The sequence below is a fragment of the Aplidium turbinatum genome, chromosome 13 (assembly GCF_918807975.1).
Source record: "Aplidium turbinatum chromosome 13, kaAplTurb1.1, whole genome shotgun sequence".
In the NCBI taxonomy this organism is placed as follows: Eukaryota; Metazoa; Chordata; class Ascidiacea; order Aplousobranchia; family Polyclinidae; genus Aplidium; species Aplidium turbinatum.
Genome location: NC_137484.1, coordinates 7,371,065 through 7,486,799, shown reverse-complemented (window position 1 = coordinate 7,486,799; position 115,735 = coordinate 7,371,065). Strand labels below are relative to the sequence as shown.

General features: G+C 37.5%; 4 protein-coding genes across 4 annotated transcripts; 1 reads left to right on the top strand and 3 right to left on the bottom strand.

Annotated features, from left to right (window-relative positions):
* Positions 1 to 58,102: 58,102 nt before the first annotated feature.
* Positions 58,103 to 67,079, top strand: LOC145782363 (cytochrome P450 26A1-like). Its single transcript, XM_082594147.1, has 9 exons — positions 58,103 to 58,361; positions 59,187 to 59,591; positions 62,399 to 62,506; positions 62,994 to 63,185; positions 63,452 to 63,649; positions 64,002 to 64,162; positions 64,252 to 64,642; positions 65,277 to 65,404; positions 65,769 to 67,079. Exons 1-9 carry the CDS (start codon positions 58,224 to 58,226, stop codon positions 65,986 to 65,988), a joined length of 1,941 nt encoding a protein of 646 aa, XP_082450273.1. The 5' UTR covers positions 58,103 to 58,223; the 3' UTR covers positions 65,989 to 67,079.
* Positions 67,080 to 68,501: 1,422 nt separating this feature from the next.
* On the bottom strand, positions 68,502 to 82,765 carry LOC145781922 (cilia- and flagella-associated protein 58-like). The gene is made up of 17 exons (XM_082593618.1): positions 82,616 to 82,765; positions 81,642 to 81,795; positions 80,780 to 80,952; positions 80,245 to 80,401; positions 79,300 to 79,494; positions 78,749 to 78,886; positions 78,215 to 78,374; positions 77,591 to 77,685; positions 75,939 to 76,118; positions 74,813 to 74,974; positions 74,323 to 74,469; positions 73,608 to 73,748; positions 72,923 to 73,146; positions 72,171 to 72,324; positions 70,068 to 70,250; positions 69,404 to 69,537; positions 68,502 to 68,807 (listed from the first exon to the last, which is right to left on the bottom strand). The coding sequence occupies exons 1-17, from the start codon at positions 82,714 to 82,716 to the stop codon at positions 68,687 to 68,689; spliced, it is 2,619 nt and encodes an 872-aa protein (XP_082449744.1). The 5' UTR covers positions 82,717 to 82,765; the 3' UTR covers positions 68,502 to 68,686.
* A 9,139-nt stretch (positions 82,766 to 91,904) lies between these two features.
* On the bottom strand, positions 91,905 to 93,577 carry LOC145782407 (uncharacterized). The gene is made up of 3 exons (XM_082594188.1): positions 93,544 to 93,577; positions 92,733 to 92,967; positions 91,905 to 92,223 (listed from the first exon to the last, which is right to left on the bottom strand). The coding sequence occupies exons 1-3, from the start codon at positions 93,575 to 93,577 to the stop codon at positions 91,905 to 91,907; spliced, it is 588 nt and encodes a 195-aa protein (XP_082450314.1).
* A 1,310-nt stretch (positions 93,578 to 94,887) lies between these two features.
* Positions 94,888 to 104,991, bottom strand: LOC145781585 (sideroflexin-1-like). The gene is made up of 11 exons (XM_082593256.1): positions 104,873 to 104,991; positions 104,669 to 104,741; positions 104,002 to 104,175; positions 103,319 to 103,417; positions 101,470 to 101,545; positions 101,000 to 101,085; positions 99,585 to 99,712; positions 99,003 to 99,052; positions 97,208 to 97,257; positions 96,897 to 96,944; positions 94,888 to 95,669 (listed from the first exon to the last, which is right to left on the bottom strand). The coding sequence occupies exons 1-11, from the start codon at positions 104,973 to 104,975 to the stop codon at positions 95,573 to 95,575; spliced, it is 984 nt and encodes a 327-aa protein (XP_082449382.1). The 5' UTR covers positions 104,976 to 104,991; the 3' UTR covers positions 94,888 to 95,572.
* Between the last annotated feature and the right edge of the window lie 10,744 nt (positions 104,992 to 115,735).

Sequence of the window (115,735 nt, the reverse complement as noted above, 5' to 3'; positions counted from 1 at the left end):
TTGGTAAATTATTCCAGGCATTTATTACACATATATACTGTGAAAAAGTTACTTCTTAGCCTTGATATAGTTTGTGGCTTATACAATATTAAGCTATGGCCTCTTGTATGATAGGTATTTGTATGCATTTGAAACAATATATACAGTATGATTTACATCATATAAACCATATGTATAAATATTTACACAATTGAATAACATCGTAGCAAAGATGTCAAAATGCCAAAATAGACTGCAAGTTTAATTTTGCTAATCTTGCAGGATATGATACCAATCCAGGCACCAACTTGGTTGCAAAAAGATTTCTTTGCTTTCACATAAATTCATTCTTGTCGAACAAATTACTGTATTTTGCTTGTAAATTTTAGTGCTAGGCCATCGACACAACCTTTTACTGGAGCAGGCTGCCCACCATTACCGCACCATGCCTACATCTGTGGTTTCAAATACAATAATCGTCAACAGCCACGGGCTCCTTCCTGTGAAGTTTACCTTATAAATATTTTTTCCTGTTGTGCCAGCTGATCATATCTTGCATAAAAAACCATTCAATTTAATTGATGCTTGAATTAGACATTTTTAATAGCACCAGCAACTTACCAATTTATCAACTTTCAAAAATTAGCAACAATTAATTGTTCTTATAAAATCAGATAACGTTTTTACAAGCATCATATAAATCGGCTTATTTAAGCATCACTGTAAGTGTAGTCAGTCCAAAGTAATGTGGATAGCTTAAACTCCACATGCCTAGGCTACAATGAAATAGCCTATACCTATGTTAACACAATTGATTGATCAAATCTTTATCCTCGGACTGGGAAAGCTTCCTTGAAAGCGAGATCCTGGCAATTGTGCATACCTGATGAGGCCTTGAATCACTGACGCAGGCCCGTCACCAAGTCACAATTGAAAACTATGGGCAGTGAAATACTGAGAAGACTTACTTCATTGATTTTTCTTGTGTTATGGACATTAGACAGCTGGAAGATCACTGCAAAATTTAAAAATTGGCAGAATAGGAAAAAGATTTTTTGCTTTCACGTAAATTCATTCTCGTCAAATGAATTGCTGTATTTTGCTTGAAATACTTGCTGCTAGACCATCGGCAGAACCTTACTCCGACAGTTACCACTGTGCCATGATGTCTACCGCTGCATTATCATGATTTGAATATTACATATTTCGGTGCTGGTATACAAGTCCCCCCCTTTGGTAACTCATGATAAAGACAGGCCTCAACCACACATATAGGGTAATAATAATAATAATTTACCTTTGCTTACCTTTGCTTTACCTTTGCTTTACCTTTGCTTTACTTTGCTTACTTTACCTTTGCTTTACTGTTCACACACTTCAATCCACATGTTTTGGTCAATTCTTCTTTGTCATGAGTTGCCAAGGGGTGGGGACTTGTATACCAGCTACCATATTTCAAATACACATGATATCACATATTTCAATGATTATCGTTCTGGCAATGCACAAGTTATAAACACGTGGACAGGTCACATGCACTGCACCTGAGTATGTGACAAATAGCAGTAGATATCAAGCAGTTATTGCACCAAATTTTGTCATAACGCCATGACCCTCCAGTTGTCCTTTCGTTTTGAGTGAGCAATCTTCTACTTCTACCATCCCTATTGAAAAAAATAATCAATTACTTCTGAACTAGGCTTGTCCCATCGAATATTTTAGTTTACTCCTTGTTTGGGTGATCTAAACTTGTAGAAATACCACCTTTGCTATGCCCAGTGCCCACATTGGTCTTCACCATGCGTAAAAAACTACCGGTACCGCAAAACAAAGTTTGCTTCAGAATCAGATCAGAGTTCAAACTTCAGTTGAGCGACTCGAGACTTGAGTGGTCAATTTATTAGCGTTGCCAGACGCGTTCTATAATAATCTGTATCACCAAGTTAATTTCAACAAATCCATTTCAATTCAATTTATTTTTCATTGCTGGCGTGAACACGTAGAAAAGGATAAGGTAAGTAAAATAGATAAGGTAAATACAGACAGGTTTCTTCATGAGACACCCAATCCAGCAGCGATCTGTAGTTTTTTCACAGATCCGTGAACATTTATCCAAATACCGATATCTGTGAGTGCAGCCACGAGATGTAACCAAGTAGCCATTATGTTCTTTTTGTTACTTTTTTTGTATCAAAACAATTTTTTCGTGAAGACTTACGTTTACTTCAAAATCAAACAATTTTTTTCGTTTTATTGAGTTGAGTTATAAAACTCGTCGTCGTCGTCGTGTGAGCGTCTGGGGCCGAGGGTCTATCCTTTTACCACCCCAGATTCACGATGTTCCCGGACTACACCGGAAGGCTACTAGAGAGCAGCCAGTCTTTGGTTTCGTCATCCATGACACGCAGACCTTCCACTCCATTAGGTGGCTTGAAGATGGAGCAGTCATTGATGATGTGGTCTGCGGTCTGTTCCTCGGCACCACATTCACAGGAGGAGGAAGAGGCCATTCCCCATGGGTGCATGGTTGAGCGGAAAAGCCGACGCCCGTACGAAAACGGTTGAGGCGCACCCATGCCTGTCTTGGTAGTGTCAGACCGATGGGGCGTGTTTCGGCGTCGGGGATGAACGAATAGAGTCTGGTGGCGGTTGACTTCCATTCAGAACTCCATTTATGGTCCGCCCAAGCAGCCGCAGAGATGTCTTGTACATCAGCTTCGTTGATAAGAAGTTGAGCGGCTGGCACGAATGGGTGTCTTGATTTCAGTCGACGGGGGTGCTCGTTTGGGAGAGCAGAGATCTTGTGGTGGAGAAGGTGGTTAGGCTCCAGTGCCCATCGACCGAGGGACAGAGTGGCTTCTTCGCGACGAAGCTCAGCGGGTTGGACGCCAGCGAGAATGGGGAGATTGTCCAATGGTGTGGGACGCAGGCATCCGGTCACTGTGCGCAGGGCGCTGTTTATAGCAGTGTTGATGTTATGGCAGTGAGCACTGCGGCACCAAACAGGTGCACAGTACTCTGCTGAAGAGTAGACAAGGGCTAAGGCTGCTATACGCAAAGTGTCAGCCCTCGCCCCCCAGCTAGAGCCTGCCAGGCGCTTGAGTAGCGCAGCGCGGGATGTGAGTTTCTTGCGCAGTGACACCAAATGGTGGCGGTATGTGAGCGATCTGTCCAGTGTCACCCCAAGATATCTTGGATCGGGGCAGAAGGACAGAGATTTTCCGTTGTTCTGGACGTGTAGCTCACGATCAGCTTCCCGATTGTGTAGGTGGAAAGCTGCTGCCACAGTTTTGGTTTCGCTGAGTTTCAGTCGCCAGTTCTGGAGATAGGCTGAGAGAGTTTTCATGTCCTGGCTCAAGGTGTCTTCTAGATTTTCCCACGACTTTGTCGAGTGGAGAATTGCCAGGTCGTCCGCATAACCATATTTGGCGGAGACCGTAGTTGGCAGGTCGTGGGTGTAGATGTTGAAAAGAAGTGGAGCCAGGACCGATCCCTGTGGGACGCCGTTTTTCAGGCGTCTCAGTCTGCTTCGCCGTGAGCTACCGGTGGTGAGGGTGAAGCTTCGATTCCTGACAAGTTCCATAATCATATGAACCATATATCGGTCAGGAAGCAGGCGAAGCAGCTTGCAAGTAAGGCCGCGATGCCATACGGTGTCATAGGCAGCTGTAAGATCTAGAAAGACAGCGCCGGCCTTCTTTTTTGCCTCAAAGCAGTCCTCGGTGTCTTGGGTTAAGAGTGTGACCTGATCTACAGTGGATTTTCCGCGCCGAAACCCAGCTTGCTCTTTTGGAAGGAGCGGGTTGATGATTGGGTTGACGCGTGCATAGATCAGTCTTTCGAGGATCTTGAAAGGAACACAGAGGAGGGATATCGGACGATAACTTCTTGGGTCCTCTGGTGGCTTGTGAGGCTTAGGGATTGCAAATACTAAAGCTCTTCTCCAGATTTTTGGGATTGTGAGGTGGTGCAGGCAGGAAGAGAGGAATCTACGTAACCAGGACTTTAGGACATGGCCAGCATGGAGCACAAGCTCAGGGCAGGTCTTATCCGGCCCTGGAGACTTGTGTGGTTTCACTAGGCGGAAGGCGGTGGCGAATTCCTCTGGGGTGAAGTCTCCAGAGATTGCTTCCTCTTGTGGTGTTTCCACTCGCCAAAGGGCAGATACTTCCTTGGCAACAAGGCAGGATGCCTTGCGGTCCTTCGTCTTGTAGACCCCATTCTGCACTAGCTGGGAAGCGATGGCATTAGCAGAAACGGGGCACTGACGAGGGGAGTTTTCTGAGCGCCCAGTGAGGTTGTTGATGATGCTCCATGCTTTGCGGCTTGAGTGTGAGAAGTCGATGGTTTGGACAGCTTCGTTCCATCGCTCAAGCTTCTTTGTGTCCAGCCGCTCAAGTAGTCTGGTGGCGGCGGTGTTAGAAGCAACACCACTTGTGGCGCTTAGGTAGGAGTGATAGAAAGCTTCACACTCAGAGCCCCAGCATGGTGTATAGCTGGTTCGATGGCCACGTGGTATTGTGGCCTTTGCCGCAGTTATTATGGCATTGCAGAAGTCCTGGTATGCCTCGTCTGCGTTGCATGTTTCAGGTGATGGTAACTTTGCAGCAGACTCATTGGTCAGGAGGCTGTATTGATTCCAATCGGCTTTTTTGAAGTTCCATCGCTTCACCGGTGAACACGGGACAGGAGCCACAAGTTTTGGGGCGATGATGAGGGACGGCCGGTGTTGGGACCGCGGGAACTTCTCAAGCACACGTCTGTCTGGAAGAGAGCTGTCGACACTCGCGAAGGCCAAGTCAGGGTTTGTCCCTGTTCCCCCAGCGGCCGGAGTGGAAACTGGCTGGTTCCTTTGGGTTGAATAGGAGGGCAAGATGGTTTGTAGAGGTCCAGTCAGCCAGCAATTCTCCGTCGCTGCTTGTGTTGTTGTAGCCCCAGTCGATGTGCTGGCAGTTGAAATCGCCAGCGTAGAGACTGGGGGAGGGGAACGTTGGAAGGGATGGTGGCAACATTCGCGAGGGTGGGGGCTTGTAGATGTTGACGATGTTGTAGTCTGAGATAAAAATGCACACCCACTCAATCTCAGCATCAATTGGAGATTGGTCGACAAGGGTCCACTTCAGGCTCTCATGCACAAACGTGGCAATGCCGTGCTTCCTGCTTAAGGTAGACCCGGCTAGCGTGTAGTTGGGAATAGCTAGCCTATATGCAGAGGTGCAGTGGGTCTCTTGGAGGAGGATGACGAGTGCCCGGTTGGTATGGGCAAGCTTCTCCACAACTTTGATCTTGCTTGTTGTGTAGCCTTCTATGTTGAGCTGCAGAATGGTGGGGCGTCTGAACTTGTCCATTGCCCCTTGCAGCTGCGCCGTCCGGGTGGAGGCTCTTGGTTGACAAGTTTCATTTGGCATCTGCTTGGGTGCAGATGTTACTCACAGGATGGGGCACGAGGAGCCACTTGTCGTCCATCCCCATCGTCCATCCCCATCCCCGTCGTCCATCCAGTTATAAAACTGATCTCGCACAATGGCTCCTTGGGTCCTCTGTTGGCTTATATAATCTGTAGGGACCCGTAATGAATTTCCATTGTTTTTTAGCTTTATACAAAATGTAATTCTCCCATAATATTTGCGTTTCTTGGGAAGCTCACTTGCTTTGAGCAAAAGTGGTTGATGGATCGTTTTCTAAGCAATGACCCAACCGCAGTTTTTACCAGGATTCTGTTCTATAGCGATTAATGGCTCAATTTTCTCCGTTTTAGCAAAACGTTGCACTATGACGTCAAATTTGTGTAATTTCATCAACAATAACTTTTAATGAAAGAGCTTCAGTTTCAAGTTGCTGTGAAATAACAACTATTCGATATCTCCGCAATTCACCTCCATGACGAGATCTTAACATGATTTCACCTTTGCTGTTCTACAATCGCAAACATATTGTTGGAATTTGTTAATTTTAAATTACGTAGTTGCTTGCTTTTTCTTTTATTTCGAAAGTGCTTTATATACCTCCGCACAAACAAGTTTTACTCATAACATAATAATGTAAGCTTAACAATAATTCTTATTTCCAAATTCAAAAATTCCATTCATTCTGAAAAAACGCTAGTTCAAAAAATTGGTGCTCTAAGTTCTGCAATTCGAACTCACAAATAAAAGAAATTCCTTGAGACTCATTGCGTTACCTCTGTGTCACTGAAGCTTTTTTACGCCAGCAGCGCATCTACTGTCATCAGGGGAATAAACATTCAATACAAATAAAACCCAAAACCCTTGCAAATCTAACAATCTAGATCCAACATTGCTATGCCCACATTGCCATATTCAATCTAACAATCACGACCACAAAAATACTTTTTCAGACATTTGGGATCAGGCGAGGATCTAGAAGTTTTTTTCCGGGGGGGAGCAGAAAATTTGAAAATCAATTAAAAAGAAAGAAAAAGATAAAACATATATGAACAATGATACTACGACATATACGATGTCGATATGTTATAAAATAGAGTCCAGTTGTTCTCAACTTTTTTGTTTTGGCGGACCCCTTTGATACCTTCGAAGCAGTCGCGGACCCTTAAAAAAAATTATCTGAAATTTTGGTATATCGCTTCTCCTATAATGAAATCAAATGTTTCATAAGTTTCGAAGAGACACACTTAGAAAAATTTGCTGAACTTATGACGACTGATGACATTGACGAAGTTATGTTGGCATGGGCTATACAGCATCAAAAATCAGTAATCTATATGTTGATTTGTAGTTTTTTAATAAATTTTATTAAAAATCAATAGAATTTTGCGACCGTTACAAACAATTTCTCCTTTGTTGAACAAAGCCTTATCAAAAATTAATTCATTTATATGATATTTTTTTAGTTAAGAAACCAAACCTTTTAACTTTTAAAGGACATCGCACAAGTTCGTTAGGAAGTACAGTTTGAAAATCACGGTAATGGGCTACACAAATAAAGCACAACCAACCAATTTTGAAATTTCGTAATTTATCAATCATGCGGCAAAGTCGGAAACTTTCACGGACCCACTGAAATCGCTTCGCGGACCCCCGGTTGAGAACCACTGAAATAAACTTTAAAACAGCCATTTTCATCAATTGTGAATGTTTAAAAAATAAATTTTGCTTGAATAAAAATTGCTAAGCAGGCAAAGTCTGGTTTAAAACCCTGTATGCAGTGCCCATGACCAATTGGATATTGATATGTTTGCAGGCATATAGCCTACGGTATTTGATTGAAATTACAATGAAGACTAAAAACTATAAAACAGCCATTCAAGGTTTCAGATTGTTTCAACTGACGTCATTTGGTTCAGCGTTGGTTTCAGCTGAGTCAGCTCCTACAAATGTTGCTATTAAAATGTATTTATGAAAGAAAATAACGGAGTCTGATCGATGAATAATTTCAATCCAGTGGCGGATTCAGAACGTAATTTATGGGTGGGCCTAGGAAATATCTTTGTGGGCCTTCACCAATAATGCCACGGCGGGCCAGCATACAAAAACTTAGTGTTCCCGGAGCTTCTGCACAAGGCGGAGTCTCCTAGGTTTCCAATTAAAAAAGTTGATTATGTCATCATAACCCGACCTGTCAATGAGTTGTCTTTCAAAAGACAAAAGTGTCAAGTTGTTAAGGCGTCTAGTCGACATGGATGATCTGAAGCGCGTTTGGATCCTGTTTGTTGCGGAGAAAAGTCTATCAACGCTGCAGGATGTGGAAGGCAGTTTTATGATCGTCCTTAAAACACTGTTCATGTTCGAGAAAATGTCAGCAGGGTAGCTGTCCAGAGCCTACTTCCATTAATGTAGGAAAGTTTTTCCGTCTGATGTGTTCAGTGGCGTATTTAGAAAGTTTGTTAGGGGGAGGGGATGAATCGGCGGCTGGAGGCCAATGGGGGTCTGGAGGTAGTACACACAGGGTAGTCTCAACGGTAGTACACAGAAAGCTCAAATGTGATGAAAATGGCTGTTATAATTAGTTCAAATTTTTTCTATTTGGGTTAAAACTAGACTTGTTTATTTTTTACCTGATCATTAGAGGGGGCCATCGTCCTTTATCCTCCCCCCTAAATACGCTACTGGATGTGTTGAATTAATACGGCATGTTCAGCATCTGCGATCTCAATGCTATAGCCTACAGTGCACACGAACCATTTAGAATGTTTTTTTTTTCGCCAAAAGTGGCAGATCTAGGTGCGAAAGAGGCCGCTGCTCTCATTAATCCATACGTGTCGTCCATAAAGCGGCAATTTAACTCCGTTATCTTTTTTTTCTTTTTTTTTTTTTTTCTTTTTTCGCGCAACGCTCAGAGTTCAAGATGGATACCACTACATCTTGCAGGTTTACAAATTTTCCATATGGAATGGATTTGTTTCCTGTCTCATCATTAGTGCGTCCGCTCCGGGAGCCGTCCACACACCCAAACACTCAGCAGGCACACCATACTTACATGGAAGATACCTACCAGGGAGGCGAGGGACTCACTACGACCGAAGGGACCCACCGCGGTAGATGGTAATCTGTGGATGTAAATATTTGGTTAGTGGCTGCCTCATGCTGATCTGCCTGTCTCAACTTTCCTCTTGCTGATCTTGGAGCAGTCTAGGAGATGGCAGGTCAAGCTCAAGAACTAGCGCATTTTGGTAAAGAGTTAATTTTTATTTTAGCGGAGAGGAGCGGCCAGAGGGAGAGCGGCCAGAGGGAGGGTAGCTTTCGCTGACCCCAGAGTCATCATGGAATTGGCCGCTGCAATCCTGTCGTCCCAGAGCGAGTGGGACGACGGAGAGGGACGGTTGAAGATCCCCCGTTGCAATCACTCTTCCGGCATCAGGCCGTTGCAGATGAGTGAGAGGGACGGGTTAAAGGTGGGTTGTTACGCCCTTGGCTGTCTAATCTTCTTCAAAGATGATCTACGACCGTACTGTGCTAGTGAGATCCACCGCTGCAATCAGTCATCCCTACCACCGAGGACGACTGAGAGGGCGGTTGAAGAGTGGATCTCGACTGGTTCTTCTTTCTTCTGACCGTAGGAGGAGGTTTAGAAGGAGTAGAAATGTCAGATGACAAAGGAATGTTATGTTTTTGTGTTATGTCTTTCGTTTTTGTCATGATCACCCACAGGGCTTGAATGGTGGACCGTTTTGTGTCCTGTACTCCGTTATCTGCCTGTCAAGAATACAGTTCCACAGCGCCCTTAAATCTTCATTGCTCTTGACAGCCGACGTTTTACCCAGCCTTGTGGTGACAACAAACTTGTGAAACTTCGAAGGCAGCTTGTGTTCACGAGAAGTAACCACGTCCCAGTTAGTTATCTCATATTTTACCATCAGTTCTTTTGTCAGTTTGAGCACGTCACCAAAGTCACCCTTCGTATCTTCGCAGAAAGTTGCATATGTAGCGTAGCCTACTTATGTAGCTTTCAGTGTTTCAATCAGTGATATACAGTCTGTCACACAAAGTGTTGAGCTCTGCAGGCCCTTGGTGTCATAATCGCTGTTTTCAAACAGTTTTCAAAGCAAAAAGTCACAAGCATGAAAACGAACTTTTTCGTTTGCATCTGCTGCAGGAGCTGCTCTGCTTCTATTTTCGTTTGTCCACTGGTTCCGGAAAAGCCAGCCAGAGCCTCCAGTAAGCTAATACATCAAGCAACTGCAATATCATATGCACTGACCCTGATTTTGAACTCCACCTGGTGTCACATGAGCGTTCCAGCTCCATAGTCTGCCAGTTGGGATGCATTTCCTTTTGTATCTCCATCAAGCGAGAGTGCCGGTGGGCCCCGATAAAAAAAATGTGTATTTGATTAACAATGTCAAAAATGTGCTCACATGTCCGAACGGTTTAGCAGCGGTGCAAAGCACTAAGTTAAGCCGATGCGAGTTGCAGTGTAGCCTACATAGATGGCTTTTGGAAATGTTTCTTTCAAAATAACCTGAACCCCTGCCGTGTGCCCCGACATGACCGATGCTTTATCGAAACAGAACCCGACACAGAGAGCAGGATTCAACTCTAGTGGTTAAAACATTTCTTTGTGTAAATTTTTTATGGGCTGTTGAAGTGGTATCATGCTGTGAAATAGTGATGCCACAGTCAATTCAGTGCCACTTGGTTGTTCTAATGTTAAACATTAATATGTTTTTTTTTTCATGAATTTTATTTTGGGTGGGCCCACTGTCAATCTGGGTGGGCCTGTACCAATCAGGCCCACCCGGTAGATCCGCCTCTGTTTCAATCATAATAGGCTAATAACAAAAAATTACCCCCCACCCTCGGGTTAAGTTAAGTCCGCCGTTGGACTAATATTGGCTGTTTAGAAGCATATCAAATCATTTGATGCGGAAACATACAATTTCAACAATTCCTCACAAAATTTGGGCCCGGGCCCCTGGACCCCCCATAAATCCGCGCCTGTTCGAGATTATAAAGCGACTTAAGCAGAATAAAAAGAATCAATCTGCGCTACCAGTTTTACTGCAAGAAAGTGCGAACGACCTTCTAAAAACCAAATGGATTGATTGTGAGAATCTTTATCTTCGAGCTGGAAAAGCTTCTGTGAGAGCTTAATCTTGGCTGTGTCGCATATTTGCAGAAACTTTACCTCACAGACGCAGGTCTATGACGAGATTGATACAGAAAAGTTTTCGCTTGTTGAAGTGTTTGCCATTGAATTATTCTACCCAGTAAATGCTGTTGAATGGAAAGCAGTCCTGAAAATATGTTGTCGGGGGCCAGAGCACATCCAGAGAGTTGAACTAGCGCCGCTTAATACTGCCATTTTTTGTTTGTAAAGTCAGGCGCTGAACCAACAAAGCTATTGTGGCTTTTAAATTCAAACAAGCAGCTGGTGTAGAATACACCTTTGATATCTGTTCTTCAGTTGTGTGGGTAGCCTACGTAGCTCAGTGAGTATTGCAGATATTTGTTCAGTCACAAGTTATTTTTTTTTAGATGTATTAGATATTTCCTGATGAGGGCAAAGAGGTTTTGCCGAAAACGTTTGAATTTATTATGTTGTTATTCTGTTGGTGTATTGTATTTGTTTTGAATAATGCTATTCAATCATGTTAAGTTATGGTCAGTTATCTGTTTATAGTATTGTAAAATTACTTCTCTCCCAAAACTATACAGTTGGAGTAGGTTTTTAATAAACTGTGTAGTTGGATGTTTTGGGCTTAACTTAATAATCCTGCAAAGAAGTTGCAAAGTTGTACTTACCTATCATAGGCAGTGGGGCCGCCAGACCTTCAACAATGGGGGGTGGCAAAATATTGTCAGTGCAAGACAGTAGCGTAGTAAAAAATTTTGAAAGGGGGGGTGTTGACAGCCGGCGTGCAAAGCCCGATGGCGTGTTTGCCGAAGGCGACACTTAGCGGCGGGGGGTCTGGGAGGCCTCCCCCAGAAAATTTTGAAAAATTACTTTCAGTTTGGTGCATTCTGAGAGCATTTTCAACAAAATTGTGGGTATGAATATTTCTGTAAAATGGTGCTGTCCGGTGGCATAGCAAAAGGATAAGATCATGTTTTCTTCGGCATTTTTCGGAAATAAAGCGAAGTATCTATGTTTTTTTGTTGCTCATTCCAGACTGAGATATTTGAGTGTTTGGTATTGGCAAAAACTCGCTCTTTTAATGCAGTTTCGTTCAAAATTAGGCAAACTTTGTTTTAGAGTCATAGGTTGATTGCTTTTTTTTGCGAGATTATTAAAGTTTTATTATTTATCAATTTTCTCCTTGGTTGATTCAAAAAGCGATCTTATTCCGGTAAGTCACTAACTTTTATGCTCTGAAGTCAACCCAAAGTTTAGAAAATGTAACGTCATAGACGTCATGCATTTTGATGAGTGTCAAACAAAAAGCTTTGAGACAATGAAGTTACTTTATTTCTGATATATTCAAGTTTTGTATAACGAATAGCTGTTTAGGTGTTAATCTAGATCGAACAAGCGATCTCAGCAGTTGCAGATGGCTTGCATCCTTGCACAGTTTGACGAGAAATTACATCATAAGCTAAAGCTTTTCTTGTAAACAATGTATTAACATCCGTAAATTCAATTTGAAAGATTGAAACCCCCGATCCCCCCTCCCTTGGCTATGCCACTGGTGCAAGACATGCAGGACAGTGGTATATTATTTAATTTCTCTTGTTTTCTACCAGGGCTGGAAAAAATGTTTAGCTTCCCGGGAATCTGTTTTTTTGAGAAAAAATTTCCCGCGGCTTACAATCACGATAATGAGAACCTTATATTTTACTGATCTTCGGAGCTGACGTAAACCTTAAAAGTCATGTCGACATATTCTTGATGCTCCCCTTATCGAAAATTGTTCTTTGTAATACCGCTTTGAAGAAGGATTACGTCTTGTAGGAATAAATTGAAAATCAGTATGATCACTCAAAATGAAAGCAATGGGACTACGAATCCTCACTAAACCAATCAATCAATGGTCTTGTTGCACCGAAGATGACAACCTTATATTTTACTGATCTCCGGAGATGACGTAAACCTTAAGGCATAGATCTGTTGACTCAATGCAAACCCTTTGAAGGTTGGGGGGGCTGTCAATTCAACTTTTTTGTATCAACAGTTGTATCTCTAAAACCACTGAGGCTGCGACTACGAGATTTCTTGACTTTTCCTAACTTTTATTCACCTCTATTGAGCTGAAATTTTGAGCGAATAAAGGTTATAAATTGAAAGATATAAGGCATTTTTCAGCACATCCTCTGAAATATTCTATTGTGAAACATTTTCCCACCAGCTGGATGAAAGTAATTTATTTGGCCCATGTCTCGTTAATCCTAACTGTTTCACAGCGTGAAGGGCATTGGCTGTATGTAAAATAATGTAAAAAAAATTAATCACAACATTACAATGCACGTTATTCATTACTCTACCAAAAAATAATGTGTAAACTCACGCTACAAATTACACTCATAAGTGACCTCAACATTTCAACGTAGGCTATAGGCCTATGAGCAGTTCTAAAATTGAAAATTCACATAGTTTTAATTTTCGGATATGCTCAGCGTGAATAATTTTACAAAGTGACTCCCAAATTTTAAAACCGTGCCAAAATAACAGAGATATCACTCCTAAAGCATAAGAAGAATCGACAGCCCCCCCCCCCCCCCTTCCCAAACTGAGCAAGACTCCAGGAGCCCAACCTTCTAAGGGTTAAAAGTCATGTCGACTTATTCTTGATGCCCCCCTTAACGAAAATTGTTCTTTGTAGTACCGCTTTGAAGGTGGATTACGACTATGAACAAAAGAATAAATTTTAAACTTCAATTTGTATTGAAAATACATGACGTCATGTCTTCTAATCTTATCACATTTTTTTCATTACGTAATATTTACCACCACCAAACCACTTTTGACCATCGAATTTATTAATTTATTATTCGGTAAAATGTTTAGATGATGTCACGTCATTACGCCGATTTGAGATATAATTTCATTCATGACGTCGTATGGAAGAAAAACTTTTACAAGTTTTATACTCTGCTGAGATTAAAGAAGAAACATAAATGATAAATAGGCTATTGGAGAAATTGAGTCTCCTTTACAACTTAAGAATCGAACAACTCAAAACTGCTGAAACAAAACGTTTTGTTTAAGTGAAAGAATCACTGCAAGCAACCAATGCCAAAATGCGCGCGGAAGAAGTCATGGGAGTGTGAGGTATCAAAAATTTAACAGGTTGTTATTTTTCTACATCAATGTGACGTTAGTTAAAACTTTAAAAAGTCTATATCTTTGCTTCTGTAGAAATTTTTTTATCTACTGTACAATTTAGTCATCAAGGGTTTCCATACTTTTTTTTAAAGAGAGAGCTTTTACCCCCCCCTCCCCCTTGCAACTTGAGTTGACTTACTTGAAGTTGGGATCCAAGTATTAAAAAAATAATATTAATATGCCCCGTCTGCCCCCCCTGCCGGCGCCACTGATCATAGGTAATTCGTTTTAATCTTCAGCCTTCATTTTGTGCGCTATGGTTGCTGATTTTTAATCGTTTTTTATGGTATTATAAAAGCCTCTAGGTGGCAGTAAAAAGCAACAATCTCCGATGAAGTCGTGACGTCAGTAGGTTAAACATTGTTTATCCTAATAATTGATATGATTTATACTATCGTACATAGCCTACCTAACTCTAAGGAATTTTTATCATTGCGCATTTTCTTACAAAACAGTTATATAATGCCATATGCCATAAAAACTATGAACTTACAAAGTGAAGCAAAATCCAATTTCAATTTTATGAATTGGATTACATAGCCTATACAAAGCGACTTATGGTTACATACAAATTTTGCATCTTGATAAAAAAACAACATTATTAAGCCAAAAATTCCTAAAAAATGACCAAAACAATATCATATTTATCATTTTTTTCCTGGTGGCAAGCTCCCACACCCTTCTTTCCATCTTAACTTTTTTGAACATCAACCTATGCATTATCCATTTATCTTTCAAATTTTGCTTTGTTAAAACTCTGGTCCTTCACCAACTTTTTTTCACATCCGCTACTGCATTTTTTACTCTTTGCTGAAATGCTGATAAGTTATGGCCGCAGACTCTTTCAATGTAGGGAAAAAAATTGCATTCATCGTTTCAGCATTATCATCATCCGAAGAAGGGACAAACGGATGATGATGATAGTGATACTGAAATGATGAATGTGAATTGTTTCGTACATTGAAAGAGTCTGCGTCCACAGCAACCTAACACTTTCTTGCCCTGTTTTTAAAAGTCATCCCAAAACATAGGGGTCTACAAATGTATTTCTAGGGAGGAGGATTAAGATGGCGCTCATACGGTCTTGGACGTACCGGTACTAGCAATTGTCTGCAAGTATAGTCCCTTGTCTCACTGCGAACACTCATGTTCACCGCGTAAATGACTTGACGAAAGCTCACACTGACATTATTACGGTAGGCTACATCATAGATCAGACAAGGAAACTTATTTCACACTTATTCGTTTTTTGAAAAGAAAAGTGATACTGACAATGTAAAAGACATCTGAATGCTTAGATTATTATATTCGGCCAAAAAACACTTATTTCATCACTGCACATTTTGCAGCACTGCGCCTTAGAATTTGGTTTGCTATCGAGGGACATTTGATCTATACGCCGCATGCCAGTCAGTAGTGGATATATACAGTAGAAAAAATTGGGAGAGACCACCATTTCAACGACGTAAAATTCCAAGTGAAATAAACAGCAAAGCCAAAATATTGAGACTCAAAACTGTGAAAAGGCAGACGATGGATCTGGGGGGGGGGGAGGGTATCTATTTCAAGCACTATTTCGTAGCTTTACTACAACAACAACAAACGCTTTTTAGAGACGGTGCTTTTTCAATTGTCGATCGATTAAAACATTTGAAGTGTAAAAGCGAAACGCATTTAAAATGCATGTCGAATAGCCTACACCGCAATGCAATATAAAATAATATTAATTAAACGAAAAATTTATATTATATGGTAAAATCATGAGCTATTGCAAGACTGTACAAAACTAGAAGACAAAATCTCACCGTTGCACCAGTGATTTTCGATCTCCTAACACGTCAAAGAAAACATGTTTCAAGAACAAATGTAGGCTAGTTTGTGAGTAAGTAAGGGCTGGAGAAAACTCTTGCTTTTTTATGAAATAAATGTTTTGAATACGTATGAACTCCTTCATGTTGTTTTGTAAAAAAGAAACCAAGTATTTTGGAATTTCGAACGTTCTTTGGTGAACTCTCCTCAACCCAAATGATGCTTGGTAAATCATTTCGTTTAAAAAAAATCACTAACAAATTTACAAAAACAAAACTTTCATAAAAAAAAACAAACCAAGGCGAGGAATACTGTGTTCAGTCCGAATAGTAGGCTACCTGCGTTTTGAATTTTTTTGTTTTAAAGAGCTCTTCTTTTGGACAAGATAAAGTTTTTTTCATTCTTGGTCAGGTCTAATAAAAGTGCTTTCCTTAACAACTCAATTAAATTTAAGTCGGCGAGAACACCATAGCTTTTCCCCACCCCCTGCTGGTTACGTCATTGAAAGTAAGTACGCTAGAACACAATAGTTTTGTAGCATAAGCCTAGGACTTAGGTGTATCTCACGGTCGTGATAATGGCCTTGGCCAAGTCTCGATTTCAACCTGCTCAGTTTGTTTTTCAAAGATACTAATGTTTTACTATCAAGGTTTTAAAAATGCCGAGTTTCCAAATGAAATGACTGATGTATTCTTTTGCGAGCTAAAAAAGGTTGACAATAGCTATTGCAGCTTATATTTCGTCGCTTCAGTTGAAGTCTATCCACATATTTTCATAATCTCTTTATCTTAACCTTTGGTGGTAATCTGCAATAAATTTATGCTAAAATTTCAAGCTTTCAACACGAATAGATAAAACTAGTAATTTACCAAGCATAACGAGAAGAATGAGGTCATGTGGAAAGTTCAAACGATAAGAAGGGACCATTCGATTTCAGAATTGCATGAATTGATTGGATTCTAGTGGGTTTTTGTTTGTTTTGTCAAAATATTTGTTAAAGTTTAGATAATAAATGACAGATATAGAGTGGTGAGATTTCTAGCTGCCACTACGCAAAAGAAAGATTATAAAAAAAAATTTGAAGAATTACATACAAATAACAATAACCCAAAATTTTAAATTGGTTAGATGTCTATCTTTTTGAAATTTTGTTCCTGCTTTTTCGTTTATTACGTTTCCATAAAAAAAATAGCACAATCATGTTGAAATCTCAAAATGGTAAAGTAAAAAGTTTGTGGCAGGAGAGATTTTGCGCATTTCTGGAATCTTTTCTGCTTGAAAAACAATCGTAATAGAAAGAATACGAGACAGTAGTAGAATACAAGGATGTTTAAAACAAATCTTCTATGGTTACAATGAAAGGAAATTTGGATATTATTAAAGGGGACCTGAAATGAAAAATTAAAATTTTTTTGGTGATTCTTTAGTGTTTAAGTATTATATTTTTCGAAAAATTTTTTTGATATGCCTTTTTGTTTGGGAGATATAACCAAATGAAAATCGGCCACCTGATGGCGCTATGTGTCTTGTGACGTCATCGGCTGGCAACCAAGTAAACAGCTTCATGCATTTGCCTTAAAAACGTCGCATAGGTCATTGTATATTGAGCATAAACAAGATGTCTGAAACAAGACAAGGATTTCTCTTTGAACCAAAAAGACGGCGACTTGACAGCGAAGAACATCATGCTGATTCGTGCTCTGACAACACCAGTTCAGACAGCAGTCGGATGGAAAATTTGCATTAAAAAAAATGCAGGAAAATAATTTGCTTGAACCAAGTGGTTTATATCAACTAAAAGTAGCCTATGCATTCAGAGTTGCCTAATATGCCTTGCCTACCCTGCCAATGTTTTACTGTCTTACTGACCTGTTTCAAAGTCTTGTTGTTTTCTCGCTTTGCTATTCGATCCAAACGCCCGATCGTACTCACAGACCTGTACCTAGGTCGATCGAGTTTTGTTGGTACTGTATTGACAGTGGCTTTCACATATCTTGAAAAATCAAAGATAGAAGAAACAGCTTCAGGGATGAGCAGGTGTTTGGACTTGGTGCCTTGTAGCTCTGCCTGTAGATCGCCTTAATAATCGCTGGCCAGAAAATGATTGCTGCACACACGGCAGTGCTTGTTTACAGGTGGGTTTTTGAGTTTCATTGCTGAGATCCATTTCTTCAGCTTGTCGTCATTATTCAGAGGTAAACGATGAAAGATTTGACGATTTCCCGGTTAGTACAACCGGAAGCCATACAAGTAGCCACCATTTTAAGGGTGTAAAAACTCCTTAGCACAAAGTTGTTCGCTGTTTCGGTAGCCTACGCGATTTGTTCCTTGTGTTTGTACGCAAAACAATAGACCTTGGATGCCGCTTTGCCAGCCAATGACGTCATCAAAAATTTTGACCAATCAGAATCATTCAATTCAAAAAAGGTTTTTTTAGGTTTTTTAATTAATGGTAACACAAAAAATAAAAAAATTGTTGAAAAACGTTTTATTTCAGAAAGATCTACAAATACAAAAGCTATGTATTTTCGTTGCAGTGCACCTTTAAAGCTAGTTGGAAACGACGCGAGTTTTCTTGTTATGAAAAAGGTTTTGTTTCGAATATATCTTATTGCTTACAGAAGTTATTAGCTCAGTTGAGTCAGCGAAACACAACAAACATTTTTTTAGAATTCGTAATATGAGAGGCGGTTTCGATTGTAATGTGATGGAAGTAAGAAATCTGAAAAAGATCCACCCTGAGAAGTATTTCTTGCAAAAAAATACTTCATTAAATATTTTCAATTTTTTATCGAAGGAGGGGGATATTTACTGGAGGGATTTTAACAGAATTGCTCTTCTTCGGGGATATTTACTAAGATATTCTTTTTCGGATGTGTTGTTTAGGAGGGTATTTTTCTTCACTCGTAGCTTTGTATGTTGGACGTTTTTGAACAATTGCATAGTAAGCGAACATAGCAAAAATTAAAATGATACGTTTTGAACAAAAATTGCTTGCTTTTGAGGCTTAATTTCCTCTTACATCTTTCTTTCGCATCCAACTATGTTTTTAAGAATAAATTTTATTTTGCTTAAATATAACCAACCCAAGCAGAAAATTGTGCCTTCCTTGCTAATATTTGTTTTGGAAATGCGACATGATAGAGTTTCAAATTGGTACTTTTTTGTGAACATTAGTATAGCCTACATGGTTTACTAATAAATTAAGCATAATATATAGGCTAATGCGTAGCCCATACATTATAGGCAGTTCTGCACACTTCCTATCAAGTACCCTATGGCGGATCTACGTATACTTTCTAGAATATCCGCTGAATAACTAATTTTAATCTCTTTTTTGACATTTATTTGTGGGTCACAAAAAGGGTAGTTCCCTCAACGAAGTAGTCTAGATCAAAATGTTTTTTTACCCTTTTTATACAAGTTTATCTTGTAATTGAGAATATATTGAAGTTTTTTGCAAGGCTGCCATTTAATATGGTTAGGCGACAGCGAAAGTTTGTAGCTGAAGCAGAAGATGACAATTGATTTACTTTGAAATTCTTTTTTTGAATGAGATTTTTGCAACCGCGGTGAAAGTCTTGATTGACAACCCTTTGCCATATTTCACAAGCTTTTGAACTTATTCAGTGTTTTAATGAAGACATATCGCTTCCGACAAGGTGTTGTACAACCGTAGCCTAAGCTTTTTCAAAAACACCAATATCTTGACAATTCACTAACAACTTTGCACTTGTAGACCGGATATTCGTCGCATGTCAATTGACATTGAACAAAGTATTGAAATAGGCGGCAGAGGTTAAACTGTCGCAAGTTCATTGTTTCTTTTTCAGCAGGTTTGCAGCTGTGCCAGTCATGTATGTAAGCTACTAAATTTCATCTGATAACCATCAAAACATTTCAAAAAAATTCAAAACTTGTGGCACTGCTTTCATAAAACAGTGGCTTAAAAATAATTTAATTTTATTATAGGTTTTGCCGCACAAGTGTGACAGCATCAACAAACAAAATACACTTTTTGTTCATTTTTTACTACAACAAAAAATGTCTATGGGCACGTATTAAGTTCATTGAAAGCAGATTTCCACCTTAGGCAAGACAAAACTGTCTTCAGCATGCAAAAACTTCTCACGAAAAATGGCGCATGTTTGTTTCCTTTTACCATATACACCAGAAATTGTAGTCCTGGAAGACAGTTTTGTATGTTCGGTGTGAATCTTGCCTTAAACTTTATTCGACTTAACAAAAACATTTCTTGATTTTGAGTTGAATTTACAAAAGCCGATCAAATATGGATCATTGGTGGAGTCAGAAGTAGATTTTAATGAAAACTTTAGCGACAAAATTTTATTTTTCAAAGTCACTTCAAAGTCTAAAGAGCCTACCATTCGAAATCCACTGAACAAATGTTTGTAAAATAATGAATTTATGAAAGTGATGAAGGCATTGTGTAAAACCGTATGCAGAAATAAACTCGAAGCACGACACAGTATAACCCAATTGTAGAATTTTTATTGGATAGGCTACTTCAATACTACTCACACAGTGGTAGGCGTAGGCTACTGGTGTCGCAAGCACTTGACTACCGATTTGCGATTAGATTGAAAATAATACCTTAAGTATTGTTTTTTGCTGATCAGTAGCCTTTGTGCTTTTCACAATGCTCAACTTGTTTTTCTTTTGAGTCATAATGTCCGTGTTTTCTTATGCCGTTAAAGCGACATACTGTATATATTAATTTTTCAAATAACGAAACGTGGTCGTATGGACATGTAGCCATGTAGCCTCCATAAACAAGAAATAACCACTTCCAGACCCAATAGACTCTTTTTTCATTTTATGCAAGGCAAAAAAACGTTTGTGTGCTTGCAAGGCCAAGCTTATCACCCCTATTATTACTTTGTTTGTGATAATTGGTCTATATCAATGGTCACCAAACGTTTGTAAGAAAGGGCCAGGGGGTTGTAAGAAGAGATGTTTTCCAGTTCGGATAACCGTTTTATTTTGGTCAGTATAGTCTGCAACTTGCAGAGAAGATTCCACAGAGTGGGTGTGAGTTATTATCCAGCTACAAGCAATAATTAACACATTGAGTTGCTGCAGACCAATGGGTGGTGAAGAAAATGCTCATTATTTTATCACAAACTCCCAACGTCACACATGCTTGATCTCTCAGAAACAGCTATTTAAAGAAAATGTAAGGACCGGAAACGGCAACTTAAGTAAATAAACACTCCACATAGCAAAATCAAGGGACGTGGGATTTGTAAAGTCATTAAGGCCCCGATCGAACAATAATGGAAGAACTGAGAGAGCAATTAACAACTTCATTGTCTTGAGACGTGGCCATGTGAAAAAGAACTGTAGGCCTATAGGCTACAGGTCACCTGAGTACAATCTCGACGGAGTTTCGATTCTCACTCAACTCGGAGACTTCCATCAAGTTGGAAGTTCGATTCCCGCTCAGAACACATGGATATGCACCACTGATGATCCCAAACAAGGGTGGAACTCGATTATGGCGTCTTCCATTTTCGTTCGATCGTGACATTAGGCATAATGTCGGCTGCATAGCCGAGTGGTGAGAGCCTTGGAACGGCAATCGAAAGGGCGCCGGTTCGACACCGCTCAAGAGCATGCGGCTGTGTCTCTGGCAGGACACTTGAAGGCATGCCTGAAGGTGGACACGAAGATTGGCTTCCTTGCCTTCCCGTCCACTTAATCTAAATCTTCAACCACCGGGTGTAAGCCTGGATACAAAAAACAACATTAGGCTTAATGACTTGATAATTGTTTGTTTTTGTTTTTGTTTTATTATCTTTATCCTGCATTGCGGGAAAGCGGACTTGAGCGCTATGCATCGGTGTACGCCTTCCGACGTACACCTGACCCACGCTGCAGCCGACTGCAATGTCTGTTTCCGGTTGTCTACTCTACTTATGGCTTAAATTTGGTACTACCCATTACTCGAAATCGATCACTGGGTAGAGGCAGTTATCGTAAAGTTTCTTGCCCAGAGAAACAACAGCAAGTGCGAGTGGCTGGAGTCGAACATGCAGGCTCTCGACTGCGAGCCCAACGCGTTAACCACTCGGCCACTGCTGCCGACTTTCTGATTGATATGATAATTGATATGATATGATAATTGATATGATATGATAATTGATATGATATGATAATTGATATGATATGATAATTGATATGATATATGATAATTGATTGATAATTGATATGCCTATATAACCAATATCTTTTGTTGAGATTTTTGTTCAGTGCATATTAGGGTGCCACAGGCCCCCCTCAAAAATTAAAATTGCCTCCAATACACCTGAACTTTTTTTTATATGTGACACTTGGTAAAAAAAACATATGTGAGAAATTTCAATAAGTTTTGATAAAATTTGGACGTGCAGATTAAGTCTAAAGTTTTTAAAGGTAAATTTTCACAATTTCAATAGTAAAATCCTCTCTACATCATCAAAACTCAGACATTTCTTCTCAGTTACGGAGTATTTGACTTCGAACACTTTCTGGTGAACTTACTCACTAATTTACACTCGTACAGACCATGTGTTAATTGTATATGTTCAACAATTTATGAAAAATGCCTAAAAATATGAGGTTTCATGCATTAGACAATTCTTCCCGCTTGCTGGCAAGCAGATCAATTTCCTCGTGCGATTTTGATGTATGAAAACAACCTGATGCGCTATCAGAAAGAGTTTGAAAATTGCTTTTAAAGCGTTGAAATATGGAAATGTTGGGTCCACTGCTGCTTTCTATTTTGAGTTCTTCCCAAACATGCGTCAGTATTATCTCCCCAATATGATGCCTGCATGCTGCCCAAAGTAGGTCTTTTCCAAGATGATCTTGTGTTTGGATACAGGCCGCAGTTTTGTGGCCCGTATTGCTACTTGTGGTGTCAAACACCATTGCAGCAAGACATGCAGTACAGTTCTAATTGTTTAACAATTCCATGCTTGCATTGGCTATTTGCTTTCCTTTTGGATCGGATGTTGTGCAGGCAAATAAGGAACACCAAGCAGTTTTGAGCCTCCAATACCTGATAGTAATATCGGAAGCCTATCAACTTGCTTATTAGGGTTTGTTAGTGACTCCATCATTTTACCATCCCAATGAATGGTTCCAACTTCAGGAGGTACCCAACCTTTTTTAACCGCTTCAGAAATATTGAAAATCGTTTCAACTCTATACCTTTGAGCCGTCATGTGGTTTAAGTTTACGCAAATAGCTTCACCAGAACAACTCTTGATTAACGAGTGTAGTGTTGCAGATAATGCAGTTGGTGTTATTCTGTTTAGTAAACTTGTGGCCACTAAACCAGGTGATCGTAAAATGTCGTGTGGTACAGATATTGCGGTACCGGTTTTTACAACTCGACGGTGACTCCTTTTACTTCCTGTGGATGTAGAAGGCTCGGCAGTGTTAACTGCAGTCACTTCATCACTGGTATCATCGCTAGAAGAAAGTGAAATGTTACTTTTGCTGCTGGATTCAGCCTCTTGACGTTTTATTTCTTTTTCTTTCCTTTGCACTTCTGCTTCTTTTCTAGAATATTTTCGTTTCAACGTCTTACGCAAAGCATTGTCTCTCCCTGCCATTGACGCCTCTCTGGTAGTTTGCATGCTCCACAAAAATTCTTTATCTTCCTCAATTGACATCTTTTTTATTACATCGCGAGGCCAGAAAGGAAAGGTCAATTGAATTTCTTTTTAAATTCCTTAATCCTTTCCGATTGCTTTCCATCATTCCTATGGAAGTATTCGATCTGAATTTTGAAGATAAGACTCATTTCATCTCGAAAAGATTGAATTTTTTTGAGCCATTTTTTTGGATGAATTGTTGGAATATTAGCTTTGTAGTAAAACGTTAAGATGTCTTTCACTGTCTCGTTTGCTGCATCTACTGATATTTGGATTTTCCTTTTCGTGGGATTTTGAGATTCAAGCTCCTGCAGGCAAGAAAGCTTAAAATCACTTGATGATAAGTTGGCAGTTTACTTCCCTTGATTTTTTGATCATCTTTCGTTGGAATAATAGAAAGAAGAAGATACTGTTTCTCAGCATTCTGAGACTGGCTGTTCATTATTGTAATGCTAACCAGACCGATTTGTAAAAGCACTACCGTATCAATTATCATTAGTAGAATAACCTACAAAACAATACAACCATAGGTTTTGCAACATTATTAGCCTTTCCTGCAAGAAGCGAAGGTAACATAACTCTTTATTACAGTAGGCTACCTGCCTTATCTTTGCTGTCTGCTATATTCTCCCAGATTAAGTCACAACTTGCATGGGTTTAATACTAAGCTTTCCTGGGCGCTGCAATACTGATTCAACAGAAGAAGAAATACTAAAGCTATTATTCCAAGACCCTGAGTGAGGTCAAGCCAGCTATGTTGATTCAATGTTGCAAGATGATGAATCAATGTAACAGGCGCGGAGCTGTCATGCTTGACCTCAATTGCGATCTTGACATACTGGCACTGGTCTCCTAACCTATTTCTTGAATTTACCTTGTTTCAATGTTGAGAAAAAGATGAGAAATAGCAAAAAAACTGATGTTCAAACTAGGGAAATCCCCTAATTTTACTGTATTTCAGTTTAGACTTTCGTTTTCAATCTGCACATCCAATTTTTGTCCAATCTCAATCAAACTTTGCAAAGTGCCTTAATATGTGAAATGTCACACCAGAAAAAAAGTTCAGGTGATTTCGGTCACATGAGGGCGCCTGTGGCACCCTAGTGCATATACGAGTATCACATTCTTTGCACAGTTTTGCGGCCGTAATTTAATGACCCCTGGTTTACATCAATGAAATCAGAATTTCTCAGCAAATATCGTGTTCTCTGGTTCTCGCGTTCACCTTCACGGCTGTTGTAAGCCTACCTCGGGTCGTATGCTGTAGTTGTGAGTAATTTTGGATTGGAGGAAAACTTGTTGATCAATGCACAAAACGTCGTAAATGAGAATAAAGTATAACAATTCTTTTCTATGCAGAAGTTTCCAATACAATTGAGTTTCTAACTTATTACGCTTTGAAACTTGATACAATTATTGAAGGGGGATGTAGATCATAGGCGTAGCCAGTGGGGGAAGGGGATGAAAGAGGCCATGGCTCCCCAAATTTTCAAAGTTTGGATTCCGAAGTTGAACCCTTTGTTGAAAATATAATATAATTTGTACAAATTTATATTGTTTTCCATGACATCTGGCTATTAACACCCCCCAGGACTTGTTTTTGACACACAGAAAGACACCAATAAATTTTGCAAATAAATCGCGCAAAGTTTACGCGATTTACGCTTCTTTTAACTAATCTGTGGAAGCAATTTCAGAATCGCTTACTCTGTTGGGTTTTTGTGTAGCTGAGTTTTTTGTGTTCTCTAATTTTAGCCGCAGTTTTTGCCCGTTTGTGTGTAACAGCTACCTTTAATAAGTTAACAGCTGTTTATCTGCCTATAAATTTCATACAAATATTACCCTGAAAATGTTTCCAGAAAGCGCTATAATCCATTATTTGAGTGTAATTTTGCAAAAATTTTCCGGGCGAGAATGCCCCCGGACCCCCTAGAATACGCGTGCCTTCGGCACTCTCTAACCCCCCGCCAGCTTTATTGCTTCCTTTGCTTTACCCACCAGGATACGCCACTGCACATCAGGTGGCGATGTCTTAAATCAAACACTTTGTCGTTCTCTTCAATTCATCAAATATTTGGCCCTCCCCCAAAATTTTTTCTGGCTGCGCCACTGATGTAGATGCTAAGTATTGTGTGTCAACTTTAACGTTTTTATATCGAAACGGCAACGCTTTGAGGAAAAAAATTACGTTTTCGGGAAGGAAGTGACTGAAAAAGTAACATTAGATTTTTCTTGAAGTAAACAACAGGAAGAGAACCCTGCGTAAATTTTGACTGCACAGATCTTAAAAGCAAAAGCGAGGTTTCAACAGTTTCGTTGCAAATCTTGTTATTTGCAAATTAAGTCTGCGTTTAGTTAGACCCGTTTCATCAGTCAAATGTGCCTTTTATCAAAAATAGGTTTCTCGTTGTTATACATATACTGTATATCATTGTCTATATCACAGCATCACAGTAATTGTGTTCTACATCAGTGGAGGGTTTGAAAAGCAAATAATTTGGTCTCAAGCTCTTAAATAATTGAGAAATGATGCTATTTTTCTATGCAAAATATCCTCATTTAACTGCATAAACTATGAAGTGGGAAAAAAACAGACCTGGTTTTGATCCGGCTGAACTGTCCTTACCTTTTCAAGTTAACAAAGGTTGGGCTATTTAAAACATTGCCAAAAAAATCATTTAAATGCCGATTTTCAACTCGCTAAATAACTCGCTTTGCAGTGAGCTAATCTGAATAAAGATTAAGCTTGAGAGGTTTGTGGTTTTAATTCATTGTAGATAATTTTGCAATTGAGGTAATCTGCAGGAAAAACTGCTTTGCTAAGTGTTATAAACATGGATAAATAATGCTAAAAACAAATTTAAAGTTGTAAATAATTAATCACAGTGGCCGCTGGTTTCCTAAGTTTATCGCGAGAAAAACAATATATAATGTGTATTGCAGTTTGCAAAGCATCGAAGTTTGTTGTTTATTGAATGTTAAGGTGCCTCTTCGAACATACTTTTATGTTGATACGGTTATCCCATCTGAAATGTGGTTGGTTGGATGTAAACATGTGCGTCTAACAAATTCATTGTCGGTAATAAGAACATCTTTTCAGACTGCGTCGCTTTGAAAAAAGCATGAACACCGCTGTACATCGACCTACTAAAGGTCTACATTGACCTACACCAAACTACGAAAAATAAAAATATTTCAACCATATACAACTGCGGCATTTAAAGTGTTCACATTGCTCATCGGTTCAGAAGTTTTGTTTTTATTGCTTCTAAATCAGGAAATGGTTGCATTGCTCATGCAAACCTGCACAGGTCGCATTAAAATGAACATTGCTCTTTATCTTTATAGATAGGCTTCAAATTCTGAACATAAAGTATTGCGTTGTTCGATGAAGGTGCAGTATACTGAGCCAATAAGCAAAAAATGAAAGATATTTTCTAAAGACGTTTATGACTTAAATTGAAAGCATTACAACTAGAATTATAATATCAGCACTAAACTAAACTACAAATTCCCTGATTGGAATTTTCCCCTTGTCTTTCCGGGATTTCTAGAAAGTACATAGTGAGAATGAGGTGGGCCATGTATACTGTAAGTTTTATTTTAGTTGGAATCCGACTCCTTAAAGTTGGGTAATTGGAAGCCAGAGCTCGGGCCTTTTTTTTATTGATTTCACCTTTGCATTTAACCCATCTGAAACGTTAGGATCAATTTTGAAAGTTTAAAGTTTTCAATGTATATGTGTTCATTTTTTAATTCCAGTTCATCGAAGTGTTGAGCGGTTTGAGGTTAACAGTGTAGCCTTGAAACTAAATGTGTCATTATCTAAACGATTTTTATTTTACAGGCAAAATATCCAAGAGCTGGAAAGCATGTTCACTCTAGGTTGATGTGAGTTGATAGGTTTAAGTGCTCTATATATTAATCTTACCGTACAGTTGTTCAATCTCTATAATAAGCTTAAAAATTTTCTTGTGTTTCATCAAAACTAATAATTTTAATTAGACAATGGAATCTTGGGATTTCTCAGCACATTAACCGCAGCCATAATCACAACAAATATGCAAAAAATATGCAGAAGCGAAAGTCGAGTGTTTTTTACTTCAGTTTTTGTAGACTCAAATCGCTCAATTAATTAACACATTTTTTCGATTTTCAATAATTATAATTATATTTTTTGCATTATTTTTGACAACAGAGTTGCTGTCATTGCGACCACTAAGACTATAATTATTTTTACGTAGCTTTTTTTCTCCTGGTTGAAAATACCTGATAGGCTTATACTTTACAATCTGTGTTGTAACCATACTCAACTTTGCAGCTGTCCACAGTTATAAGAACAGTTGTATTTAGATACTATACTTTTATAAACAAGCCTTTATCAGATACATAACGTTAATAACATCCTAGACAGCAAATTAACCGTTTTTTACATTGATTCAATGTCTACAGACACGACGTTGGTTTTGCTGTATGAGTTCATATAGTTGATAAAAGCTAAATCTAAATCTCTTTTTTGCCTTGTTCAAGTGATTTCAACTTCAATATGGTTAGGGCTGCAAAATTCTCGGAGTTTTCAGAGCCGAATCTTTCCATGGAAATTTTGGAAATTAACGGGAATTTCGGGAAGTTTTCGGAAACTTTCAAAACAATCTCAATTTGATGTTGAAACAGGAAACTAATGGCTTTATGTTTAGATTAAAAGTACTATGTATATCTACTGTAAAATTCTTAAGAACATACAAACACATGCTTTAGTTTAATAACTCCAAAAATGAATCATCACCAATCTGTTTTTTTACAAAGAAAAACAATACTGAGTCAGTTACAACAAAGTCGTTGTTCTAGTTGCTGCCGGTTAGCATCTCCTCCTGCTCGGCTTCTTCAGATGTTGTAGCCTACTAATGACTGTGCTGGCAGCGTCATCGACTTCAGAATCGACTTCAGAATCGACTTCAGAATCGACTTCAATTTGAGTTGACTTGTCTTCACATTGGTCAAACAATGCCAAGTTTGACCTGGCTGATACTAGTTTTTCCACCCTTTCATTTGCGAGCCTATTGCGGACCTTGGTGTGAGTGTTCCCAGATATGATCAGCATTTTTTTAAATATTGAAAAAGTATGCATAATTATGCATAAGCCTCATTCTTAACACCAAATTAGTGTTTATAATTAAAGAAAATCAGAAATGCTTAAAATAGGTTTTTAATATTTTTTTCTAGTTGATGAAATATTTAACAAATGTTTTAAACATAATAAACGCCAAATTTGAAAATTCCCAATATTCCCGGAAAGTTTCCAGGAAAGTTTCTAAAATTTCCGGAAGCTTTCCATCCCTTTACAACCCTAAATATGGTGTAACGTAGGTTTTCTTGGTATTAAAAATCTAATCCAAGAATAGTTTAACATTCAAACGTTTTCGGCTTAACTTAAGCCCTCATCAGGAATCTGCAAATATTTATAAAAGACAATACTGTAAATTTCAACTTCTTGAAAGTAACTACCGTTTTGCGTCTGTCTTTATGTTTTCCACACTATTGCTTTTAATCGTTGCGTGTTTCGTGGTGCTTTTAGTTGGTTGTTTAGTTAGTTAGTTACGGTAGTTACTTTCAAGAAGTTGAAATTTATTGGATTTTATAAATATTTGCAGATTCCTGATGAGGGCTTAAGTTAAGCCGAAAACGTTTGAATGTTAAACTATTTGTAAATATGTAAAAAAAATACTGTTGTAATGCTCAACCCTGTGGTATTGTTGTGTCTTGCCTGTTTTTGGTATTAAAAAGCAAACTCTCTCCCGAAACTATCTATTCCGAGAATATTTACCACTTGAAGAAGTAAATTGATTCATAATTGCAGGAAAATTAACTGATTAAAAAAGATTTAATAAGCAAACCAACGCCTGCTCACGCGCTAACCAACCGATTGCTCAGTTGGTTAGCGCGTGACTTCGTGAACGAAAAAACTTCAAAATCAAGCGACGCGGGTTCGACTCTCGGGGTGTGCGCTTGAGCAACGCATTCTAAAGACTGCTCTCCATTTAGCGAGCGGCACCTATTGGATGGAATAATTCCCTAGCAACAACTCTTCAACAATCGGAAAACTTCACTCTGTCAATCTCGGTAACCGGCCCTGCATCAAGAGCCTCTACAAGTATGCGAATTCGCAAAACTACCAGGAATAACCTATCAAGGCTTTGTCAGTCCGAGGATAAAGATTCAAAACCAAATCAATTCAAACAGGCTTCCATCAGTAACCGAAAAGGCAGTGTTGGTACAAAATGGCGATTTGTACTACTGGCATACAATAACCTCCGCACTAATTAAGATGTTAAATTGTTCAACTTTACTGATAAATTTATATGTTCAAGGCAGCTTGTCAATTTGTTTGAAAGTTATGAGAAAGTTTTCGCTTTTAAGTTTCAATGAGACATATTGTGGAAAAAGAATTTCTGTTCAATCTCTGAAGTGTTGCAATTTTTTAAACAACTTTCTTTATCTATATGGTAATTGTAGAGTAAGATTAATTCTCTGAAGATAGTTTTTATCTTTGGCGCCAATAAGTCGCGGCTTTTGTAGGTTGAACTGTCAAACGGCAATCTCAAATAAGCAATGTTGTCCAATTTTTCAAGTAATTAACTAAACATTAATAAGGAAAAGTTGATGTTTTTTTTTTATTGTATTCAAGCAAGGTTTTGTTTCTACGGATAAGCGGAAATGTTATGCTGGAGGTTGAAAGTTTCTTTGTTGTAACAAAGTGTTGCAGCTTTATGAACATATACGATGAAGACCCGGTTGCTTCAGAATAAGAATTTGAAAATGCAAATGTACCTTTAAGAATATACAAAATTAGCATTGTCTAAGACGAGAATTGTGATTATTTCCGAACTTAGTGATGCAACATAATGCAGAAGTAAACATAAATTAATCCACTCATAACCCAAGAAAAAATCCTTTCAAACAACAGGTGCGTTATCGGAAAAATGAAAACAATCGGCTAAATGCGCGATGGAGTCGAGAAAAATACTTTTTGCTTATCTTAGTTGTGGTAACTTTTCTTTACCTGCAGTATTGTAGACGACGCAAAACTTTGATTTGCCACAAACTGTTTCTGTTTAAAGTTGCAAATTTTGATCCAAAAACTTAAATTCTTTTTACAGTAAAGGACAAGAGTAGTGCAAAAAAAAAAACCAGACAGCAAATCAGTCAATTTTTACATCGTCTGTAAAAGTTGAATCAATGTAAAAAACGACTAATTTGCTGTCTGAGATGTTGCGAACCGCGAAAATGAAAGTCAGGTCTGTTCTTAATCTACTGAAAACAGATACATACAGATTTCATTCTTATTGAAGGCCGACATTGCTATGCCTATTATGTTGATGAAATGTTTTAATGGCGGTATTGGTTACTGTGTGCTTATCCTAAACTACTATTAATGGCGAACTTGGACATTCCGTTTTTTGCGTACCAGGGAATTCAGCTGCAATGGTGTTTTCTGTTAATTTTTTTCGTTCAAGTTCAAGAAAAGGACAAAGACTTGAAACGATCTTAATTTGAATTGCATTTGCGTTTGCAAATATTTTTAAAGGTCATAAGGTAAGGTTGCATCAGGGAATTGTAAACGAGAGCACTCTGAGAATCTGTTTCACGATAATAAGTCTCGCACGCCATTCTTCTCCGGTTGGCTAAATTCGCAAAGTTTTTTTGTTCAATATTTGTACAACAAAGGCAGCCGCATCTGTAGGCAAGGTATGATGTCATATTGTGCTTTGCATGACCCCTCTTGATTTTACTTATGTTAACCAATGGTCGATGTTGAACTTAGACCCATAATCATGGATAAACTTTTTGTTTAAACCAAATTAATTTTGCTTGGTCATGTATTCAAGAGCTATAGCTATTTCAATTTAAAAGTGCACTGTAGTATTCTTTCCATCATTATTTCATATATATGTCTTTGTGTCGTTTCAACGTTAAAATATGACGTCATCGATATGACGTCATGAGTGAACTTTAAACACAGTAAAAACGCACGGTAGCGTAGCACTTCGGTAGTCTTATGACTGCAATTAGAACATATTTGCGGCAAGTTATGGCTTATGTATTGAGAATGGCGATAATGAGGAAAATGAAGGAAGCAAATTCTTTGGTCTAACGTTTTTCTTATGCTGTCAATCCTTGTAAAAGTGATTGTCAATAAACATACAATGTTTGAAATGTAGAAACTGGACTCATGGTTTAACGTATCAAAAACTGAACTGTTTTCATCTTCAGTGGTAAAATCAATATAGTAAATAGTTTAAATAAAAAAGTAATAATAAAGTAGCCTAATATTTGCACACAAAGCTATTACTATTTTGTACCGTAGTTGGTAGCATGCATGTTCTGATTTTTACCGCTGTGAGTTGACAGGGTTCAATTTTTCTACCAAACCATAAAAATCATCCAGTCGGTCAAAAGTCAAACGCAATTAAACTCACTTCATGTAATTAAAACTTCAAGCATGCGGTCGTTATTGTAAAGGACATTTTGGAGGGCAAATTCACGCAGCCCAGTGTGACCTTAAATTTACACAGCTTTTTTGGGCGTGATAAAGTTGCACATGTTCAGAAACAATTGAGCACTTGTTGGTTAACATTTTTCTATCCTTTCCTTGAATCATATCGTGTAATAATTTCATTGTAATTAACCACGACTGTCTTGCTAAGCCCATTGTCATCAAGAACGTACCACTACTTAACATATCATTAAATTTTCGGAGTACAACGCAAGGCTGAAACGTATTTAAAACATGACCAGTTTTTCCCTAGACCAGGGGTTCTTAACCTTTTTTCCCTTATTACCCATTTCTGTCCAGATCAAAGTCCCATTACCCAAAATCTAATTTTATCTATTTTGCTGTATTAAAAATATAGAACAGCGTTATTCAACAAAAATAACATTTAATGCAAAGAACGACATCAATAGTGTCAGTGAGACATTTTGTTTTTTGTGTACAATGGACAAAAATGATGAGAAAATAAATTACTATGACGAAACAATTTTAAAAATGATAAAATATCACTGTGCTTGTTTGGTTGTTTTGAAGGGACTCAAAACATCAAAAAAAAGTGTAAATAATAAAGCAACTTTACCACTTACAGCTGTGACATTGTTTGTTACATCTATATATTCTGGTTCAGCTGATTACCCACCTGCTATCTTCAAATTACCCACATGTGGGTAATTACCCATAGGTTAAGAACCACTGCCCTAGACTAATGTATTTTATTCACCTGATTCTCAGCTACGTTGAGGTAATGATTTAAGTTACTAAAAATAAATAACTATAAAGTTGTCCTGTGTAATGTTGTGGCTTATGTAAGATGGTCATGTGAAGAAAGTTTAGAGGTAGGTCATGGGATTTGGGTTTATACAAATTCCTTAGAAACCGCCAGCACAATTGTACAGGAGAATTTCATTTGCATGCAAACGTATGAAAGTCTAATGGCAGTTGTTAACTGATGCAAAGTTTAATTTGTACCAAACCAACCAAAGTTAGATTTGTATCTTTTGAGACTGTGAGTCACCGGAAATTTAGCCAAGCAATTTAAGGGTTGCCACAAGTGTTATTAACTTATAAATTAATTAGCAGTATGTAAGTTGCATGTTTGGATTAAGCACTGAATATAAAACAACAAAAATGGCTAATAGCTTTGAAACGTCTAGCGGACTATTCTGACCCTCACAAAAATACAATTTATCATCTTTTCTGATAGTTTAAAGCTGCATATGTTACGTTGCATTGATGTACAAAAATTAAGTTTGAGACATACTACTCATTCTTCATTTAAAAGAGACGTTTGTTTTAAGAGTTAAAAATCACTATTCAGGACAAAACTGGAAAGTAGAAGACAAACGCTTTCTTGTTTTGCCTCCATCAAGCACGTCCGCCCAATTTATTACACCTTGGGTGGAGGTTAGCCGCATTTTTTTATCAACCAGCTTTAGCTAGGAGTCGAACCACAATTGCATAATCGGAAACGAGCGTGTTATCCCCTGGGCCATCACACTTGCAAAAATAAAATCTGAAGCAAATTAAGATAGTGAAGAAGCCGCCTTTACAATGGCGAAAGTTTATCAATAAAAATACAAGTTCCCAAACCTGACTGATTTTGTTTACTTCAAATAAAATGTGTAACAATTTTTCAGAGTTGAAGCTTAAAAAAATAAATGTAAACACTTTTTATGCAGTACAGTGAGTACACTCATGATGGCATTGCATGGTGAAAAAGTTGAGAAAATTGATTCGATAACCAATTAACCAATAACTCTTTACATATGTCGTTGGCTGTCAGCATGCCCCAAGAGCTAAAAATTCTTCGAGCTGTTGAAACGAAATGTCAAGAGGAAATTAATTTATTTGTTGATGAAAGCGCATTGTCGAAAAGTGCACAAGAAAGCGGTTTCAACTCTTGAACTTCCTTGTCGAAAGAAGTTTAGTGAAGCATGACGAATTTTTGTTTAAAAACTGATGTGCAAAAAAAAGCCAGTTTCGATCTGTGCTTCCTGCTGGTGTGTGTCTTACGTTTCTCATCTAGAACTCTTGAATATTCAGTAGCTTAGATGACACTAGAATTATCTTGGCTAAGCATTTAGTTTCTTTGAACAGCTTGCTCTAAGATCAAGACTATCTATCTTGTTTTTCTAGTCTTGTCATACCATCGTTGAAAGAGAATTTAGAAACTCAGAAAACTGCATTACAGTGGAATTGCACAAAACATATCAGGTAACTATTATTTGATAGAATACGTAGACAAAAAAGCGTGTTCATATGTTTCGTTTTTACAGTTTCGCCATATATGTTGAAACTTTGAACCTTTGGCAAAGGCCTGTTCATCGAGATTGAATTTATCTTTAACATCTGTAAACTATTCCAACCGCTAGGTGTCGACAAACCTTTTCTAAAATAAGTTGTTCGATTTCCGAGAATTGAAATTTTTATTTATGACTTAAAAAAATAATTTTTATTTGTTTTAAATAGAACTTTGTTTTTAAAACAATAACAAACACAATTTTTGCAACGTGAGGGCAATTTATACACGGAATCAAAACTAAAACAAACACTTTAAAATCAACTTTATTGTCTTTGGGGTTTCATTTAAAAATGGCGACAAAGCGTTTGCATATTTACTGTATTTGAGTCCTTCGGTGATATGAAATTGAAATTTACTGCTGTACATACTGTTAGTTAGGGTCTACAGAACTTTTTTGACAACCAATCATTACTTTCAATGGAGAAGCAGCCTCACCACGCATTGGAAGCTTCTAGCAACTGTTCTTTTATGAGCATCAATAACAAAACAAGAAAATTTACAAGTTTTTATTTAAAAAAAAAACATTTCTGGAAATCTTTCATTTTTAGAACAATAACAAGAAACATTAAATAACCAATTTATCATCGATGTCTGGAGTAAATCTCATTTGCTGTATAAGTCATTTGAAAGTAAAAAAGAGAGCTTAGCTGCAGCCGGTTTAAGTTCTCATAGCTATTTTTAATTTCTTGTTTTATTTGATGTCGTTTTTTTACCGGGACAGGCGGGGTACGTCATGACCGTTTCGTATTTCCGCTCAAACAGGCAACAATGGGGGAAAGCGACATCTTCTTCTTTCTGCAAGTTCGGCTTTGAGAAACCTTACCTCATAGGATATAATACAACCTTCCGTAGACCAGGTGAAGCTTGTCTTAGTTGATGATTCCAGATTTCATCCGCTCTTTTAATAGCCTCGCAGGATAGTCTTGGCAGACGTCGACAACTTGGAATGGTAAAAAGTAATCAAACAACCCAATGAGCTCAAACAAAAAGCAATTATGCTTTCAAAGATTGTACAGGAGGGGGTGAAATTTTTTTTTCAAAGTTACACAAGGAATTAATCTGAAAAAATGTAAACTCAACAACCGTCCAAATATTCAAAACTGCAATATGTTGGCTGATTGCAACAAAGAAAACAAAAAAAACAATCAAAAGCATAGTTTTTTCAAAATAATTTATTTTTAAAGTATAGGAAAAGGAAATTTTTTGAGAGACTTGCAATTGCAGCTATTTTGTAACGTTTAGCCTAAGCCCTAAGGTATGGCTATCGTAACGTTTGAGGCAAAAAATAACTTTTTTAAATGACGCATCTTATTTGCTAGATTGTGGGGGACTTTTCCAAAACTGAATGTCGTTGAAACAAATTCAACGTTGAAAGTAAAGGCAATTTCTAAGTTAACGTTAAGCCATAAAAAGTTATGTAGCCATTGTATTTCAAGTTGGTTTTGTATGTGCTTTTTTATACATCGCTTAATGATAATATGATGTTGGATTAAAATTGGCATTTTACAAAATTCGTTCATCACAATACGAAACTTTCAAAGGTGGCAATGCGCAATCAGCTGCATTGCATAAGTAAGCCTACACTACTGACTTTATTGCTACGAAGTTTAACGTAGGACTTGAGTTTGACTAAAACATTCCTACAGTGGATATGCAGTTGATGTGGATCTGCAGAAGCCTGTGCATCTTTTACTAAAACTGGTCAGTCCACCTCAGCAAATTTGACAAACGTATATGCAGCAAGCCTTTGGAAATACGTTCTTCGGTGAAATTAGGCTACTTTTGATATACTTATGTCAAAAATTTGCAAGTTGTTTTTTTTTTTCTTTTGCAAACCGTGAGAATAATTTGCTGACGCTATAAATAGCAGCCTGACATTATAACCAGCTAGGTAAATATTTGAAGTGACATATTGACAAACCAAGCATTGGTGTTACTATTAAAATATTAATTAACCACGTAATTGCTAGCCGGATGCTACTTGATGTGTGAAGTGTCAATTTGGAGTTTATTTGACTCACGCCCGACACCAAGTGGGCTATTTGACAATGTAGTTTGTGAACTTTCCTACCAGTGTTGCCATATCTGTTTTAACTTGCATTTCATTTACATAATCTTAATAACATATGATCTAGTTTGCATTACATCTGTAGGGTTATTTCTATAATGGATTAGCCATGCTTCTTTATCCTCTGCAACATCTGATATTTACTGTGGGTATTTCATGTCTGAAGATCGTTAAACTAATGCAGTCAGATTATTTGAACTACATAAAGATCTTGTGGCATCATTTATGATAAGTCATAAACTTTTGACCGTAAAGCCAAAAGTTTGACTGAGTCTTTGAAAAATTTTTGCTGAGCAGGACTTTCTCCACAGTTGATTGCTTGCTCTTGCTGATGAAGAAAAGCTCTTCTTGTTGGAAAAGAATCACTGATTCTGTTTGTATCTGATTATTTTTTTAAATTTACACAAAAGGTTTTTCTTCTGTAATACCATTTCCTCTTACAATTTTAAGAACGTTTGTGTCCTTGTTTAGTTTAGCCTGCTAATTCTTTCTTTTTAGTTGGCTCATTTGTAACACACCGATCTATACTTCACACTTTAACGAAGTCATTTTGATTTTGTAAACCTGTTTTGGCTGAACCATCCAACCATGCGTAATGCAACTTTAAATCTCTTTTCAAAATTCGATTTGTAACTCATTTACCAAACATTTTAGAGGAATAGACAATAATAAAAAAGAGAAAAGAAAATCGAAGTTCAAGCAACGTTAAAATCATTACATTTTTTTACAAAATTTAACATAACTAGATGTTGGAACTTGTTGCACTTTTTACTTTATAATTTTTTTGTCATTATAAGATGGAGTTTGATTGATAGCTTTTGGTTTTCAGTGATGGATGGTTTAGTTACTGATCACATTGCCGTTGCTTTTGTGGATTTGTTAGCCAATAACACCTTTGACCGATTTCTCTTTTGTCTTTATATGCATTTTCAGGCAAAAATATTGTAAATCCAAAACATTGAACTTTGCTGCACCCATCAGATCAGAGATCGACTGGTGCTTGAAAATTTCTACATTCGAAATCAAGCGCTGGCTCTACAGTTAGAACTTTACAGCTCGCTGTTAAAATGACCAATGACCTCATTATGCACGTCATTGGCTTATGGGATAAAATATTTATTTGTCATTGGCGTTTGATTAAAACGGTGCAAAAGTTCATGAAGGGCATTGTTTACCATGTGTCGGTATTAAAACAGACCAAACAGAGCAACCAGAGTTAAAAGAAATATCATAGTCTGTTTATTTCCGTTCAATGTGGCAACTAAAAATAGATCACAAATATGTCCGTGATTGATTTTGTTTTGTTTGGCAACCTTGTCTTGAACTCATGTTTTCATCTCTTTAACCATTTGACAATGGTAGTCTTGCTTAAGGTTAATCTCTCCTGCAAAGCCACCAAGCGAACTTTGCTTGACTTGACAGAGATGTTTTTGTCCTCTTTGTTGCAGCTGGTTAACCTCTAGGCTTCCGAATGCTATTTTGTTTTGGAGTTTTCGCATTGATTATGTAAGTGTGATTAATCTAACATTTTGTGTTTTTTAATATTTCATTGCAACCTACTACAGATTTAATGAACTCGTGAGGGGTGTCAGACATAAATTCGTCAAAAAGTCCATGTTTTCCCATCACTGATTACCACTTTCAACCACGTCATTATAGATTTTCCCGTCTATTTCATCCTTGATTTCGACGTGATCCTCCTTCTCCCAGATGTATGACTCTATAAAGGGATGTTGTCCACTTTGAATTGCTTCAGGCTAGCTAGTGCAGTCTTTTACAATTTTACTCCAAGTGGGATTGGGAGAGAAAAAACCAACAATTGTCGATGAAGTGTGATTTTGTTCCTTCAATTTTATGAGAGCCATTAGAAAACATGTTGTAGATTGAAGATAGCTATAAGAGTTTCGAGAGCTTGTCTAAATATCTCCAGGGTCATTGAGGGGTATTGAAATTGGACGTTGGGGGGTGTCTAACAGTGTTGAGATAAAGATAAACACCAGACAATTTAAATCTTAAATATCTTCAAATTAAATTAGTTTGTTGTGTAACCTATTGAATAGATCTTCGAGTGGTAACCTATTGAATAGATCTGGTATATTCATATAAGAAAAAATACGTTTCTTTCAGGTTCTTATATTGAGAAAACAGTAAAAAATAAAGAACTTACAAATTCTGTAGTAAATAGGCTACGACGATTTAAGCAAAATTTCATAATGAAAAACTAACGTGTTTTGGTTGAAACTGCTGCTTGAAAACAGGTGCCCATGCAAGAATACCCTAGCAACCCCTTAGCAACCATATAAATGTATTCTTTTTGCCCTTAACCTAATAATTTGGTAAAATTTTGAGTCTTTGAAGTAGCCTAGAGCCCAAGATCAATGCAGTTGAGAGGATAATCCTGGCGTGCTACCAATGTGACTCTCGGGCCTTAATCGGGATATTTCTAGGAAAAGTTTACTATATCCGAACAATACGAGGTGGTTTCTTCAAGTTCTCGAACCCCTTGAAAAGTTTATGGTCCTTAAAATCTTTTGGGGCCCCGGTCTAAAAGTATCTCCTGAATCCCTTGTCAATGCTACTGTCCAATACCATTGGTTTTGCGTTCTTGTATTATACGGTATCGACTGGTTATCCAATAAGTTTCAACTATAAAAGTTAAAACGAAACAAGAAATGCACAAAATAATAAATAATTTAACAATATTTAATTTTATAAAGTATGCAGTAAACTTTTTAGTTTTTATAATTTATCATTAGCCTACATTTGTTTCATCAATCGAGTAAAATTACATCCCAGTGAAAAATATTGGTTTTACATTGATCTTTTCCCAATTAGTTTAGCGAACATTTCTTTAACAGTTTTGTTTTACTTTTTAAACTTCTTTTTGTTTTGAAACTTTGTTGAAAAGGGAACATAGAGATTGAGGAAACATTTTCTTGGGGATATTGAGGCATTAAAACTTCAAAGAACCATTGCTCTATGGAGTCAGTCACTCTGTATCCGGTGTGTTTGACATAGTAAGCTTAAGCGGCATTTCCACATAACAGAAAAGAGGTCCATTAAAAGGAATTTTATTGCTTTGACTTTTTTGGTTTTGCTGTTTTGATGCAATGTAAATCTAGCTTCTGCTGCGTTTGCATTCTTGTATTCGGCTTATCGATATGTAGTCCTACTACATTTTAAACCAAAACTAAAAAGACAACTGCTTTCCTCGAACTACGTGGGCCTGCATTCAAAAATCATAAATGAAATCTTAAAAAGTGAAAATCATATAAGGGTTGTTTTTCTAAAATCTTTTTTCCTCCGCAAAAATTTTCTGGTTATAACCGGTTCAAACAAGTTCATACACAATTGATGAAACAAACTTTCAGCTGGTGGATATCATACTGTGCTCTTTTCAGTTAGTTTTTTCCACTTTTGAGCAAGAAAGGCTATTTCTTTTTTGACATAAATTATAAAATAAAACTTTAAAAAAATGGTTGAGACAATGTCTTTTTTTCTGAAATTGAAATTTTATAATTATGACATTTTTGACTTATCGGAAACATCTTTTCTCTCGAAAACTGTGTTGTTTGCTTCTTAGAGCATTTCTACTTGGTAACCCATGTGTTTGTACTGTCGCTTATCAAATCGTGTAGTCATTACATTAGTCTGCAACTCAAATTTCGTTTGACCTTGCTTAAAATCGTTAAATGCCGTAAGTTGCCACTTGTCGCAAACATGTTTACCAAAATGCCTCTTCATTTGAATGATTTCGAAAATTGGGCGGTTCAAAAATTTTTGCTGTAACTTTTATTTTACACCAATGGCTCTCAACTGCGATGGGCAAAATTTTTCAGGTGGAACAACTCATTTAACTAGTTGACAAGAGTTAACATAAAATTAATAGAATTTGCGAGAAATTTCAGGTTACATAATGTGTATCATTGTGTCATAATTACTTTATTTGAGGGGGTTCAAGTGTTTATGACATAACTGAAGTTCTCGGCTATATGGTGATCTCAAATTGAAAAGGAGAAACCGTCTTCATTGTTGCGCCTGGGCATTGACCAACCAGTGGAGAAAAAAACAATTACTCCTTCGAACTAATTATGTCTGCTGCTGTGTAGTGTAGGGCGCTGTATCTCCCCTGCTTTTCTGATAAAAAAAAATATGAAAACTCGCAATTAAATGATAAATCCTCAAGTAATTTTTTTGGATATTGTAAATGTTTTTGTCTAGCAACAATTTTCTGTTTTTATATTTAGTTTAAATGAGTTAAAAAGTGTTTTGTAGAGTGTTCTTTATTTAGGAGTGATATGTTAGTCTTAAAAATTGGAAAATAACAAGAAAAACGTATTAAATACATGGAAAATTGGAGAAACTGTTTTAAACCCACTTTGTCACATAAACCTTCCCAGCGGATAAAACATCCAAGGCTAAATCACACAAATACATTAAGCTTAGTTTAAGCTTCTGAGAACGATAATTAATTGTGTTGCCAACCAAAACTGAAGATCTCCTTCCTGACTATATTGAGAAGATATCCTAGATGGTAAGAGCAGCCAAACTTTCGTCTCGTCATCAAAGACTCGCAGATAGTTTGTTCCATTAGTTGGACGAAAGATGGTGCAATCATTGATGTTATTACGATCCCTGGATAAGCCACTAAATAACGGATATTTTGAGATCCCTTCCACAAACAAAAGCATGATGGCAAATATTATTTGCAAAGTTTTTGCTGAAACCACTGGAAATTTTTTCCAGTGGCGGTATGCTTATGAACGCCAAAGCTTTCAGATATTTGAACAGGGAAGGTTTGTTCTTGAGGTGAATTGAAAAAGCACACAAATAATTGCCCTGATCAGTTCACAACCTCTTGAAAAATAACTTGGCAGCCACGTTAAGTTAAGTTATGTTTTACTTTTTCATGCCAAATACAAAAGCAGTTTTATGCAACCGGTATTTTTGCGACGAGCGTTTAAAAAAACATTTTCGCTTTTTAAATGCGATGTGTGAAATCGTGCAAACCTTTGTCAATAGAAACATCAGCCGAATTGTTGAATTTGTTAATCCGGAAAATTCCCTCTATTTAAGTTATTTTCTCATTAAGGCCTTGAGACAGTTGACCGTAATCACATTCTGACCTTACAGGTTCAAATTTAGTTCAATTCAAGATTGTTTATTTATTTCTTCCACTGATATCAATATTTTCCTATGTGTCATATTACGGTCAGCTGCGAGTTTAATTTTGGCTGACTCATCCGACAGGACAGAGACTAATAATGTTGCATCAGTGTAAATTCATGAGTCTTCATCTTCAGACCGAGTTAAAGTTGGCCATAAAGAAACCAGTTCACGCTTTTTTGTATTCACCGTATTTCTAAGGTCCAACTGTTGTTTGGGTTGGTTAAATGTGTAGCAGTGTAGCGCATAAATAACAAACGTGCTTGTCAATCATGCTTCATGGATTACTTTCAATATAAAATGGTAGTGGGTAGACGTATTCTATCATGCTTCAACCCATAACATTACTGTGATATGTTATATTAGAGTATTTATAGCTGTATAAATAGTTAACCGTATTGGTAATTATTTCTTACGTTTCATGAACAATTTCTTTGACCCTTTCTGTATTTTTAAATACATTAGTGCGTTGCTAGACCCTTGTGCCGTGAATTAAACCCTTTTACGGCATATCTGTGGAAAAAGACCTGCATTTAACTAAAGTATCTCAGCCGGGGGTCAATTTACCTCAATGGGTAACTTTTTTCTACCAATCAGCTAAATGTACAACAGAAGAAAAGACAAACTACATCACAAATGCCCAACATCTGATCTGAAAAAATGTAGGCAGTGCTACTTTCACAAAGTCAGTAAGAGGTACGGTACACGGCAGTGCAAAGATCGAGATCAAGGCTCTGTGAAATTTGTGAAATTCTAAATTGCATACTTTTGTTTGCTTTAAACAGACGGTCTGTAATTTAAACGTAAGCAGAAAACCATGAATGAAAAATTCAGCAACCTTTCAAACTACAGAGTTCAGTACCCAGCGAGCACCATTATTTGAGTACCATTTGATAGATGTTTGAAAGCCCTTTCATTATTGCATGCCTTTTCAACTCAACAAAAAGTCACCACTTTTTCAACTCGCTTCGTGCTTGGCTGTCCTTTGATGTGGTTGCCATGTTTTCAAACAAAACAAGAGATAAACTGGTATCATCAACTTTAATTCTACGAATCCCTTGCTTGTCAAAACTTTTCAACTCGCAAACTTAGCGTGTCAAAGTAAAAATAAGTCAACCAGCTTTTCGTAACTCCATGTTTAGTATGCTGTGTATGTGAAAGCATGGTGTTCCTTGATGTCAGTGAACTCTAAAGCAAAGACTGCTTTTCGTACAATTCACTAAACGATAGTAAATTTTATAACCCAGCCTTCTAAATATAACATTGAAAGAAAGGCCACGGGTAATTTATATGAATCGTACCGGTCCGGTTAGTTTTTATTTTCACACCATACGATGAGAATTCACAGAACCATTACAACTTTACAAACTTCCATATCAGAGTTAAAAACTTATTTTCAAGCTTCTGGGGAGTGACGCACGCTGAGCTGTGTTGCCATGAAAAGTTCTGGGAATTTTGCTTTAAAAATTCTGTGGTATTCTTCAGAAATACATCAACTTTTTGTATTTAGCACGTCAAGAAGGTAGTTTTTACGTCAAACTAGCTTCATTAAGTGTGACGTAAATTTAAAATTTGTGGAAAATAAAGTCACCAAAAAGCGATACGAAATTGAGCACAAACAAGTTACAGTAGTATCAATTTGCTGATGTTTCCACGCTGTTTTCAAAAGTACAAAATTTAGTGACGTAAGCTATGTTTTCATTTTCTCTCTGTAGAATCTACGCAATCAAGCCTAGTTTTACCTAAAAAAGGGAAAAAGCAAAAAAGTTGTAAATGTTTTCAAATACAATATTTCGAGACCATGCTTGATAAGAAAACGGTCACTCTCTTTTCCAGTCGAGTTTAAGGTTTTTACAGAAGCTGCTGATTCTGAAGAATACTCTACTAGTCTAAATCAGGGGTGGGCAAACTTTTTATCTCGAGGGCCGCATTCAGAATCTGAATTTGTTCGAGGGCCGCAGTATAGTATAATTAAGATTATAAGCCAAAACATCAAATCTAAAATAGTCAAAACACAAGCTTTTATTTCTTTTTAATATGACGAAACAAACGGAGATTTTATATACAGTACATGTATTACATAAAAGATACAAAAAAGGTTTGTTTCGATTATTTATTTGAATACAACCCACATCAAGATAACACTTTGCCAGACGCACTTTGAGCGAATTAAACAGAATACATCTGTGAACGAATTAACACAATCAGAAAAACGAAAAAAAAAGTTTCATGATGGGACAGGCCGAAGTCAGAAATTTCGATTGTGACGTAACCGGCTGTTTTTTGACACTAATATTAGCCATCCATTCATGCAAGATCGCAATGTGGCTGGGGAAACAAACTACTACAATGCAACAAAATGGATATAATTTATCTATCAAGATGAAATATACGAAGTAAAACTTTAATTAAGGCATTGTGGTGATTAAAATTTTCAAGCAATTTTAGGATTATTTTATTATATATTTGCTTCAGGCTTTCGCGGGCGGCACAGAAAGTAGTCACGGGCCGCATGCGGCCCGCGGGCCGTAGTTTGCCCAACTCTGGTCTAAATGGCTTATGGGATGTAAAACATACGGTATACGCAACATGTATTGTAGGCCTATTGCAACATGTAGGCCTATTGCAACATAAACCTTCCTGCAAAACTCAAAACAAAAACTACTTTTGTGTTCCTAACAGCAGTGGGTAGTTTTTCATTTGCAGTTTATTTGTGTTTTCCCAAACTAAAAAGATTTCATTTCATAGTTCTTTAGCAACAAATGCAATTTGAAATGAAACAAAACCAAAAGAATCTAAATTTTGTTCAGAAACAATTCTATTTTGAACAGCTATTCTTGGTTGAGAACCCTTTATATTCAGTGCATAGTTTTTGTTCAAAATTTGATGTAGGCCTACACTTTTTGACAATACATTGGAATCTCTGAAACCCTGAATCACCTTGACACTGCGGAAGAAACGTGTTTTTAAAAGACGTCATAAAGATCAATACAAAACACTTAGGCTTGTTATATATACTTTACTGCGTCACACATAGTCTGGGAGCCTACGACAGAAGATTTCACCCCATAAGGTACAAAAGGTTTGACCCCTTGAAGTTACTGGGGTCAACCATGTCACTCACAAAAAGTATGGAAGATTGACCGCACCGGGTGGATCTGGACCCTAGAGCCCCCTAAAAAGCCCAAAAAGGGGGTTAATTTCACCCCATAAGGTACATGGACCAAACTTGGTGAAAACGAAGTTCTATGTCAGGACATCACAAAAATATCAAATCTAACAATATTTTCGGGTGGAAAGGTGATGTAAGACTCCCCCCAAAGTGACCCCCCAGGGGGTTAATTTCACCCCATAAGGTACATGGACCAAACTTGGTCAAAATGAAGTCTTATGTCAGGACATCACAAAAATATCAAATCTAACAATATTTTCGGGTGGAAAGGTGATGTAAGATGCCTTCAAAGTGACTTCCCTTAATGTGACCCCCTCGGAAGGTTTATTCCACCCCATAAGGTACATGGACCAAACTTGGTCAAAATGAAGTCTTATGTCAGGACATCACAAAAATATCAAATCTAACAATATTTTCGGGTGGAAAGGTGGTGTAAGATGACTTCAAAGTGACTTTCCTTAATGTGACCCCCTCGGAAGGTGTATTTCACCCCATAAAGTACATGGACCAAACTTGGTCAAAACGAAGTCTTATGTCAGGACATCACAAAAATATCAAATCTAACAATATTTTCGGGTGGAAAGGTGATGTAAGATGTCATCAAAGTGACCCCCAGAGGGTTTATTTCACCATAGAGTACATGGACCAAACGTGGTCAAAACGAAGTCTTCTAGGGCACCACAAAATATCAAATCTAACAATACTCTCAGTTGGAAAGGTGATAAAAGACCTACCCAAAAGTGAATCTCCTCCTATAGTTTAATTTACTTCATCCCTTTCTCGAACCAACCTTGGTGTAACGAAAGTGCTATGCCAGGACAGTACGAATGGATTAAATTTAAAAATATTTTTATATAGGTTTTGATGAAATACATTCACAAGCTGTCCCATGATGCATGAAATGGAACTATAGCCTACTTTACAAAAAGTTTTTGTATAAATCATATTAAGTCAATCGAAAAAAGGCAACAGGACATGACAATACATGGCTTTGTAACACCAAAAACAGAAAGTACACAAGAAGCATATAGGCTACAGTAGCCAGAAAATTGATCCAAGATCTTGATACCACCACTAAATGTGGACTTAATCGAACAACTGACTATCCAAATCAAAACGTTTCGAAATGAATCATTTGGAACGTTAATTTAGGCAGTAATGAACATTTTCCAGCTGCTACAATAAATAACCTAATAAACCCAATCCAGTAAATTTTTATTTAATGCCATTTGCTTCATGTCTCCAATCAGTTATCGTAACTGTTCATTCATAAACAGAGATTGTTCGTGTAAATGTAAACGGTCGTTTCTTTATTCTTCATTGTCACTGCTGTCGCTTTCACTTTCTTCATCTTATTCTTCAGATTCATACAATTCTCCTGTTATATACAGAGATAAAGCAAGCTGTCTGCGATGTACCAGCCCCAAGCAATGTGGTTATCCGCACGTCTGACACTGACTGTCTTGTAATTGGCTTAGGTTGCTATGGAACTTTTGATCCTTCATTAAAGATATGGATAGAAGCTGGCTTGCAAAGCAATAACACGCAGCGGTACATCAACATCAACCAGCTGCATAGGCCTACCGCACTTGGAGTGACGATTTGCAAGTGTTTACCTGCATATCATGCCTTTACAGATTCTGATTACACCTCGTCATTTAGCAGGAAAGGGAAAGTGCGGCCGCTGAAATTACTCCAAGGAAACCACGAAGCGCAGGCAGCTTTTAGCCAACTCGGACACGACAAAGAAATTAGTGAAGACACTATCATCGCCATAGAGAACTTTGTGTGTAACATGTACAAAAACAAGAAAATTAATTATGTCAACGAAGTCCGTTTACAAATGTTTTTAGACGGCTACAAACCCAAAAAAGAAAATGAAAGGATATCATGCATACCAGAAGCTACTGTAGATAGTAGTACTCTACCACTTTGTTTACGAGTACTTCTCCAGAAGACAAGGCGCACACATCTCATCACAAGATGGTGGTTATCTTCAACTAGAAGTGAACAAGCAGCAACGTTGCTGCTAGAGTATGGCTGGAAAGAAGAAGGAGGTTCTTATAAAGTGGTGTGGTTTGAAGGTAAAGGTATAAAGCATCTTTAGATGTCTCTGCGTGGAATCTGATCTCATCCAGGAAAGTCAAGAAGAAGGTAAACAGCATTGGATGTCGCTTGGGTTACCCTTTATAAATATAAAACTTTCTCCTGGTCTATCAGTCGTTTACTTTCTTACTGTAAACATTAGCCAATAACTGGCTGTAAAGTTTCGTTTTAGGAACCTATAAACCAATAGTTTCTGCAATCTTGAGAAAAATGCCTGGGTGCACTAAATAACAAATAAATGTTGAACTTTTTCCAGTTAATAGTAAGTTGCAATGTTGCATTATTCGAAGAAAAATAGACGTCTGTAAAAGATAATAAAATTACTATTGTATGTTACGCATATCTGTAGTGCATAATAGCAATTGTTTCGTACAGTCTTTATTTCTCTGTATATAACAGGAGAATTGTATGAATCTGAAGAATAAGACGAAGAAAGTAAAAGCGACACCAGTGATTGATTGATTGATTGAATCTTTATCCTCGGACTGGGAAAGCTTCTTGCAGAGCTTAATCCTGGCAGTTTCGCATACTTGTAGAGGCTTTGAATCACTGGCGCAGGCCTGGTCACCGAGATTGACAGAGTGAAGTTTCCGATTGTTGAAGGCTTGTTGTCGGGGAATTATTCCATCCATTAGATGCCGCTGAATGGAGAGCAGCCCTTAACGTGCGTTGCTCAAGCGCACACCCCGAGAGTCGAACCAGCGCCGCTATTGATCTTGAAGCTTCTTCGTTCCAGAAGTGACGCGCTAACCAATTGAGTTACCGTTTACATTTACACAAACAATCTCTGTTTATGAATGAACAGTTACAATAACTGATTGGAGACATGAAGCAAATGGCATTAAACAAAAATTTACTACATTGGGTTTATTGGGTTATTTATTGTAGCAGCTGGAAAATGTTCATTACTGCCTAAATTAACGTTCCAAATGATTCATTTCGAAACGTTTTGATTTGGATAGTCAGTTGTTCGATTAAGTCCACATTTAGTGGTGGTATCAAGATCTTGGATCAATTTTCTGGCTACTGTAGCCTATATGCTTCTTACGTACTTTCTGTTTTTGGTGTTACAAAGCCATGTATTGTCATGTCCTGTTGCCTTTTTTCGATTGACTTAATATGATTTATACAAAAACTTTTTGTAAAGTAGGCTATAGTTCCATTTCATGCATCATGGGACAGCTTGTGAATGTATTTCATCAAAACCTATATAAAAATATTTTTAAATTTAATCCATTCGTACTGTCCTGGCATAGCACTTTCGTTACACCAAGGTTGGTTCGAGAAAGGGATGAAGTAAATTAAACTATAGGAGGAGATTCACTTTTGGGTAGGTCTTTTATCACCTTTCCAACTGAGAGTATTGTTAGATTTGATATTTTGTGGTGCCCTAGCCTAGAAGACTTCGTTTTGACCACGTTTGGTCCATGTACTCTATGGTGAAATAAACCCTCTGGGGGTCACTTTGATGACATCTTACATCACCTTTCCACCCGAAAATATTGTTAGATTTGATATTTTTGTGATGTCCTGACATAAGACTTCGTTTTGACCAAGTTTGGTCCATGTACTTTACGGGGTGAAATACACCTTCCGAGGGAGTCACATTAAGGAAAGTCACTTTGAAGTCATCTTACACCACCTTTCCACCCGAAAATATTGTTAGATTTGATATTTTTGTGATGTCCTGACATAAGATTTCATTTTGATCAAGTTTGGTCCATGTACCTTATGGGGTGGAATAAACCTTCCGAGGGGGTCACATTAAGGGAAGTCACTTTGAAGGCATCTTACATCACCTTTCCACCCGAAAATATTGTTAGATTTGATATTTTTGTGATGTCCTGACATAAGACTTCATTTTGACCAAGTTTGGTCCATGTACCTTATGGGGTGGAATAAACCTTCCGAGGGGGTCACATTAAGGGAAGTCACTTTGAAGGCATCTTACATCACCTTTCCACCCGAAAATATTGTTAGATTTGATATTTTTGTGATGTCCTGACATAAGACTTCGTTTTGACCAACTTGGGTCCATGTACCTTATGGGGTGAAATTAACCCCCTGGGGGGTCACTTTGGGGGGAGTCTTACATCACCTTTCCACTCGAAAATATTGTTAGATTTGATATTTTTGTGATGTCCTGACATAGAACTTCGTTTTCACCAAGTTTGGTCCATGTACCTTATGGGGTGAAATTAACCCCCTTTTTGGGCTTTTTAGGGGGCTCTAGGGTCCAGATCCACCCGGTGCGGTCAATCTTCCATACTTTTTGTGAGTGACATGGTTGACCCCAGTAACTTCAAGGGCTCAAACCTTTTGTACCTTATGGGGTGAAATCTTCTGTCGTAGGCTCTCGGTCTAACAGATCAAAAGTACCTGTAGCCATTTTGTTGTCGACATATGATAAAAACAAAACAATTTTTTATAGTTGTGCACAAAACAATGACTGATTTCAATTTGGAAAGTCTGTTTTGCGATTTCGAAATGTTTTTGCAATGTCAGTAGCCTCGCTGCCCCGCAACATCACGAGTCAAAATGGCGGCATGGGCACTTATGAGCGTAGAGAACATCTGTGACAACACCTGTTTTGGTGTCGACTTTTGCAAAAACTTTTTGCCACATCTTTAAAGTGCATGCCAATCCATCCCATAAGAAATACACTGCATGCCAATTCTAGGTAAGAAATTACCGTGTCCGCGATGTGAAATCAGCAAGCCTGCAATGGAAATCGATGAGCCAACCGTTTAATTGGTAACCCATCGACATTCCTGATTTAATGCCCCTATAACTTTTCTGACCTTAGTGGGTTCAGCTTTCGGTCACATCTCGTAAACACAGGAGCAGCGACTATTAGAGGACACCACGACAATGGATGTCCTTCAAATGATCTTTTAAATTTACAATTGGCGAAAAACAAACTCAACACTCAAACGTGCTGACGACGACAGCCGCTGACATTTTACCTGGTCTTTTTGGTCTCTGCTCCTCAGACCAGACTTCATCTCTGAAGTCACAATTCTGTTGCATTTCAATTTAAAGTCAGGGGCTTCTTGTTTCATCAACATAGCTTGCATTTCCACTAGGACAAAAGTAAAGGCTTAGCTTATCTGATGACATAATTGATGGTGATCGTACGTTCTGTTTTCAAGCAAACAACCAGATTGTCAGATGGCTTAGCCTAGGCCGCCCACAGTTTGCTTATATTGTCACAATCCATAACAGACCAAGACCTATCCTGTTTCGTTTGTCCTCGGTTGAATTAGATTAGAAACCGAGCCAAGGGTTCAAACTTTTGTTTGGGGGAAATCTATTCAATTTAGCTTTTTGTTCCTTTTTGAAATTCTTGTTACTCGACCTGCTGTCCTTTTGCAAAGTACATTATAAGACACTAATCCCCAAATTGATGTTTTTTGCATTATCAGTGATTTTCTGGTTAAAAGCGACCTTCATATGTAAAATTATCTGAACCAGTTTGACAGGAAGGACAGAAAATCGTAAAATGCCACACCAAGTCGCAAGGTGACTTTATCAACACATCTTTTAGGTCAGTAGTTTGCAGTATACGTCATGTCACCTGCACGCTGAAAAAGAAGCTGCAAGCTTTGAAGATTTTGTTTTCATTTCTAAAAATTACTCACCATCAGATCGTTTAAAATCTAAGTCATTTTAATATTGAAAGATTTTTCGGGTTCTCGTAAGCCGAAAATTTTTATGGAGAGAGGGGGGCGGATAATTGCGTGAGATAAGGGAAAACGAACCCACATGCTCACGAATTCATTCTCTTTCGTGTGAAATAGAAAGTTAGGACCACTGTGAAATCTACTCGAATGCCCTGACCTAAAAGCAAGGTGCTCTGCACAGGATTTGGCCGAGTTCAACGATAGAGCAAGAGCCTGCGTGATGCTCTGGGCTACGGCCGTGTGACACACGATGAAGAAGAACTGTGAAAATCGCTCAACATTAGGCCTGCATAAATTGGTGGTGATTATGGAACCAAGAATATCTTTGGCTGTGGATATTAACTACTGTTGTACTAATCGTTTTCTTCACATGACTTTCTTTTCGTGTCACATGACCACGAAAGTTGCTTTATGCCACTTGTGCAATGGACACGGGTACTTTGCAGTCGTATTTGATTTTTTATCAATCAAGATATTTAAACCTTTCTTCGCCGCCTTTTTTGGGGGAGGGTGGAGACAATTTTTGAAATTTTTCTTCGGTAACACTTACCCATAGTAGGCTAATGGAAAGCCATTCTAGTAACAGACCCTCTATCGCTATTATTCCCCAGCTATACTCAAAGCTTTTACATTGGACTTAAATTTCTGTACATAGGAAATTAAAAATTTTTGTGGAACAAAACAGCATTTTTTTGTTCAAAATTATGACGTGTCCAAAATCTTTTTTACAAATACAATTTTGATAGAGAGGTGACTTTCTTGTCTTTTTTACAAAAGTTTTTTCTTGAAAACAAACTTGTTTTTACAAGTAGAATTGAAGGCAGCTGAGGTAGTTTTTCTTACTTTGCATAATCTGCGTCTAAAGAATGCTAGAGCAACGCTAATCAAAGAAAGTGAAAAGTCCAACCTTTGCAAAGCGCACTTAATGATGAACCATGGCACGCCATAGACACACCTCAACAATGTGCAATAAAATATAAAACTCGGCGGCCTGCGATTGAACTTACAGCAACTGTCCTTTTAACCTTTTTGTTGTCCAAAGTATTCTGTCAGAAGATTGTTTAAGCACATTATCCGTTGCTCACCCAGCTGGTATAATTCTTTTTTTCCTTACATAAATTCAACGTCTACAGACGTTGAATCTATGTAAAAAAGATGATTTGTCGACTGAGAAGGTATGTACTACAACTATACCGATTTCATACAATGGGCAAACATTCTTCATCTACCTCTGAAGTGCATGTCTACTTTAGTGGTTATGCTTTTGTTAAATTGTGCAATCACTGGTAATTAAATTGAACCGAAAGTTCTTTCTCTGCAATTTGAACCAGGTGTGCCGTGAAAAAAGTTAAAACAACTTTCGTAGTGAAGAAAACCTTTCGCAATGCAAAATAGCTTCATCTGGGCAAAATAGTACTGTAGTATAAATAGGTAGTTCACTGTAACAGTTTGTAGCATATCAATCTCTTATAAGCAAAATGTATCATTTGCGTATCACTCTGGGTGTCAATTGCGTTGACATAGACACAACAATTCATTGCAAAAGTAAATTGTGATTCAAGTTTTTAACATGACCAGACCCCCCTTAATTAATGGGTAACCAAACTTTAGTAGGTGATACAAGGCGTGTGAACTGTGCTTACCAAATGACCTTCAATTGACTTCTCTACGACATGTTTGCAATTCTGCAATGCTTGCACGGTCGTCAAAGATTAAATGCTATGAATTCTGCACCAGCCACACTTCTTCCACAATTCTCAGTTTAATTTGATTAGGAATTCTCAACCTGGGGTTCACGGACTCTCAAATAGTTAAAGAAGAATTTTAAGGGGATGGAGGTCCATGAATACAGTAATTGTAAGAAAATGAACTGAAATTTAAGCTCTGAAATTTGTACGTTTAAATGGAATTTTGTAAAGCTTTTGCTTTGAAAAATACTTTCAGGTTTACAGTTGATAAATTCAATGACATGTCCATGGCTTTTGAAAGATTGGGAATCACTGAACTAGATAGAATGTGCAAACTTTTTTAAAAAGTTTCCTTAAAACAAAATTACTTTAAACAAACCTGAAAAACAATCACAAATTAAACATAACGGCAATTTCCAAAAGCGTTTAAGATCACGAAAATAGGCTATAAACGGCCATCATTTCAAAATTATATTTTTCTGTATTTAAGCCAGCACTCCACTCCGTGATATCACAGCTGAACTTCCAAACCACACCACAGAATTAACCGGCTGACAACCAATGTAAGCTCTTCAAAATATTAATTGTTCAATGTTACTGATACAGCCATTTAGGTATGATTTCAAAAGAAAACAATTTTAAACTGCATTACGTGTTGAGTAGCTTATCACCTTACATCAATTCTTCTCAATAATGTGTAACTGCGAGAGGATATTGTATCATTTGCACTAATTTGTGTAAACTTAACTAATTTCATCCTTTCTTCTTTTATTCATATGTGAGAAACATAATTCTTTTGCAAATCTCTCATCTTGTTGTTGTAAATTTATTGCAGCTTGAGCAAGATCAACAACCACAAAACCAGTAATGAATTCGATGTCTAAAAAGACTAATTAAATCTTTTGTTTGGGTGATTTTCCGGCTCAAACTAAGAATAAATAATAATTGTTTCCTTTCTCGTGCTGTGAGTTGTTTTTTGTGTTGGTGGTATTGCTTTGATGAAGGCCGTAACCTGACTACAAAGCTTTTCCGCGTGCAATCTGTGGTTCTGTACACCTACCGTTTAAAATCACAACAAAATCCATAACTGGTCTTTAAGCAGATTCTTGTTTGTGATGGAGAATTGTTTCATTAAACTCAAAGTCGAACTTTCACAATAACAGCGTTTGTATTGCTACACTGCTGGGTCATTCGCAGGGTAAAGCGAGTACATGAATACATAGGCGTAGCCAGGGGGGGGCGAACGGGGCCATGGCCCCCCCAAATTTTCAAAGTTTTGATTCCGAAGTTGAACCCTTTATTGAAAATATAATATAATTTGTATAAATTTATATTGTTTTCCAAGACATCTGGCTATTAACACCCCCCAGGACTTGTTTTAAACACACAGAAAGACACCAATAAATTTTACAAATCGTAAATCGCGCAAAGTTTACGCGATTTACGCTTCTTTTAACTAATCTGTGGAAGCAATTTCAGAATCGCTTACTCTGTAGGGTTTTTGTGTAGCTGAGTTTTTTGTGTTCTTTAATTTTAGCCGCAGTTTTTGCCCGTTTGTGTGTAGATAAGAGCTACCTTTAATAAGTTAATAGCTGTTTATCTGCTAATAAGTTTCATACAAATATTACCCTGAAAGTGTTTCCAGAAAGCGCTATAATCCATTATTTAAGTGTAATTTTGCAAAAATTTTCCGGGGGAGCATGCCCCCGGACCCCCCTAGAATACGCGTGCCTTCGGCACGCTCTAACCCCCACCAGCTTTATTTCTTCCCTTGCTTAACCCACCAGGATGCGCCACTGCACATCAGGTGGCGATGTCTTAAATCAAACATTTTGTCGTTCTCTTCAATTCATCAAATATTTGGCCCCCCCCAAAAATTTTTTCTGGCTACGCCACTGCATGAATAGTTGACGGAAAAGCGAGTTATGTTGACCCGTCGAAGGGGTTCATTCGAGCCGATGTATCAGATGACCTGCTGCTTAAAAGTCCGATAAAAAATACGACGGATTAGCCTGCAATAACCACTTCGATAAGAATTCTTTCAACCACCTAACCTATGAATGAACCGTGGCTTTGTTCTCTGTAAACCAGGTCCTCAAATCGACTCTTTATTTGCATTTATTTTTAAGTTTTCAACATTGGATTTATGTGTTAATGGTGTTTTTGTTTTTGTTCGGAAATTAACTAAACTAGTCCAGGAAACCCACAGCGCATTCATGGAAACTTGTCTGTCAATCAACTGACAAAAAAAGCTGAGTGAACTTTGAAATATAAAAATCAAGAAGCCGCTGGCTTTCAATTTTAAGAATTTGACTTTTTGTGTTATTTGCTGTGACATTTTAGATTTTTTGAGATGCAGAGTTTAAATTAATTATGGTTACTTCATAAGAAAATGAAGCAATTCGAAGTATTGGAGATGGATGTTTAAAAGCTATAAATATTTTTATTTTATTTTGTCAAATTTGAATTGCAGAAAATGGGCTTAGAATGCTTTTTGATCAGATTTGTAACAAAACAAATTTTAAGAAAAAAACTTGTTTGAAAAAATCAAATGTATAGCCAATGTTTTAGAAAAGATTGTTAGAGGTCTAAATGTTGTTCTTTTTTAAAGTTTTAATTGATTTGAAAAGAGTTTCCAATAGTTAAGACAGATTGATCAATAAATAGAATAACTTATGTGTATGCAAAATGAATGCTTTACTTAATATTAGTCTTTTTTTTTTGAGGTCACGCGTAAGGCCTCACGAAAGGTCGCATAAGACATTTGAATTTGACGACCCTGAGGTTTAGGTAACAGGTGCATTAAGGGATTACGATTCTTTATCCCTAAAAAGCCAATTCGTATGCTCCTCTCAAAAAGTCTTAAAAAGGAGTTATTTAAAGTTGTGGCTTTAAAACCTGTGTTGAGGTTCAAATATGACATGACCAAGTCAACCAAAGGCCATTCAAATTAAATGTAATCCAATGCTGCTTGTTTACAAACCACCATTTACCAACACTTGCCGCACGTGCTTGGTTGAAAAGGGCTGAAAACTAGTTTTAACTTTGTTGATAGCAAAAATTCGGCTGCTTCTTGAACATACTTTGCAACACTTTACTGTTTGATCAGCTGTCCTGAAATGGCATTGGTATAAAGCGACTTTAGGTGACCCAAAGTTCAGTTTCTGCTTTTAAGATCGGCTTAAGAAAGTCTGAGTTGCCGCATTGCCCTTGCAATACTCTGAGCGTACAATACTACCACGTAAATTTAGCTCAATTGAGAAATGCTGCCAGGCAGGCGAAGATGTTTTTATTTTAGATTACTCGTCATTGTTTATCATTAAAATTTGATTAACCTTTACCTAACCCTAACCTATAAAATAAGTCAACTATCTATAATTTCTGTAAAAGTTTGATATCCAAAAAAAATCACGAATATGCCAACCAAATTACTTTCATAGTTGTGATACTGCAATTTATAGCAATATCCGTGCATTGCTTGTCTTAATATATTATGTAAAACGCATTATCACACATAGAAATCTTGGGTGTGGTAATGCGGTATGCATTGCTTGGTAATATCAATATATAGTCCTACGTTCTGGTTTTCCAAAAAAAGAAGATATTTTAGATTATCTGCAGCCCATGCAGTACCCACTTTAAATTGTTTGTCCGAACTTTATTGCTTTTCATATGCGTTTGCAAAGAATCTACACCACGAATAGTCCCATCTTTGCTTTGATTGCCAAAAAGTGTTTAATCTCGTAGGTTTACGAAGAATTGTTTAAAGTTCAAGCGCTAGTAGGGTATTTGTCTCACTCGTAAGTAGGGCAAGTAAAGTTAATAAAGTCAAGTTTACTTTAGTAACGTATTGCGGTGTGGTTTTAAGTAGGAGTTCTAGACACAGGGAGTGGGTTTCAAAATCTTAATTTGATAGGTCAATAAAAAGTCAATTTCTTGTCGTTTGGTTAATTTTTCAATTTTGGATCAATCAAGTCAATATTATGTAACTTGCACGTCCAATCCAAATGTTTTCTTTCAAATACTAAGAAAAACTGATACTAACAACTTTTTGTTTATCAATCTCAATCTGTGGCTTTATTTAGCTTCTTAACATTGAAAACACTGCAAGCTAATGACGACATTTTTAGAATAAAGAACATGGAAAGACCAGAAAGTTGATTGAGCGCCGATTTGACACCGTCCAAGAGCACGTGGCTGTGTCTTTGGCAAGACACCGAAAAGCGTGCAGTCGATTGAGGAGTGGCACCTCTTCGACTATAGCCCTTGGTTTCTTTCATGATAATGAACAGTACACTGTTCTATGGAGAAGTTATCACAGCCCTTCTTTGGGCTAAGACCTACTGAACTGAACATTACGTCACATTTCAACTCTTGTTCTCAGTGAACGTGATATTCATTGTGGAGATGCTTGCCTGCTTATATAGCTTTCAGCCGTGCCTAATATGTTCGGTTGAGGACTTCAAAGTTTGTTTATTGAGTTACCTTTTTGTTTCGTTCAAGCAACCTTATTTTAAATATAAAATGCAAGAAACAATGATTCATTTAGTCAAATTTTTGTTACATCAATTAAATCAATTTTAAAGTATTTTTTTTGATTTTTAGGTCAAGAAAAACTTGCCCTACTTATAAGAAATATCATAATTACACAGATTGCGCAAGAACACACGTCACATGGCCTACTGCGCATGTGTAGTTTTGTCTTCTTGTCATCACGGAAATATTTTGTGCAACATGAAGACAGCTAAAACAGTTAGACTTCCAAATTCTAATTCAACGAGCCTTAATAGAAAGGACTTGAATTCGTAAAGTTTGAAGTATTCCTAAGGGCGACAAATTGGGATCATCGATTCGGGCATGACATTATGAGCCTAATAAATTGGAGTCAATTTTATTTTTGTCCATGTCCTTGCCAAATTTTAACACTTTCATTAAATTACTTAAAGGTTTAACCGCTAGCAAACAAATTATTAAAACCAAGTGTTTGTTTAATTTGCTATCTGCATTTTTCTTAAAACCATTATCTCCGAATTTTTTGCAAGAACACACCAGAACATTCCTTTGCTAAAGATATGACAGGCTTGAAGTAGTTCAAACATTTTCCTAACCGCACAAAGAATAATGTTTGTAAAAGATTGGACATTAAAATTGAAGATTTGTTGACACAATGTTTTCAATCTGTGTAGATTTGTTGACTCACCAAAGCTGAGAACAATCATTTTTTGTCAAAATTGTGCAAATAAAATTTTTCTCTGCATTTCTTGCTAAGAATCGGGCCTTGTCGGATGATAACGTCCGGTCGTTAAACCATGTTTTTTGTTGGCTGATTACATTGCACACAAACGTCTGTTTAACAAAAAAAGAAACAGAAGAACAATTTGTTCCAGAACAAGCCCTAGAAAATACTGGAAAAGCCAAATAACTTTTCATATCAAATCCAATAATTACGAAATCATACAATTTAAATTATGTGTGTGCTGATAAACATGTCTGAATAGGCTGGCAACTTACATGTTTGTGTTAAATTTTCAATGGCACTTTCCGCTAGGCCAACTCTACAATATATGCCTTGGGTCAGTAACTCTGCGTCCAAATACACGTAAATCCATCGGACTAGTATCATCAAAACTTATTGATATAAATCACATCTTTCTTGGCTTACATTACAAAGTTGCAGTTTGGCTTTGTATTTTAGCATAATTTTACTTATAGATTTTTTTTATCTGAATGTGCTCAGCAATCCTGTGTGGTTGCGTTAAAACATCCAAAAAATTTTCTTTGCGTTTAAATACACAGCAAAAACCAAGTAAAGAAAAGAACTCTGCAAAAGTGGGTTTGCAGCATTCTTGATGGGTGAGCCTTTAGGTAGTTTATTGGGTTTTGTCAGAAGGTCACCCAGAGTTTAACTAAAGGACAGCAGCGACAACAAACCCATGAAAAATACAGCTCCTGCTGATGTCGAAAAAAAGGACAACATTTTTTCGCCAACACGTGAGGTGGTTGTGTGTGCATGCACGCTTGTTACTTTGTAACGCATGCACGGTCGAAACGAATTTGTGAAAGCGTAGTGAGTATAAAAACGAAGCCGACAGCAATTTTGCTTCATTTCATAATCTTACCTCGCAGTGAGAAGATATATTTCAGCTTTGGAGAAAAATCGCTTTGCAACCTTCAAGTTACGATTGTCATTTGTGAAAAAGATCTGTTTTTCGATCGCAAGAAGACAACTTTGCCGCAGAGATTTGATCAACTTTTTCAGTTTCAGAAGCAATAAATAACTTTCATTTTGTTCACTATGTCTTTGATAGTAGAAATTGACCCAAAAAACACTTTGCTTACCGACGTATCGCCTGTCTCCTCATCAGAAGGGCATCGACTCGTAACAGACAATGTTGAAGTCTTTCAGGAATGGGTTGCTAAACAACACACTTTGGTATGTAAAGAAGTTGGAGTTAACCTTTTTGACCATTTATTGTTGCAGGTAGTAATTACCCGGCGTGACGGTTTTCACATTCAACCCTTTTTTAAATATTAATTCTACCTTTAAAACCCCACAGACAGAATAAATTTATCAAACAGATTGTTAACTTTTGACCTAAAGATAACCTACACCAAAAAGTACATGTTTGCGATGATAAAAAAACGTTTAAACATCATAGGGTTTTGTTTTTTACATCACTCCGGTTTGGAATATATTGCCATATATCTATTTTTATAAAATTATTTAAATCATAACATACGGTAATGGAAAAGTTTGTCATCAACAAAAAATAGTTTTTTGACAACATTTTGAAAAAAGAAATACGAGGGTCACTGCTTGCTCGGTTGTCGACATAACTTTGTTTAAGCCTCTTTGTTCTCCACTTGTGGCATTCTATCAATGACGCACGGTACGTTAGTTTGCTCTGGACAAACTCAAATTTTGCAAGAGTTGCCTTTAATTTTTCACGTCACTTGCCCATGTCGCTAAAGTGATAGCAAGTACATACGAAACAAATTTACGGCATAATCGTTCCTTTGTACCGCTAACTCCGATAAACCGTATTTTATCTCACTTCCATGTGGCTGTGAGCTCTGCTTAAACTATAGCTGACCCTGTAATATGTTTGGCTATTCTATATCGTATTAGAGCTGCTTCCGCGAGTAAATATTGGGCATTTAGCGATTTATAGTTGTTTGCTTCTCCATGGTCAAACATGGATGGTACATTAGAATCTGTTGCAAATATTTCGCATCACTGACGTTTAATTTTTTTCAGGTAAAAAACAAGACGGGAGATTTGGAAACTGTTATCGTTTCTTTCTTTGGCTCCATAAATGATTCCATTGCCCCTCCATCCAGAAAAGAAGATTTGTTTGTTGCCAATTCTATCAACATCACGTCTTCCCAAGACAGAGGCGTGAACGATTTTTTTCTCAACGCTTCCCATCATCCCATCAACATGGATTCAGCTTTCCACTCAACCGCTACATCTTCAATGCTCGTTTATCTCTTGACCACAGTCCCGATCCTCCTGCTTCTTTGGATGCTCTTACGATCTTGGTGGCTGTTTCGAAATCTTCAATCCGCCAATGATCCATCTTCCAAACTTTCTCATCTTCCTCTTCCTCCAGGAGACTTCGGACTTCCAATTGTCGGAGAGACTCTTTCTTGGATGTTTCAGGTTAGTTGAGTTTTTCTGAAATTATCTATTTTGTGGAAATTTAAAAAATTTCTCCAGATGTGAAGGATAATATTTCAAGAGGTGGCAGAGAATGGGACTCGACTGAACGGATAATATGATCAGCATCCTAAATAATGATTAACATCTTTGGAATAGAGATGTTTGCACGTTATAAAATAACTATAATTTTTTTTTTCAAAAACGAGGGTACGAAAGTGATTCTTGTAAATAAGTCTGGGAGCTAGAATTCTCCAGTTAAATATTCACAAGATAATTTTAACAAAAACTGCCTATAAATAATATGAAAGGTTTTTTTAAGTAAAAGCACAAAAATATTGAAATCAGATAAATGAATTTGAAATGCTTGATATCGCAAGAGGGCGGTAGAGTCAATCACGTTTGTTGATTGCACATCAGATTTATTTCTATTTTAGTCGATATCCGGAAAATCTAAATTTAAAAGGTGATAAAATTGGCCAACACGGTTTTGGAAGCTCGCCATCGCTGTCTCGAATCTATATTGGGTTTAAGGCGAGGTTAAACATGGCTGTGTTGCGCGAAATGAAAAAGCGCTAATAGTTCGAAACTTTTTAAGTCGTATTTTCTAATTTTAGAATATTTGAATCAATGTGACGTAATAAAAAGATTGAAACTTGTCAATGGTTCAATAAAAAATTTTAAGCCACTTATGTCAACTTGGCAGTTAGTTCACGAAGCAAAACTCGGTTGGAAATTTTCTAACGTAGCCAGTAGCTGACAATCCGCTGACCCTCTTTCAAAGGTTGCAAAATATCACTTGAAATTCTTTTAAAAATACTACATTTGCTTTGCAACTTAGGACTACCTGCGTTGTTGCATTGTATTTACTTCATAGTTTGCAAACTGATTATTTATGAATAAGGTTTGATAAATTAAGAATTTTTTGTCTAAATCTTGTAGTTGTACTCATCAATGCAAGTGAAGCTTCATAAAAACTTTGCTGTTTAAGTCGTAAAGTCATTTTTTGTCTAATCAAATTGTGCAAAAATCACTCAAACATCAATTTACTAAAACAAATGTGAACTTAGAAATTAGTTTTGCACACAACTTTAAGAAACAGGTTAGTTGTTGAATCTGACGTCATCGTATCAATCTTCACTTTCCGTCTCTGATGACGAAAATAAAGTTGTTTGGAAATTCCTTAATGAGAATTTTTTCTTTCTCATTGATTTTAAATTATCGTTTGCCTTTTGAGAGCAACTTGTGCATTTTGTTTTTTAATCTTCGAACGAAGTTAAAATCAAATTACGAAACACCGAAGCAACCTTTTTACATGCTTTGACAAACATGGTTTAAATTCAAAAACATTACACTTAACAAAGTCGTTCTTTGACTTTAGCAGTTTCTTGTTTGTTTTTTTTAGACCAGAAAAGTGACGTTTACAAAAATTTGAATTTTTTAATCGAGTCAGTTTTAAAACTTCTTTTATTTTATTTTTGAACTACACCTACTTAGACCAGTCACACACACTTAGCACATTGCAAACAAGCAAGTTAGCTATATAAATATAGTCAAAAATGTTTCAGTAAAGTTTTTCTCTTTATGCATTTCTTGTCTAAAATTAAAAACTAACTCAGAATTAGTTTAAGTTTTCATTAAAAAGTTCAATTTAATTTCACATTTCCCATGGCAGGGCATTGGAGTTCGTAATAAGGGCATGGCATTTGAACTTTTTTGCAGACAGCGGAAAAAGCGTGCACTCTGTTCGGGTCAATGAAAATGACTTTGGCAATAATTTCTTTTAGCACAAAACAATAAATGAAATTTTTGCTCCCTGCAATATTTTTTCGTAAAATTTGTGTCCTATAAAATAACTCTGAAAATCAATTAATGCAAAGAAACAGTTTTTTTAACAAAAAATACAAAAACTGCAAAATTATGACAACAATGGTAAATAAATCTTGGTATATAAACTAAAGTAACTTTAAAAATCAAAAAAATTTAAAAACAAATCATTTCTTTGGAGAATTTTTGTCAAAAGTGGATTGATCACCAAAATAACTTTGCCGCCTCAATTCGTTGCCCGCTTGCTTGTTTATCCATTACGGAAATGTAAGGGGATCATTAGCCGATTAGCCGTGAGATTTCAATCATCTTTTCCTACTTGTACCAATCTAAAAGCTTCAGTTAAAGTCACAATCCAACGCACTCAAGTGGGTCAATCGGTCAACCCTCCATGTTTTAATCAGAAAAACTTATCATTGTGTAGAAAAAAAGACGCAGACAACGTTTTTTAAATGTTTTTTAACGTCGCACAAAGTCCCTAGAGAGGTCAAACGAAGGTACTACGTTGTAATTTTTGTTTTAACTCGTGCGTTATTCACAGCAGTCTAGAAGTCTCGCTGTTATAAAATGGCGCTGAATAATCGAGTGATTTGTAATATGTTTGTTTAAAATACAAATGTGATTAACTTGCTTCATCTGCTCACATGGAAGCAAACTGTGAAAAATACACGCCATCTTCAATACAACGGTTGAATTCAATGCGTTATTAATGCGTGATATTCACTAATCCAAACGAAAAACAGTATGAACTGTTCTTTGGTACGCACGGTCACATTGTGTTTTAGTTCTTTGGAACCGCGTTTTTCTTTGGAAAATTGTTCCTGTTTAACTGTTTTTTATCTCAAACAATCCGGTACCAACCGAGTATAGTTTCTCCGTTGCTAGTATTGAATATTAGTATTTTTTGTACAGTATTTTTTTCATGTTGTAGCTGCACATGACTTAATATCTTTTTGTATTAAAGAAACTGTGTTTTATTCCAGGGAGCTAAATTTAATTCCAGTAGAAGAGAGAAATTTGGTTGTGTCTTCAAGACGAACACGCTTGGATCGCCAACTGTGAGAGTTTCCGGTCAAAAATTCGTGAAAGAGGTAAGTTTATGATTCCTAAAACAGTTAAGAGTTCTATCTCTTATATCAGGTATCAGCATTAAGCAAAGCGTTCGCTGGTTCAGCGAGCATCTGCGTTTCCTCGGCATGTTGGTATAACCGTTGGTATAACGTAGGCTGTTGGAGCTGTAAAACTTTCTATCATGCAAAGTCAATCTACAGTCGACTTTGGCAAAGGGTAGGACACCTTCTTTCGACATTCTGCACTACACGGAAGATTTGTTGCCAATCGCGATTGTTTGCAAATGGGCGGTCAGTTTTAGTTTGTAAAAACATCTTGCACTTGTCACAGTCGACATCTGATGCACATCGTCTTGGGCATGGCGTAAAAGCATTAATCACATTGATGCCGAAAGTACGTGACTTTGATGCTTGTGTTTACGCATCATCCTACATCGAAACCTATAGTCGTATTCAAGCAATCGTGTTTGATCTTTGGTATTTTTAATAATGTTAATTTATTTTTTAGATTTTGAAAGGAGAGCACGAAAATATTGCAACAGTTTGGCCGGACAACATGAAAAGACTGTTTGGCGAAAATGCGTTGATTAATACCGTCGGCCCATTGCATAAGATAATGCGAAAGGTCACTTGTAAAGCTTTCAGCACTTCGAGTCTCAACCGATATATTCCAATTTTGTGTAAAAATGCAAAAAGAAATGTAAGTGGACAATGTTTCTTGGTTACCCAATATTGCAATGAAGTAGATGTTTTCAAAGTATTTTTCAGTTACGCTTACTTCAAAGTTTCAATTTGTTTTACATAAGCTTATAAAAACGTTTTGTTTACAATAGACTGGTTTTGAACAACAAACAGCTACCCTTTCAATTTTCCATATTTTGCAAATTATTAACTTAATTTAATTGTTCTCATTGCAAGCAGACCAGAAACTGCATTTTATTTAACAAGTTTTCTGTGAATTTTTAGATTCAATCTTTGTCTGAATGTGAACGGCCGATGGTTCACAAAAAGATGTTGCAGCTGACCTTTGAACTTGCTGCATCTTCCCTCATTGGCCTTGACATCGCAAAGTTAGGGTGCAAAAAGATTATTCTTCCCTTTTACGAATTTGTATCGAACATATTTTGCATTCCGCTTAATATTCCTGGGCTTGGGTTTTGCAAGGTGGGTTGAGTTGGACGTTTTTCGAGTCACAAATCGTTCCAGCGCCTTTTCTGTGATTCCTTTTGGTGTACACTGTCAGCAAATACAGTAGTTCCTCAACGGCGGCCTAAAGCTCTTGTTTCGATAGGGTGCCTGCAAGCTGCAACAACACATAGCCTACTTATCATCAGCATTTACAATAAGTGGTTTGAGACTTTGAGTTATCTTCTGTTTCTATGTTATCTTCTTGTTTGTCTGCACGTCCACCGGAACCTGTTGTAGTGATAACGTCGATGAATGGATGACTGATACTTTTTTGGTTCAGTTGCCTCAAGCTACATTGACATGGGATCTTATCTTTCTGCGTTTGCAGGCAATGAATGCAAGAGCAAGACTTCTTGATTTGTTGGACGACCACATCCAAAAAAAGAAGAATGCATTGATAAGAGAAGTTGAAGAAGAACTGGACAACGAAGAAAAAGAAACTTCAGCTTTTGACATCATAATTCGAGAATTGTTCAGCAAATCTATGAAGTAAGTGCTGTGTTTACATAATTATAAAAGTTGTTTTATGATAACTTAAATATCTAAAGGTATAATAATAATTATTAATGTATTTCTAGAAAACAGAAACAAAAAGGCGACGATTGCATGAACAACAATGTCCACAAAGAAGTGCCGGACCAAGAGAAGGACGATCCGATCAGCGATATTGCTTTGAAAGAGATAGTGCTAGAATTATTGTCTGCTGGGTATTCCGTCACAGCAAGCGCATTGACATCCTGTGTCATGGAACTGACACAAAATCCACACGTTTTCAAAAAAATAGAAGAGGAGCTGCTGGAATATGGGCTTTTGAAGGAAGAAACCTCTTCGGATGAGGAAGATGTTGAAATTGATCTTTATCTGATTCATAAACTTACGTATCTAGAGCAAGTTTTTAAAGAAACCTGTAGGAAACAGCCCCCTGTCCTTGGAGCATACAGAAAAGCAAGAAAAACTTTTCAACTTGGGGTGAGTTTTTGAAATATTGATGTAATCAGTTTTTAACTAGTTTCTTCTAAGTTCGATGGGAAACAGTGGATTGTCGCAGCGAATAAGGGGTTTGCATTCCAATCATGCAATCCTAGTTTGACACCCGGCTTAAACTGCTTGTTAAAAAACACCGCTCACCTCTACCCAGAGTGTAATGCATTGGGTAGACCTAGTTGCGGAAGGAATGGCGGCCGAGAGAAAGGAACTGGCCACCCTGCTCTTATGAGTGCCGAAAGCTTAATATACTGAGAACCTTATTTTCTCATCCCCCGTTGCTTGGATTTAAGTATGAGACTCACCTTTACCTACTGTATTCAAAGTTCAAATGATGTGACAGACAAAGGGTTGGTATTAGCTATTTGGTCAATCTGGGTTAGTAGCTTCCAAAAAAGCTTTTTCAGTCCGAGGACAAAGATTTCCGCAACAGGTTAATGAAGCCCGGCAGAAAAAGTCAAGTTTTTTTTTTTAATTCGAGCTTACAGCCTTAAATTTAAAACAAAACAACTTAATTCTTTTAAATGGAAATACACCAGGGTAAACGGATCATACTACAGTAATCAAGAATTAGCCGGCGTTGTTTCATAGCGTTTAGTTCATGAACTTTTGATTCCAGGATTACCGGATACCAAAAGGCTGGTCAATTGTTTATAACATCCGGGACACTCATGATTATGAATATGATGACGCGGACACTTTTGATCCGGAAAGATTTTCTCGCAAAATGAGCGATAATGATTGCAAGTAAGGACAAAGTTCGCAATTTTTTTTGTTACATATTTGTTCTAAGTTGCTGTGCGCTTGGTAAACTCACAGATAGCAGTGTAATTCCAATTGAAAGTCTTGTTTCTACACTTAAAATGTCGTAAGCATTATTAAAATAAAATGAAGTTAAATTTAGATTTACCCTACTGAGGCTTAGGCCTACAGATGTGCACTGAGTGTTTGTAAAGTTGAAACGCTCTTGAATTAGATGTTTTACAATAGATTGAGTTTCGCCTTTAGCAGCATGATCGTTGCTTACTTCACATTGTGAAGTTAAATGTTTTAGTTTTACTTAGGCATTGCATTATGGCATGTTTGCTTATCCTTTTTTATTTTGTTTCAGATTTTTTGCTTTTGGCGGGGGACCACGTATGTGTATTGGACAGCACTTTGCAAGACTAATTGTAAAAATTTCTATCATTGAGCTATTCCGAACCTTTAAAAATTGGAATCTCGTTAACGGAAAAGTCCCTAGCATGAGACCCATTCCAGCCTTACATCCAGCCGACGGCCTCCCTTGCAATTTCCAACGTCGGAAAAGATATGCAGTTGTTTCAAATTGAATTTCAGAATAGGCCTACTTCCAAACCTTTCTGCGCCGTGATTGTGGTTCTCTTTTCTGCCTAATTTTGTACAACTTGTCTCAGTCGTGATGGATATTGATTTGCCTACTAAGGCCATCTACCGATGAATTATATTCGACTGCAATTTATAATTGCCTAAACGAGCAAAAAAAGTTTTATTATTTTTGGTGACCAAAACTATTAATTTAATGCCTAGTGGTAGACTACACAGCACAATCGGTATGAAGCTTAAGCGATAAAAAATGTGATTCTTTATCTCATCAATTCTTAAAAAGTAGCAAGTTGAATAGCCTATTACTTGTTAGAAAAGACAAAGCGGTGGAGTAACCCATTTTTCATTGATTGAGTTTTGCTTTGCTTCAGTTTGTACTGTGTTTTCAGTAAGCTACAATCTATCTCATGCAACCTGCCGCCCTTGCCCAATTGCTGCACTAAACAAACTGCATAAAAATACGCCTTCAACGATTTTTGAAAATGTTACTTTCAGGAAGCAGTTTATCTCGACATTTTCACGTGTTGTTTTTTTATTGCAAAGTTTAATTATTTTATTATCGCATTTAATATTTTGTTGCTGCGTCTTCACCATTTAAGTCATTGTTTAAAGGTTTGTTTTATTTTTTCGCAATTTTAGAAAGATGTGTTTTGGTGACTTACAAGGTGCAGCTCTATTTGCAAAATATAACTCGTGATTTCGCTATAGCGAAGACATCTCACCCAGTCACAAAAAAACTGAACCATTGCTGAAAGTTCGCTCTTTTAGAGTGAATGAACCCTACTTGACAAAACTATCCCAACTGGGTGTGTTTATTTCACAGAAGACAATCGCGCCTTTCGTGACACATTTCCAAGCGCTTGTGTATGATTATGAAAGTGCTCGGACTAACCTTTATCAAAGTTTGTCCCCTACCATTTATCAAACATTTTTCATTGTTTTTACTTATATATGTTTACGCCAATGTGGGTTTTACTTGTTGTGTATGATGTCTAATCTCTTGTTTTGAACCTATTTCTTCTTTTTAACATCATTTCAATATATAGATATAAATCATTTTAGCAAATAAAATACTCACTTCCCGAAATATGCACGGTGATTGTGTGAAGTTCTCAACTGAAAGACCCGATGGTGTTCCAGCAGTTAGGCAGCCTACTGCTGATCAGAATGTAGAAAATACTCATACGGTCACGTGTTGGGTTTGTTATAAAAAGTAAAGTCCTTGGACTAACTTACGAAACCATGCATCATCTACTGCTAAAGAGGGTAGGGATTTATGAAGATGATGAAGTTGCTTGGTAGGCTATTCAAACAGTTCAGTTCAGTTTGTTTTTATTTCTAACCATCAAAACGAAAAACAATATATGCCAAGCATAGAAGAGAGAGGTCTAGAAAAAGGTAGAAACAAAAGAAGAAAAATAGGACAGACAAGAAAAATACTGATCAGCACGCTTTTAACAGAACTTGTGAAATTGCCCTTAATATTTTTAGGTTCAAAATGGACGTTTTATTATGACAGAAACATGTTTTATCCCATGGCGTTTGTTGTTGGCCCAATGAATTGCATTTAATGAACTTGGTAAAGAAAATTTGATCAAAAATTTAACCAAAGGAAAAACGCTGTTACTTTTAACAAATCTAACTGCCAGCATGTAGCCATATCCAAAATCGGTAAAACTTTAAATTATAAATCCGGTTTTAAGCACGAAATAGAAAGAGCCAATTGAGAAGATATTGAGAAAATAGAAAAATCACATGGAAATGGCTCTGCTTAACAGCATTGGTAGCTTAGAAGTTAGAAACTATTGTTTCATAGTTCCCTTTTGCCGTGGAAAAGTTTTCCAAAATCAGTTACACGCTGTGGTGAGTGGGCAGAGCGCATGGTCGAAGACTTTAAAGCGGATAATTTAGGAAAACACCGAATTGGGATTAAAAGTGCGATTACATATTCGTTTCCAAGTGGCTTACCAAACTACCACTTAACCTTTTGCTGAACCAAGATTTCCGACCTTAACAAGAAACAATATAGCAATCAGAACTACCAAAAAATCTGCCAGCAAGCGAACGACATTTTTCGTTTAAAAACATTGGATATGCATTATGCAACGTTCTGTATTCAGATTATCAATGTCCAATTATATTAAAATTACAGTGAATATTACCACGATCGTGGCTGCTACATTAATATATTGTGTTCTATTGAAGATTTTGAAAACTTATAAAATTGTCATTACGGAAAGGTGCGACCATGTGGAGTTTTTTTTTGCACTTTCTCTGATCGTAGCCTTCAAATATGGAAACCATGGGAACTTCTTTAAATAATGTATAATTATTAGCTAAAAAAAGACACGTTCTTCTTATACTGATTCAAACTCTGCCGACCTTAAATCAATGTAAAAATGATGAATTTTGCCAGCTGGCTTGTCCTATGCTCATCGTAATTAACTTCTTATTTATCTGAAGTGACAATTTTGCAAAACTGAAAACACACCACACGATGTCTATGTGAAGTTGTTTATATTAGGTTGAAAATTGAACTTGAGAAATCATTTAAACCTTCAATGGATTACAATTGTTTGAAAAATTACTGGTCCTTTGTGTAAAAGCATATATATCATAATATAATCTTTGCGTACATCAAAAATAAACTATAAACAAGAATATCTGCGATCTTCGAACATCGAGCTATGCAGTTGCCTTCTGCGGCGATTTGAGATTAAATCCCCCGCCAGTAAATCGTGATCCTTCCGTTCTCTGGGGCTGAATGGAAGGAACCCCGGCTTGGGCCATGGCTCTTTCTCTCTCCCTGAATGATAAGTTTTAATAGCACTCAAACTCCATCATGGAGCAAACTAAATAAAATGGTTTACCAAAAACAAAAATGGAGTTTTTAAATAGCTTTTGAAATACATGTAATGTGGACTGACTGCCCAATTCCAAACCTCTTGCACTGGCCAATGCATACTGTTTGAAATTTTTGTCAAACATTTATAATTACTTGACAATTGTCATCAACTACAGAAAAGATTCATGATTAGGTGTTCAAATTTTTAAACAATAAGAGGTTCTGCGATTTCACATAAGAAAACTGGAATCACACGCACTAAAATTAGAGACCAACTAATGTGGTGGACGATACCAAAACAAAATGACCAGAGTATCTAACCCCACTTCCCCCGCGACCAAGACGTAGCCGCTTTAATATTGAAATGCAAAGAAAGAAACAAGTTGTTTTGAAGCTTTCATTCATCAAAACATAACCTAACCTTAAAACTGCTGTAATCTTTATTCGTAAAATACAGACACAGGAGCTGAAAAATGGATTTGAAACGTTTGCTACACAGGGGTTTGATTTCTAAATTTTAAGTATTTTTTGTTTTTTATTTTTTATTCACAATTTACTTTATCTGTTGTTCTTTCTTCTTGTGCAAGAAATATTTCTTCTTGACGTCCTGTAGCTCGCGGGCTAACCTCTCGATCTCGTATTTGTATTCGGAAGACTGGGATTCGTACATGTTTAGCTCAGAAGCTAGACGCTGTAAAAGTTGTTGGTTGATTAATCTACTTTCTGACATCGATACAACATCTAGACAACGTTGAATTAACTTGAAAACACTGATTTAAAACTACAAGTACAACATAAATGGTGATGGTTTCATGCAACGGCCAGAAACAAAAAAAAAGCAGAATTGGAGTGTCAGACAGATGAGTAAATAAAACAAGCAGTTTTACCGCACACAAAAATTTGAAAAGTAATCCATATAAAATTAGCAAGTTTATAAAATCTTTAAATGTAGTCTGGTAATAAAACCGTGTTATCATTTTTTAACGTTTTTTTTTTATTTTGGACTGTTAATAATTTGCGCAACTTTTTGCCGATAAAATATCTGAAAAACAAATCTACTAACTAAAAAAAATAAATTCGTTAAAGCTCTGCATTTGCTATACAGGAATTGTTGCTCAACGCAAAGGCTAACTTCACCAAGGTCTGACAACTAACTTCACCAAGGTCTGACAACATTAAGAAAAACACTCAACGAATGAAAATGCCTAAACAATACAACACCTTCATTTGCTTCGTCTTGGACCTCAAGGTCTCCTGGTAGATACGAAGTTGTTCAGCCACCTCAGGCCCAGGCTGCCTGGCAAGGATGTGCTTCAGTTCCATGTAGAGCTTTTCTTTCTCTTGTATGAGCAACTCCTTGTCCACAACTTCTTCGGTCTTTTGAATCAGACGCTTTTGCAAAGCCTGCAATGCACGGCACAAAGGTAATAATTCAGGCAGTAAAATTCATCATTTTTACATTGATTCAATGTCAACAGACGAATTTTGCTTCCTAGGAAGAAGATACATGGTGAAACATGTAATAGCTAAACAAATTAACACGTTTATTTCTTCCAAATTCAAGAAGATTATCCACAATCAAAACCATAGCACGTTGTAGAACTGAACAGAGAATTCAGTGGCGTATTCTGGTTGGTTGAGCAAGGGAAGCAATAAAACTCGTGGGAAATCAGAGCGTGCCGAAGGCACGTGTTTTCTAGGGGGGGTCCGGGGGCATGCCCCCCCCGGAATTTTTTTTGCAAAATTACACTCAAATAATGGATTATAGTGCTTTCTGGAAACACTTTTAGGGTAATATTTGTATAAAATTTATAAGCAGATAAACAGCTATTAACTTATTAATGGTAGCTCTTACGCACGAACGGGCAAAAAATACGGCTAAAATTGGAAAACACCAAAAACTCAGCTACAGTTACTTACTGTTGTAGCCTGTAGTAGCTTAAGCCAGAATTCATTTCAGTCAAGTTTAGCCTCGACCTCACATATCCTGTCTTATGCCAAAGTTTATCCAGCCAGGATAGCAGTGCAAAGCCAACATTTGGCTCAAACTTTTGCTTACTAGGCCGATATTATAATTATAACAGCGCTTTAAATTTTTTTCATTTTTAGCCCGCGACGCAATATCCAACAGAGCAGAGTTGCCAGACTATGATAAGATCTAAAAGCTAAAATAATACAAAAATAAGCCAAAACAAGGAAAATATTAGACAAAAGGGCCAAATAGATATAATTACCTGTCTTTATTAAAAATAATAAAATGTACATACATTTTATGACTTGTAGCGGATTTCAATAAATTGTAGCAAAAATAATTCTGCAAGTATAGCCCGAAAAATAGCAAGTATAAAAGGACTGTAGTGGATGAGTTTTAATCCGCCACATTACGAGTATTAAACAAGTATAGAACATATATTGAACAATGGTGAACATGGTTTCATCTGGTAGGGTTACAATATTTCAGAAATATTGATTATTATGCATTTTGAAGAATTAATTTAAAAAAAGCCTAATTTGAGGAATTTAGCCAATATGGTAACCCTGCGACAGGGAAGCGATTGAAAAGTTGCTTCCATGGATTAGTTAAAAGAAACGTAACTCGCGCAAACTTTGCTCTGCTTTTTTTCCTTAGTCTCTCACTTGTTTCTTAGTGTAGCAAAAACGAGAGCAAGGGAAGCTATACGAATCTTCGCTTCCGTAAGCTTCCAACTTTTTAAAAATTAAAACCGAGCTGAAATCACACGGTGATATGAGTTAGAAACCGTTCTAATTTGTATTCAGGTAAAGAAATTACGAAACCGTTTTACTGAAAAATATAATTTTCTCTTTTTTCAATTTTGACAGGGGAAGCAATGCTTCCCTTGCTTCCATTGAGGATACGCCCCTGACAGAGATAATACACAATATAATACACACCCGAATAGCAACAAAATTAAGAAGTTTCTTAAAGCTTACACACAGAAAAGAACCAAAAAAGTTTTCTATAAAATGCGTGATTTATTTTACAGTATTCTATCTTTGTTTTCAGTGTTTTAGAAATTTAAAGTTCAAAATTTTAAAATGTGCGATTAAATTTATTAGTATCCTCTTCTCTCAAACAAAAATTATCTTTATGCAGAAAGTTTATGTTTCAATGGTAAGATTAAAACGATCTTTCTTGAGCCTCAGGTTCCGTGAGTCTATCCTTTCACCACCCCAGATTGGCGAAATATTCCTATAAATTTAGAGTGGTTACGCAGACCAAAAGGCTGACTGAGAACATTTCAATATTCACAATGTTAAGCGAAGGATAGCAATATAGGAAGATAAAGCTCTCTTCAAAGCTACCTGGACTTTTTGAATCATCTCATAAGCGCTTGGATCAGATCCCTCTAGTTTTCTCCACCTATGGATGTTCATTGGATTCTCAAGCTCTTCTTCCAGAGCCTTGCATCGAGTACGTTCTCGAAGGAGCTCTCGTTGTGTGTGATAAACTTCTCGCCTGAATGAAGATGCAAAATACCAAGATGCAAGATTGTGACAAATGAAGCAATGAATTGTATGAAATGGAATTATAAACCACGTTATTCCAGTGATTTCTAAATTGCTGCTGTGCCTCCAACTTTGGTCGTACGGAAGTTTTATAGAGCTGCATATTACTTCAAAAATAGATGTAATCTTCCTTTCAGCACCAAATAAAACAAAAATTTTAAGGTATCTCTATAGTGGGGTCACAAATCCGGCAAATTTTTGATTCTGCACAGGTAGGGCCGCTTTAAAATGGGTTTTGGGACCATTGTAATAGCCAATAAGTTTTTCGGAGCAAAAAAAAAAAAGATTGGGCTTAATGATGAGTGCTAAACTTCCAAAATGAGTTACAACAGAATTGTATGGGCAAAATGTAAGAAGGGCAACCAGGTATAACATGCAAAAATGGCAAAAAAACATATTTTTGAAAATAAAAAGCACATTTTCGCTTGTATGCCAGTCTGACGTGAAGTTCAATTACTTGTAGAAAAACTGCAACGCTTTATAAAAAAGAGCTATCTTTGCCCAAAATACCAAGTTTTTCTATAAATAACAAACACCAATCAAATTACCTTAGATCTTCGACGCTGGCGACGCTCTTCGTCAGTGTCGTTTTCTCCCTCCGCAACTTCCGAATCTCCAACTTCAAAATCCGGATGTCCTCCAGTCGTTGCCTATACTGGATCTCTCCTTTGTTCAAGGTAGATTGCTGAATCTTTATCTTCTCATACAAAAGAGCCAGCTCGTCGTTTCGACGGACAAGTTGCGTTCCTAGAATGTCCCTTTCGCTTATCACCTGAAACAGGTAAAAATAATAAAAATTAAAATGGAAACACTGAGATTTGAGTGAAATCCAAAGCTAAAAATATTGAAAGAGCGTGCTTAAAAAACAGTTCGTCATAGCAACAGGCTGTTGACAAGTTTGAATATGAGACCACCCCAAGTTCACGCTGGTGAGTTAGTACACAAATCCCAGTGAAATATGTCAGTATTGAAGCGACTACCATTGGCGCGGAGACAGTTTGACAAAAAATTAAAAAACCGACGTTGTAATACTAATAAACTGCCAAGCTAACTCAGGCGTAAAACAGGTGAATATTAATCGATTCCAAAAAATCGAACAAAGCGATTATGCACGAAAGCTCGTGATCCTAGTTCCGAAGTCTAAAAATGTGAGAAAACAAAAAAGTTTTTATGGAACCTATAAAATCACTTCCTAATTGATTTCATGAGCTCAACTTGCTGGGTGAAAATCACCTGATCAAGTTCTTTCATTTGCCGCTTCCTTTCGGCATCCGACTCCCGGATGACTTGTTGCAGCTTTGCAACCTCCTTTTCCATCTGCTCAAGCTGTGTCTTGCTCTCGGCCGCCTGCTGCTTCATCCTTTGGAGTTCGGCCTGTTAAGACAAATCAAGTGATGACAACATAACACGATTTAAAGCAGGGGTCCCAAACTCAAATTGCTCTCAGAACCATGTGGCCCAGATGTTTGAGGCACTTGGTTTAAAGAAATTTGACGTTGAACTTGGACACGACATGCGCGACATTTGCAAGGAATTTTCAGTTACGGAAAGTGAACCAAAGTTAGAGAAAAATCAACATCTTTCTAAAAGCTGCACAACTTGCGGCCTTGATTGCAAACAGTTATAAAAACTTCCAAATGTGTGAATGGTCACCATTGGCCGTCATCATCTTACTTGAACATACAGTAGCAATTTACCACTTGCAAGTTGGCGTTATGAAGATGACATTTCTATGTCATGTAGTGTTCACCTCATTCGATCAGCAGAATTATGATGGAAATGGATTCAATATAACCGATGGTATGTTGTTGGTGGGAATGCGACAACTTTACGCGATCTGCTCGAAGTACTTAGATTTACATAGCCACTCACCGCATATCGGGTATGACGAGTATACTGTTTGCTTGCGAGTGGTATAATTGGATAGAAACCAGCCTTTTAGTTGTACCTTGAGTGCTTCTTTCTCTTTTTCCACTCTAGTGTGATCCAGATTGACTTTGACAAGAGCTGCTTCCTTTGTGGTTATTTCCTCCTTGAGCTGATCAATTTGGTGATTCATAATCTTCAGCTTACGCTTCATCTCTGTGATCTCGTCCTGGAAACATTGATCAACACGTCAAATACACGAAAACTAACGCAACACAAACGTAAATTTCATTGTTCAAACAGAAATATAATGCAATCACTGTTAAATGCATGACTACTTTTAGCTCTTTCTTGTGGAAAGAAATAGGAGTTTTTGGGAATCATGGATGTACCACCAGAACCGATATCCTTAACACTGGCTAGAAGGTTCTCAAAGCAAGCAAGTAATGAAAAGAGATGGTTATTGCACACCACGCCAGCCAATACTCTCAAACAATGAGATGGCTACCAAAGTAATTAAATCATAAAGACTTTGCAATGCTTTCCGGTTAAAAACGCAATTAAGTGAACACCTGGGCTTCAATCAAGTTCTTGCTGTACAGGTTTCGATCGGATCGAACCGCCTCATACAGGTTCTGTTGTTGCTTCAGTTTAGTTTCCGATTCAGCAATTTTCTTCTTAAAGTCGAATATTTGCATTTCCCGGACTTTCACATCCTCCATGTGTTGAAGAACCTAGACAAAATGATTTGGAATGAAAACACATCACAACTACATTAACATACCCGATATAAACATAACCTTGTCCTGGTTTATGATCCGGGTTTAGTGAGTTGCTTCGTGCTTATCGCTGCATATTTTCATGTTTAGTTGATGTTGACATTAGAGCTAACCAACAAAGAACTTGCAAGTAATTTTTCCCCATTATCTCAACGATATTGCAGTTATTCATCTGTTTCAGGTTCGATTTCGATTTTGGACAAATAACATTAATTTTATGTTCGGCTGTTCAACAGAAATGGACAAAGAGGATTGGGACACGCGTCGTCTCAGGATTGTCGTCTCAGTTGTCTCAGGATTGGGACACGCGTCGCGCACAATTCGTCTTGTCGTAAATGCAAGTGCTGATAACAAGCGATTGAACTTCTATTTCTACGGTACAGCAGGCATATTGTTGACCATGAGACAAAGATATACTTGAGACAAATTCTGTATTTAAAAATGAAAATACCGATAGTCTACAAACAAAAAGGAGTTTTAATAGCTGGTATTTTTTTAACCTTTCACAAGAAAGGAAAAAGCGCATTTAGGTTTACTGTACAGTATACAACCAACTTAAATGATAGACAAATAAAACCTAACAACCACACAGCATTTAACATAATAACGTGATAATAAACTAAAAATTACAAACGTTTTCAAATAATAAAAAAATCATCTCTTTACCAAAACCGAAAACGTTTGTAATTTTCCTGTTATTATATTCTGTTAAATTTTGTGGTTGCAGGTTTTATTTGTCTACGGTGCAAGAAAATCACCTCTTCACCAAAATTGTAATATAAAGCCAACTTAAACTAAGTGCAGATAATCTTGCTTTTGAGTCATTAAAGTTGACTGAAAAAATATTGAAGATGTAAAGTTAAACCACATAAATCACAGTTAAACTACAATGATTTGTATGATATTGAGCATTAGAAACCTTTTGCGTGAGATCGGATGCTTCATTGATGTAACGATCTCGTTCTTTCTCCAGCTGGTAGATAATCTTCCTCTGCTTCTGAGCCTCATCCTTGTAATTTTGAATCTCCTGCTCCAAATTTTTCTTACTTTGCTCGTGCAGCCTCACAAGGTTGAGTTGCTTCTGTGTGGCGTTTACAGCCTGAAAGAGAAAAACCGTGACCGTTTTTTTTGTTTTTATTTGCATCGGACCTTGTCTGTTTCTTTTTGAAAAATATAGATTTAAATCACAATTTACAGGATAACAACAAATGGTCTCTTTAAATCGATATTTTATGTTTATTAATAAGAAAGCCCAATATTAGGTTGTGAGACCCGAACGAAGCTGTTGGTCTAATTTGCGTGAGGTGATGTAGATCCCACGCTTGAAATAGAAACGAACTAGCAACAACCAACTATGCTTCACGAATCTGCACTGACGCCAGGGACAGATCCCTAGCTGGAGCTGACCGCATAATGTGATGAGCAGTTCACATACAAGGTTGGGCAAAGCTCACTGTAAAAGAACGAGCATAATTACGTTCTTGCTTAAGTGGCCATAAAGGTGCGTCTACACGAGAAAGCGTTCTTGCTTAGAAATTCTTGCTTAAGCTAGTTTTTAAGCTTGTTTCGTCTACACTCACAATCTCAAAAAAAGATTTTGCTTGCTTGAACGCGGTCACGTGAGTATTTCAACCGCAATGACGTCACGTTTCAAAAAGTTCGCGCCAAAGCAAGAAGTAAACCAACTGTTTTTTAACAACTAGTCGGCAGTCGCAGTGAGCTGGCACTTTGAGTTGTTGCAGTCATTCAATGATTTAATAATGGCTTTCAAATGTTAACGTGTGTTATTTTTGTTGTGATGGTCATGGTCAGAAATAAAAGCAACTTAACTCAACTTGTGTAAAAAATGCTGCAAAAAGATAAGGTTGCAAACGCGCAATACTTCAGAAAGAAGTGTTCCGACACCTTAGTGAAGTTAGAAACAGGCGTGGCCAGAGAACACTGGAAGCATCAAATACAAAACAACAACTACAAACTTCCTAGTTGCTTGACTAGCAGCCAAACTACTGAGTGTAGACCTGAAGTTTTGCCGCGAAAAGATTTCTAAGCAAGAGAACTCACTTAAGCGCCCAGTTTTTCGCTCTGGAGCGTATTTTTTCTCGGGCACTCGCTTACTCGCTCAGTTTCTTAAAAGTAAGCGGCACAAAGTGCGATTATCTTAAACAAACAAGAAGTTTTGCTAGCTTAAGCAAGAAAACAGTCGTCGTGTAGACGCACCTTAAAGCTGAGGATTTCATCTTCTGGCATTTATGATTGACAAGGTACAATCGCCAGCATTGCGAAATTTAAAATACAAAGTACAAAGTGAATCATACAAAGTACAAATGAACAGTATGAAGTACAAAGTAAAGTATACATCATACAAAATATGCATACATGTGTTTATAGACATAAAAGGGGAATTCAGTTTGGGCAAACGTGCACGCATGAATGATCATAGAATATGAGAGAATGATAACTGTTCTGTGTTGTACGTTTATTTGTACCCAATTAGAAGCCTCACACGAGTCACACTCCGAGGCCTCTACTCGGTTACATCTTTCGAAGATGTACGTTGGTCCTCCAACCTACCTTGAGGCAGTTCTTGTTGAGGATATCCCGCTCTCTAACCAGTTCATCCATCGTCTTCTTGTCCTGCTCTGCCTGCTTCTTCATGGCGTCCACCTCTGGAAGAACAGGAGCAAGAGTTGAAACGAAGTTTATAAACATCGACTACAGAGTGCTTGAAAACCAAAATACATGACTGAGATAGGCCTGTTTTAGTAATCGCGATATATCGTTTCCATTGAAAATAAATTAACAAAAGATTACAAGTAACTCCTAAAGCAAGCCTGTTACATTTTTAATTCACTTTTGCAATAGAATCGGATAAAAGTGCAGCCAAAGAATCGGTAACATTTTTTCAGAGTATTTTGTTCTTTGATTATCCGTAGCCAAGTGAATAGCACAAAAATATTATTTGATTCTGTTTGAATAAGAACCTCCTGCCATTTTCTTTGAGGTGAAACAAATTGTTACAGCTTCAGCATTTTAATGATTTGGTTGATGTTACAAAACCATAAATACGAAAAGTAAAATGACATAAAATGTTTTGCCAGAGCAGCTAAACATTCTTCTGGTTCAAGATTATATTGTTCCCGATAAATAACTCGTAGCAGTCAGGAAGTTGCAAGCTGGGCTGCTTTGACTTCTCACCTCGTTCCAAGCCGCTTATTTGTCCTCGTAGCGTCTCCTTCTGACCTTCAACCTCCGCTTTGCTCTCCTCCACTGTCTGGAGTCTTCTCTGGATGGCTTCTCGCATTTTCGTGAGCCGGGTGGTGTCTTGCCGCATTTGGCTGATTTCGTCTTCTCTTGCCTGAAGTGAATTGAAACGTTCGTGTTTACTCGCCTGCTATGCTTGCAAATCATACAAAATTATACTCTTGGCATAAACTTGAGCTTGGATCAATATTCGTCGAACTGAAATTGGTTAGATTGCGCTCTTTACATGTGTTGTCATTTTCCTGGCACGATAACAGTGACCATGCAAATTAGAATTTTCAACCCGGTGATCAGAGTAATATACAGTACAGTAGCTTAGGCACATCCAACGTACAAACATTAAACTCTCTCATGTCGTATCGACCAGACCAATATCTTATGGACAACATCTTTCGTTCTTAAAGATCAGATCTAAAACTAATGGCTAATCAACAAATATCCATCCACTTCAAGAAGTAGTTGCATCACCTTGAGGTCAGCCGCCTTGTTCTGGTTGTCATTGGCCAATGCATCAGCCGCATCAATCTGGTTCTGATAATCTTGCTGCAGTTTTGTCAGTCTAGCGTTCAGTAAGTCCATGTCCCTCACTGCTTTCTCATGGAGAATCTGCAGAAAAAAAGTTGTGAAGTGATATTTTTACTAAATTCTTCTAAATGGAGGGTGGTTTGTCACTCAATGAAAGGTGATTTATTTTCCATCCTGAGCAAATGCATTCAAGTTAAACAAGTTTTTTTTTACAGTAAAATCCACATTTTGTGAAGTTTTAGGACCTTGTTATCTAAAACGTTCAGATAAAAAATATTTGGAACTTGGCAGATCATGGAGGTGCTGTAGTAATACATGAGTGGAAGATGGACTGTGAGTGACTTGCTTTAACTGATAACTTCTTTTTTTTAAATAGAATAACAAAAATTCTGAAAAATTATTATTAATATTATTACAATTTTGTGGGGACAAAAGCTTGTCTACATTCAATCAAAAAAAATAACAAATTAAACACATTCAAGACCATCTCTCACCCTTTGTTCTTTCAGTTGCTGTTCCAGTTTGATGTTGTCATCTTTGCCACGTTGCAACTGCATCTGGAGGGACTTGATTTCTCCTGCTCTTCCCTCCACCTCTTTCCTCTCGCTGTTCAACTCTCTTTCCATCTTCTCCTTCTTCCTCGTCTCCCTCTGTGCCTCGTTCTGCTTCATCTGAATGTCTTGTTGGAGCTACAAGGAAAATTCAAATTAATTGACTCTATTTTGGATCTTTTTACGTTGAATAATAGGAAGAGTGTAACCAACCAACCCTTTACATCTTTCGTCGTTTAAACAACGCTATATGTAGTAACATATGGGTAGTAACAAACAATTCAAACCATTTAAAAATGCAATTTATATTGCAAAGGAAGACAAAGGAACGAATCCAATTTCCACAAATAACTGAAAAATCCATAAAAAGTCCATTCTCTAGATAACTAAATAAAAAAACCATTAAGAAAGGTTGTCCAAAAATGATTTCCAACAAGTTAAAACAATAACAATGCAAAAATACTACTGCTGACGACTGAACGTTTCAAATCAAATGATTAAGATACAAATTAAAACAGTTTATTTTTGGGAAAGCATAAAGTTTAACCCTACATGTTTTTAAAACATTTTTGTGGAGTAGCTGCTTTTTTCTTGTAAACGTCCACATTTGCGTTGCTTCTAAATCAATCATCGCTTCAAATAAAAATATGTAAACGTACAAAAGTATTATTAGGCAGTTAGGCCACAGTTTCAACAGCTTGTCCTGGAACACTTTAGAAGCAATAAATCCACCCAGGTCCCAGGCAATGAATTAGATTGATAAACCCCATGCAAGAACAGCTAAAAGAACTTCGAAATAGTAAACGGTTAAATTTCAATAGATTTTGCACAAAAGTTGTCAAATTTTCATTCAAAATTTCTAATTCACTCAAGGAGTTTGTAACCCACCTCTGATATTTTCATCTCAGCTTGTTCTCGATCCAACTCGGCTTTCTGTTGGGCAGAGGAGGCTGCAGCAAGCTTTTCCCTCATGGCGGCCACGTCAGAGAGGAGCTCGTCACGTTCCCTGGTGACTTCTTCCTTCACTTTTAACATTTCGTTTACGCTGAGTAGAGAAAAGGAAAGATGTCTATTTTATGGGCGCGACAATAGCTTATTGAAAAAACAAGAGTGCTATTTGCAAACGCGTTTCGTATGATACAAAACTGCACAACCCAAATAGTTTCACGTAAGTTTCAATAACGCAATTAGCAGTTTCAAATCCATAATAGTAGATTCGTCCGAAGTTTCGTTCAATCATATCGTCGCAGTGTCGGGGTCACAGTTTTAGGTATTCGACTACAATAAAAGCAAATTCTTTCTTAACAACTGCCATCGTGGATTCCATCCTGTTGTAGTTGCAGCACATTTCATCTTTCAGCCTAGCTACTAAATTACATTTCAATAGCTAGGTCAATTTCTTTAAACATGATTACATTCTTACCTGTGCTCTTGACCCATGGATAAGCCTGCACCTTGCTCAACAAGTTTAGTCAAATTGGCAATTTCAAGCTTCAGACTTTGAATTGTTTCGCGGGCCCGCGTTTCCCGCTCGGTGGCAGCATCGACCATTTTCCAGGCTTTCTCCAGTTCCTGCTTCAGTTGCTGAATGGTAGCCTAGAAATATGACGAAAGCTTCACGATAATTATCGTTTTTGAACAATATAAACGATTTTACAGTAAAAATAAACTTAGTTTACTTACTATGCTTTAGATTTAAACCAAAGTTTAACTGTAAGTTTTTTTTATGAACCGTATGGTCGTTTCGTTGTTTGCCACTCTCCCTATCATTAACAAAACTTATATTGTGGGTAGGCTATCGTTATTATATGTCATTCTTGTTTTGTTTTTTATAAATAAACTATTGATTGATTATAAGTCTGTTACTGCTACTTTGCATTCATCAAATATGCTGGCATTTGCACAACAATCTAACCTCTTAGTGTAATTAGTCTGTTAAGCATTATATGGGGGTGTTCACTAAAGATAAGGCTTTACATGTTTTTAGCTTTGGTTAATGTATGGCATTGTAATGTCTAAGCTACCGTACTACAAGATGTTAAAATTTACTTATATCGAGACATCACTTTTTAAGACATCAAGGAGCTGATAATATAAGTGGCGTTTACATCACTTGAGGTGAGTTTACAAGTGTAGTGCAAACGACTACAATACTTTACTTCGGCTTATTTTGCCTGTTTTTGACTTATTCTCTCTTTTATTAAATAGAAGTCTGGTAAAATACAACAAGTACAATATTTGCAACCATGTTGGATGCAATTAAAAATGGTAGAAAAGCAACGCACTTGATCATCTTGAGACAATTTGAGAGCCTGGGCCACTTTTGAAGAGTTTGTTACAATTTCTGCATTCAGTTCACGACATTTCGTCATCAGTCGTTTTTCGCTGTCATGTGACTTCTTCAGTGCTTTATGAAGTTTTTCATATTCAACTCGAAATCTAAAAAGCAATTTGCAGCGAGTTATAAATTGTACAGATCCAACAAGTTTAAATTATATAAAGCTGCTTATCCTGCATGTGCGGCAGCCTGCTGTGCCAGCTAATTGACTAAAACTTAGAGTAAGCTAGTAAGCTGTAGAATAGTAATTAAATGTCTTCAAAACTGTATTAAATTATACTCCAATAGTTACTGTAGACCACAACAACCTTAAAAAAAATGACAAATAACTATTCAGATTGTCTTTATTCAATCTTACTACTTAGTATGTTCCTATATTAAGACTGTCAAGAGTTCTAATCACCAAGAGAAAAGCATTTGAACAGCCGATTAACACTACCGGTAACCATCTGATCAGATAACCGAGAATCAGTTTGTATAAAGTTTATCTGTGGACCAGTAATCAGTGATTCTAATGAGCAAGTTATAACTGGTGCATGAGAAAAGTTAGTGGATGAAATGAACTTCTTAATCAGCAGATTAGCTAAATTGGTGAATAATTCACTGTTGATGCATCTAACCTTAAGTCAGTTGCAAACTATCACCCTAAATCTTACCCCACCAAATTATAAAACGTACCCCTTTCTACATAATGGAGCTGCTGGTAAATAGTACAAGGCCAACACACTCAGTCATTCTCATAGGTTTATTCAAGATTTAAACGAGAGTATGGGTCATGATGAAGCACCTAAGCTTGACTGATACAAATTTATCAAAATTTCTCAACTTGAAAATAAAACCACACCAAAAACTAAATTATTCCAGAGCACTAATATTTTGCAAATTGTACAGAATTAGACGCAAAAGTGAAATTTCACTAACTTTTCCAATGTCTTGTCTCCCATTAACTCACTAACAACATCTTGGAAATCTTTTTCCAAAGCTTGGAAGGCATCTTCTTCAAATGCAAGCTTGTCAGACATCTTAAATAATGTTTAATTCAAAATAAACGAAATCCTTTTTGTAGTTGCATAACCTAAAACAAAAACGAGTAGGCTACAGTATAATATATACACAAATCTGCACCCTATCAAAACTTCGATAGGCCTATCATAGTACTATATCACTTCATTGCAGAAGTAGTACTTTATCATGGAAAATGGCAATAATCCAAGTCAGAGAATCTTTAAGCAGTAGTTAGATTCTTGGTGATGTATGCTCATAATAAAACCCCACTTGTGCATAATGGGTTGAAAATAATCAACTATGCTTGGACCAAGCAGGCATGGAAGCAGTGTTACAGGCTCAGCAATGAGGTGCATGAAATCACTCACTTTTCTGCTTTCGACACACCATTTTACAATTTTGAAATTAAATTTTTTGCACAAATTACGGAAGCTGAAGTGGTAGAAGCGATGGGTAAAAAATGGTATCATATTAGTAGTACTATATTGTATCCAGTGATGTACGCGCAAGTCGCGCATATACAAAAAAGTATTGACGCCGTCAGCGTAAACGCAAACGTTCGAAAAACCATACGCCGTATGCGTCAACGTAACTTGTAAAAAAGTTGGCGGTGTCAGCATTAGCGAATACACTAGCGTAAACTCATTTTGTTTGCTGGGTGCCAAACATTCACACGGTATAAACCACTCGAAACAAACAAGTTTTATTTTGAATTTCCTTGAAGAAACACAAGCATCTGAAAGTGTTCATCTGACATTTTGCTGCGTTTTGGCTTCAATATGTCTTTGCCCATTGAAAACATTCTTTCAACTTATTCAAAATTTGGAAAATTTGATAAAAAAAAAATGCAAACAACAGCTAAGACATTAAAAAGTATGCGTTGACGCTATGTGCTAAAAAACCGTGAAAATTTTAAGGCGTAGCCTCAGGCGACAACTATCCAAAAAAATGTGGCCGCAAGTGTTAGCGCAAACAAAAAGTCTACGCTGCAAGTCTACGACGTAGAATTTGCGGCGTATACATACATCTCTGATTGTATCATTGACACAATGGGTATAAGCAACCCAGTTATAACCAGCAATTTCGAGTTTGAAAAAGTTTAAGGCATATGTGTCTTATATCCAGTGGCATATGCAACATTTTCTTGAGGAAAGTGGTATTCTTAAATTTGAGTTTTGATAAAAAGGCTCATCTGATAGTAAAATAGGTAACATAGAATTACCATAACCAGACTAAATTAATAATACTTATTTTTAAAATCAAAACAGCTAGGCTACCATACTTTGAATAAGTTTTTGCACTCAAAATAAATAATTAAATATGTCATGATAACAAACAGAGTCGCAAAACCTGGTGACTTCTTGGCCAAATAAAATTTACAGTATATATCTGATTTAGCACTGCACTGACAGATCGCTAAAAGTTCCAGTCCTAATTTGTGCATTGTGAAGTTGGAGCAACTAACCTGGTTTAAATCAACATTAAGCTCAACTAAACTGGTTCGACGACTCAGTTTAGCTGGAGGTATGATAGGGGATTGTGTAGGCTATGAAGCCACATAATGTGCTTCCACCAGTGCTTCATTGTACCATTAATTGGATGATTACTGCAGTGGGCACATGGACTTCAACACCAGACCAGTGCAATGAGTGCATTGGTAGTCAAATAAACAAAATTTGAGTAATGCACATGGTGTCAATGCAGGTTGTGCATCTAGTTGTCAAGGCGTCAATTAAGTTGTGTCCATCAACTTTTGATTACCGTATGACTTTTTGTATTGGTGACATAATAAGCTTAATTGTATAGCGCTGTCTTTTATGTGAACAATAAAGTATAAGTTGCTCAAGAGCAAGGCAAAAAGCTGCAATATCATGTTTTAAGATACTATTTTGAGCTGTCTCTTTATTGCAAAACCTCTGAAATATCAGGGTGGACTCTCACTCACAGTGCTTGGGTTTCAATTAGGAGTTGACATATCTTTACAAGGTTTTTATGACTTTTGTCCGCCTAATACTGTAACTCAGCTGGTTAGGCTCTGGATGTATAAATCAAAAAAGCATAAGATTAAGTGGTGATGGTTCAACTCTCGGATTGTGTTCTAAGCAATGTATTTCAAGGACAGCCTTCCATCCATAGCATCGAGGGATGGAATAATTCACACACAACACTTCAACAAGTTCTCTGTCTATCTCGATGACTAGGCTTGTGTCAGCTGTTTAAAGTCTCTACAAAGTATGTGAAACATTCAGGATTGAACTTGCAAAAAAAGCATTCTTAATCTGAGGATAAAGATTCCCATAATGCATTGGATCCTCAGTTATTGCCCGCTTAGGTATTGTTGCTTGCCGGATGTTATAAAAAATGTCATTCATGAAATTTAAATAAACTTGCATTAAGCTAGGCATAACAAAACAAATTTGTATAAGTCAAAATTAAAAAAGAACTGTTCAGTTCACACAGGAAATAAAGAAATACTGCATATCAATGACTGGTAAAAAGCAAACAAACCAACTCTAAATCATCATTCTTACTACTGAAGGAATACCAGACAAAAATCTTTGATTTTCAACAATTTAAAATACAAGATAACACAAATGATGTTATAAGAAAACTTCAACAAAGCACCTCAAAATCAACATTGACAAAAATTTAGATTAAAAGCGCACAGGCTAGTGGCAACCTTTGCCAAAGACTTTCAAAAATTTATGAAACTAATCTCAAAATAAAAATATTCTAACATAAAAACGTTACTCAGCCAACTGCAGTGGCCCATTCTATAGTTAGCAATGGAATCATCGATTTCATCATCATCATCCATCCCTTCATTCAAATCTTCCATCCTTGACATTTTCCATTGTTTATCCCAAAATGATGAAAAAAATCAATCCTTTGCACCAAAAAATGATTAAATCACCCACTAATACATCGTAATTGTTTGTTGCCATTAGTTAACTTGAGTGCTATCTTCAATCGAATTTTTTTATTAATACGACTGGATAACCAAATGGTCTTTCACTGCTTCTGGCTAATCAGATTGAATTGTTCTACACTAAGCAGCATACTAAAGTGTTTCTCTATGTTTGTGAATTGTATGTTTGTCTGATGTAAGCTTATTGTGTACTATTTGTATCATAGAATCTGATTGGCAAATAAAGTTATTTCTCTCTCACAAACCCAGAGCTTTCTTCCCCAACACATAAAAATCTAAATATGAAATTTGGAACAATGTAACTATGGCAACATAGGCGCCAATTAGTGGTGGAGATTGAAGAATAATAATGAAAAGGTGGATGTCTGGCAGTGATTCAACATGCAAAAAACATCATCAAAATAATTTAACAAGTTTAAGTTACTTAAAACTAAAAGTAGATAATTTATGTGTGGAACACTATTTTTTTGTTGTTTGTCAACAAATTACACCAAACAGTCAGGCACCTACGAAACCAAACAGCTGGGCTATTTCATGCTAAACTTTAAACTGTAAACTCAGCCTTTGATGGGTCAATTGCGGGAATCTCCATTGACTAAATTACTTAAAGGCATACTCAATGAAATTTTCAAACGGGAATTAAGCATTAAAATGCGTAAACTGAACATTCAAAAATACATTTCAAAAAAAATTACCGAATAAAATTTGTTTTCAATGGCGCTGGCAAGGCCCAAAATCCAATGTTTCATTTATTTTCATTTTTTTTCAAAATGACCAAAAAGTGCAAACACAGCTCGAGAATACGTAATAAAAGACAGCAATAACAAAAGCCACGTTACAACATCTGCTGTTTTAACATCAGATCTGAGGTTTTGAGCAAACTGTCTGATGTTTTGACGTTGAAATCTGATGTTTTGATGTACATACATACATAGCCCACAGTTAAATCGCCGGCAGTAACAACTGTTGCGTGATCAGCTGATTGCTCGTCTTTTATTACGTAAACTGTACAGTCGCACGCTTCGCTGCTCAGGCCCATTGTGGTTTTGAAAGCTCTGACAAAAGTACGCGCAGAATGCTGATCAGACCGCAATGGGGTAAAATTTTATTGAAAATCGTTTTATGGTAGCAAGTTAAACACAAAGAACGTGGAAAATCGTCAAGTCAGCTTTTTCCTTTAGTACCCCTTTAAGTGATTAAATGCAAAGAAAATTGAGCGATTTATCTAATCAACCGACTTCTTAGCCTACCGTAAACTGGGGATACTTTGAACAGTTTTCGTCTTTTTTAGATCGTTAATTTGTACACTCTGAACCCACCGTCCTGATATTGCAATGGTGTTCAAAGTTTCACGAGATTTTGGGGTTACTTTGAACGGGCACTAAATTCCTTTCTGTGTTCAATATTGTTTTGCGTATCACACTGCTTTGAACAGAAAATGGTATTTTAAACACACAAGTCAACGAATATGTACACACAACAGTCAGTTTATGACATTTAACCAGTGTTGTACGCGTCATTGATATAATTTGACGGCGTCAGCGTCAGCGCGAATTGCCTAAAAACTTTACGGCGTAAAGGACTGCGTAAGCTCTTAAAGAAATTGACGGCGTCAGCGTCAGCGCTAATTTCTAGCGCTATTTTTTGCCAGCGTCTCATAAAACGGAAATATTTCAACCAAGTTCAGGCTAACAATAGCTATAAATAAAGAGCAGGTATTATGTTTTGCCGAATGGATCAGAAACCAAACGAAATTACGAGATATAGCCTATTAAGCACAATCAAGAAACTAAAATGGTCCTGGGCAGGTCATATAGCAAGATATCAGGACAATAGATGGACTAAAAAATTAACAACATGGACACCACGAGAAACCAAAGAAAAGAAAGGAAAACCAAAAGTGAGATGGAGGGACGACATTGACAAACAATGCAATACAACCAATTGGTACCAACTAGCACATAATCGTGTAAATTGGCATGAAAAGGGGAAGGCTTACGCTCTGCAGTGGGCTCTCACAGGCTGAAAATGATGATGATGATGATGATTATGTTTTGAGACTGTATTGTAATTAGCTGCTCAGCCTATTAGTTATTTCCTTGCAAAAAAACAAGCATTTCAAAACGTTTGTCTGACAATCTGCTGCGTTTGGGACGCATATTCAGGGGCGCCGGAGCGATTTTTGACTGGATGGGCAGGAGTATGAAAAAAGGGCACTTTTGTTGCTGAAAGGCCAATTTTTTTGTAAGTTTTAAGATAAGATATAGCGATAATGCTCATCTATCAGCTCATTATCGAGTAATGATACAAGTGTCCGCTATACAAAGAACAATGGCACGGAAGGGCATCATGCTATTTTATAATGATGTAATATAACTTACTGTGATGGAGAATTTTGTGTCGTGAATATTATTTTGAGGCAAAAATAGAACATTATAATTAGGCTAAAAGCGAATAGCATAAATTGTTATATTGCAAAGTGTGCAGTAGCTTACATGACCTTAAAAGGGTACCATTGCTCCCTCTTCCCTCCCCATCCACAGAAATTTGAGGGCAGGGGGGCATCCGCTTCCCCTGCCCCCCCCCCCCCCCCCCGCTTCCGGCGCTCCTGCGCATATTGTCCTTTCCAAGTGAAAACATGCGTTCCACAGCAGCGCTGGATGGTATTGGTGTGTTGTATTTCAAAAACAAGTTGAAAACGTTTAGTCGGAAAGGTATCACTTTTCCAAGCGTGCTGTGATAGTTTAGCATGAATAACTCTTTTAACGAGGTCCACTGCACCAACATCGCTCTTTTTAGGGGCATAGAGCTCTTGAAATAAAGTATATTCAACGTCCGCGATGCCATTCATGGATTTTTCGCTTTCTGTCTCTGATCCCTCGTTGTCAATACAAGGGTGATCACCATTTGGCGAACTTCTTCCGCATGTATTCCAGGGAGCCATTCCAACCAACGCAAAAGCCGGTAATTCGGATGAGTCGCGCTGGCCAGAATACATTGTGAAACTCTTATTCTAAAACGAGATTTTCCATGAAAACAAAAAATGACGCTTAGCGCTTGACGCTTAAAATCAGCAAAATAGTTGACGGCGCTATCACTTCCGTCAACTGAAAAATAAATTGACGGCGCTAGCCTCAGCGTCAACAAAAAATTGACGCCGTCAAATGACGCCGTCAAATTGACGGCGTCAACGTACAACACTGCATTTAACCCTATCTTGGGGGGTTATTTGAGGCTAGGGGGGAATTCCCTCAAATAATAGGCCTAAAAGGTTTATTGTCCCTATTCTTTTTCAAGGTCAGGGAATCGGATTAACAGGAATAGCCTCTATGTTACGTTTTAAAACGTCTTTTCATTCATAATCGATTTCATCTTTGAACGTAGGTTAATTCTATCCTACGTTTTTGCCTTTCCTTAGTGTGGATACAAGAGCGCCTTCGTCATCAAACTAAATAATTTTTCGTGGAAACTTTTCACCTTCATAATTATTGAATATAATGACCAATGTGCCAACGGCAGTGTTCTCCTCTACATTGTAGTTTTGTTCATCAGAAACGCTAGGGTTGGAGCTTGCTCCAACTTCCAAACCATTTTCGCCGTTGTATAGACTTGCATCACTCATTATCCCTTCATCATCTTCGTTTCTTTCCTCACTTGCGATAGCCGATAGTTCAGTTCAGTTTGTTTTTTGTTTTGTTGGCGAAAAAGAAAGACACAAAAAGCAAAAAGACAATAAACACAAATAATTCGCACAACAAGGATGGCAGCGAAAGATCAAAAGGTCACCAAAGTCAGCTGCCACCCAAACATTTAAACAAAAGACCCAAAATTAAGAACATTAACACATACGGTATATAATATATAGCACAATACCAGCACTTTAATTTGTAAAAATTAACAATGGAATTAACAATACATTAACAATGGAATAACAATAGAATAACACAGGGCAACATAAAAAAAACATTGTGTAGAGAAATAAGCGAATGATACGTTTCAGGAGTGATCATTGTACAAATTCTTTAATAAACATTTATATTTAAATTTAAAAACATTGTAAGACTTTTCTTTTATTTCTTTTGGTACTTGATTCCATAGTTTCACTCCATTAAAACATAGCATCTTCTTACCAGAGTTTGACCAACGAGATATAACACAATGAGTGGAAACTCCTCTTTTTGCTCCGTTTTACGTGTCGGGCGTCACGCTTCACTACAGACACTTGCGCAGTAGATTAAACGGACATCACAAGAGTTTTAGATGGGATGTTCCTTCGATTTTATGTGCGTTGAGCTCTACCACTGAGCTATCTCACCGCCTAAGGTGCTTGGCTAATTAGTAATATAGTTTTGTACCATGGGTAAGGTGCTATCCACATGTTTCTCGGCAGCCGATTTGTAGCAAGAATTGACAGCGATAGACACCGTGTTTCGCCCATGAGGCTGGGCTCGTCAGTATCGCACCACTTGTGTTAAACTGTTTTATTTGCATCAACAGCGCACGGGTACAAATAATTGACACGGCGAGAGAGCACAAACAAACATAGCCAGGTCGAAGACTTTAGAAAACCGGCCTGCCACACCCCGCGGCGGCGGGGAGCGGCGTGATTTAGGGGTGACGATGCACCCGGAGGGGTAAGTCCACCAGCTTAGGTCGCGGGGGCCAGGCTGGGGAGTCGAGGTACCTGTGGAGGGAGAGTGTGGATCGAAAACGTTACATGACCCGTCCGCAAATTTAGAATGGCGGAGCGGGCCAGGGAGACAGGCTCTTTCTGCATTGCCCAGAAAGATGGCCTGCGACGGGCCGGGCGACCCGTCGCGTGTGGACGCTGGAACCGGCAGTAATTGACCGCCGGGCGGCGCCCACGGCTCCCTCACGCGACCTCGGCGCAGGTACTTGACTCTTATACCCGGTCTGCCAGTAGGCAGAGCGGATAAAATTGGGGTCTACCACGAGGAAGAGAGTCAACTATTTAAGGATAATTTGGTTCTCGTGGCAAATAAAATTCAAATAAAAATGTGGAGCAGAGGCTCGATTAATCAATAGAAACAAAAAATATACCAGTTAGTATAACTCTTATCTTTGTGGAAACAAAGAAAGAGCCAACAAAACCAGCAGGCGCCAGGGCAGAGGACATGTGAAGAGAGGGGCGTTCTTCCCGGCTATCAGCACAAGGCTGAGCACTCGCTAGTACAGCGAGCAGCTGCGATTCGCTAACCATAACGGTGTAGCTTCCACGCAAGCCATTCAGACTTTCCAATCAACGATATGTTTCTCGGCAGCCGATTTGTAGCAAGAATTGACAGCGATAGACACCGTGTTTCGCCCATGAGGCTGGGCTCGTCAGTATCGCACCACTAGTGTTAAACTGTTTTATTTGCATCAACAGCGCACGGGTACAAATAATTGACACGGCGAGAGAGCACAAACAAACATAGCCAGGTCGAAGACTTTAGAAAACCGGCCTGCCACACCCCGCGGCGGCGGGGAGCGGCGTGACGATGCACCCGGAGGGGTAAGTCCACCAGCTTAGGTCGCGGGGGCCAGGCTGGGGAGTCGAGGTACCTGTGGAGGGAGAGTGTGGATCGAAAACGTTACATGACCCGTCCGCAAATTTAGAATGGCGGAGCGGGCCAGGGAGACAGGCTCTTTCTGCATTGCCCAGAAAGTCGACCACCGCTTTACCAGTTAGTTTAACTCTTATCTTTGTGGAAACAAAGAAAGAGCCAACAAAACCAGCAGGCGCCAGGGCAGAGGACATGTGAAGAGAGGGACGTTCTTCCCGGCTATCAGCACAAGGCTGAGCACTCGCTAGTACAGCGAGCAGCTGCGATTCGCTAACCATAACGGTGTAGCTTCCACGCAAGCCATTCAGACTTTCCAATCAACGATATGTTTCTCGGCAGCCGATTTGTTATGGTTAGCGAATCGCAGCTGCTCGCTGTACTAGCGAGTGCTCAGCCTTGTGCTGATAGCCGGGAAGAACGCCCCTCTCTTCACATGTGCTATCCACATGTTAGGCTATTTTCAACCTATTATTTAACATTATGTTATTGTCAAAAGCCTAAAATTAAACTCTAGTGCAGCCCTAAAGTTAACCCAGCCAGGCTACTGTTAGCCTGTCAGCAACTTAATCAATTTTGAAGGACCTGAATTTCTAATAAGCCGTCTAGACTAGCGTCGTAAGTCTTACAATGTTTTTAAAACCTTAGGCTATAGTCTTGCACTGTTGCTAGTTGAATCATGAAATTATAATAATAATAATAATAATAGCATTTATATCTCCTTAAACACAGTCTGCATTGTATTACAAAAGCTGAAATGTTTTCGAAAATCCACTTCCAGCTTCAGCAAAATTTTCATCAGAGTAGGACTTGGCTTCAGTGATGTTCCGTATTCGTCGTTTTGTAGTGTGTCAATCATAGATGAACCCGCTGTGCAACTGGTGTCACTTTCTAGTTTAGACAAAATGCCTTGTTGTTCATCTGTGGCACTGCGCTTCAATTTTCGTAACACGTATCCCCCAATATATTCTATTATGCGTATTTCATCAGTTGTAAGCACCGTATTAGTCGTTTGTTGTTGTGAAACTTTGCTATTTTCATCTCTGAAATGTAAATTTCAAAACGTTAATGTTTGTGTATTGAACATAGATGCTGGCAAGAGTATTTAATGGTATACAAATCGTAAATTCGTGCTATTTTTTATGGTAATGTAGGCAAAGTTAAAATATGCATCTTGCCCCGTTTTATGCATCTTGAGTATGTCTCATTTACTGGCTGGTATAGACAATTGTGTTATCTATTTGGCGACTTTATATGAAGTTTTTGGATATGGACCAATAAATACAGACTGAATTAAGACAAGTTTCGTACTTGAAGATAAGACGGAGAGATTGGGATTGGCTCAGTCAACAGCAATCCCACGAGATCACTGGATAAGCATATTAATCATTGAAGGCAGTTTCTGAAATCTGGCAGAACTGTCGTTCGTCGTACCAGACATGATTGAAATAAATGTAAATCACTGTTGATAAGCTACATTGGTTGAACAAGCTATAGCATCGGTATAGAATGAAAATGCCACTATATGTTTGGTTTTTACCTCAGAAACACATCAAACAATTTTCTTGTTTGCTCCACTGCTTTCATACGTTGAAGTTTTCCGTGAAATAAACCTGGGATCACTTCAATTGCATCACAGCTAAACTTGTGAAAAAGTTCGCTCCCATTTGTGGTGGATTCGAATGCACGAATGTAATATTGAAGAGCTGCATCAGTGAAGTTATCAAGTGAACCACCAATTTGTAACCACATCTTCTGTACTGTTGATTCAGACACTAAAAAAATACAAAGTGTGTAATGAATACTACATGTAGTGGCGGATGTCCCGGTAGCACCTTTTAAAAGTGTACCACAATACGTTTCCTAAAAGGAAACTTGTCTACAAATTCCCAAATCAAAGACATCTTAACCAAAATAGAGGATTCAAACCAACGACCTCCAGTCTTCTGGCCAATAGCATACTCTCTACGCCATGTTGGTTGGTCGAAAACTCGATCTTAGCAACTATATTATTACTATCCTTTTCCCTAACCCTCTGATTGGTCCATTCCCTCTATACACCTATGTAATGGTACATTTTCAAAAGATGCGTCCCGGTAGCTTATGTTTCCATTATATATTGGTGTAATGACGCTATTCAGTAGAATCAGGGCTCCCGAGAGGGGGGTCAGGGGGACCAATGCCCCCTCTGCAAACGAAAACGCGAAAAAGCTTTAACAACATCCTCTTTAAGAAAAGCACACTCATCGTCTGCTGTAAAGACAAAGGACAACTTTTCCTCGGACTCTCCAGGCACTTTTCTTAAAAAGTTGGCCTCAATTTCTCAATCTTCATTGAAGCATTCAATTTACCAATGTAATACACAGGTCGGGTTTTCCCTTGCATGTTGCTAGTAGGTTTCAGGTTACAAATAAGTTCAAACTTCAATAGACTAATGGACAAATTATTTTTCCAGAGATTTAGACTATTAAAAAGTAAAATACACTCTGTTATCTATTTAATGACTACATATATCATCACTTAACACTGGCAGCTGAAGTGAGGTAAGTTGAGCCACCGGCTCAACTTACCTGTACATCACTGGCTCAACTTACCTCAAGGCCGCCATTAAAAGTTAAACGGGAATTTCTCCAGTCATATATGAGCTAGCAACCTCACTTTAATAGTTTCTGAATAAGCTAACATTAGTGATTACTGTTAGACATATCAATACAGGTGAATGCCACAGACATTTTGTACAACTCAAAAAATCTTTTTTTTCAAAAAGTTCAAAAAACTTCCCAAAATCACTAAAAACAGTTTTTCTGTCTTTCTACAAGACAAAGGCCTATAATATTTACAGAACAGCTCCATATAAAATAAACGGTCAGGTAGATGGCAGTAGAAAGTTGATGCGATTTTTATTTTTCGAGTTACAGGGGGTGGCTCAACTTACCCACTGGCACAACTTACCTCACCTTCCCCTACCGTTTTTCGTTTCGTGAAACCGCCCTAACCTATGCTGATCTTGCCCTGATTTCCTGGTTCCGTAGATTCATTTTTATTTCTTTTCGCTACCTCAATACAGTATCTTAAAAATCTGAGAAAGAGTTGCAGAAATTTAGATCTCTAAGCCGCACGAGAAGATAACAAAATCCCACTTGGTCTACGTTTTTTCGAAACAACTCTTCAACAATAAGAAACTCACTCTGTCAATCTCGGTAACCGGCCCTGCATCAATTGCCTCTACTACACGGATGCGAAACTACGAGAAATAACCTAGTAAGGCAGTCCGAGGATAAAGATTCAAAAGCAACTAAATCTCATCGAGAACGTGCTTTCCATGACAACGTAAAGTTGTAAACGAATAGAATAGTGCTCCCTAGTGTCAGATAAGCGAAAGTAGCGGTAACGAGCTACTTTTAATGTAGCGGATGCCCACCTCTGACGACCAGACCTGCGTCAGTGGTTCAAAGTTTCTACAAGTATACAAAACTGCCAGGATTAAAAGCTCTTAAAGAAGAGAGGATAAAGATTGCCACAATCGTGACGGAAGCTCGACCCAAAGACTCTTATAAAGTTTTGATTGCTTCACTGCTACAGAATGGCGGTCAAGTATGACTTCTTTTGTAAGTTGATTGTTACAAAAATTTGTAGGCCTAATTCCGCAATTAGCCTACTGGCCATTTCGCTAATATTTTGCATCGCTTAACACACACGAGCATCTGAATTTATTCTTGATTGAAGTAGAACGACAGAGCAACCAACTCGATATACAGTAAACACCAAAAAAAACCGCTATATTTCCTAATTAGAGCTAATATCCTTTGCAAAAATGAGATGAATCGCTGAAAAAATAGAATTATTTACTAACGCACCCACACAGTCGATATTTTGAGTATGAAGATAATGAATGTTGTGGAATAATACGAGACATATCATATAATGCAGGTTAATACGCTAAAGAAGGTAACAATTTTAAAACTTTAAGACACTTAAAACAATAGGATTATGGATTTAACAACTGTTGCAATCAACTATATTGAATCGAACTATATCGAAATTAATTCAAATTGGTCCGGTTGAATAAATGGTGTAACAACACAGAACAATGTACAGAATAAGTTATTTGAGGCTTTTGAAAAGCGGTCCCTTGAAGTAAGGCGACTGTATAGGGGTAAGTTAAAAACGCCATGGGAAGTGGCAGAACCAGAAGCGTTATATTTAATGTAGTACCGTACACTGGTTAAGAACAACCATCGTGTTTGGCGCCTTGTGCCTATACAATTATACATACATTATAAATGTAAAAGGTTCTTAAAAAACCAGAAAATTAAACTATGATTTTTGAACCCCGAAAACAAAGCATGGATTGTTGGTATATGTTCGTAAGCAATGAGGTTATAAGCCTTTGTTGAAGTAAACGTAGTCGACTTTCAAACCACGCTCCTTGATTCTTTGTTGCAAGTTATCTTCAAGCCGAGACACCGGCAAAGAACTGGAAACAGAAATAAACGAATATTGACGTTTCTACGACATAAATGTTAGTGTACGTGGCGTTCCTATTATCTCAGAGTGAGGCTAAGTGCTTACCACACAACCCTAAATTGCTGTCTGGGAAACAGGTATCACGTGTTGCTCACAAAGGGATTGAGCATTCGAGCCAGCCAGATTGAGCATTCGGGGCTGTCAACTCAAAATTTCATCAAGTCATACTGTTACGGACAATTTTCATATCAAACGTCATATAAAACCGTTCAGGTCTACTGAATCTTAGCGTATTACGTCATGGAATTTTTCCTAAAAAATGAGCCAAGATTGTACCATCGTTCGTAAGACTTGTATCACACCTGTTGAAACATTGCATCATCGCCTTTGAACACCTGCTGGAATAGCTTCATAATGGTATCATTATAACGTCACATAGCTGCTTACGTGCGTTTGAAATATTGCAAATTATTCTCGTCATTCGTAAAATTGTTGCTTGAAAGTTAGTCGCATATTTAACTGTTTGCTTAGTGCTTGCTAGCTGGACAAAATTTCCGTCTTTTATCTAAGTAGTTTGGATTGTAGTGACAAGTTTTTAGTGGTGTACCGCGTTGCACCCCATTTTCGATAGCCGCGGGCTAATTTTACAGAAATACACTTTTTGAATAGACGTTTCAGAAGAGTGTTTCTTTTTCGGTCATTACATACAGACGAACGGATCCGCGAATCTTATGTTACAATTTTCTCACGAAGAGATTATGGTTTACCGCTGTGACCACATACTTCAAAAACAAATCATACAGTATTTGCATAAAAAAAACATATAAACTTTGACGTTTGTAATTGAAATAAATAACTTCTAAGGTTGATGGCAAACTTCGTGAAAATCGACAGAAAATTAACGAACTGAAACTTGCAGAAGATTGAACATGAAGCGCTCAAGTTATCGATTAGGTTCGGATCCCAGGTGTATATGCGCGTAAAGCTTATTTCTAGCAACACCTATATCAGGGGTCGCTAACTGGGGGAAACTTGTAGGGTGCAACCAGGGCCGCTGAGAGGATTATTTGGGCCTGATACCAATGAGACCCTCGGGGCTCAAATTAAGACACATCTACAAAAACGCACCATATGCAAAGAATATGCGGTGGCTTCCGGGGCCCGGGTCCAAAAGTGCCCCTGGACCCTTTGTCAACGCTACTGATCGCAACCTAGCTGCATGAGCTTAAAAACTTACCTCATCTGAGGGAACAAGGCACAACACAAGGGGGTGGCGAAAGCAAGGCTGTAAAATACAAGGCGATTACCTCGAATCCATTTAATGTTACGTTTTTGATTGTTTGTGAACAAGATTTGCGTCTTTATTATGTTGGATATTTACGATAATTAATGAAAAAAAAATTATTAACTTGGTTGCTTAACTGAAGATATCGCACTTAAAAATAAGCGTTCGTCACCTTTAAAGCGATAAAAAGAACGACTTTGCTACCTAGGTCGCCATTACAAACAAACCAAAAACATCAAAAAGTAAGCATATTTTCCACTTGCCACAGCCCGACGATTCCAACTTGCACAGGAGCATTCATCCACGGGTATTTCTGTTCAGAAGTTAAGAAATAGGTTGACCAAAAAAATTACGGCAAGAAAAATCAAGAAAACATATTTTAAATGAAGTTCGCCTGTTGTTCAAATACAGTTGTTATCAAAAGTCCATCCTCGCCAGTCGCCACCGCCAGATGTGCGAATTCTCATCGCCAATGGTTATACAGCAGCGGCATATCCAACAAGAAAAAATGGATCGGAATGGCCCGTTTCACAAAATGTAATTCGGAAACGCAGATTCGGAGAAGTCCCAATTCGGAGACAGCCTGTTTCAAAGACGACCGATTGGGTGATTTCTTGAAAATCCAGCGGCGGCTTCTGTTTATTTAAAGAATTTGTAGGAATCGTTTAGAATTTTAGATAGTCATTTTTTGTGTTTACCTTCCCATACCCATGCAAACGAATGGTTATTGTTTCAATGAGGTAGATGTAAATTAGCTGATATCTTGCTGGTATAGGCGACAGTGGTGGATCGTGCTAGTGGCATTGAGGGAGGAACAACTGACAATGTTTTTTTCGCTGAGACTTTATTTTCTTAACCTCCATTATAAATCATGAAACGCCGTTTGACAACTGTTTTTTTGTCTCGCTGAAACTTTGTTTGAAAACCCTCGATTACAATATAAGCTAATTCTTCTCCATAAACAGATGCCACTGTGGAATTTTAGAAATCACCGAAAAAAGCTGTATCCGAATTAGGATATACGAATCGGCGCCTCCGAATTGGATTCTCAGAATAGTAGCAGACCGGAGGTGGGCAGTAGCGCGCTGCTTTTTTCAATGTAGCGGTAGCGAAGAGGCACTACATTCCTTTCATTCGCACTGCCGCTACCCGCTACTTTCTAATTTAAAGTTTGAAAAAATAATAATATATATGTTTTTGGAAATTAAATGCGTAAAAAAATTAAGGCAGAAATCATTCGACAATTGCCTGAAACATCAAGCCACGTTGACATCGACAAGAGTAATACCAACACCACAGTCACGACTCCGAGTATAATTTTTTGGTGAGTCAATTTGTGGAAGTCTTTTATCAGACAGAAGCAACTCCTTGAAGTGCGATTGTAAACGTCTGTTCATTAAATACAACATCCCCATTCGCCATTCCTTCCAGTGCTGCGATGGAGAGACTTTTGTCCGTTGGAAAAGACGTGCCGAAGCCAAACCAGGCAGGACTTAGCGATTCGCATTTTGAAATGCTCGTGTTTTTGAAAGATGCGTGACAATAAATTTTATCTCCAATGTATTTTCTGTAAAGACGTTGATTGAAATGCCAGTGTAAACGAATGATATCACTCGTTTTCAAGGTTATTTTGACGTTACAAAGTGCTGTGACCGTTTAAGAGAAAAGTAGCGGTAGCGCACGCTACTTTAACCCGAATAGCGGTACAGCGCTACTTTTGAAGTAGCGGATGCCCACCTCCGCTCAGTGCTAACTGGTAAAAAACCGTTCGTGTTAAGTGCTGAATTTGAAAGACTAAAAATAATTTAATTCTGTGAAAATTTACGACATGTGACGTCACCATCAATGAATGATGCACCAGTAGAATATCAGCGTCACTCCGGACAGCAAATTAGTCGTTTTTTACATTAATTCAACGTTTGCAGACGACTGATTTGTTGTCTGGGACAGTATAACATGTGTTAAAATTACAGGAGCAAATTCTGCTGCCCATTGTTATATGTCATTGGTGTAGCAACTGAAATTTAGTTTAAAGTGATTTGACAACACGAAAGTTACCTTAAGAAAATTTCCTTTCGCCATCTTGTTCATTATCAAGGGAGGTATTGCTGAAAGGCATGGTTGGCATTAACGCAAATCAACGTCTAACAAACACAATTAAAATCGGTGTGTCTGACTAAAAGTATAAAACTTTCACATTATTTCCCATGCAGCTAACATTGATAGGAAACGTATATTAATCATCACTTCATGTTTAAAACTCATGAATTCGGTGGTTTAGTAGATAAAGTGTCCGCCTATGAATCAGTAGACAAGGGTTCGATACCCACTTGGGTTACATGAAAGCGTAGCCTATCATGCAAAATTAAGCTGAGTGGCATATTGTTTAGCATCAAGAACTAACAAAACAAACAGTTCAACACAAAGTGACAAAAAGACACTTTCCAGACAGTAACTCAACCGTCTTTTACATTGATTCAACGTCTGCGGACGTTGAATCAATGTAAAAAACGGTTGATCTGCTGTCTGGGTTGTTTTGGAGACTTTTAGGACACTTTGTAATCTTTCGAGACGAAACGCAAAAGAAATTGCCGCATGAACACACCCGTTGTCAGCGCCAGTAGCTGCTTAGTTGCTTACCCATTCCCGGCAAAGCCATTCCTATTCTTGAAAAGATGACTTGGAAAATTGCCTTCTTAGCGGCGGTCTTTGATTCGCCAACGTGTTCCCCCGACAGCGTTGTGACTGGAATCCCATTAGATAACTCCCTGCAATGATAAGACATTGCTGCCGTATCTGAAGATAATTTCAACTTCGTTTCGGAGAGCAAGAACAACATTAAGAAAAGACCATTTTGAAGACCAAACAGATGTTTCAGCGTTTGAACTTGTGATGAACTACGTGTTGCGTTCAGCAATTCACTATTTTGGCAAGAACATCAATCATTTTTTTACTTCTATGCAACGCCTGCAGACGTTGAACTAAGGTGAAGAAAACTAAATGCTGGTGTCCGACAAATTGTTCGTAAGCAATTGTTCGTAAAATTAATTCTTCGTAAAACAATTCTTCCTAAAGCATTTTTTCGTGCATGCACTTAAAATTTGATGTATACGAAGAAATGCTTTACGAAGAATTGTTTTACGGATTTCATTTTACGAAAAACAGTTTACGAACAATTGTTTTACGAACAATTGCTTACGAACAATTGCTTTACGAACAATTATTGCTTTACGAACAATTGCTTACGAACAATTTGCCTATAACCCTAAATGCTATATCAGAGCTTTTTTTTTGTTTTTTTTTATATAAAACTTTACACCTTTATTTGGGAGCATGTTTATTGTTTAATAAGTTGCCACATGTTCAAGTCATTAATGTAACAAAAAATATCACAATATCCCACTTTAACCCGACAGCTCAGTTGGTTAGCGTGTGACTGTGTGGACAAAGAAGCTTCAAGATCACGCGGCGCTGGTTCGACTCTCGGGGTGCGCGCTTGAGCAACGCATTTTAGGACTGCTCTCCATTTAGCGCACCTAGTGAATGGAACAATTCCCTGGCAACAACACTTCAACAAACGGAAAACTTCACCCTGCCAATCTCGGTAACCGGCCCTGCGTCAAGAGCCTCTACAAGTATGCGAAACCACCAGGAATAATCTATCAAGGCTTTGTCAGTCCAAAAATAAAGATTCAAAACCAAAAAAACCAACCAACTAAACCCTTCAAAAGCGAAAGAATCTGATGTTTCCGTACCATGAACATTTGTTTGAAACTAGAGCGCATAATGTTGTAGAACTGAATTTAAACATGTTTAACTGAGAAAATCATACAAGAAATCTTTAATCAGTCAAAACTTTTTCAATTAACAACAATTCCAGTGAGTGCCTCCCAGCCAGGAGATCAGTCCTTTTTATGTTGGTTTAACGTCTTCAGACGTCTCTGAAGACGTTGAATTAATGTAAAAAAAGACTGATTTCCTGGCTGGGCACGGTGTCCACCAAGAGCACGTGGCTGTGATGTAACACAAACAGATGTAATGTAATTTGAACATACGCGCTCCTCATCAGCGGGATGTTGATGCAGTTGGCGCAGGCGACAGCGGCGAACGGGACATAACGACCAACCAGGGAAGGGAGTTTCTGGAAAAGATGCATGAGACTGTTGATTAAAAGTGTCATTTGCGTTAAAGCAACCAAGGCTGTGGAGTCGGGCGAGAAAGATACGACTCCGACTTCAGGGTTGCCAAATTTTTCTGACATTTTGTCCTTTTTCATTTTTTTAAAAATTAATTTCATTAAATTTGTAATCAAAGATGAAACGGTGATATTCACAAAACTGACAAAAACCAACACTTCTATGCTTTGGTATAGGTTTGGAGCGCAATGCAGTTGTTCCACTGTATCATCTATGAAAGCAAAGTCCACTTCCACACATAAGAAAATCAATCCTCCCTATAAAAATGCAATAGAAACACATCGCTTCCACACAATCACAAAACCTACAACAGAAAATCAGGAAGATACCTTTGTAAGTGAGTTGAGGTACAGAGCTGTTCCTACTGCTCCAGTGGTGGCGCAAGCGTATGAGGTGAGTAACCGTCTGTTAGAAGTTGAAATAAATAACACCAATGAATCTGTCCAGCCAGCAGATCAGTCTGTTTCAACATGAATCTAACATTGAACTTATGTAAAAAAGATTGGCTGGCTAGACAGAAGAAAGCGGGACATTACAGGAAGTAGAACCTTCCACTTAGCAAACGTTGTTTTGTTGCTGTTACATCGTCTTAACGTCCACGGAACAGACCGCAGACCATGTCATCCACCACTGCCTAACCCACCGGCCTCCACACGGTGCGCATGGTCTGAGAATCCTGGACGACGAGACTGCTGAGTGGCTGAAGATTTCCTGCCCTCCAATCTAGCCTGGAAAGATCGCTCATACGCCATCATCATTAACGTCCGCTAGCCGCCTGGATAGCTTGTGGAAATACGAACATGTTTGTGCGTACAATCAAATGTAACGCTTCAAAAGGTTCGAAGAACAATACTAAACGTTTTGAACTTCAAACACACTGGTTGGTTCATACATGGGTTACTGGGCTAACATAGCGAGGCATAAGTTCCCTGAAACAAACGTCGGATATTTGCTGTCTTGTGTTAAACAAATCTTCTAAATTGCTATTTCATGAATTAATACGTAATTTGCAATGATAGTACAGGTATAATACAATACCACTGAAAATCCTTCACCAAGGCTGGGATACAAACAATCCAGTGTATGAAAATCAACGTTTTTTCAACGTCCGGGAGGTTAAAGCAACAAAAAAGTGAAGTGTTGTCGCAAAAATTGCAGCAATGGAAAACTGATTCCACATAAACTGTCAAAGTAAGCTTAGCGTGGATGCAAATTGCAGATGCATATACTGTATTAATGCATCTGCGACGCTACACAAAGAAATGCCGGTAATACATCTGAACTCGCTTATCATATAAGCCATTGCTTTGAAGAGCCATATTACTGAACTTTGCTGTTACTGTGGAATTAAACAAAATTGCGTAACTTTTTAAGATACAGTACAACGTTGGATTTTTTGTATCACCCTATTCACCCAGGATATATATTGTGTTGTGGAAATGATGTAGTGAAAAGTTTGTCAAGCTCATAAAAACATAATATTCTTTTTAAACAAAACTGTTCAAAAGTTGCATTCTAGCCACCGAGCATGTGCGTCAATTTCCTTTGTTTGTTGGTGTTTGTTTCTGTATTCAACCTTTACCGTCCACGCCAAGGTTAAAGAAGTGTAAATTGAAGTCAAACCAGTAACGATATCATATGTAATCTGATTCCTCACACTGAACATTTGAGTGAACAAGTTACGTCCTTTTATTTTCAGCTTTCGAGTTGTTTGATTACGAAGCAGCTAGTTTTGCAAACAGATTTGTCGTCTTTGTAGGCTGTTTCACTTCAATGCACATGACATGATAACAATTTATTGAAGAGCAGAACTTATTGCTTTTATTCAAAAAGTTATGAAATAATTAATGCGAATGGCGCAGGATAAACGTTTCCAAAACTCTGACTGTAATTTACATTAATTCAGAAAGTGGTTTTTGCGGCAAGAACTCAATGCGCTTTTTTACCGTAACCAGTGGTTGAAGATTTAGATTAAGTGGACGGGAAGGCAAGGAAGCCAATGTTTGTGTCCACCTTCAGGCATGTGTTTAATGTCCTGCCAAAGACACAGCCGACTGCTTTTAGCGGTGTCGAACCGGTAGGCTTTCGAGTGCGGTACCAGACCTCTTCTCATCACTCGGCTTGGCAGCCGCTTTTTATTCCATAAACAATAAAACACATATAGTTACCAGAACTTACTGAGATGAAATTGGAGCGTCTCCGCTTCGGTTCGTATAATTAACAACAGCATTGAACGACTGGTTTATCCATTGCCACAATATTACTGCCGGTGTCGTCCTGCAATCAAAAATGGAATCTTATCACCACTCACCACCAATGAGAAAAAGCACTACTGTGCTCGCAATACCATTATTATTATACAGTAAGTGCAAAGACAACGAAGTGTTCTGCGTGATAAACAGTTACTGCACAAGTTTTAATTTGTTGTATCACCCGGACCTATGGCAGGAAAATTAATATTTATTGCAATGGAGGACATTGCAGTTAAGTTGACGACAATGGAGCCAACCCATGTGTCTACCACTCGGTCATGCTCAAGTCAGCAAATTTGGCGTTTTTTGCATTGATTCAAAGTCTGTAGAGTGTAGTGTAGACGTTGAATAAAAGTAAGAAGACCTGTTTTGCTGACTGGGGCAGCCTGACAACGGATTGATTAAACATCACATTGGGCTTTCACCAAGACAACAAACGATGCAACAATGCAGCACCTAGCAACGTTCATCAGCAGGAAGCGATTGATAGAATTTCAGAAGCTTTGAAAGTTATCGTACCGTACTACAAATGTGTAACATTATAACACAAATCTGATGCACATTTTATGTGGCTCATGTGGAAAAATAATAATTTCAAATTGCTCTTACTTGTAAAAGGTGAGCATGCAACCAGTTATGGTCATGTTCATTGGAACTTGCGCAGACATCCGTCCCAATATGAACATTTTGTCCTTTGTGTCAGGGTGGAACGCACTTTCATAACGATACTTTGCTTTCCATAAATCATCTTCCGTTGTATTTTGTGGAAGTTTTTCATGGTTTCTGCAGAAAAACGTAGATGTAAATGCAGTTTTACAAAAGGATGAAACAACGGAAATTTAAACTTACGTTAAGGTAAATAATGTTAAAAAAATACTTATGTGAGACTTTAAAACTACAGTATATACCATCCAAACCAATTTAAACACTCACAGTCCAATTGGTAAAAAGAGAATTTAATGAAGCATTGAAGTATTACAAAGTTAATTTGGCCTACATCTTATGTTCCTTCAACAAATACAGCTACCATATTCAATACAAAACCTAACAGGCTGTTTTACTCCTATTGGGAACATTAAAAGGATCTTATTCAAAAAGAATCTCATTTTCCTTGTAAAGATTTGAAATTAAAGAACATCAACCTTTTTCTTATCAGACCTATACAACAATATATCTTTTTAATCTTTATACCTTTTATTATGAGGGATTTTATGAGATTTGGTGGATATTAAACATAGCGCTTTACAAGATCAAAAGTTAGAAAATTTCAGCTCACCTGGCTTTTATAAAGAGCGCCTTGGCTTCATTAAGTTCTTGTGAAGATAGGAATACATTCAGTGGATTTGTAACTGTTAAAAAAGTTTATTATTTTATTCATAGCCAGTCAAGCAGTCATGTAATAAAAATTGATTATTTCAATATTTAATTCATGTTCAAATGATCGTAGTCCATAAATAAAACAATTGACAAGGGACCATACCTGTGAAAAAGTGTTTGGCTCTCCCAATATAGTTTTCCTGACTCCATCTCGGATGTGTTAAGTCAATATTTGAAAATCGTCTCTTCTCCTCAGAATTGGGCATTTTAAAATGTAAGCTTGCTAACTATACCGGTATATAACATTTTCCAATTAAATATAAAAACAGAATAAGAAACAAAATTAATCTCTCTAATTGAAATCTAACAGTTAAGTAATATTTGAACAACCAAAATCATGTATTTCAAATAGGCTACACATTACAAAATATAGTTTAGCTAGGACAATTGGATCAGGCTTGTTCAGGATGCCTACATTCAATGTAACATCCATTCAAATGAATGTATTTGACAAGTTTGCAAACCAATGTGGACTGAATAAGCAAGATTGACTACACTAGGCTTGCTGCTTAACTCAGGCCTCGAAATTCACGGCGGACATGTCCGCCGTCACAGCATGTGATGTCCGCGGGAAGTACCCTCTAGATCGGTCATATTTGTCCGCCGAGAAATACCGCAGAAACTGGCGATACAAATCGTCATTGCATAGCACGAACAACTGTTGCAAGAATATAATTTGCGCTGGGAATGAGAAATTATCGCATTCCAAGCGCGCATCTAGAAAAAGTTAATACTGTATCTCTTACCTTCCATTCAAGTAGAAAAACTTTCGAATTTTACGTTGCTTCAACGATTGATGACATTGAATCAGCGTAACAGAGGTGAATTCTTAGCTAAGAATTGATGGGAGTACCGGTACTTCTACACTAATCACGCGCAACTTAGTTCAAGTCTTATGTCACAATGTCTGGCTTTGATATCCGAGTAATATTGATAATGCAAGGTTGGTTACAAAGTTAGATTATAAGAGTATAGGCTACTACAGCAAGATGCCGCAAAACTTAAGTTTTGGTATTACAGTAAGAAAGAAGAGGCCCAGGGAAATTTCTGAAAGTGAGAATGAGGGCGATGAACCTACTACTAGGAATTTTAGTGGTGATAGACGCATATATATTAAAGGAACAACGAATGTAAGGATTAGCTCTGTCAAAGATCACAACACATCGTTTACCCCAAGCCATCAATTTCCGGTCATCAAGGCCATCGACAATATGAGTGACAAAAAAAATCAAAATTAAGAGGTTGTTTGAAATCGCATATTTTATCGCTAAAGAAGAGCTCGCATTTACGCTTTTCCCTCAACTAGCCGGTCTGGAGAAAAGACACGGAATAGATCTCGGTATCACGTATCCTAACGACAAGCAGTGATCTCGTGAAGATTGGCGCACGTCTTTGAAGATCGATGTTATTAAAGCTCTAATCATGCGCATATGTTTGAATGGCCTTGACTGCGCTGATTATAACTCCGAGCCTGCCGTGGTCTCGTGGAATACTGATACTATTTTGGAGAGGCGACCGCATCACGGAGAGGGGAAAAAATAATTGTGCTTTTTCTAATGTTTTGTTTATTCTTTTCGTCACTTTCGCTCACATGACACGCAAAACTAAACCTAAAGAAAAAAGCCTAGTGAAACTTTGCACATCAGAAAATAGTAGCGTTACGCGTTAGTGTAGAAGTTTTCCGACTCGTGCTCAGAGCATTGTGACGTAAGAAGCCACACGACCTCGTTCGGTGGAAGTTAATTAGTTATGCGGCGGATTATTTTTTTATTATTTATTTGCATCAGACACAAAAAGTCCATAGAATTTAAATTTTTAACAATCATCATATCATCATCATCATCATCATATTTAGTAGCTACACGGCGTCAAGCGCACGTCGTTGGTCTGATGAAAGCCTTTCAGAGTGACTTCGTTGAAATTTTAAAAAGCCTAAACCGTAGCTATGGCTCTCAAATGGCGAAGACTTATCAAGATAAAGGGATTAAGTATGACGATCGACGTTAAAACTGGTGTGTCCGCCGTAAGACTTAATTTGTCCGCCGAGATAGCTGCTCAGACCGGACACGTTTGTCCACCGTCAACAAAAACGAATTTCGAGGCCTGTTAACTGATAACAAATTTAGTAAAATATACACATAGATTACTATCACTAGCATAGGCGTCGATTTTTTCTTAGAAAAGAGGAATTCTGGGTGGGCGAGAGTTTTCAAACAGATTTCATTGAATGTGTTTTGTATATGTTTGCAAATTCGTAATGGTTCAGTCTTCAAAATTAGCATATTTTTACTTCAGCAAAAACGTTGCCGAGGCCAAAAGTTGAAAATTGCCTCGGCAATTGCTGTGAACACTTAGTAGGAAAAGATTGTACTAAAACATGTAAAACGAGAAGCGAAAAATATACTAGAGTAGTCTATCATGAACGCATTGTTTGATTTGTTGTGATGTAATAATACCAAAATTAGTGATAAACCGAGCAACGCGATACGCACGCTGATACGGTGGGTGTGCTACTATTCGGTGAGTCCGATTCGGTGAGTTCCTAACCTCTAACCCCTAACCCTAAAACGGCAATGATAATTAGGCTACGGTACTCGATAATTTAAAAAAAAAATTGAAAAAATCCCCCGTTAAGGGATCGGACTCACTGAATCGGACTCACCGAAACGGGCCATTCCGTGATACGGTAATTCACGTTAAAAAACTCACCGGGAGGGGGAAAGTAAGTTAATTTTGGGTTGATTCAACGTTCGAGTCAGCACAAATCGATTTAATTTTCCCGGCGGGCGTAACAATGCCCAATAAGAAATTTACGTTTGTTTTACATTAATTCGACATTTACCGACGTTGAATTATCATAAAATAACGTTAATTGCTCAACCAGGTACAGGTAACACATCAAGAGCTCCCTGCGAGAAGATTGCCTCGATTTACGTAAGCTTATAAGCCAACATAATTTCGGCACAATTGGGACACTGCGAGCAACACAAAGTCTGTTTGATGAACTAGTCAGAATCGGTATCATCAGATGCTGTATCAGCTGGACGAGATAACGGAAAGCGAGGCGCAACAAGGAGTACTGTAGAGTGTAGATGCTTACAATAATTTGACGTTTACTGGAGTTAAATCAATGCAAATAGGGTGATATTTCTATAAAAGATTCTCCCAGCTGGGCACGTGTCTAAGCGCCGGCGAAGTAACCGAAATAAAACATCCAGCAATAGTAAGATTGAATCAACATCCTAGTCTGGTGTAGTCTAAGAAAATTAGTTTTTTTCTTGTAATCTTGTGGTCCTTACAATCACCTCGGCAATTGCCGACGGTAATTTCGAAGAGTGTGGTTAGTCTTTCTCACAAAGACTGCGTTTAGCGTCGCTGCAGCAATTAAGCTTTAATAGGTTGGATGTTCTCTTTCTTGCGCCTTGCGATCTTATGAGCGCTGCTAAACTAAACAAACTTCTTTTATGTTTTCCTTTGCGACCTAAAAAGCGCGTGACTCGTGACCTGTTATCTTTAAAGTGGCGCCTTCGGATTTGCCGCATTTTGATTTGTAAAAGCGATTGTTTCAGTACCTCTTTAGTTTGTATTGGTTATTTTATTGTCATGTTCATTATGATGCCATATTCACATCCCCTTACGCTGACCGGGAACTGAAGTTTGATTGTGACGTAAAGAAAGTGAGACCATTCGGAGAAAAGATCAAACGTGGCTTTCTCTCACCAGGAATTGCCAGCTGTGGCAGTTGCCGTAACAACAACAGTGCAGTGAGTACCCCTTTTTTTCCGGAATGGCCCGTTTCGGCTAGTCCGATTGGGCTGATCCGATTCGGCTAGTCCGATTCGGCTATTACCCTTTTCGGCTACAGCCCGATTCGGCTAGTCCGATTTGGCTGATCCGATTCGGCTAGTTCCCTATTGGGCTACAGCCTTTAGCGGTTAGTTCCCTATTCGGCATTTTTTTGAAAATCCAACGATAATCCTTCTGTAATCCAACAAAATCCAACATCGTTTCTTTTGCATTCCGACAAATTTAGCGAAAAATGTTTGAATTATTAAATTTCTTTTATAGTTGAAATTATCGAAGCTTTAGATGAGTGGGGTTTTGACCTAACCCTTGAGATCTTAAAACTAAAAAGCGAATTAAATTTATTTTTGAACTATTAATGTTTGCTCAGATGAAATTGACATGCATCATGCGTCGCCGTCTGCATGCAAACTTAGAATATATTAGAATCCTCAACTATTACAAAATTCTAAATCCAACGACGCCTTCTGTTTATTTACAGTAGAGAATTTTGTATTTTGATCTCGAAGCTTTAGATGAGTGGGGTTTAGACCTAACCACTGAGATCATAAATCATATTTATGACACCGGCATAGGCGCCGACTTTTAATTTTGCACGGGGTGGCGGATAGCACAATATGGCAACCTAAAAACTTTCAAACTGCATGTTTTTGTTTTTTACTAAGCGTGTTTCGTAGATGCAATTGTCTTTTCACACCTGATTTGTAGCTCGATTATTTACAAAACAACTTTACAACAAACCACAGAAAGTATGTCGTGAATTTTATTGTTACGTTGTCGCTCCGACATTTAACATTTGGCAAAAGTATTTTTGCGAACGGCAGCTCTGTCAATCCAACTGTTAATCAACTGGTCAAGTTGTAACCGTTAAGCTTCAGCTTGATAAACATTTAAAATTAGGATGTGGTTCTATCGCTGTTGCGTCATGGTAGATCACAAGTAGGTTTTTATGCGCCTGAGTGCATTACTAAACGATTGCTCCGCCTCGCAGGTGGTGGAAGGCAACGATAAGTATATTTTCACAATGCAGACCACGTTTGGAAGCATTAATGAGATTGTTTCATTGCTTGCAAATAGATCAAACAGTTGCGACAGTTGAACGCTTTTTCGGTGGCATCTTTAAGCTGAATAAAACTGGAATGTCGGGGAAAACTTTTACTGGACGACTTTTTGTAATTTTTTCTATGATGTAACAAGCAACTCCTAACTTATGTCAGACCAATAAATTCCCTCCTCAAAACTTTTACAGGACAACTTTTCGTAATTTTTTCTATGATGTAACAAGCAACTCCTATGTAAGACCAATAAATTCCCGCCTCACAATTTGTCACGCATTGACACGCAATATTACATTATTACTGCATGAAGTAGATAACAAAGTAGAAATTAAAGCAAGAAGTAGATGACAGTACACTCCAATTGAAATCGGAAAATAATTCAAAATGCAAAATCTTAACTAATTGAAAAAGGTTGCTTTCATTATTGGAAATTGGCAGGGGGTGTAGCTTTCCTCGAATAGAATCATATAAACGTGTAAATTTGCAGAACGTTAAAACTGCTACTTTACTAGGTGCACTTTTTAAATAAAAACTCAAAAAGTTTCGAAAATTGCATTTTTTTTAATAAAATTTGAAAATAGATATTCATTTAGGAGGTGGAGCTATAAATCATCGAGATAATTTTATTTCCAAGTATTTTATAGCTGTCATAATTTATAGCGATATTATGAGCAGTTTAAAATTTTTCAAAAAAGATTTTTGAGGGAGGCAATGGAAAGATCGTATTTTATTGATTAATAAATCCCATTGTAAACCTAACAAATGTAACAATGACTTATGCCAAGTAACAAATAAAGCGATCGCAACAACAACAAGGAAAAAACTCGTAGCCACGTGTTGCGTAATCTTCACGTAGCTTGCTTGATGTTACGCGAGTATCATGCTTGTGACAAAAACAATCATTTTCTTCGCAATACTGTATTGGTTCACCCCTTGCTTTACGTTGACTTGAAGCGAAAACCAATGATCAAAAAAAGATTTAAACGTCCGTTCAAATTACATTTATTTGCAGTAAGTAATGTAACCTAAACGGGGTGGCTGCCATCATGCCATAGAGGTTATGGGGTGGCGTGGCTGGCCACCCCGTAAGTCGGCGCCAGTGGATGCATTAGACATTTGCATTTTTGTAATGATTTTCAAGCGAAACAGAAGTGTTTTGTTAGTTGTTCGAGTGTGTTATTGTTCAAAATACATTTAAAAACTTACATACGAGTTATTAATTAGAGATTAGCATAAATTTGATGCTTTAAAACAAAGTCATATATTATCATATATTTCAAAAAATAAAGTCATATTTTTCAATTTTTTAGGTAAAAAAAATGGCCCTAGTAATAAGTAATAGCACAACGTCACTATCAAAGCAGTTGTAATTATTAGATTAGGCCAGTCCGTGGTGCATTCCCAGGTCCAACGTCAATGCAGGTGAACAATGGTTGCGATTATTACAATTCAAGTACTTGACATTTCTTGGCACATTTTCTCAAATGATCAAAATATAGTCATCATAACACACATTATTACCTGATTTGTTGCCACGCAAGTGTGGATGCGAGCCTTGCATTTCTCATCACGTCGGGAACAACGCCAGTATTTCTTAAGCCCGTCTGGACTATATTGAGCTAGTTGAAACATGTAGCCATCATGTAGAAAAACCTCACCTTTGCGCTGCGTACTAATCGATTCCTCTGCCATGATCAAGTAACATCAACTGAGAGTCTAACGAAGGAACTAACCAAAGGAATTTCAGGTCATGTAACGCCGAAACCCAGGTTTACTCTGAACTGCCACTTAGGTTTTAACTTCATCTTTTATGGCAAACGCTATTTGGCAACTGTCTTTTTTTCGTTGACACGTTTTGGCTGAGACTTCATCTCATTAACCCCTATTGGTAATCATGAAAACTGTTATTTTCATGCAAAACACATATTTTGAACGAACCCAGACATCAAAACTCGTCATTTTTACATTGATTCAACGTCTGCAGACGTTGAATGAATGTAAAAATGACGTATTTTGCCGTCTGGGAAAGCACTCAAAGGTAAACACTGGATAAAATGCAAGAATGCAAAAGATACCATATTGTTGAATTAAAATACAAAATCCTCTAAATAAACAGAAGAACCGGACATACATTTCTCTGTTATCATTTTAATGTAAAAATTCCTTTTGTGGTCCCTTTGTCTGAAACAAATAAAAACTGTGCTGTTGAAATTTCCGATTGTAGTTTTGGTCTCAATCTCATCAACATGATTCGGAGTAAGCTGTTTGTTACGTAATTCACAAGGCTAATTGTTCTGTGGAGTGACCATTCTGTTGCTCCGGTTTTTTTTGGTAAAGTTATGAATATAGAACGTACCATATCACTAGGGATGTAACCGGTGTCATAAATATGATTTATGATACTCCACTCATCTAAAGCTTCGAGATCAACTATTGTGGAATAAAATACAAAATTCTCTACTGCAAATAAACAGAAGGCGTCGTTGGATTTAGAATTTTGTAATAGTTGAGGATTCTAATATATTCTAAGTTTGCATGCAGACGGCGATGCATGATACACGTCAATTTTATCTGAGCAAACATTGATAGTTCAAAAATAAATTTAATTCGTTTTTTAGTTTTAAGATCTCAATGGTTAGGTCTAAACCCCACTCATCTAAAGCTTCGATGATTTCAACTATAAAAGAAGCGATATTACAACATTCTCTAAATAAACAGAAGACGTCGTTGTCCATTTTATGTGAGCAAACAGTTAAATTTAATAGTTCAAACATTTTTCGCTAAATTTCATTTCAATTTGTTTTTCTTTGTCGGAATGCAAAAGAAACGATGTTGGATTACAGAAGGATTATCGTTGGATTTTCAAAAAAATTGCCAAATAGGGAACTAACCGCTAAAGACTGTAGCCCAATAGGGAACTAGCCGAATCGGATCAGCCAAATCGGACTAGCCGAATCGGGCTGTAGCCGAAAAGGGTAATAGCCGAATCGGACTAGCCGAATCGGATCAGCCCAATCGGACTAGCCGAATAGTAGCAGACCCCTTTTTTTCCAGGCAGCGTTGTTGCGGAATTGCTTTGTTCTGTCGGATACTTAGGTGATGTCATATTCACATCCCCTTACGCTGACCGAGAACTGAAGTTTGATTGTGACGTAAAGAAAGTGAGACCATTCGGAGAAAACATCAAACGTGGCTTTCTCTCACCAGGAATTGCCAGCTGTGGCAGTTGCCCTAACAACAACAGTGCAGTGGCCAGTGAGTACCCCTTTTTTTCCACGCAGCGTTGTTGCGGAATTGCTTTGTTCTGTCGGATACTTAGCGAGAGACATAGCGTAAAACAAGAAGTTGCGCTGCAGTTGGTTGGATAATCCAGCGTTTAAGAAAAACGGAAATAATTGTAACGAACACTTCATAAGTGTCATGAAAACAGGGTGGGCGAAACATACTTTGCCCACCCTCGTTTCACGGCAGGGTGAGCGTCGCCCACCCTGCCCACCCTATTTCGACGCCTATGATCACTAGCATAGGCGTCATTTCAGGGGTGCGAAGGGTGCTTGAGCACCCCAAAATGAAAATCTGAGGTAGCAACATAAATGCGAGAGCACCCCTGGACCCTGGTTTGCATACAAAATACACCGATTCAAATGGAAATTTGCATTGCTAAATAACGGGTTTTTTTCTTTCTTGAAAGTCATTTCACCAAAGCGCAATATTTTCAGTGTTTTACATTTGTGGGTGGCACGCAGCGCCATACATATCAAAGGCAGACATGATTGTACTATTGCGTAACTGCCGTAACAATTAAGCACAAACACGTTTGACATACCGCTGCAGTCTATTCGATTACACATACGACAAAATTATCTTCTTTTATGTTGATTCGACGTTTCATGACGTAGGCTAAACAATAAACATGGTTGAATTTACTATTAGATTGAGTCATTTGTTTTAACATTTTTCATCGGTCAGGTTTTCAATTGATTCGGCCTGATTTGTCACATTTTGCAAAAATTTCCAGGTTTTTCTAACTTTGGGCGAACGTTTGAATAAATTTTTCCAAAAATTATATTTTTATGCTTTCTTTATTCTTTTCCCCAGATGACACAATAAGTTTTAACATCCTCACATGTTGAAAAACAAAGAAAATTTGATTTTGTAAATTTTAGTCAGACTGTTAATTTTCAATAACAGTCTGATTTTGCGTTTTTCAACTTGCTTTTTCTCATTTGCTGCTGCTTCCCCAAGGCAACAAAAAAGTTTTTTGTCATTAGGAAACCGCAAAAAGTAAAAACATCTCAAAAAATGTCAGTCAAGCACTAGCAGTAGCTGTAATCAAAATCTGCAAAATGTGACAAATCAGGCCGTATTTCCAGGTGGCCATGGATTAGCCTATATTGACAATTTTCATAAGATAACTTAGAGCACCCCTAATTTCGTCAAATTTTAAAAAAAATTACGCCAATGATCACTAGTATATATTAAACATTTATTTCAGACCTTTTGATCCATATGAAGAAAAAAAAACAAAAAACGATTCAACAAATTCACTTGCAATGCACTATAAGACATAGGCTATGCCTTGCCAATATAAACAAGTAGACAACTAGACACATTCAGAATAAGATTATGTATATGAGATACATTGTTTTTTTGTAGTGTTTATGAAACGATGACAATAAGAAAGAATCTGATTTCATGAGCGACAAAGTTAAACTATTAGCTGAAAAAAGATTAAAAAAATATTAATTTTTTAGCAGAGGTAACAATGATTACTACAGCATTTAAACAACAAGTAACTCCAACAGAGATGACATCATCATAGTTATCTCTGGCTCTAGCCCAGCAGTTTCTTAAGTTTTAAACATAACTCTCTTCCTTGATAGTATCTGCATTCTGCAAGAACCTACACCTCCCCATTTCATTGTGACAATAAATGCTATTTAACAAAAATCTTCATTTTTAAACTCTTTATCCGTCAGTTAACTTAAAAGAATGTAGGTATTTTATTTGTTTAATTTGTGGCTTTATAGCATTTGGTTTTCACCGGAAATTACTACAACTTCACACTCACAGTCAAGTCGTTTTCTTAGCTACGATATATTTCATCATTAAGCTCATGACCGCAGAATTTCCACTTTTAAAAAAAGGAATAAGTAGAATCAGGATCAGTTTATTTGTCATACAACACAAACATAAGAATAATAAGAGATATGCCATAAACTGTTATAAATGTGGTATATGACGAGAAGACAGCGCAAAGACCAGTTGGTCATCAAGTCAGCTGCCACCTTATGATATATGATGAAAATAACATACACATTAAATATGGTTTAAAAGCACAAAAAAATTCATGATATCAATTGACATAACATGTAAAAAAATAATGTATAGGCTACCAATGAGATGAAGAAAATAGTACAATATAATTAATTATATTTATATATACAAAACAGTTGTATAATATTTATTCAGCTTCATTTAAATCAAGAAGGTAGCGTTTACAAATTAAACTTTCTTTCAAAAGAAGTTAGCCATCATTTGCAATGGAGTTGTACCATTTCTAGACGATTCTTTATAAAAAAAAATCTGACAAATAAACATAGCCAAGTAACCGAGTCAATTGGGTGAGCAACATCAGTTGTTTTATTACAGTAGACTCCGCTTAACTGGATCATTTTTCTAAGTCCCGAATCACATGCACATTTTCAATGTAAATGTATGCCACTTTTCTGGATCACTGGATCACTTTTTTCGTATAATTGGATCACTTTTGCACCGAAACTGACAGCAAAATTCCATAATTTGCACGTCATTGATCACGCGCTGAAACAAGATTATGCCATCCTCATGAAATACTTGCTCAAAAAAACTGCTCCTTCTGAACCAAAACCAATGAGAAGATTTCATTAAAGGTGACGATGACCTGGAAGTTGGGCATGTTCTAGATGAGGATGAAATTGTGGACATTGTGCGAGCTCGCTATAAAGATGAAGAAGATAAGGAACCTATTCCAACTGTTAGAGACCGGCAATGCTTTGAATGCTCTCAAGCGGGGCTGCTGGGACAAGGTTTCGCAGACCATGACAATCTGTTGGCAAAGTTGG

Excerpts from the sequence above, each read along its gene's own strand:
- LOC145781922 (XM_082593618.1), bottom strand. The coding sequence starts at position 82,716 with ATGTCTGACAAGCTTGCATTTGAAGAAGATGCCTTCCAAGCTTTGGAA. Across the intron at positions 78,887-79,299 it reads AGCAACTGAAAGAACAAAGG|ATTCTCCATGAGAAAGCAGT; the intron begins GTGAGAGATGGT and ends TTTTTTCTGCAG. Across the intron at positions 70,251-72,170 it reads AGATGATTCAAAAAGTCCAG|GCTTTGCAAAAGCGTCTGAT; the intron begins GTAGCTTTGAAG and ends CGTGCATTGCAG.
- LOC145781585 (XM_082593256.1), bottom strand. The coding sequence starts at position 104,975 with ATGCCCAATTCTGAGGAGAAGAGACGATTTTCAAATATTGACTTAACA. Across the intron at positions 101,086-101,469 it reads ACCTCAACTCACTTACAAAG|AAACTCCCTTCCCTGGTTGG; the intron begins GTATCTTCCTGA and ends CATCTTTTCCAG. Across the intron at positions 96,945-97,207 it reads GTTGGAATCGTCGGGCTGTG|CCTTGCTTTCGCCACCCCCT; the intron begins GCAAGTGGAAAA and ends TGTATTTTACAG.
- LOC145782407 (XM_082594188.1), bottom strand. The coding sequence starts at position 93,577 with ATGCAAGGGAAAACCCGACCTGTGTATTACATTG. Across the intron at positions 92,968-93,543 it reads CCGACCTGTGTATTACATTG|TGTCTGAATCAACAGTACAG; the intron begins GTAAATTGAATG and ends GTATTTTTTTAG. Across the intron at positions 92,224-92,732 it reads TTGTTTGATGTGTTTCTGAG|CAAAGTTTCACAACAACAAA; the intron begins GTAAAAACCAAA and ends AGATGAAAATAG.
- LOC145782363 (XM_082594147.1), top strand. The coding sequence starts at position 58,224 with ATGTCTTTGATAGTAGAAATTGACCCAAAAAACACTTTGCTTACCGAC. Across the intron at positions 64,643-65,276 it reads GAAAAACTTTTCAACTTGGG|GATTACCGGATACCAAAAGG; the intron begins GTGAGTTTTTGA and ends TTTTGATTCCAG. Across the intron at positions 65,405-65,768 it reads ATGAGCGATAATGATTGCAA|ATTTTTTGCTTTTGGCGGGG; the intron begins GTAAGGACAAAG and ends ATTTTGTTTCAG.